This window comes from Petromyzon marinus, chromosome 13 (genome assembly GCF_048934315.1).
Source record: "Petromyzon marinus isolate PM22_M1 ecotype Great Lakes invasive population chromosome 13, UKy_Petmar_22M1.pri1.0, whole genome shotgun sequence".
Lineage (NCBI taxonomy): Eukaryota > Metazoa > Chordata > Hyperoartia > Petromyzontiformes > Petromyzontidae > Petromyzon > Petromyzon marinus.
Genome location: NC_133679.1, coordinates 11,288,112 through 11,432,290, shown reverse-complemented (window position 1 = coordinate 11,432,290; position 144,179 = coordinate 11,288,112). Strand labels below are relative to the sequence as shown.

Here is a 144,179-nt window from a genome sequence, read left to right as displayed (position 1 = left end):
TCCCATATACACAACAAAGACGTTGCAGTTTCAAAATGCTCATGTGTTTCCTCTTTTTGCGAGAGAATACATGACCCAGCACGCACCACCGCACCAATTCCATTTACGTCCAATTAAACTGCAGGCAGTCGATTAGCATTCAATTAAACTTTATTAGAATGGAGGTTGCAACCAACCACACGCACGATTGTTTACATTCCGCGGCAATTACAATCATACCCACTGGAGTAAAACACATTACGATGATCGTGAGACGTCGACGTTGTTAAATCTTTGTGTTCACCGACGATGATTTTCACGTGAGTGCCATGTGCCCCCTGGACTGAAGAGGTGGTGGCAGATGGACAATGTGCGGTCTATTTTTTTTATGATACGTCACACAGCAGTGCTGCCCATTTACAACTTTTGCGTAACCTGCATTACCTTTTTCTAGATTTTGCACTATCGGTTTATGTATTTTTGTTGTTGTTGTAACTTTCTGACCCGCCCCAACCGGACATCTATGAAAAAGAGCTTCATAGCTCATCGGATTCCTCCAGTCTCAATAAAGATTTTGAAACTTCATTAAACACATTACTGCTTTCTGGGAAGTTGAGCGGTGGCAGGGTGGTTGAGCACACTGCGCTAACCCGGTCATCCAGGCCATGGCTTACATCAGTGGGCAAGTGCCGTCAGATCAAGCGCTGCCCTACCCTCCAGACTTTCACCAACCCGCATTGACCAGTATGGCCTTTTTTAAATTCGTGGATTGACAAAATGATAAACATTTACTGCTACCTTGAGATAAGCAATTGACATTGGAGTCATGAAAGTGATATGCACGTGGCTCGTCGCTGTGTTCATTGGCCCATTTTTGCTGACAGCTTTGACTTTTTAACACTTTTCTAATGATGTTATATTGAACAACGTGATGCCGCTCTATCAAACAATGAATAAGGAACCTGATTGGGCGTATAGGCTGTTCTCAAGGCACAGCACTTTTCCTTCTCGGCTCAAGCATGATTGGATTCGCATGTATTCATCTCAGCCATTATACAAGGGGGTAGTTCAAACTCGCTTACCCTGACAATGAAGGGATGATCGTTTGACAGGGAAATTTGGCATAGACGTTCGGCCTTTGCGAAGTGGTTTCCAGCCAGTGTAACGCAAATTTCCCAGCACTGCAATGGTATTCCCAGTACCGTGTATTTTGCCCTTCTTTCGCATTGTGATAATCCGAGGTGCGGGGGAAAGACAACAAACTAAACACAGAAAGCAGTTGTAAAGACATGAGGTTTAAACCTAGATTTAAAAGTGCACAGCTCCAGTGGCTTCCTAACATCAGAAAGAAGAACGTTCCAGACGGCCCGCAGAAGCGCATCTGCAAGCGCGCGATGCGGTGGCCGTCTTTGTTCGATGGTTGACAATAAAGTAATGTTTTTTTTTTAAATTGTGAAATTACGATAAAGCCCACTCATGGGGTCCCCCCCCCCCTCCCTCTATACATCTGCAGCCCTTTTTTTTTTGTCACTCTCGTGCGGGATGGTGCAGGCTCATCGTGCAGCTGCATTCCCAGTTGCCCTCTGGTTCCTCACGGCCCAGAGTTGTTGTCTCTCAACGAGGGCAAGCGAATACTGTTAAGGCACATCACGAGTTAAAATGATTGTGATACTGGTGTTTTTTTTTTATCATGTGTGTATGTTGAACTCATTTCGCGCCGTACATAGGCAACCGTGCTCATTTGAGGTGCGGGGGAAGGATAACAAAACTAAACACAAAAAAGCAGTTCTAAAGAAACGACTGTATGGGGTTGTGAGGCTTATTTCACCATACTTCAATGCTGGTTGATAAAATACTTCTTACCTGTGTTGGCGACTCGCCGCACACATTCTGTGCATGTTATGCATTTAACTTATTTGTATTATTCAGCATAGGGGTACATCAATGCTGCACTGTCTCGTAATTGCCAACCTGTATCACCGCAGCCTTATCAACCATCTGTTTGTGCACTGTGGTCACCAATCCAACGACTATTCAGGCTCAACGACTATTCAGGCTTTGCTTTCGAGCTCTGTAGGGATTGAGTGGATTCTGAGTGGTTTGAGCATTAATGATCGTAGCTCGCTGTAAGGCATAGAAGCGACGCTCTTAATTTCCTATGCATACTTCCGAAATAGAATGACTTACAATTTCCAAGTTTTACCGGCATGTGACCATTCCTTCACGCTTCGGGGAAAAGTGACTTCGAGTGCCATTGGAAGTGATGATGATACATATAAACACTCTCAAAAACTGCACGAACTCTTTGAGGACCTTAAGTCTGTCGCATTGTCCATGTGACCCAATTTTCATGAATGAGGAAACTGTTCTTGCATCCTGGTCAAATGACTGTAATCAGAAAATCACAAAGACAAATGGTTCTTTACAACTAAAACCATATTCAGTTCAAGTGAAGATAACATAAACTTTATATATATATATATAAAAAAAAAATATATATATATAATATATATAATACCCCAATATATATGTAGAGAAATGGCGAGGTTTTTAACATCAAATCCCAAGGCTTCCAGAACATTCCACAAAAGCATACTATTATTGGCACTTCTCCAGATCTGCGTATTGTCCCATGAGATCAAAGCCTCCACTTTTGAGAGAACACGGACAACTACACAGCAGATTGGGCGACCGTCTGTGCACATCCACGGACGTCTCCCAGGTTCACCGTGTGAAGTGGCCACGCAAAACACAACTAGCTTTGCTTACTACGACTGAACATTTTGCTCGCCTGTACATGTGGAGAACGGTAGTGTAGCGGTTAGCGCGCTGCACTACGAACCTGGCGACCCGAGTTCGATACCGGTGACGCTCATCTGAACCGGTCCTGGGAATCCCCTAGGTCGACTCAGCCTAAAATCAGTACCCGGTGCGGTGTGTAGCAAACATCGTCATTAGGGAGACAAAGGCGGTTGGGCGTGGTGTTGGCCACCCACCCCCTCGTGTACCGTTCTGGCATTCATAGGTCCTCGCTAACAGAACTTGCCCCAACCGTCTGTTCAGGATATACGGGGGATCTTGGTCTTTGTGTGTGCATACAGCAGACGGACGAAAACGGTGTGGGGAGCGGTTCTGCAGTGTTTAGTGAACTGGACTATGAACCCAGCAATCTGAGGTCGAGTCTCCATCAGTGACTTCAGAACCAATCTCGGACCCTCCTCCAAGTCGAGTTTGGTGCCACCATTTTTAAATTATCGAGCACACACTTGCACCGAATTGGTATCGAATCTTCAACAGGTGAACATGCAGGTACTTTAAACATGTGCACTCTTTCGGTTGGGGTAAAACACAAGAAAGTAATTTTCATAAAGGTAGAAAAAAAAGCTGTTAGCACAGTTTTTAATAAAAAAAATCCATAATTTATATTTTGGAATGAAACATTGATGGCTGGTAGAAATGATCAAGAGGTGTGAAGAGGTGTGTAGCTTCACTACTCTTGACGTCCCTTTCTGCTCCTGGCGTCTTTCCAGCGGGGAACATTACAATGCATAAAGATTGAGGTGATTAAAGGCTTGCCACACCATGCTGGAATCTCTAATTGCGTGCAAAGGTATTTCTTCATGTCAACTTTTGTTAGTGTGCATGGACAAATTGTATAGTTTTTTGTTGTTGTTGAGCATGCATATTTATGCTACATTTTGCGAGCATATGCGAGTGGTAACATTTGCCAGGGCGCACACAAATGCAAATCTTTTCTAGCCCATGGGCACAAATGCAAATGTATATGCCCCCGCCCCCCTACAATTTGTGTCTGTTGAATAGGACCCCCATAGATATTATAATTTGACTATATATGCACCAAACCTTACGCAGGAATAGCAGTAGGCAGTTGCTCTAGCAAGCTAAAGAGAAGTATAGGATTTTCTCGATTGGGGAAGATCTTCATTTCTCAAGAGATTCACATCCCCCCCCCCCCCCCAACATTCTGACACCATAAATTACGAATCCCAGAGCAAACACAATTAGTGATGTAATAATAGCAAAATTATCTTACGATGCTTTACATATATTTACAGGAAGAATGCCACACATTCAACGGTCATTAAACATTAATCCTTCAGCATGATTATACGATCACAAATATAATTTGTGTGGGTGTTTTTTTTTTCAACAGTGTCCTTCCTTATTCGTTGTGTACAAGCCACGATGGTTGATACATTCATTTACATCAACCATCTGGCAAGCGTGTTTCCACTTTGAATTTGTTTCGATCCAACATGTTTGTGAATAAACTGTATGCTTACTGTTGAATAGGCAAGTCAAATATAAAAGATTTGAATAATTAAAAACGAACGTATAAACAAGAAAGGCCAGGGAACAATTGCGAATCACTTTATTCCCATATGGCTACATCGAAACAAAGGCCCTTTTTTTGGTCTCTTCAACAAAGTCAAACATTTAAGAAAAAAGCCACACTTGTATACTTATAAGGTAGACTGATCCGTGGAAAATTTCCCAAGGGACCACACGATCAGAGACAGAGATGAGGTGTTTTCTAACCATTACTCTTTTTTTGGTCATCTAATCTTCTGCAAATGCATTAGCGGTTTTGCTACCAGAATTGGCCTGTTAAAGCGCATTACCTGCTTCATACATTGTCCTCAATTCCCTGACGGTACACTGGCGCGTAGGACGGTAGGTCCATTAGCATGGTTTACATTTAAAATAATATTTATTTTATACTTATTTTAATTAAAATGTGTCATCTTTATGTTTTAGCTCAAGAATTCTCCAAAGGCAATGTTACATCGACCATCATATTTTATTCGTTTGCATTTAACGATAGCGCCACAGAGACAGATCCGCCTTTTGCGTATAATAACCGATCTCATTGCTTTACAACACTGCAAACGTAATTGAAATAAGTCAAGAGTGCAAGAAATTAACGTGGTAATTTTCTCTCTCTCTCAAAATAATTCGGAAAAAAGACAATCGCAACAAAGCCTCATTGCAATATAGAAACCAGCTTGTGTGAACATTGCTTAGGATTCGCGGTGGTACCGCATAGCTTGCCCATGTATTTTCGATGGATAACTTGCTTCCTCAAGAAACCAGCAGCACGTGGTGCGGAACGTCAGACATCCACACGGAACGACACGCGGAGAATCCTCAAAACGCATCGGAGAGTTTTTTTGTTTGTTTAACACGCAATCTTCCAATTTTGAACGTGTGACATATTTGTGTTAAACATACTTGAAGTGAAAAAGAGATTTGTTAATGAAAACAGCAGCATGCCGTGTGGCCAAGTAGGATGGGAAAAGAAAGAAAAACACATTCCTGGATGTTTGTCTGGTTGAAATATGCAGGACTGTATATATATACACACACACAGCTATGAATAGAGCATTGACAGCTATTGCAATGTCGCATTTCTGCATTTAACAGAGAAATGTAATGGAAATGTAAACGTTCAAAGTAAAACAATTCTCCCAACAGTCGATTAGATTAGGTTAACGTACGGAGGTAAGCAGAGATAATAATCTTCCGCAGGGATGTTGCTCAGTACAGTATTCTATTTATGATTTATTTATCTAAATTGGTATTTGGCAATATAATGAATTGAAGGTCAGGTGACTGGAGGTGATTTAAATTGAGCAGTTGTTCAAAATGTATGTCAGGATGATGATCAAAAACACACTGCGTACATACATGTGTGGATGCATTCACATGATGCTAAATTCCAAGACCCCAATGCCATTCTTGTTGGGAGCGAGAGATGCTCGATTATGCTGGTTCGCATAGGGCAGTAAATGTATGACACTAAGTGCGTGCAGAAGCATTACAAGGGTAATTTCTCCACGGGTTTTTTGTGAATTGTTTTGACCTGAAAATGTTGAACATTCACACCCACCCCCCTCCCCAGATGCATACTTGTCATCTCATGAAAGGGGCTCAAACTGTTTATGTACACAAGACTCCGTGAACAAAAAAAAACTTGCTCCGTCAACACAATGGCAATGACAGCCGGTGTCGTGCTGAATTCTAAACAGCTTTAAGACGAATACAAGCGTACCTCCTGAACTGTGACACGAAAACTGGAGCCTTGCTGTCAGCCATGACGTGGTATCCACAGCTTGCAGGCCTTGTCGTCTTTCCCGACACCTCTTCGCGTTCAGAAACCCATTGACGAAAAGCGACGCGCTGTATGTAAACATATAGTTGTGGGGCGATGAACGGTGGAGCAGTGGCGCCTTGGGTTAACGCGCGCGGCACAATGAACCCGGCGACCTTAGTTCAATTCCTGGACACAGCTAACGTGAGTGGTGATTTAATGTCAGAACTGATCCGAACCGAAATTCGCAGCGTGGCCAAATGTGGTCAACAACCACCATGATCACCGCTGTGTGGGAGGCCTTAATCCTGCAGTAGATTGACAAAGGGCTGTATATTAGAAAATACATTGTTATAAAACTAAGCAGCTAATATTGTATAGCAGGCAAAGTGATGATATTTCAATGATTCAATGCAAAACCAATACTGATATAGTCATTAAAGACATCTCACTATCTCCAGGTAATTTGCTTGTCAGTTTCGATGTAGTATCTTTGTTTTACCAAAGTTCCTGTTCCTAACACCATTGCAATCATTGAAGATTTGGTCCAACAAGGACTGTGATGTTGATGTACCGGTCCTGGTTAGACGCTGCCTCACCAAAACGTACTGCACCTGGAATGGAACATTCTAAAAACAAGTTGAAGGTACCCCAATGGGTTCTCCCTCATCTCCAGTTGTAGCCACTATTTTCATGCAAAATTTTGAGACAGATGCCATCCAGGCATCCACCCAACGTTCTTCCTTTTGGAAGAGGTACATAGATGACACGTTCGTCATCTAGCCACATGGCCTACCAGCTCTGGACCAATTATTCAACCACATCAATTCCATACACCCAGCCATCAAATTCACCATGGAGGTGGAAAAGGATGGCAAGTTACCATTCTTGGATGTTTTAATCGAAAAGAGACCAGATGGCTCAATGAGACACTGTCTACAGGGAAGCCACCCATACGGTGGCCTACCTAAAACCTGACTCCCACCACCATCCATCCCAGAAGAATTCCCTCATTAAAACTCTACACCATAGAGCTCGATGTATTTCTGACCATCACCACCTAGCCAGTGAACACGTACACCAAGCCCTCAAGGTGAATGGATATTCAGACTACACAATCCGTAAAGCTATCACCCCAAACGTTGAGAAAGAACCATCTAAGGAACCAATCAAAACCATCACCTTGCCATACATAGCAGGGGTCACCAAAACTATTTCCAAGATCATGAGCAAACACAAGATCCAGGTTCGATTCAACACAGTACATAAAAAAAATTACGACGTTTCGGAGGCAACACAAGCTTCTGTCTTCAGGTGGAACAGTCACAGCAAAATAGCTGTATCAAGTGAAGAGCTCTGAGACACCCGAGCTTATATACAGGTTAAGGGGGGGGGGAGGAGTCAGGAAGGGACGTGGGTGGGGAGGGGAGGGCTAAGTCGCCTTTTGTTAAGCTGCAGGGGGTTCGGGGGAAGCGATGGCGTGCTGCACAAGAGCAAGTACCATCCTGGTAGAAATGGAAATGGCTGTACAATTATAAGGCAGCTAAAGTTTGACTTGGTTGATGACATCTTTCCAATGGTTGCTCAATTTTAAACCATCCTCTCGGTTGAAGTTGTGTCTATGTTTGTATGTCTGGATGGCTTCATGGATAAATCTTTGGTAATAATCGGGAGGTTTGCATAGTACTTTGGTATCGGGGAAAACAATGTCATGAGAACCCGCTGTGTTGAAACAATGATCAGCCACGGACGAAGAATTTGTTCTGCTGTGTTTTAAATCTGTGCTCGGGAATTTGGTGAGAAATATGTCGTTTTGTCTCCCCGATATAGCAATCACCACAGGTACAACTCAATTTGTAAACACCGGGGTACTGTAAGTCAGGAATGACATCCTTTACGGATGGGATCAGATCACGGATTTTGTGTACTGTATTGAACCGGACCTGGATCTTGTGTTTGTTTAGACAAAATCCGTGATCTGATCCCATCCGTAAAGGATGTCATTCCTGACTTACAGTACCCTGGTGTTTACAAATTGAATTGTACCTGTGGTGACTGCTATATCAGGGAGACGAAATGACATTTCGGACCGAATTCGCGAGCACAAATCAGATTTGAAACACGGCAGAGCGAATTCTTCGGCCGTGGCTGATCATTGTTTCAACACAGCGGGTTCTCATGACATTGTTTTCCCCGATACCAAAGTACCATGCAAACCTCCCGGTTATTACCAAAGATTTGTCCATGAAGCCATCCAGATATACAAACATAGACACAACTTCAACCGAGAGGATGGTTTAAAATTGAGCAACCATTGGAAAGATGTCATCAACCAAGTCAAACTTTAGCTGCCTTATAATTGTACAGCCATTTCTATTTCTACCAGTGGGTTGTACCCGCTCTCATGCAGTGCGCCATCGCTTCCCCCGAACCCCCTGCAGCATAACAAAAGGCGGCTTAACTTAGCCCTCCCCTCCCCACCCACGCCCCTTCCTGGCTCCTCCCCCCCCCCCCTTAACCTGTATATAATCTCGGGTGTCTCAGAGCTCTTCACTTCATACAGCTATTTTGCTGTGACTGTTCCACCTGAAGACGGAAGCTTGTGTTGCCTCCGAAACATCGTGATTTAATTTGGTTGTTTTCATTTTTTTTTATTTTACCTACGTGTCTTTACTGAAAAAAACCAAAGAGTATGAATCCTTGCAATCACGAAAGCTTCAAATCTAGAACAGTACATAAAATTTGTGATCTGATCCCATCTGTGAAGGATGTGATCCCTGACATGCAATACTCCGGCGTCTACAAACTAAGCTGTGTCTGCGGGAATAGTTACATTCGGGAAACTAAGCGACATGTCTCGGACTGTGTTCGTGAACATAAGGCAGATCTGAAACAGGGTAGGACCAATACCTCAGCCGTAGCTGATCATTGTTTTAATGTTGTGGGCACACACGAAATAGATTTTTCCAAGAGTAATCATTGGAAGGACGTTATAAGTCATAACTGTCTGTGATGTTTAGTAGTTATTTTCGACTGTCTGGTGTTACATCAACAGGTTAAATGTCTTTACATTAACAGGTTAAATGTCTCACTAACAGCCACCGCTGCTCGTTTTCCTTGATGTGGCAGTGGCTCTACGATCTAATCTCTCACAATACAAGGGCCACTTCCGCAGCCTCGTCGTCGTGGAGGTAGCTCAGCTCTCTCCGATCTTACATTGACATGCAAATTTCATCACTAGCCCCGCCCACTTCGCTTATGACCCTTGGGCTACACCCATCTCAAACCTTGATAACATCCTGCCTCAGCAGCTCTCTCGCTCATTTTTTGCACCTGATGACAATTGCTTGCGTTGCGATCGAAACGTCGTGATATTTAATTATTTTTTTCTATCTACGTGGCTTTACCAAAAGACCCATAGAATATGAATTCCTGCAGTCACGGAAGCTTTAAGTCACGATTCAATACTCATATGTACATATTTATTTAAGCAAATGATGTTGAGCAATTGAATTACAATTCGAGCCATGCAGACCACTATTTTAAAATGTAATTGGCCAAAAATCCCCAATATTGGATCTTCCTGAAAAAAGTCTGACTCAGGGAGGCTATTCCTCGATAAATAATTCGTATTTCCGAACTAAAAAAATTATACAATCATATAAAAACCTCAATACCATCCAGGAAACATATGTCAATTGGAGGCTCATTTGGGAAAATATATGTTAAATGGCTAAGTAATTTCCCAGTATTGGTATTAACTGCCAAATGCTCAAGTAATTATCAAAATATTATCATGAGGTCCCACTTATAATCCAGAGCCAATCATATAGACTGACATTGCTGGGATTACTATATTGTCAATACAATTGATCTTTTGGGAGGCAGTGCAATAGCAAAACACTACTTACTGGTTGCAATGTGGATACATGAAATATTATTTTTTTACAATCTGGAAGTTCTACATTTGTAGGCTTAATTAAGGCAATAAAGTAGCATAACCCAGCAGTCAATGTTTGTCTTATGTAATTAATTGGTACTGTACCATGTTTCAATACCTTTTCCTTTAATAAATCCAAGCAAAAAAAATCACAAATATATTTAAAGTTTCATTTGAAAAAAATAATGGATATGTTTCAGGTGTCTTGTTTCTTTTGCAACACTTAAACCGTGAGTTTATAATCACCCATGCTCTTTCCACTGCTATATGAAGGCTTCCCCCTCACCGTAAACCACGCCTCAAAGACCACGCTACCACAATCCAACGTGCTCCCACATATGCGCTGATCTCTTCACTACATTTCCACACTGGTCATCCTCTCGGACACATTCTATCCTGCGGCTACCATTTCGTCACCAGTCTTATCCAACTGCCATCAGTCCCTTCTGACTGCCATCATTTTTCACGTAAAATTGTATTCTAATTTTCCTACGTGATGAAACGTAACATGGAGAGGCTGAACTTCACTGCCTTGCTAGACGCTGGGACCTTGGACCCACGCGAGGCTGTGACAAGAATGGCCTGCGTGTCGTTTAGCGACAGCAGCATCAGCAGCATCAGCAGCATCAGCAGCAGAGTGTGCAGTCAGGAGTGCAGCACTCTTGACTGCATCAGCAGCATCAGCAGCAGCATCAGCAGCATCAGCAGCAGCATCAGCAGCAGAGTGTGCAGTCAGGAGTGCAGCACTCTTGACTGCATCAGCAGCAGCATCAGCAGCATCAGCATCAGCAGCAGCAGAGTGTGCAGTCAGGAGTGCAGCACTCCCTCGTTATTCGCGAGGGATATGTTCTGGAAGTGCTCGTGAATAACAAATGTGGATAATGATCTTGGCGCACGGAAAACCTACCTTTGTTTTTTCACGAATGGCCTTAAATTAATACCTAAATAAGCTATTAAATACATGGGAATGATCATAACTGAAAAAAAATTGGGCATAATAAATATAAAGTAAATAAATTATGAATATCGAAGTATTCAATAATAGTTTATAAATGAACTTACCTTAAATTATCATCACTTTTTTTTCTCTCTCTCTCTCTATGCAGTCGTACAGAGTTCCAGATCAGAATGAGAAAATGCATTTCTACTGGAGGAATCCGATGAGCTATAAATCTCTTTTCACAGATGTCCAGTACGGGCGGGTCACCAAGTTACAACCACAAACAATAACACAACAACACTATCGTAGTACCAAGTTCAAGAAAGGTAAACAAATCACCCAACCACATCCAAATAAAACTAAACTATCCACATCCTACCAGGCAAAGCCAAATTAGGTATTAACGTATTTTTCAAAAGCGAACTGGCCACAAATGATAGCTCAACAAAGTGGTCCATCTCGTGGAAATTAATTGCAGCCATATACTCCTAACACATTTCTAAATGTGGAGGGAAACCCCAGAGTGACCGGAGAAAATATCCACGCGACCACGGGGAAAACATGCCAACTCCAAATGGACAGGCGTCAGGTTCGGGATAAAACCCCCGACCTCCTATTTACGAGGCAATGAAGATAACATCGTACCACCGTGACGCCCCTTAAATAAATACAAATGTAAACGTATACAAGTTCCGATTGCATGATCATTTCCAGGCAGTTAAACAACAGCAAAAACAATCCCAGACCACGCCACGACAACACACAATCCCTCAATAAAAATTGCACATTAAAATTGAACTCGTAACACATTGTTAAGGATTACATTTACAAATCACATTTTCAAATGTGGACTTATCCAGCGCTCATCTTCTGCTTCAGAATATTTTGAAGGAAGATCTATGATGATAAGATGCGATTAGCAGAGAGCCGAAATCGCGTACAGAAAGTTCGTGAAAAACGAGACTACTGTACAATACTTCTTTACGATGCATGCAGGACCACTATCATCTTATGTACAGTTGTATCATTTATGTGAAGCACTCTGCAATAAAGCGCTAAATAAATCTAGATGTGATAAGATCATCCCTGTCCTGCCCAAGACCACTTTTGTTAAGTCATGAAGATAACTCAGATTTGAATTCATTCTCTGAAACGTGCTTCTCTTTCACGTTTCTCTGTGTACTTTTCAGCTCTTGTTCGACATTCTTTGTGAGTCTATTTTCTCCCATCCATGCCACGGCAGATAATATGCACCGATTGGAAACGCCTTTGGTATACAGTACATACATATATTATATTGATTTGGTGATCCTGCGTTGGCAGTGGTGCATAAGCACAATTGACCAAACAATGCCAATAACTGCATGCATTTTTTTAATGTGTCCAATAATCCATGTTTATATATTTTCACAAAAAAACCCCGAAATATCTCCTATTTGTTTGATAAGGCAGCGATCTTGCTTTTCATCGTGAGATTATGTTTTCAAGCTGTCGTTCAACACTGTATCTCATAAATTCAAATAAAGATTCTAATTATAATTCTGAATTTGACCACAGTCCGCCTTCAATAACTGCCCATGATATATATACTCTTGTGTTTTCCAGTTGCATCCCTTCAGCAATAGTCTCATCTTTCGTATGTTCATCCATTTCATCTCTCATCTTTTATAACACGCTTTGTGTGGTTTCCCTCCCATTTTCAGCGCATTGTCAATGACAATCATAGTTACGTCATCGTTTGAAGTGGTTACACCCTCTTAATTAATTTTCTTCGAGGGTTTTGATCCTATTGCTTAAGAGCCAGCAGAAATGCTCATATCCCCTGGCGTACCCCTATCTACCAAACCAAGTTTGAAGATCCGGCGATGTTGGGATTTGAGCGAAAATCCACGTGTTAATTAATGTCTTAAGAGTCATGATCTGTACATTTGCATAATGATTACAAAACATGCTGTGAACAGCTGTTGATGCGACTGAGCTCAGAAAACCAAGCTGCTCCTTGTCAGAGGTTGCCACCGTCCTCGAGATAATGTACAAATATGAGATGTGTCATCCACTTTAAAATTCCAATGTTTCTAATTGCCTGTCACGTGAAAGTGGTTTGTGATGAATTTGAGGGGTTTTTTTTGGTTTGCGGAAACTGAAAACTTTAAATGAAATACATGACGCAAGAGCCTCTTGTGAGCGAAGGGGTGTCCTCATTTATATGACTTGAGCAATGTTTAAAACTAAACTGGACATTTTAATGGTTAAAACAAGTTTTGTATTCATGCGATGAATAAAACAAATAGCCGATCAGTAAAAATGAATGTTATTTTTTACTTGCACGGACATGGTGTCACAAATGATGATGAATGTAAACAAAAATCAACTTTTTTTTTAATCTATAAGGCCATGGGCACAATTTCACAAGTTTTTTTTTACATTTTCGAAGGTAACATTTGCACATGCCAGTTGAAAACAGCAATGATTATACTGTAACAACCTTTCAATTGTGTACAATTGTGGCATAGGATTTTCACCAATTTGTCATTCAATCCCAGTTTTAGCAAAGGGCAATTTTGCTAAATGTCATTGAGAAAGCTTTGGCTCCAACACACATCGCCGTCAACAGAAAATGATAGGACCAATGGCGAAGGCCTGCGATGTCTGGGGCATTCATTTGGCCATGAGCTCTTTAAAAAGAGCAAGAGGGCTCTTACATACCTGCCAATAGCATTGTCATCCTTTACAAAAGAAGCCCATTCTCATTAACCATGGCACAGCAAGTTGGAACCACTCAGAGAGTAAATACACATTAAGCACGCACCCACGAAGCTCAGGAAAACTTCGACAAGGGCGTGGCTTGACGTGTACATCGGAAGTCACCTGCTCTGTGATTTATTGACAACATGTATAACTATTTTAAAACGAAATTATTAGCCTATTACATCTGGGATCATGCGTAATGTAGAGTGAAACAGCTGCCATTAATATTGCAGGAATTAAAATTTGCAAAAGCCCATGGTGTTATAAATACAATTTAGCTATTAAATTGTTAATGGTCAATGTGAAGTGAAATGACAACTTGACGCTCACACGAACTCTATTGCGCTACGCAGAGCGAAATAACAAAATGCTTCGACAGCATATCATTGCCTCTGAGGATTTGTAAATGGCCATGGGTGGAGCTAACACATCAATTAAGTGGAGATTGCCACATAGGGCGTGTTTCCACGACAAGAATACATGATTTAAGTGGCTTTTTAGTGCCATGTTGAAATCGTCGAACATAGAACCGTAAATACAATCTCAATGCAAAATAGAGTGCAAAAAAATGTTTGCTTATTATTTGGCAGAGTGTAAAGTCATATTGCAGGACCACACGTTGCGTGATAAAGTTGTCTACAGGCTGCAACAGCAAGAACTGCTTGGTGTAATAACCACTTGAAAAAGATGACGTTTCTCGGTTGGTCATAATATGGCACTATATTATAATTTAAGTGCATACACGCTAGGAAGATCCGTATGGTCACAATAGTCAACAGAATAGGAAACAAACTCCAATCGCATTCCATACGCGTTAATATTCAAGCAAAAGCACTTCGCATAAGCAGTGGCATAGGTCTCTTCTGCCTTCTGCTCGAGGCGCGTGTGTGTGTGTGTGCGGGTGGCGTGCGTCGCAAACACTCTCAGTCGGAGACGAGGGTCGTCGCAGGAGGCACCGTCCTTCCCTTTATTTTGTTACGTTCACGCCACCAACTCCGCCCCCTCTCTCATGACCCGCCGCTGCACGACCCGGCCCAGACGCGACCCTGTCCCCGCGTTGCACCGACGGCGTCGACCGAGACAGTTCTAGTTTCTAGTTTATTTATTTTGGTATAGCCCTGTGAGCCGTTCGGCTCTTGAATCGGGTGCAGCCACAACAAACAAAAAACCACGAACAAGAAAAACATCTTAAAGTGGCTATGTGACTGTGCAAACAGAAAATCCAGAAAAAAACCAGCAAAATATTCCTGAAACAGCACCGTACACCAACGCTGTGTGCAAAAAAATCCCAGTGGGATGCAAGTCAAACAACAACAACCACAAGAAAACTTAGATTAAGGCCATCAGTCTAACTCCGTACTACAATAAACAAAAACATGTCCAAAGCAAAAAAACTTTTCGAAATCACCAAAAAATAAAGCCATAATAGCAACGTAATAGTAATCACAGGGACTGTGACCGAATGTTTACAATAAACTACATCAATAACATGTAACACCAAACCCTAGAGCCATAGCTGGCTGCATGAGTTACTCCACAACAACAGAAGCATCAGTTGGAGTATCACATTTTTCAATGCACCTTTAAGATCAGCACGCTAAATCAAAATACAGACAATACTTTGCAGCGTCATCCGGAGCGAAACATTTTATTTTACGCCAATGAATAGCAGTGGCAGCTAGGGGTGTACAACTCCTCGAGAGCAGTTTTGAAAGAAGATCTCATTGGTAGCGATTCAAGTTGCAGTTTATTGGCAATAGCATTCCAGACCCTGGGGGCATCAATAGCAAAGGCCCTTCCTCCAGTTTTTGTACGGCAATAGGGAATGTGAAGCTGGTAAATGAGCAAAGACCTGAGGTCAAATTTGTTCTTTGAAACAGAGAGGAGATCCAGCAGGTAGTCTGCGGATTTTTTTGTAAGTACATCTTGAATAAATAAGATCTGGTGCACAAGCCGTCGAACATTAAGAGATGTTAAGTTTGACCCAATGTAGAGATCACAGTGGTGAGTCCTATATGGGCAGTTCAATGTAAATCTTAAGGCCGAGTGATAGATTGAATCAAGCTTCTTAATTACAGTACTTGGGGCTGATTAATACACAATGTCACAGTAGTCAAGTAGAGGCAGTATGGTAGCTTTTATCAATTCCAAACGGAACATTGGGGGGAAGCAGTGCTTGTGTCGATACAGAAAACCAATTTTTATTTTTGTCTTTTTACCAATATAGTCAATGTGATCTTCAAAATTCAGTTTTGAATCCAGGATGACCCGAAGATACTTATAGATCTTGACTTGCTCTATTTGATAATTATTTAAGGAATGTAATTGGGGAAAAATAACTTCCTGCTTTAGTCCTGGTGAGAAGCATAGCACCTTGGTTTTGGAGGTATTCAGGACTAGTTTAAGAGCAACTAGCTGATGTTGCAGTTTGTTGAAATCACCCTGGAGCTTAGCAATCACGACAGCCAACTACTGTGCGGCGAAGGCAGCAGTGACGAAAGCGGCGAGGACAGTGACGACGAGACGAGTCCACTCCCAGAACCGGCGGCCCGGAGCTCCCCTTCCCCGCTGCCTACACTCCCCTCGGCGCGGCCTGGCACCGTCCCAGCCGCGACCACCCCCCCCCCTCCACCTCGAACCCACCAGAGGGCTCCAGGGGCCTCCCCACGAGGTCCACCGCGACCCCCGCCCCAGCTCCTCCGCCCTGCCGGTACACCAAGCGCACACGCTCCAACGGCGTGTGCGCCAAGTGTCCACCTGCAGCTGCAGCAGCCACACGACAGTCAGCGAGCGCTATGTCACTACACGTGTAAGAATTTCCAATTGGCCTTAGGGCTTTAATCAGCTATTTTATCATGATGGCATGATAATGGTGATGCTTAACATGCTAGTTTTGTAGTGTAATGGTGTGGTAAAATGCTCATTTGAAAAATGATGGGGTACCACCGTCGCAAAATTGGTTTGGAAATGAATGTGGTAGTATGACATTGCAAATTTAATGCGCGGCACGAAAATCACAATTCACACACATTACCAACACTGTTATGCTTACAGCAACAATTAAACACTGATGCGTCTAACAAGGTACAAAAATAATAATCATGATGTGCTTATATTAATTCTACGCCGGTACAATTGCCTTCTTCGATTGAAATTATTGAGACCCTGAAACACAATCATCAGTCTTCTTTGGTTCTTTCGGTAAAGTCACGTAGAATGAGTTCTTTTATTTTATTCTATCAATTTATTATTTTATTCTCATTCTACGTGACTTTACCGAAAGAACCAAAGAAGATGAATCCTTGCAGTCACGAAAGCTTTAAACCGAAAAATACAATCATCAGTATTCTCAACTCATGCACTTTTACTCCACTGCTAGACGAATATCTGTTCTAACGTACCACCTTTAATCATGTGCAACTCTCTGTACCTTACACCCCCACGTGCCCTAAATATATCCCTCCGCGTTCCTTTTGATCTCCGCTTGGTGCATAGTTTATCTCTCGCCAGTCATCCCACTCACTACTTGCATGTCACTTGTGAATCCTATTCATGTGTCTAGCCAAAATCCAGATCATTTTTTTTATTTTAATTAACGTCGGACAATTGAGAAAATTGTTTGTTTTCGAACCCATATATTTAATTGTCTTGTCTCAGAGGTTTGTCAAAAGCGTTCTTCTCAAAGTTTGTTTCATTTGTAAAATTTGATCAGTGTTATTCTGTTACAGCAATACTTAATTCGTTGCTGGTCTTAATCTATTCATTTATTTCACCTGGTTATTTTTTTCTTCCCCAAAAACGTAAATTTCATAGTTGGACCAATTAAAAAAAGACATGTATCGGTATCATTCTTTTATTTATTAATCTGAATTTCATTATTTCACCTGGTTATTGGATTGAGATGGGGACATTTCGTTTGAAGGAGGGGTGGGGGGGAGGGGGGCTCTCCAGGGTGTCGAATCCCACATGAATGCACGTGGAACAGAGCGGAGTATCTATGAGTATGGGATTGCAGCAAAAGGCCTACAGAAGTGTTTATATAAGAAAGGGGCGGCAAATGTGCGGTATAATCCCACCTGATACGGGCCCGATTCCAGGACACAAGACACACGATAAAAAAAAAAAGAAGAAATGGCTTGTTTGAAGTGAGTGCCGCACGGAGTGGAACAAATTACAAAAATAATTCACTTGAAGAGTTTAAGTGCGGCTCGGATTAAATTGAATATGTGATGGTATTGTGGACGCCCCCTTGGGATGGTTTGAGAGTCATAGAAGTGCAAAGCTTGGGAGTCTGTTTCTGGAATGCACAGCAGAGGCACTGGGAAAAATGTACAGGATATTTTCCAGTTTTCCTTTCTTTCACTGATACAACTTGCACACGTGGATAAGGACAAACTATTATAATATATCAGTGCAACGTGAAGTGGAAAAATCAATGTTGTGGTGTTATTTCATACACATAAATTCAAATGCTGAAAGATCAACACCGTCATAAAAACAAAACTAATAAACACCTCTGACGCCAATATTACCATTAAAATGTATTTCGTTTATATTCTGGTGCATTTAAGCTTTGCTCAGTTCGTACAGCTTAATTCCAAAAACATGGGACCCTTTGAAATAAGCATTATTTCTGGGTGGATAGTTCTGCAGTTTATATTGTCAAGGAAAACTGTTACACAGTGCAGTGCAGCATTGTGAAATCCTGTCCTCAAGCATGCATATGAACAAATGCCTCTAGATCCTTTCTCAGAATAATTTTAAATCAAGATTGAACTTCATTTCAAATCTGTGGAAGCATAAGTTGAACGGAACGTTGAATATTGTTATCCTTGGGGGCCCTATTTAAAACCCCCATCCCAAATGCTGAACCCCTAATAATAAAAGCTCGCAAAACACCAAATGAATGTCGTGCAAACATGCATTCCGAACACACACCATCACTGTTCCCACTGATATTGTAAAGTTTGTACGTGGAATGGTATTTGAGTTCATCAGCATATTTTTCACGTGGATATTAAAATCACATTCGGAACAAAACACACTGATTTCCAAATTATGATGATCAAATTACATTGTGTATATATTTTATTCCATATTTATTGTGAATGCATTGTTTGTGAATAATGTATGTACTTTCAACGGTGAAAGAAGTTAACAAAGACAATTCTACGATGGTGTGAACTGATTCTCTGTTTTGTATTGAACATTGTAAAGTGTAATTTACGAGTGGATTTTGTATTAGGCTTATTATTTTATATGACAATGGCAACATTGACCATAAACTGGAATTTAACTGTACATTGATAATTATTCCAGAATAAAATGTATTCTTACATGAAAAACTACGTGCACTAAATAACGAACAATAGTTTCATTCACAATAGAAATATATATCTGTATGCCCATCAGCCTATGCACCTTCTGAACACGTTTTTCCTCGCTCAAGGTGATTGTATTCGTGGTCTTGTCATTGCACAGGTGTCCCCCGGGGACCCGGAAGTCGATGTATGCCAAGAAAAAGGCGCACAAAGCGAAACCACAGGAGCAGATAGCTGCCTGCTAAGTAGCGCACACAGTACACACATAGTACACACAGAGTACACACATAGTACACACACAGTAAACATAGTACACACACAGTACACACATAGTACACACACAGTACACACAGTACACACATAGTACACACACAGTACGCACATAGCACACACACAGTACACACATAGTACACACACAGTACACACATAGTACACACATAGTACACACACAGTACACACATGGTACACACAGAGTACACACACAGTACACACACAATAAACACATAGTACACACACAGTACACACACAGTACACACACAGTAAACATAGTACACACACAGTACACACAGAGTACACACACAGTACACACATAGTACACACACAGTACACACATAGTACACACACAGTACACACACAGTACACACACAGTAAACATAGTACACACACAGTACACACAGAGTACACACACAGTACACACATAGCACACACACAGTACACACACAGTACACGCACAGTAAACATAGTACACACACAGTACACACAGAGTACACACACAGTACACACAGAGTACACACACAGTACACACACAGTACACACAGAGTACACACACAGTACACACAGAGTACACACACAGTACACACACAGTACACATATAGTACACACACAGTACACACACAGTACACACAAAGTACACACACAGTACACACACAGTACACATATAGTACACACACAGTACACACACAGTACAGACATAGTACACACACAGTACACACAGAGTACACACACAGTACACACATAGTACACACACAGTACACACACAGTACACACAGAGTACACACAGTACACACACAGTACACACATAGTACACACAGTACACACATAGTACACACACAGTACACACAGAGTACACACACAGTACACACACAGTACACACACATAGTACGCACACATTACACACACAGTACACACATAGTACACACACAGTACACACATAGTACACACACAGGACACACAGAGTACACACACAGTACACACAGAGTACACACACAGTACACACAGAGTACACACACAGTACACACAGAGTACACACACAGTACACACAGAGTACACACACAGTACACACAGAGTACACACACAGTACACACAGAGTACACACAGTACACACACAGTACACACACAGTACACACACAGTACACACAGAGTACACACACAGTACACACACAGTACACACAGAGTACACACACAGTACACACACAGTACATACACAGTACAGACAGAGTACACACACAGTACACACACAGTACATACACAGTACACACACAGTACACACATAGTACACATACAGTACACACACAGTACACACACAGTACACACAGAGTACACACACAGCACACACATAGTACACACAGTACACACACAGTACACACACAGTACACACACAGTACACACAGTACACACACACAGTACACACATAGTACACACACAGTACACACACAGTAAACATAGTACACACAGAGTACACACATAGTACACACACAGTACACACATAGTACACACAGTACACACATAGTGCACACATAGTACACACACAGTACACACATAGTACACACACAGTACACACATAGTACACATATAGTACACACACAGTACACACATAGTACACACAGAGTACACACACAGTACACACAGAGTACACACACAGTGCACACATAATACACACACAGTACACATAGTACACACACAGTACACACACAGTACACACATAGTACACACATAGTACACATACAGTAACACACAAAGTACACACACAGTGCACCGTGCACACACAGTACACCGTGCACACAGTACACACACAGTGCACACACAGTACACACACAGTACGCACACAATACGCAGGACACACACAGTACACACAGTACACACATAGTACACACACAGTACACACACAGTACGCAGGACACACACAGTACACACACAGTACACACATAGTACACACACAGTACACACAGTGCACCGTGCACACACAGTACACACACAGTACGCAGGACACACACAGTACACGCACAGTACACACACAGTACACACACAGTACGCAGGACACACACAGTACACACACAGTACACACAGTGCACCGTGCACACACAGTACACACACAGTACGCAGGACACACACAGTACACACACAGTGCACACACAGTACACACAAAGTACACACACAGTACACACACAGTACACACGCAATATTGTCCCACGTCTGACCGCATAGGTGCATATGAGTGAAGTCAAACCGCATATAGACGATGTTGGGTAGAAATAGGTGAGCGAAATTGCATGAAACCGAACCCACAAAAAGCGAGGGAAAGCTGTAGACCGATACCAGGACTCAGTGGTGGTGTTGCATTATTGGGTGCACTAAGCATATACACTGGATATATATTTTTTAGATGGCCCACCCTTCCGATGATATAAGCTCCGAGTGAGATGACAAGAGATATAGAGAGAGAGAGACGTCGTGAGATGAGCAATACAGATGAAACATAAATCGAGTGAAACAAAAACGTCGACAGAAGGTAGAGCTGTAGCGAGATGAAGAAGAGAAATGCAGAGGGATGAGAGGCAAATGTACCCGTTTATGTTTCTTAGATTTTATGTTTATTCAGATTAAAAAGTGATCTCAATTTTGGTTCATTCCTATTTGTATTAATCCATGCCCCCTTTTAAGTGTTCTTATACCACTGCCAATAACCAAAGCCCACCCCACTGCTCCCACAAAATGCACTTACTCAGATGATGGAGGGGTGGGCTGAGGACACAGCTTGATATTAATATGATGTATGATGGAATTAGTCGTGAAGAGAGCAAGAACAGTATTACCTACCTGTTTGCTCTGGTAGTTTTGGCGTCGGTCACCTCGGTGATTAATAGTCTACACTGCACTCTTAATGATCGTTATCAAATACGGGACGAGCTGAATATAGCACACTCCCTTGGTGAGCAAGGCCAGCCGTGGTTATATCAGAAGTGGTTGGATTTATTATTATTAAAAGCTGTCTCCTGTCCTTCCCCCTACTTCACGTTATTTGGCGATTCTGCATTAGCGGTGGCGCACGAGTACAAATAACAAAAATAACAACAACAACAAAAAGCAGTCGTCAATAACACTGCCTTAATGAGTATATAACGGGGCGACGTTTTGGGCAATGTGTAGATGATGTCCCACCCATCCTCACACACTCAGCACCACACAAACAACACGCCTACACACATCAATCACGCGCACAGGGGATGCACCAGGGAAGGGTCGGAGGTCAGGAGGTCACTCGCGTTAAGCGGTGAATAGAGATCGGGTTGTGACCACTGACGTCCCCGACGCGCAATCCGATGGGTGAGTGGTTGGCACTCTGATTGGATTGGTGCGGAGAGCCAATCGGGCAAGAGCGGGGGAATTGAAGAAAGGTGATTGGTGCAGAAGGGGTTTAAACGGGACTGGAAAACGTGGGAACGGGTTTGGGTTTGATGATGAGTGTTTGCCGTGGTGTACGAGCGTTGACAACGGAATAAAGCAGTTACAGTACACCAGCCCAAGTCTCATGTTCAAATGCATATTCTTCACAGCACATAGACAGGCCAGAGAAGTAAGCATCTACGAATTATATTATCACTCCACCTCTCTGGCCTATGCGCTGTGAAGATGGTCCATTGCCCGGAACGTCAACTAACATGCGTTTTTTTTAAAGGCATCATTACAGACGAATGCGTTGAGTTTTAATGTAAACTTGTGTTGCTTGCATGTGGACTGTGCTTACGTGGGATGTGATTACATCCATCTTCTGCCGTGGATCACATGCGGGAGATGACATAGTCATTCCTCTATGTAACAGTTTGGGTTTCCAATAGAGACCGGGTCTGAAGCATAGTAGCCTGAATATATGTTTTTGTAATAATAATAATCCCATTTATAGAGCGCTTTTCATCAAGGACCTCAGAGTGATGTACAGGACACAGCAGCAGCAGGCACTCAGTATATATTGAAAAAATATATAAATTACAAATACATTTTAAAAATCCATTTACGAAATGAACTAAAAGTTTAATACGCGGAAACGTATATATATAGGATTTAAGACGCAATAAAAAATAATATCCACAAATAAGCCACAAAGACGCATATCGACAATCCAATCTGAACAGCCGATAGTATAAGGGCGCTCCGGCCGGCAGCGATGTGCCTGCTCATGAACTCAAGGTTGCGGCCCCCCGAAAGTGCACAGTATACGGCACTTCTGAGAAGCATTTACAAGACACACGCTGTTTATCTATGGGACCTTTTTGCCAGTATCAATGAGGATTAAACATAAGAATAGGTTATAAGGGGCCGTCCGTAAATGACGTCACGCGCCTGGGGGGGGGGGGGTCAGACATTTGTGACGATGTGTGACGAACGGGGGGGGGAGGGGGGTTTAGAAATGTGACGTCACATCAAAATGCGCAACTTTAAATAAATATAGACAACACGTTCTACTTAATTAAATAGACTTTTTAATAAATGTTTTCTCCTACAACATCAGAGTACAGCGCCACATTAAATACGCACTACAATAACAATAGTTTAAAGCAGTGGTTCTTAACCTTATTGGAGGTACTGAACCCTGCAAGCTTCATCAGTGCATTCACTGAAACTTTCGTAATTGGAAAAATAAAATATGATTTCTTCAAAACATAGGTATATATTTTATTAGTGCACAAAATTAACCGTGCATCAGTTGCACACAAAATCACTGTGTTCAAAGAACAAAACCAACAAAACATGAATTTCACACAAAAACATAACTCAATGAATATTTACTGCAAATCAATGTGACTTTTGCTGTTGCCTTTCAGATACAAGTTCAGAAATGCGCGGCTTCACCTTGGCAAGTGCCACTCTCATATCATTTTCGCAACAAAGTCTGTTCCTTTTCTTTGTTTTGATGTCTACCATCCTCGAAAAAGATTGCTCGCAAAGATACTTTGTAACAAACGGTGTGAGTATCTCAAGGGCTTTCTTAGTAATAAGAGGGTATGGTACGATTTGGTGACACCAAAACGTTGAGAGCGTTGTTGTTCTGAAGAGTTGCTGTTTAAGCTGGCTCTGCTGAATTTCAATGATTTCCTCGAGGTATTCATCGTTGACATCTGCTGTCGCAACACTAAACGTGAACGGCTGTCTAACCCATGCTGGATATGACTCTCTGGTGGGGAAGTATCCGTCGAGAGACTTTGCGAGCTCATCTAAGTGCATGGCAATTGCTTGCTTCAGCTCCCCAGGTACAGAAATGTCTCCAATTCCAGACACGTCTTCGATCTTGCCTACACAGTCGTCCAGCAGGGGAAAGTTTGCGAAGTTATCATTCTCTGTTCGTCGTTTCCATAAAGGTAGCTTTTTTTTCAACGACTTCAGTTTTTCTTCTGCTTCGATGGTGTTGACTCCACCGCCCTGCATCTGTCGATTGAGATGATTGAGAGTATCGAAAATATCGGCCATGTACGCCAAAATGAGAATGAACTCAGAATTTTCGAAGCAATCTGCGTGACAATGTTGGTACTCTCGCACAATAGGGCTAATTCCACACGCATGGCAAAAACACGATTCAGAACCTTTCCCCGGGATAACCACCGAACGTTAGAATGGTACAGAAGTACTTCGAATTCAGAGCCCATTTCCTTACACAGCTCTTTGAAGATGCGGTGCTTCATAGCACTATTTCGCACGTAGTTCACACATTCAACTACAATTTTTAATACTTCTGCCAGTTTTGGAGGCAAGGTTTTTGTTGCCAACGCATGCCTGTGCAGAACACAGTGCGTAACAATGATGTGTGGGGCATCGGATTTCACCAGCTCTCCAAAACCAGAGTGTCGTCCCAGCATGGCTGGAGCTCCGTCCGAACAACTTGCAGAAACCATATTCCACGAAAGATCGTTGTCTCTGAAGAAGTCATCCACGAGTTTCTTCACATCGACTGCCTTGGTTGTTGTTGTAAGAGGCTTACAAAATAAAAATAAATCTTCCTTTATCACGTCGTCTTTCATATAGCGCATGAATACAACAAGCTGGCTTAGATTGGAAACGTCGGGGGTCTCGTCGAGTTGGAGGTTGAACTTTGCTGGGCTTGAAATCAGATCTGCAACTACTTGAGCCAAGATGTCATTGCTCATGTCGTCTATTCTGCTGCTGCTGATTGTGTAATTTGAAAGAGGAATTTGGGATAACTTATCTTCAGCAGCTTTTCCCAGCATGATATTCGCCATCTTCAACGCAGCTGGTTTTACGAGTGTTTCACCAATGGTGTGTGGTTTGCCCTGCTTTGCGATCATGTACGCAACTTCGTACGATGCTGTGAGGATCGGTTTGTCGATGGGTACAAAGCTGAGAACAGGCAGAGTAGCCTCTTCATCGAATCTGTCTCTCTTCACCTTGAATTCAGCGAGCGTTGTGTTCTTGTATTTCCCATCTCCATGCAGCTTTAGGAAGTGTTCCTTTAGTTTTGCCGGTGCTAGACTAGAATTGCTCAACTTGGCATTGCAAATCATGCATTGAGGACGCTGACTCCCATCACGTTCCTTTATACACGTGAATCCATATTGTACGTATTCGTCCAACCACTTTCTTTTTTTTGCTCGACATAGTTAGTATGAAGGGATTGAAAGATTAAAAGAAAATCACAAATGACGTACAATCACAACGGCTACAAGTCGACTACTGAGCGCACCAAGTTCCTGATCACGCAACGTGGCGTCATCAGCTGCAGCCAATGATGGCTAAGCGGAGCGTGACGTCACGAATAATACAAGTGGTCTGAATTTATTTTGAGTAACACATTTTTTACTAAGCAACTAAATATTTGTAATCTAACGCGGCGAAGAAAAATTGTGCGTTGCCAATGTTTTGACGTCCGACGAAAACGGGCCCGACATTGCTGGTGCGAACCGGGCTGCTACACTTTGTGTGTGTCTTGACCCCTTGCCGAACCCCGGAGAGTGACTCAACCAACCCCTGGCGTTCGATCGAACCCAGCTTAAGAACCACTGGTTTAAAGCGATTTGAAGCATGTTTTATGGGGGGGTTTTTTTTGGGGGGGGGGAGGGGGGGCAGAGCTTTCTGACGTCATATTTGAGGGGGGGAGGGGGGTCTGACTTTTTGTGACGCCGTGTGACGAGGTGGGAGGGGAGGGGGTCAAAAATCATCCAAAATCGCGTGACGTCATTTACGGACAGCCCCTAACTGCTCGACTCGAGCTGTAAATGCCCCTGATGCTTGCATTGTCTCTGCACTGGTCGCCTTTTGACGTTGCTCTCTGGTCTCACAGCGGTGAGACGAGGCCATAAAGCAGGCTGTCTCTGGTGGAGGCCAATCCGTTTCAAAAGACAATGCAAATATGAAGTTTTTCAGAGCATGTTTGTTTGCATGTTTTTGCCACAATTATGCGTGGTTAATGCAGACTCGATGTCTCGCAAAATGGTATCTACGGCATTTCGTGTTTGAACATCTTAACACCTGTTTAATTTCCAGAAAGGATTCAACCTCCAAGGTTGTTTAATTGGACAAGCCATTTGTACAGACGGTGGGTGAAAAAAGAAAACGCGCGTCCAAAAGAGCGTCAAATGTTGAGCGTAAACTACGTCTGCTTGTGTTGTGTTTGAAATTCAAATATGCCAAAGCTATCACAAGGCGATCTCCTCGCAGTCTAAATGGAAATAGACGTGCGATGCCACTGTGCGACCTTATTTCCCAGTGTTTAAAATAAACGATGAATGAATCGCATAATTAATGAGACCAATCAGCATGTACACGTGTTTGCTCTAAATACGATTGCCACATTAGCATACAGATACTATAGCTCAACATTTTTATGGCATTTTCTTACGTATTATTATTATATGCATCACATCATTGCCTTTATGTCAGCCGCTCCTTAAAACGACGAAAATAATTTGTCAAGACAAATAATGTTCGCTATCAACTTTATCATTGCAAGAGAAATACGGTCAAAGTAATGCGTTCTGCTTTGGATTTATTAATTTTAATCTCAAATGTTACCTAAATAATGATTATTAGAAAGACAAGGGAATTGGTACGGTGCAGTGTTTCCAAACGTGGGATATCTCGCGGTCGTGGCAAAGTTTTCCACCTCGCAGGTACAAAAAACATCTAGGACATGGGAATAAGAGTGCCTCACAACAGCAGAAGAGGGAAAGAACCACACGTAAATGCATTGTCTCAAGCGAATTATCATTATGCAACTGGCAAATACGGGGACTTTTAATGTCCCGGGAAGACAGAGTTGCCAGGGGTGGCTACCTGAAGAAGTGAACGATCTCGAGATAACAAGCACAGGTGGCAACCTCAGTGATGGCACCAGGCAAAATCCTTAAGCCTGGGACAACTAGATCTCGAGATAACAAGCACAGGTGGCAACCTCAGTGATGGCACCAGGCAAAATCCTTAAGCCTGGGACAACTAGATCTCGAGATAACAAGCACAGGTGGCAACCTCAGTGATGGCACCAGGCAAAATCCTTAAGCCTGGGACAACTAGATCTCGAGATAACAAGCACAGGTGGCAACCTCAGTGATGGCACCAGGCAAAATCCTTAAGCCTGGGACAACTAGATCTCGAGATAACAAGCACAGGTGGCAACCTCAGTGATGGCATCAGGCAAAATCCTTAAGCCTGGGACAACTAGATCTCGAGATAACAAGCACAGGTGGCAACCTCAGTGATGGCACCAGGCAAAATCCTTAAGCCTGGGACAACTAGATCTCGAGATAACAAGCACAGGTGGCAACCTCAGTGATGGCACCAGGCAAAATCCTTAAGCCTGGGACAACTAGATCTCGAGATAACAAGCACAGGTGGCAACCTCAGTGATGGCACCAGGCAAAATCCTTAAGCCTGGGACAACTAGAACCCACAGCAGCACAGGGCTTCTCGATACCCATTACAAAACCTGTGCCCACCCACAAGAGATGGGTATTTGCATGAGCTCCATCCATCACCACCGCGTTAGCCTGCGGGAGTACGGGTACCCATACCAGATTATTTTGAAACATTTTCACATTTTTTTTTAAAATCTCCTTGTGGGCATACGACTGAAAACAGTTCAGGTTTGAATGCTTAAACTTGCAAAACGTTGAACAAATGTATAAAAAAAATCATTGCACCCTAAGGCGAGATTTTTAACTCAAGGTTAACCTTTCTCTTGACAAGAGCAATTTCTCTCTCTTTTTTTTTCCTGGGAAACAACTTTCCCAACTTTTTCCAAACACCAGAGTGACGTGGAGGTTAAGGGTGGGTGAATGGCGCCAATGGTTCAGCCACAATAAGCACGAGACGTCCATCGTTTGTGACAAATTAGGCGGTGGTTGTGGCAGGCAGTATAGCAAATAGATTGCTCACATACAGGCTGCGTGAAGTATGTATTTTACCCACCTAGCATTCTTTGAGATTCCACCGTCTATAGGAAAACAGCGGTAAAAAATCATATTGGGTGGTCCAAATGTTGAGCAATGAAAAAAAAGTTCGCTATATTTGTACACATCTTGTATTCCACACACTCCTTTCATGCACCAATTATCATACTGTATATACAAAGTAGACATGCTGGTAGCATAGATAAAATATAATAATGTACATCCCTATGTCAATCCACTGTGTAATGGAATCTTCGCCACACTGTCAGTTATGGAGGTTGTTTGGTCAGACTTCCCCTAACTGATTAAGTATGCGAAGTATGCATTGGTGAAGAGAAAGATCAATATCGGTTCAGATATCTCTCAACACTGATGTTAGCCGTGGCCAGCAACTGAACTCAGTTTGCTGGGTTTACTGCATCAACCGTTGCACCATATTATTTTTCGTAATAAAACGTATTTTATAATCCTGTTTCAACGTCGAGTTTACTTTGCACCTTGTGCTCAAACACCTTACGTCATTTTAACACGTAGGCTTTCGCGACCAATATTATTCATAATAAAGGTTTTTGGGTTAGATCGCGTTTATTTATAAATGTGTCGTAACCCTCCACCACCCGACACGGCCAATCAGCAAAAAAAGTGTCACGTTGACAAAAGACAAATAATTCACTACTTTAGCCCACCAGTGTGTTGAAGAGTGAATCCACAACATTTACAGTTGATGATGCTGGATGTATTTACCAGCGAAACGTCGTACTCAAACTGTAAATGTTGTGGATTCACTCTTAAACACACCGGTGGGCTAAAGTAGTGAATTATTTGTCTTTTGTCAACGTGACACTTTTTTTTGCTGATTGGCCGTGTCGGGTGGTGGAGGGTTACGACACATTTATAAATAAACGCGATCTAACCCAAAAACCTTTATTATGGACCTTACGTCATTGTGTACGGTACTTGAAGTGTATATTTTATGTGCACATGCTGCAGCTACACATTACTGCATGGTAGTTATCCAATTAAACAAATTTGCTGAAATCAGAATCATATAATATGTTGATCATGTCAGCCCAATCGGTTTAATCTTGCTGAGTTTAATGAGACGTCTGACTATGTTCACTGATCTCAAAGTTTCTCAGTGCATTGCTAATAGGGCTTGTTTTATGTTTGCCAAAATGGCCAAGTATATGCCGCATTTGTCTCTGCTTTTTCTATTCGTCTCTGCCAAATTCATAATAGGAGTGCATTACATTGGCTCGTGCATTTATTATCTGGATACAAGTCACTTAAATGCTTCGGATGTCGACAAAACCCTGACCATTACTTACATTCAATATTACGTGAAGCATGACAACACAGCTTTATGCGCATTTGCGAGCACATTCGAAGCATGCATTATTTATGGCAATGAAAGTCCGCAGTTTTTATCTAAAGGGGGGTAGGGGTGGGCGGGGAGATTTTTTTATAAATAAAATAGACGTTAAGCCACCTGTCATACACCATTATGGGACATCTAAATATGCTCTGGCTCCATTTTCCTCCACGCTCGTAATTGACTGCCTATCCCCACCTGCATACTCAGCATATGCCAAGGGCCATGGTATCAGGGGGGGGGGGGCAAAATAAAAAAAGGAGTCTTGGCCTATTATCCAAAGCACAAAAACAATATAATCTTCCTGCTCGATCGAGCGCTTGACCCATCTCGGGTTAAGTACATCACGGGAATTGTGCACCTGTGTGCCGCTATGAAACAAACATATTGAAAATGTCACTTAAAGGTAGCAATCCTCCTTCCATATGCCAGATGACAACGACAAAAAACAACCCCCGTGTAACCTTAACAGACTGTTAGGGTAAGTGCTGTTAGCAAGCACCTGTGAAGCCCAGCACGGCGTACGAGGGGTGTGGGAGGCCAATTCCATGCCCGGCCAACTTTGTCTCCCCAGTGAACGATGTTTTCACACTGCACCAGGTACTCATTTGAGGCTGAGTCGACCGAGGGGAGGCCCAGGATTAGTTCAGATAATTGCCACTGGTGTTGGCCGTGAGCGAGAATCGCGCTAACCGCTACACCACCGGCTCCCCACAACTACCCCAGGTAAGAGCACACCAACACACGCACACAAAATGTGTCTCCGATGCAAGGGAGACATTGACACTTGAGCCACTGACTGCAGCAGTCGATCTGGCCCATGAAGCTGCAGAAGATATGTCACGAGATAAGCAGGCTTTGAGCATGTTTGGTACAGTCATTCCTCGGTTTACGTTGGACATGCGTTCCTGAAATGTGCGACGTATATCGAAATGACGTGAATCAAAGTAATTTACAGGGCGAGGTGGAGTCGAAAGCTGAGGTGACAGATACGAGAAAGGACAAATTATGCTTTCAGTGACGTACGTGTTGGTTGAGGCAACGCAAATCTGGTAGTGGCTATTAATAAGGTGGCAACTTATTTGCGAAACGACTTATAAGGGGGAGACGTAAATTGGGGTATTACTGTACGTAAGAATACCAGGTGGTGTAGGCTTGAACTGTAAGGTGGTCAGATAGAGCGGTGGATTATTATATCTATCTGTGTGGACCTTTGAATGATATGTTCTCATGTGTGGTGTTTTTTTTTTAAATGTGCATTGCTTTCCTACCACGAGATAGCCGTGGAATTGAACTGGCCAAACATCCAAATACAAGACCCCCCCTCAAAAAGAATCTTCGGATCAAGTGAGGATTTTTCTGGATGAACAAAATGTCATTACATCTCTTATTTTAATCATGTCTTATAGATGCTGCCGCGATGTGATGGTTATAAAACTAGACTTGGAATCTAGAGGTCGCCGGTTTGGTTCATTCTCCTAGCTTGGCATTTCAAACCAATGGGCAGTTTTCATTATTATTACACGCTTTTATTTAACTCACTGTCTTGTTGTTGTTGTATCCTCAAATCTTGTAACTCAATTTTAACCCACTTCCCAATGTGGTATCGACTACAAACTTGGTATACTTATGTCATACTGATGACAATACTATATTCTATCATAAAAAAATAAAAAAAACAAAATTTTAAACAATCGTTTTTTATATGTTATGTTTCGGCTTGGGTCTAATTGTCCACGCTCAACTCACATTGGCTGTAAATCACCACGGTCCCCTTACGTTATGGCAAGCTTCGGGGGGGGGCACTTCCTGGAATCGTGGAGTTCTGCCATTACTCGTTCGGTACATTTCATTAAAGCGTGTTTTAAAACAAGTTTTTCAAAATATATTTTATTTTAATGAATCTGCCTGTCAACCCAGTTGTATAATTGGGTACAACGCAATTAGTAAAACGGTAGGCTGTGTGTAGTGGGGTAACAGGGTGGGTACTCAAACCACTTCCAAGACGCTGGCAGACCAGCATGGAAGAGTAGGCCAAATACCCTTTAGATGGGCTATCGAGTGTTCTCCTCTTGCAGAGGTCCTTTCGCCAGCAGTGGAGCGAGCAAGTCATTGCAGGGCTACACTTTTACGATTACTATATTCTACATGTTGCTGTTGTGGAAGGGGTCGACAACAATGGTTATGAGGAATAAGGTGAAACACTATAGATTTGCTGGTGTTTAGCCAATGGTGGGAATTCTTCTTGTAAGGTAGGCCTCTTTTTCCTGTCTAACAATTGAGAGCTCAATGATACAACATGTCTATTTTTTTGCAAGCGAGATAATGACACAATGAGCATGCTGCTTCCACACATCAACCACACCTATTGGTGGGTAAGCATCTGCCGAAGACGCCACTGCAGAGATTAAGCGACACACACTCCACTGTTGTATGCCACATGTCACACCGCGTGTGGAAGGGGTCGACTTTGGAGCGATAACTTTAAATCGCGTCAATTAGGTATGCAAGGCCCGCGTACGAAGCTGGCGTGTGTGAATATCTCCTCGGGACCACGTTGCCTTCGCCTCTGCTCCCTCCCCCAGTGAAGGAGGTACCGTGAACCCAGTACCCGCTTGATAAAATGTCACACGCAATCACGCAGACGGTTCAGTCGATGGTACTCGACTTTAATTGTTCGAGGGCCCAAAACCACTCCCCCCCCACCACCACCACCCCCCCCCCCCAAAAAAAAAAACCCATACATTTTTCACAACACTACGGCAGCTTAGAAACAAACATAATGATTGGGGTGAAGAGGGCGGGTGGGGTGGTTGGGGTTACATCTGACGGCCTGCAAATTGTATGCGAGAGAAGAGAAAACGTCTTGAGATCTGAACTGCGTGGCGTTGTGCTCCACTCGGTTGGAGCTAATGGCTTCATTCACATTCCTGCGCAAGCCACCTTCTACTGGTCGAATGACAGCCGCGACCACTGTACACCAATTTCGAATGGCTAAGAAGAAAAAACAAAAAACGAAAGTTACGCAAGGCCAGATTTATTTGACGGAAGTTAAAGTTCACCTCCTGCACGTAACAATCGCTGAGTGTACTTTGCCAGCACGGCTGCATGCAAACCGCGGCGAGAAAATGTTAATATGTTTTCGCCGGCGTGAAGGGGTGTTTAAATTGAGAAGTGTACATGCATAGTGCTCGGTCCTGTCTCTGGCATGTGGACTGAACAGCAGGTCATGGGGAAGTCACGACACATAATCAATTCCCATCACAAAACTAAAAAAAAAAGTCTTTCATTTGTGCGTGTTTTTGCAGTTTCTAGAAATATTTCAGCGAGCAACGGCTCTCAGTATCATAATCCTAACGTCGATATATTTTTTTTAAAAAAGCCATTTTTTGAGAAGAAACCTTTTCACGCCCACCTCACAGCGAAGGTGGGTAAGTCTGACCATACTTCACTCCACTGGTCCATGTGGACTGAAGGGGGAAGCCAACCCAGGGAAAATTCAGTTGCTCACTCACCACTGATGATAACAATGGTAAGTATTGCAAGTGAAGACGTCGGGCTCACAGCACACATGTTATACAGTCATGTAAGGTACATCGTAATGGCTGTCATATGGGTCCTTTGAACATTCGTGCTGGGGGCAACCAAATCTGGGAAGCTTGTGCGTTCGTGTCTAAGGGAAACCAACAAAATGTCTGCAGCAGTCAAGAAGTGGTGCCATTCGATGATTCTTCCTGATTGCCATTGTCGTCCACCCCTTCCACACAGCAGCATGTAGAACATAGGAGTGGTAGAAGGGCAGCCCTGCAATCGCCTGCTCGTTCCACTGCTGGTATAGGACCTTTGCTAGGGGGGGGGGGACACTCGAGATCCCATCTCAAGCGTATTCGGTTTACTCTCAGCGGCCCATTGAGCTCTTGCGTATTTTTAATGTGCAAATACAAGTTGCATCACATCTCGTTGACATCAATACCAGGCAACACAAGCAATCATCATCGGGTGTGAAAACCACAACAATAAAATTTTTAAAAAGTGGCGGTTATTTATTAACGTTAGCACCACGGAGAGCGATTTGACAGTTTGTTCAGATGGACGAGTCCATCTACGTTCGGAAAAGAGGAGGGGGGAGACGAAAAATAATGGATACGGTCTGAAAGCCACCTTAAGCGTGATCAATCAATTAAGACCCGAAATGGTTTATCAAATCCTTCCAATGATTGCTAAGCCAGAATCCATCTTCTCGGTTGAAATTGTCTCTGTGTTTGTATATGTGGATAGCCTCATGAACGAATCTCTTATGATAGCCAGATGGCTTGCAAATAACCACTGTCTTGGAGAAGTCATTGGCACGTGAACCTACTCAACCGAGAAGATGGATTCTGGCTTAGCAATAATTGGAAGGATTTGATAAACCATTTCGGGTCTTAATTGATTGATCACGCTTAAGGTGGCTTTCAGACCGCATCCATTGCTTTTCGTCTCCCCCCTCCTCTTTTCCGAACATAGATGGACTCGTCCATCTGAACAAACTGTCAAATCGCTCTCCGTGGTGCTAACGTTAAAAAACCGCCACTTTTTTTCAAATTTTCTTGTTGTGGTTTTCACACCTGATGATGATGATTGCTTGTGTTGCAGTCGAAACGTCGTGCGAATTTTATTGTTTTATATTTTTATTATTTTATTGTTTCCCTTCTACGTGACTTTACTGAAAGAACCAAGAATATGAATCCCTGCAGTCACGAAAGCTTTAAATCAAAAATCAATACCAGGGTTTTGTAGAAAAGTTTGCTTGGTCTTAATGAACAAAAGGCAACCCATATACAGTATTGTCAATGAAAGTAGGCAATGCTTCCTGGTATGCGAAAATAGATAACGTACAACACGTATACCACCAACACAAGAATAATAATGCATCGATTTATCAGATTATTCAGTTCACAACACAGTGGTGTATAATCAATCGAGTGTGTAATTGATTGACTTTATTATTCCATAAACAGAAAGTTCCTGGTTTACGTGACCCCCTGCATCCACAAGTGGCTGCTACATGAACGACAGTAGAACAAAAAATTTTTCTAAATAAAATCGTGACACTACATTGCTGTCATTTCATTGAATCTCCGGGGATGGGTCGATCGTAACACCTCTGCCACTAACGTTCTATTTCTGTAACTAAACAATGTGCTCGATCGCACCTAAAGTGAACAGTTCCTCCATACAATGTTAATTCAGCAAAGATGAAAGAGCATGAATGAGGAAAGCGATGCGCTCAGTATAATCCATATGGTATTCTCATGCCCTGGCCAACCTAGTCCCTATGAAACATGTAGCATCACAAGACAGTCACATGCATAGCAAACGCCTTGGCATCAACTCAACACACACACACACACGCGGCCTTGTTGAAATATAGCTTTGCTCCATAATGCACTCATTTATATATTTCACACAAGAACTCTGTCAACGTCACTGAACTCTTCCCGCTGGTGGTGTGACGGCAAAGTGAATGACGCATACTCATAAAATTGCGCCACTTCTTGACTGCTTCGGATGTTTGGTTGGCTTCCATTTAACACGAACGCACAGCTTGCCCATATCCCCCCTCCCCAGTTTTAAGTTTAATAGTGCACGGATGTTGCAATGACCCATATGACAGCCATTCTATTTTATCTTACATCATAACATGTGATATTGCATATGTCGCCATTTAAAAACATATATATAATGCATCCAGGAGAACATTGCATCTGATTCGTCAGGAATGATCGGACTCACTATCGGGAGCGGCGGTGTAGCAACTGTGGCGCTTCCGAAAGCACCGTGCCGTTGTGAAGTCCGAAGCTCATTTATTGACTCGTCGTTAGTGAACGACAGTAAGGTTTACTGGGTCTGGGGGCCACGCTGCAGCTGTCTGGTAAGTGGCGGAGCACTCCCAAGCGCACATTGCTCAGCATCGTCGAAATCGTTCACAATTTTCTCCAGTCTACTGAGCACATGTTCTTCACGAAACGCACCAATGTATTCATGTTTTGGTTACCAATTTTTTGTTTGTTTTGCAAAAACAAGAAATGATGCTTAAATAATGTTCTCAAATTGGTATTTTTATGCAGTTGGCCAGCCTGATTGATTTACTGACCGCCGAGCTTGGCAGTTAGTAAAAAGTTTAGTTGTTCAAATCATCCTGCCATTGGGTAATGCTCCGAGGCAGAGCAGAGACTTACACAATGTCTTATATGCCCTACGGTACAGGTAAACGTTGTATACTGTACCATGCTGCATCTCAAATGTTGTTACTAAAAACTTTTAACTGTTATTATTGTGATTTAATGATGACCCAACAGTCATTCTTTTTGACGGATTCTTATCAAGGTTGAAATTCTTACGAAGATTCCGTTCTGTAGATGTGGCTGGGTAGTTCGGAGGTCTGAGCGCTTATCCAACACCGCTAAGATTCTGGGTTTGAATGGAAGCAGCCACCCACTATTAAACTGGGTTCTAAAGTGTTAATTGTATTAGTCCTGTCACCAATTACAGCATACAAACAAAGCGAACAAAAAACCCCATTACATTAAATTTAAATATTTACACTTAAATTGATCATTCATCATTATAAAAACTAATTGGTTTGACTTCCACGCAATAAAAAAAATAATGTTTAGCAAAGCATGCGGATTAAACGACCAAAATCCACACACGTTTGAAGGGATATCAGAAGAAATTCGATTAAATGTGCTTCTTCGGGCTATGCTCTCGCAGTCAAGACGTGCAGTCGTTTTCATCCTTCATCCCATGATGCGATGCCAAGAGCACAATCGGAAAGAAATAGGGAAAAAAGTCCAAAATAATATACAAATAATCTCTTCTGAAGAGCATAACTGTAGACATACTTCTTGACTTAATTGGGGCAAGAACATAACTGACAAAGAGTTTGAATGAATCACAACAAGGCCACTAATTTGTACTTAAATCTATCAGAAGGTTTTTTTTTTTGCCGTGTCAGTCAATGCGTTTAATAAAACATCTGCCGCAAGTTTGAAATTGACAGCATAATAGTAGCAAAACTGTCATCATGACACCGAGGTACGTTTGATGCCAAGTGAACAGGCACTGGCAGATGGTGCAATGTAATGGGGTGGGGTGCCATGCTGTCCCTTGGCCTCCCCCAGTGTCGGGCGGGACACAATGTGCGTCAAGGTCATGTGGCCCATATTGGAGCAAAAAGAACAAATTATGCAGTGAGATCACACCTGCGATAGACAGGCTCTGTGGTTACACAGCTGGCCAAATGACGCACGGTTTAGGGCCTCTATGATGAGGATTGATTAAGAGCTAGTTGCTGCATTTAGAAAAACTGTTCATTTTGAAAGCTGTGTAAATATACTGTACATACAGGATACCATATTCTCACGATAATAATATGCAACTTTCCCCATTTAGTTTAAAGCCAAAGTTGCTGGTTTGTCTTAAAACTATAGTCTGTAGAATACACCGTCTTCCGGAAGACGTATTTTATATATTTGTTCAGAATCGTTTTACACTCGACATCTCTGTCCATTTTAAAGCAGCACATACATAATCATGTTCTGGAAGAGGCTCCGCATAGTACTGTATTCTCCCGATAATAAACTATTTTTTTGTTCAAAAAGACCACAGTTCTGGGTGAGTCTTGTTTTCTGCCGGATCTTATCAACCATAAAAATATGGTAAACATCGGATATGCTGGCCTTTCAAAGTGCAACATAATATAATTAGCTATGTTCATTTGATTTTAGCTGCCATTGTTGTCCACCCCTTCCACACAGCAGCATTTAGAATATAGGAATCGTAGAAGGGCAGCCCTGCAACTGTACGGTAGAATATCCAATGCTACCGATGCAAATCCAGCGGTCATGAAAATAAAAACTGGAATCGCAAGGGATTAAGGACTGAGAAATAGCACATCATAACATTCATAAAAGCACCAACAATGGACACTCATAAGCTGAAAGTAAACACATTACAACAGACCCATGCAAAGTCCACGGTGTGCATTCGAAACGGCCACCTTTAGTGAACCTTTTCCATTTAGCCGAGGATGCCAGGCACTTGCAAAGAGAGTATCCGCAGATGGAATAAGCAAATCCTTATTACATGTGAAAAAAAGCATTCTAAAGGGCATCTGACAGCTTCAACATGCCACACGTCCAAAATGCAGTATGCCAAGAACTTTCCTCAGACAACTCTTTATTAAACATGAATAGTAAAATCTTTATTTGAAGCTTTCGTGACTGCAGGAATCCATACTCTTTGGTTCTTTCGATAAAGTCACGTAGGTAGAAAATAAAATAAGCAAGGGAAAGCATGGTCCCACCTTATGATGGACACTTGTGTTGTGCCCGAAACGTCGTGATTTTTTTTATACCTATGTGACTTTACCGAAAGAACCAAAGAGTATGAATAGTAAAGCAACACAAGTTGTATAAATGATATGCAGTGCGATTTATGTATGTTCATCTTGAAGAATCATACTGTGGCACAAATACTAAAACAAGCAGGCAAATATTCTTGGTTCTTTCGGTAAAGTCACGTAGAATGGAAACAATAAAACACCTGATGATGATTGCTTGTGTTGCAGTCGAAACGTCGTGAGAATTTTATTGTTTTATATTTTTATTATTTTATTGTTTCCCTTCTACGTGGTGACTTTACCGAAAGAACCAAAAATATGAATCCCTGCAGTCACGAAAACTTTAAATCAAAAAATCAATACCAGGGTTTTGTAGAAACGTTTGCTTGGTCTTAATGAACAAAAGGCAACCCATATACAGTATTGTCAATGAAAGTAGGCAATGCTTCCTGGTATCTCTTATGATAGCCAGATGGCTTGCAAATAACCACTGTCTTGGAGAAGTCATTGTCACGTGAACCTACTCAACCGAGAAGATGGATTCTGGCTTAGCAATCATTGGAAGGATTTGATAAACCATTTCGGGTCTTAATTGATTGATCACGCTTAAGGTGGCTTTCAGACCGCATCCATTGCTTTTCGTCTCCCCCCTCCTCTTTTCCGAACATAGATGGACTCTGATTTAAAGCTTTCATGACTGCAGTAATTCATATTCTTAGTTTTTTCGGTAAAGTCACGTTGAAGAAAAACAACAAAATAACAAAATATATAAAACAATAAAAAATTCTCACGACGTTTCGACCATAACTCAAACGGTCATCATCAGGTGTGTCGGTTTGCATAAATTTATTTTTAAAACGGTACATTTATTTATTTATATATAAAAAAAACGTTGGCGTCACGCGCAGCGATTGGCAGTTTGCCCAGGACTAGTCCATCTATTTTTTTGAAAAGAGGAGGGGGGAGACGAAATTTTTTATAATTTATGCTGTCTGAAAGCCACTGTAAGCGTGAACAATCAATCAAGAACTGAAATGATTTATCAAATCTTTCCAATGATTGCTAAGATAGAATCCATCTTCTCGGTTGAAATTGTCTCTGTGCTTGTATATGTGGATAGCCTCATGAACGAATTTCTCATGGAAGCCAGATGGCTTACAAAGAACCTCCGTCTTGGAAAAGTCAATGGCATGTGAGCCTACTGAATTAGAACAATGATCTGCTACGGCCGAGGTGTTGGTCCTACCGTGTTTAAGGTCTGCTTTATGTTCACGAATGCGGTCCGAGACATGGCGTTTGGTTTCTCCAATGTAACTACTACCACAGAGGCAACTTAGTTTGTAGACACCAGGGTATTGTATGTCCGGAATCACATCTTTTACAGACGGAACCAGATCACGGATTTTATGTAATGTGTTGAAACGGACCTGGATCTTAGCAGATCATTGTTCTAATTCAGTAGGCTCACATGCCATTGACTTTTCCAAGACGGAGGTTCTTTGTAAGCCATCTGGCTTCCATGAGAGATTCGTTCATGAGGCTATCCACATATACAAGCACAGAGACAATTTCAACCGAGAAGATGGATTCTATCTTAGCAATCATTGGAAAGATTTGATAAATCATTTCAGTTCTTGATTGATTGTTCACGCTTACAGTGGCTTTCAGACAGCATACATTATAAAAAAATTCGTCTCCCCCCTCCTCTTTTCAAAAAAATAGATGGACTAGTCCTGGGCAAACTGCCAATCGCTGCGCGTGACGCCAACGTTTTTTTTTTATATAAATAAATAAATGTACCGTTTTAAAAATACATTTATGCAAACCGACACACCTGATGATGACCGTTTGAGTTATGGTCGAAACGTCGTGAGAATTTTTTATTGTTTTATATATTTTGTTGTTTTGTTGTTTCTCTTCAACGTGACTTTACCGAAAAAACTAAGAATATAGATGGACTCGTCCATCTGAACAAACTGTCAAATCGCTATCCGTAGTGCTAACGTTAAAAAACCGCCACTTTTTTCAAAATTTCTTGTTGTGGTTTTCACACCTGATGATGATGATTGCTTGTGTTGCAGTCGAAACGTCGTGCGAATTTTATTGTTTTATATTTTTATTATTTTATTGTTTCCCTTCTACGTGACTTTACCGAAAGAACCAAGAATATGAATCCCTGCAGTCACGAAAGCTTTAAATAAAAAATCAATACCAGGGTTTTGTAGAAAAGTTTGCTTGGTCTTAATGAACAAAAGGCAACCCATATACAGTATTGTCAATGAAAGTAGGCAATGCTTCCTGGTATGCGAAAATAGATAACGTACAACACGTATACCACCAACACAAGAATAATAATGCATCGATTTATCAGATTATTCAGTTCACAACACAGTGGTGTATAATCAATCGAGTGTGTAATTGATTGACTTATTGTTTCCCTTCTATCGTGGTGACTTTACCGAAAGAACCAAGAATATGAATCCCTGCAGTCACGATAGCTTTAAATCAAAAGCAAGCGCATGCTCACGTCACTGCTGGCGGATGGGTCTCCACGAGAGGGAGCTCTAGAGAGTTCCTCGAGAACATAGCTTGGCCTACTCTTTCGTGCTGGTCTTATGTCTTGCTCTACGTAGAAGTATCCCACACTTTACCGCCACAACACGCGATCTGCTGAACGACTGGGGTGAGGCCATTTATACCGTTGGATGGACAAAGTTGGCGTGGCGGGATTGTTAAAGAAGCTTGCACCACTGCTCAATTGCCACGCCAAGAGATTGAAATGAACGGGCGACCTCTGGATTGCAAGTCCATCGTGCTAACCATGACTAAACTATATATTTTTTTTAAAAACAATTTTACCAGCTAAAGCCCACTGAGCTGTACAGCTATATTTCAGAAGCGACCTGGCCACAAATGATAGCACAATGAAGCGGCATTTCACGTGTAAGTTTATAGCAGCCAAATACTCTAAACGCGTGTTTCTAAATGTGGAGGGAACAACCAATGGGCCAGGTGAAAAATCCACGCGACAACGGGGGGAGAGAGAGAGAACACGCAAACTCCAAATATACAGCATACATGCACACAAAGCAACATTGTAAAAAAAAAATATGCCCCATTCAATTCTCATTTGCGCAGTAATTAAAGTTGTAAATTAACCTCCGTTATGCAGGTTTGACTGCATTGCAGGAATATACATGAGAAGACTGTTAATGGTAACTCTAATAGCAAGTTATGTAATTAATCCAACCAATATGATAAGAGTTTGTAAGTGAACATCTGTACGAGTAAAGGGTAAAAATGCGCGGCAGGATAAACCGCCTTTATATTTTCAGTGTTAGTGGTGTGTTTTAAAATATGCATGCGCTTACAGTGAAACAACATTACACGGAGTGCAGACATAACATTTGAGCACTGAGTACGAAGACTTAAATTAAATCCAATGGACATTCATAATTTATTACACTTGCTTCACTGCAATATAATACAAATCCCTTATCATTAATTTATCTGATATACGATTGTACTCTACTGTACCTTTGCAATACGACATTTTATTTAAAAAATTCAAGATCGGTAAAGCGTTACATTTAGCTGACAATCGCAGAAAGCTATGGAAGTTGGAAAAACAATTCTGGAATGTCAGTTAGACCGAGAGCCTCTGTCCAAAACACATGGAATGTGCCCAATCTTGTCAGATTTTGGAAGCTAAGCAGTATGAGCCTGGATTATAAGTGCTTGGATGCGTGACCGCCAACATGCCAGGTTGTCATGGGCAGCTGCAGGGATGTGCTACATTGCAATAGAGGATAGTGCACATTAAAATATATATCGTTTAACTGTGCTTCTTTGCTCCCACGTCTATGCTTGATGCATGGTCAGCTAACCCCCCCCACGAGTTGTGCGATGTGGTGAAGCCTTCATCCAGCAGTGGATTGACAAACAGGCAATGCACTGTCCTGTATATGCTCAAACACACATCACGTTCTGCGAAAATGTGATGTGGAGCAAAGACAAACATCGCGCGCGCATCTCGTGAAGCTCAAAAGCTGAGCGGGAAAGCAATTGAGGATGATTATTTAGTTTGTGCAAATTATACTGAAGTAATGCCCGATATATCCCAGTACCACCTACACACGTAATCTCCCATGCACGAAGAACAAACAGCAGCAAGCCATTTCTTAGCATCACCGTGTTAATTGTGATGTCACAACATTGTTGTTGTTGTTTTTACATCATAATCAGGGCTGTTTCTTATCCTCATTGTGAATGTGCACTGCAGGTACATACCAAGCATGCCACGGTTTCAAAAAATAAAGAATTTCTGTTCGTAAAAATTGCGGTGGGGAAGGTGTCAAGGCTGCTATAATGAGTGGACATGCACGTGACTGTTTTAATTTACCAGGTAAATAAGAAAATAAAAACTTAAACGAAAATCAATCAACACAATTCATGTGAAATTAATCAGTTACATTGTGCTCGTGTTCTAAATAATAAGATAACTCTTTAGCCAATGTCGTATCACCCACGTGACTCCTATAATCCAAAGGAACCGACCGGGTCTACGCAAAAACTCTTTGTCAGCTGCTCTATTCTTCCAATTATCCTCGATTACACTATGTAACACGATGTTTGTTCCCGGGTAGTAAGTGTTATTTTCTAATTGCTTATGCCTCAAGAGTATAGAAAATTGCTACCATTCCTCACAAACCTTGCTTTTGTAACCAGGACTTTATGTGAAGGAATGACATAAATGCACACCACGTTTTCTCATTGAAAATAGGTACATTTCAAAATATCAATGTCCTGGTCACAAAAGCAAAGTTTGTGGGGAATAATAGCCATTTTCTGTACTTGTGATGCATAAGCAATTCGGAAATAACACTTACTACCCAGGAACAAAAAATAAATAAATTTGTTACACAGTGGTATTAATGGAGTGGATTATTAACTTTGCTTTTATGTCCTGGTCTCAAAAGCAAAGTTTGTGGGGAATAATAGCCATTTTGTGCACTTTTGAGGCATAAGCATTTCGAAAATAACACTTACTACCTAAAACAAATATTTTTTGTTACACAGTAATTATCTGCATGACATTTTGTCAGTGGATAAGCAAACCCACAGGGTAAAAACAGTTATCCTCTAGTTAGTTGTGGGAAGAGTTTACATGAGCAAAGGCACGTTAATACAAGGGCATAAAGTTGGCGTGCGTGCAAAAATTCCCCAACTTACAAATGATTTAATGACGATGGTGGTGGAGCTTTTTCAGTCTTTGATTTGCAGCAGATTTCATGGCAACACAGACATTATTGGCCGTAACAGAGCCCGTGGATAGAATCTTTATGGCTGTACCATCTAAGAATCGTCAATTAACGTGGTGAAAACACACCAAACATTTGTTCCAAAGTTTTAAATTAGAATATAAACGAGCAACTCGCAGGTCTTTTGGATGTAACCGTCCGTCTGTAATGTACATCCAAAGACAAATATCTCCCATATAGCATTAACAGATTTTTTTTAACAGACAAGGGGCAAGTGCTGTGAGCGAGCACCTTTGAAGACGGATATGGCACACGAGGGGGTGGTTGGCCAGCACCACGCCCGACCGTCTTTGTCTACCTAGTAGCGATGTTTACACACTGCACCAGGAACTCATTTGAGGCTGAGTCAACCTAGGACAGACCCAGGGGCCGGTTCAGATAATCATCGCTCTGGTGTTGGTGTTCGTGAGTAGGGAATCGAACTCGCGGCGCGCTCACCTTTGCACTACCGCTCACAAGACGCCGAGTCACGCAGACGGGCGAGGCATGTTCATCAGATCTGACATTTATTATTTAGAAAGATTAGTAACTGTGAACAACATATAGGCACAGCACAAAGGAGGAGGGTAGGGGTAGCGCACCCCCCCCCGTTAGAAGTCCGTTAACTCGGACGTCTCTCACGTGACTGACGGAATAAACGGTGGGCAGAGAGTTCAGATCTAATCCCTCCACTCACATTCAATCGCCTATAGAAGGGAGACCATCGATCGGTTCTTTCAAAGACGGTCGGAGAAGCAAGCCAATGAGAAAGGGCCGAGAGGTTGAAAAGGAGAGGTGGGACGTTGTTGCGAGGCTCGAGGCATAGGAAAAATAATGTTTGTTTGTCGGCTGCACGTCCAACGCTGTCTGCATGGCACCTGCTCAGAATGTCGAAATGAACATTACGACATTACGTTCAACGGGATCTGCATCCAATGATTTTAGTACATCTTGTATGGGGGGCATTACACTTCCATCTCTCCCAGCAAAACGTTGTATCTTATAAAGAGTCCTGCCTTCTCCACATTTATCTTGCCTTCTTCTGTACACCATATCAAAATTAATCTCTATCTTTCGCTTCGCCTGCTTCTCTATTCCCATTTCCCCTCTTCTATCTCCCCCTTGATATTCCTCTCCTCCCTCCGCTGTACCCACACCCACTTCCCCTGCCCCCGATCTTTCCCTCTTTCTCTCACCCTCACTCTCCTTATTTCCACCTATCCCTTTCCCATCCCAATATCTCTCTTCTCTCCCTCCCACTGCTTGTCATGTCCCCTTGCTTTCCTCTTTCCGTTTTGCTCTTTCTTCCCATTTTACACCCTTTCACTCTCTCCCCACCCCTCACCTCTCTGCCTCATCCTCCCTCTATCTCCCCCCATCATCACACGGATATGCGCAGTGACGCCACTTACCGTGCACACGCACTTGGTCGCGCGCCGGGAATACAGCCAGCAAAACTTTCTATATAATAGAGGTCTTCCCTCGCTTCATGCGCATTCGGTTTGTTCGATTTGGGGTATATGGGGCTAACCTATTTCAACCCAAAGTTCCATATGTGTGGTTCGAATTCACTCGTGGCTATGCGGTCGGGCGTGGGACATTGCGTGTGTATTCTAGATTTAAAGCTTTCGTGACTGCAAGGATCCATACTCTTTGGTTCTATTCGGTAAAGTCACGTAGGTAAAAAATAAAAAAATAAAAATCACGACGTTTCGGCCACAACACAAGCGGCCTTCATCAGGTGAAGGGATCAGGCTGTCTCGAGGACAGCGCTGGAGTGAAACACAGCCACGCTCAGACAGCGACCTTTAAGCTGTGTGCGAGGAAACAAGGTGTCCTGACAAAGGAATTAGCATAAAAAATAGCATTTGATTAGCCGACTTAGCATAGAGGTGGTGTACATGCGGGTGAACATGCCGTTTGGCGCAGGTGGGGGAGGGGGAGTTTACCTATTGATGGTGTGAAAAGGGAATTTATAAGAACTGCGAAAGTTTGGGCTACCACTACTTGAAAAATATACTGTACCATTGAAAATTAGTTTAACGTTTGGTTCGATTTAGAACATCTTTCCAATGGTTGCTTAATTTGAAACCATCTTCTCGGTTGAAATTGTGTCTGTGTTTGTAGATCTGAATTGCCTCGTGAACAAATCTCTGATAAAAACCCGTGGGTTTAATAGGTTCTTTGCAAAACTAAATCGCAGCTCTTAAATTCCCTTTTCACACCATCAATAGGTAAACTCCCCCTCCCCCACCCGCGAACCACCGGTATGTGCACCCGCATGTACACCACCTCTATGCTAAGTCGGCCAATCAAATGCTAATTTTTATGCTAATTCCTTTGTCAAGGCACCTTGTTTCCTCGCACACAGCTTAAAGGTCGAGGTCTGAGCGTGGCTGTGTTTCTCTCCAGCGCTGTCCTCGAGACAGCCTGATCCCTTCACCTGATGAAGGCCGCTTGTGTTGTGGCCGAAACGTCGTGATTTTTGTTGTTTTATTTTTTACCTACGTGACTTTACCGAATAGAACCAAAGAGTATTGCGTGTGTAGTGTGTGCGCTACTCGGCAGACAGCTGTCTCCTCGTGCGCTTTCCCTTTGAGCGCCCCCTTTTTGCAACGAATATACCACATGAAGCGAGGGAAGCCTCTAGTATATTATGACATGTACAAGGCAGAGTGAAGCCAAAATTAGGTTCTGCAATGGCATGTCTGTTCTACAAAATAGCCTAATTACAAATTCCATGGTCAGCTGAAAAAAAGTTGTTAGCCTTGTAAATTCCTTTTGTCATTGCATTAGTAAAAAAACAGAGCTGCATCCAAATTACAATGGACATCTGCACAATTACCTTAAACTAGTTCAATCGTGTTTGGACACTCATTCTTTTCAACGTATCCTATCGCTTAACCTTGTATAATTCCTAGTTTTATGCAACACTCTGTGATAGCTTTCCCATGTAAACGCATCTCAACTTATAAAGGCACCCGTGGCAGTGTGGCGCACAACCAATGCATTACACGGTACAATAGCCTTCCAGTAAAATGATTTATCGAGTGCTAAATCGGTGTCAGTGCAATACTATGCTCAAACATACATCACGCAAGATGCATTATTGTTGGGGGAGTGTGGGCGGGGAAAGGCCTTGTGAAAAATGGAAGAAATGATGCCGTATTACATGCCCTTCCAGGAAACAGCACATTCAGCTATTCTCATGCTTACCCATCCCAAACACCGCACCAATCCTCAAGTGGGGGTTGGACTTTCAAACGTATTGATCATAGTAATTAATAGGTTTGGAGGAGTGGGTGCACAGTGGTTAACACGCTGTGCTGTGTGTGCTATAAACACCAGCCACCTGAGTTTGCTATCTGGCCATAGCTAACGTTATGGGAAAGTTATCTCATAAATAGACCTGCCCCCCCCCCCCCACATTCACAACCTGCACTTACCAGCGTGGTGAAGTATGGCAAAACACACCTATGAGAAAACATGTAATGGGGAGATCTTCCTCCATTGGTAGATTGCGAATGGCTTGAATAATTGTTTTGTATGAATAGGTTCAAATCATGCTATTTTATAGAGTACCAATAACTCATATTCCTGGTTGTTTCGGTGAAGTCACGTAGAAGGGAAACAATAAAATAATAAAAATATAAAACAATAACATTCTCACGACGTTTCGACTGCAACACGAGCAATCATCATCAGGTGTGAAAACCACATCATCACATGATGATGATGATTGCTTGTGTTGCAGTCGAAACGTCGTGAGAATTTTATTGTTTTATATTTTTATTATTTTATTGTTTCCCTTCTACGTGACTTCACCGAAATAACCAAGAATATGAATCCCTGCAGTCACGAAAGCTTTAAATCAAAATTCCAATAACTCGTTAATTGTGTTTGTCAGTAAATTATTGTACAATGGTCAGAAGCTGAAGACAATAACAAGCCAAGCTGTATAATGGTTGTAGCCTTCCCCCACCACACACAGATGCATGAACCATCGCTGTATTAAACGTATTTATAGAATAACACAAATCCTTATTAAAGTTATCTATATACTGTATACGCATACACATCTAAACGTTAGGATTAAGTGCTTAAATGTGTGCACAAAAGTTACGGCATTATATTGACTTGTCTAAATGCATTCTTATGTAATGGTTGTGAATGCATTAGGACAAGCAACTTATTTGTTCCAAATGATTAACTTCTTAGATGTTACATAACCAGAATATGTGTCGCTAATAAATTGTTAATTAAAGTAATTAAGCAAGGGAGATTTTACCAGCTCAAACACAATGCTGTGTAATTAATCCATAGTGCAATTAGACCAATAAGACTAAAGGATATTTATTTTCAGGTGGAAAATAGCAGTCTGCTTATTTATGTTATTACCCATCTATAATCACAAAACATAATAGGGTTTATACGATAATGTACCAGTATAGCATTTTGCGTTGAAAAGTAAGCTGCCGTCTAGATGAGCCTTATTGCCAATACTCTATGATAATGTAGCAATATTTAACAAGATGAACTACTAATGAGACAAAAAATATTGAAACTGGTCTTGTTTTGTTGTTCTATACAAATGCAGCCTGGTAATATTGGTCTCAAAAGGTATTCAAATTTTATGTGAAGAGATAAAGGTCTTTACTTAAATTTTAAATTAAGACTTTTAGATCGATGAGCTGTGTCAATGTGGTTGCACAGCCCTGTAGAGGGTTTCTTCGTTTTTGTTTTAACCAATTAACAGAGCTAACAAACCCCTGATACCAAAACAAATCATTGTTTATCAAAAACTCACCCCCCAAAAACACTGTAAATGTTTACTCGATTTACTGTTTCGTCTGAAATTCTAAAATGATTATAAAAACATGTATATTAAATAAAGAGAAAATGCTTAAAATTTTTACTTGAAAACCAACTTACTACTATGCATAAAGGATACAGTACAGTATTTCTTATTTCTCCATAATACCTCCTATGTCTATCAGAAACCTAGATGCTGATGAAGAAATTGCAAGATCTGTAATATGTACAAAGAAGTTTGGAGAGGGTGTTAGGATTACACAAAGATACAGAACGATGAATACATGATCGGAGCACAAATACATGCGTAGTGAGTCCAACTGAGTCGCAGACATTATTCTTCAGAGGCAACACATTTATTACACAACACGTATATACAGAGGAGTAACTGCCCCTTTATTTTCTGTTTGCACAGTCACATAATCACTCTAAGATGTTTTCTTGTTCATGTTTTTGTTTTTTTGGTTGTTGCAGTTGCACCCGATTCAAGAGCCGAATGGCTCACAGGGCTATACCTAATAAATGGAACTATAAATGGAACTGTGAACTATGTCACCAGATACAGCCTCGGGTTCTGACCAGCCAGCCAACTACACATAGGAGTTACGGCTACGATGGATCGGACCCTCACTCGGGTCCCCGGCCATGTGTTGGTGCCTCTTCAGACATAGGACGTAGAGCTTCCAGCTTGTAGAACGAAGCGACCCCGGTCCCTCTCAGGGACCCACCTTATATCCTCCCCTCGGCCCCGCCCACCTTCGCGAGAGTTCTAGCTCCCTCTCGATCCCTCTCGAGAGCTCTCCGCGGACACGTGATCACCCCCTAGCCTCCCCCCCCCATCTGGGGGCCTCTCTGTGGACACTCCGGATCACATGTCTACGGGGGCAACCAGAGTGCCATGGCCCGGGGCAACCCTGCCCCTGGGCTGACACTCTCCCACTCCCCCTGGTGGGAGCCCGCACTACACGCTATGCGTGGTGCCTGCGCTATCCCAGCGCTCACCAAGCCCCGCTAGGGCTGGTACTACACCCACCCAAGGGGTGTACGCGATGATGGTGCATTGGACGCCGTGCTGTGCTAGAGCCGGCCTCACTCAGCAACACACACGGTGCTGTCCGCGATGTAGGGACATCGCACGCCACGGCCCTCCCGGGCCGGCACCACACAGTGAAATCCCCGATGTCACTACACATGTTTGAGAAATCAGCTTGACTTTTAATAAATGTGAGCTTGGACATGACACATTGACAGGTGTGATAACTATTCTCGTGACAGAATACCAGCCAAAGCAGAGATGCCCAAGAGGTTGCTACAGCAGAGATAGAGCAATAAGATAAGCGTATGTGCACGAGCTAGATGGATTGTTGTATTGTAGAACCGTGAGGAGGGATAGCATTGACCTTGGGAGTCCTTTATCCAGAAGTGGACATCTCAGATGATGATTGAAAAGAATGCAATCTCTTATATAAGCATACAACGCTTAAAAAGTGCAAATCATCACAATGCACAAAAAGCAAAGGTATATAAATAAAGCTCCGGAAGAAGTACAAATAACTTTAAAACTGCTACAAAAAAAATTCCACTGCAAATTTACATTCATAAAGACACGAAAACATATACAATATGCATGCTGTACACTGTAAAAATTAGGTTCACTCGTGTCTCGTTGAGAAGCCAGTTTATGTTCCAGCAAGTCCACTTTCCGCCGCACGGGTTTATATTGTTCTGCAACTCCGCTATCCCCAGCACGTGCTTCTATTGTTCTGCAACTCCGCTATCCCCAGCACGTGCTTCTATTGTTCTGCAACTCCGCTATCCCCAGCACGTGCTTCTATTGTCCTGCAACTCCCAATTCTCATCCACACACTCTTGTCCACCCCTAACCATCTCCTTCACATCTTCCCTGTCTCGCTCCTTCTCTTTTGAATCCCCAGGCCTCTTACTCATCCCCGCACTTCCCGGAGTGGCTGTCCGAAACAAGAATATCGCATACGATATTGTATTTGCTGGTTTGAACTCTATTATTATTATTATTTTATAAAGTTTTGCTGGCTGGCCACGCACTGCCCAACGCACGTTCTGGCTGGCTGGGGGCCACATGCCACGCAGAGGGGAAGGGGTGCGCGTGTGGGAAATGCGGGTGGGGGGTGCGTTGGGCCTGTCGGAGGGTGAGGGGGGCACGGGGAGTTGCGCAAGAGGAGGGGGACGGGGTTGATGGGGCAAACGGGGGAGTTGTGGGTGGACGGGGTGCCTGGCGGTTCTCATGTGTGAGAGAGAGGGTACGTAGGGGTGGGGAAATGAGGACGTTGGGGGTGGGGGGAGGACTGTTGTTCAACGACGGGAACTTAATACGCGTATATTAAAAAAAAAAGTTTGGCTGGCTGGACAGACGGTCACTTCAAACGGGTGTGCATACTGCTCGTAAAGCACAAAAAGCACAAATAACATTCCGTGTACATAATGTTATTCTTCACGAGGTACGGAACGTTGGCCATCCTGTCGAACACAGTACCACCCTAAAACACATCCGCGTTATCTTGAGGATTGTTACAAATCCCAAATACAGCAACTGTTAAATAGGATTCTAGTTTGATGCAAACTGGTCTCTACATAACAAAGTAATCATTAGCTTTATTGTGGAGAATACGAGTACCACAACACATAAGGAAACTATGGAAAGCTAAATTGTCTGCTTATTTATGTTGTTACTTTTAGCCTCCACAACAACGTTAATACAGAGTCTGTGCAAGTACGTTTTAAATGTTGGTCTTACGGTCCTACAATGCCACCATGTGGATTAAAACGGACATCATGGCCTCATCAGAAAAGTATGTCCACTTGTTTAAAGACACAGCATATGCATTTCCAATAAATATTTAAATACAGTACGCGTATATTTTCTCTTTGCAAAACCACGCATCCATTGACCAACATGTCACGCCGCATTTCATTTAAATTGTAAAGTGAAGTAAATAAAATTGTAATATTTTCGAATTCTATGAAGTGGAAGAAGGAAAAATAGCAGCATTTAAATCAACTAATGTCAATATATCGGACACTTCCCAAATGCCAGTCAAGCTATATCAAATGGCAATTAAAGACATTTGTGACGATGTGTGACGAGGGGGGGGGGGTTGAGAAATGTGACGTCACATCAAAATGCGCAACTTTAAATAAATAGACAACACGTTCTATTTAATTAAATATACTTTTTTAATAAATGTTTTCTCCTACAACATCAGAGTGCAGCGCCACGTTAAATACGCACTACAATGACAATAGTTTAAAGTAATTTGAAGCAGGTTTTTTTTGGGGGGGAGGGGGGGAAGAGCTTTGTGACGTCATAATTGAGGGGCGTCTAACTTTTTGTGACGCCGTGTGACGAAGGGGGGGGTTAAAAATCGTCCAAAATCGCGTGACGTCATTTATGGACGGCCCCAAAACACAACATCCGCCGTTCACCACTAAGTGGCGATTACGTCACCACGGCGTCTGCGCCAGGCTAGGTGCACTTTGAGGCCAGGTAGAAGGTCACACGGGACAGACCCAGGTGCCATGGGTTTAACTGAGACGTCTGGAACATGCACCAGATGTGCCCCCTACTGTGACAGCTCGCTCAGATTTACCCGCCCGGCGCTCCGCTCGTTGATGTGAGCCTCGCTCCTCTGTCCTCCGTTGTTGTTGTTGTTGCTGGAGGGCGACTGCCTCCAATTCCACAGCAGCGTCCTTCACGAGCCTTCTCCACAGAGGCACATCTTGACGCCGCTGGTGCCGGTCATGGGCAAGTCCACTCAGCTCCACATCCTTGTGTACCACATCAGTCCGTCTCGTCTTCTCGCACAATGTCACAAGTTCCCCCGTGTAGCCTCAACAGACTGTTGGGGCAAGTGCTGTTAGCGAGCAGCACCTTTGAAGGTCGGCACGGCGCACGAGGGGGTGGGTGGCCAGCACCACGCCCGACCGCCTTTGTCTCCCCAGTGGCGATGTTTACTACACACCGCACCAGGGACTCATTTGGGGCTGAGTCGACCTAGGGGAGGCCCAGGACCGGGTCAGATATTCGTCACTGGCGTTGGCCGTGAGCAGGAATCGAACTCGGGTAGCCGAGTTCGTCTCTCAGCGCGCTAACCGCTGCACTACCGCTCCCTAAGGTCAGCCACAACACCACCCCCCACCACCACCCCACCATCCCCCCCACCACCCCCTCCCTCGCCCCCCCACCCCATGACGCGTCGCGTGCGTGACGTCGCGCCAGGTCGTCATGAACGCGTCGCCATGGCGACCCCCGACGCCGCAGCAGCTTGCGGCCAAAGCTAGGCCCTCATCGAGTCCGCGTGGCGCGTTCACTCCTCGCTAACACTACTAACCTCCTCCACCACCTCCTCCACCACCTCCACCACGTGACGCCTCGCTAACACTAGTAACCTCCTCCACCACCACCTCCTCCACCACCTCCACCACCACCACCTCGTGACGCCTCGCTAACACTACTAACCTCCTCCACCTCCTCCTCCACCACCTCCTCCACCACCACGACAACGTGACGCCTCGCTAACACTACTAACCTCCTCCACCACCTCCACCACCACGACAACGTGACGCCTCGCTAACACTAGTAACCTCCTCCACCACCACCACCACGTGACGCCTCGCTAACACTAGTAACCTCCTACTCCACCACCTCCACCACCACCTCCACCACCACCACGACGTGACGCCTCGCTAACACTAGTAACCTCCTCCACCACCACCACCACGTGACGCCTCGCTAACACTAGTAACCTCCTACTCCACCACCTCCACCACCACCTCCACCACCACCACGACGTGACGCCTCGCTAACACTTGTAACCTCCTCCACCTCCACCACCACCACCTCCACCACCACCTCCACCACCACCACGACGTGACGCCTCGCTAACACTTGTAACCTCCTCCACCACCTCCACCACCTCCTCCACCACCACGACAACGTGACGCCTCGCTAACACTAGTAACCTCCTCCTCCACCTCCACCACCTCCACCACCACCACCACCTCCACCACCACGACGTGACGCCTCGCTAACACTTGTAACCTCCTCCACCACCACCTCCTCCACCACCTCCACCACCACCACGACGTGACGCCTCGCTAACACTAGTAACCTCCACCACCACCTCCACCACCTCCACCACCACCACCACCTCCACCACCACGACGTGACGCCTCGCTAACACTTGTAACCTCCTCCACCACCACCTCCTCCACCACCTCCACCACCACCACGACGTGACGCCTCGCTAACACTTGTAACCTCCACCACCACCTCCACCACCACCACCACCACGACGTGACGCCTCGCTAACACTAGTAACCTCCACCACCTCTTCCACCTCCACCACGACGACGTGACGCCTCGCCACTCTCCACCGCCTTCACGTCTCCACTCCTTTACTGCACGCATTGTGAGCGCAACATGTGCCGGGAGAAGGGATGCGGCTGCCGGAGCTGGAGGAGGAGGAGGCTGTCTGTGGCGATGCCGGTAGGCCCATTTGGTTGTCTTCACTAAGAGACACGCTTTATTTATTGAGTAAGCAGCCACTGTAGGGCGAGAGAGAGAGAGAGAGTCTGGTGGGGTCCACTCGGCAGCACTCATGAGTGACCGCAAGACCAAAGGTAAGATGGGGTTCGCACAAGTACAGTGTCTATCCACTGCTGGATGAGGAATGGGCCTTCATAGCCCCCCCCCCCCCCCCTTGGCACCTGCTGGGTCTGTACCGTGACCTTCCTACCAGCGGGCCTTCGACACTCCACGTGGCCTCAGAGTGCACCTAGCCTGGCACGAGCGCCGTGGTGACATCACCGCCACTTGGCGGTTGTTGTTGTTGTTGTTGATATTTAACCATACTTCACCTGCGATGGGTCGATGCCGGTTGGTTGTCAACGGGGCCGTAGTACAGCATAACAGCGGTTGTGTTTTCTGCATTGGATCTGCTGCCCACCAAGGTAGCCCTCGCAGCCCCCACCCACACCGGTTAAACAATTACATTAAAATAAAATGATGTACATTAAAAAAAACACATGTACTAGATCATCAAAGGTGAGAATTTCGTCTCGTAACTGTTAAACTTTCAGAACTGCTTGAGGCAAATGGCTCACGCATTATTTAGCAAATTCCACTAACCTTGCCATCGGGAAAGAAGAAGACTCGGTAACTACACCTTTTAAAACATGTATTTGAAAGCGTTAAATGTCAGTGATTTAAATGTGTTTTATCGTAGTATGTAGGTCTGTGGGAGTTATGGAAGGCAGGACGCGGTATTGGAATGGATTTATTGCGCTGCGCCCTGAATTAACAGCTGCTGAAAGTCACCTGAGCAGCTGTTAAAATTACATTTTCACGTAAGGATTAGGCTTTCAAATGTTGTTATGTTACTAATGCCACTTTAGAGATTCACATGAATCGCCACGTCTGTGGGAAGCTGTGAATAGCCATTGACTAGTCCACATTATTCACCGTCTTTTGGTTCAAATGAAAACAAGAGAAGGCAATGTGTTGAAGGAACTGCTATATTTAAGTTGCCATTCAATACTCAATGTCGGCATGACACTAATAGCAAATATACCGTCATTATTGTCCATTGTAAAATGTGTGTGAGACTGTCAAATGTATTAAAACCATTAGAAAGGGTAAATAAAGCTGACACTTTTAAAACTGGAAAATTTAAATTCACTATATATTGCTTTGTTGGCATGGAGCTGGTCACCAGCGTATTTGACATGTTTGTAATAGGTTACCTGCAGATATAAACATGACAATAAACATGTCGCTGTGTGTGTTTTGTCGCCAGTGAAGATTAAACATGCCACAAGTTCTTTCCTGCCACAGGCTAAGATACTGTTGATAATACAAGCCCTTTAAAAAGGAAACGTGCCCTAAAACAAGTAGGGACTTGATTCAATCGGGTACTGAGCCTCAGTGGAACTCTATACCCCATCCAGCTGGAGATGAATGTGCCTTGATTATACTTTAATGATCTCATTGTTTGCTACATGCACAGTACCTTCGGGTTTAAGTTTCAGAAATGATCTGGCCCTTTTAAAGATGTTCAGTCAAGCTAAGAATGCATACAGTTTAGTAATTCTATTATTGTGTATAGTTAGGAGATCCGCAAATAGAAATACAATTAAGGAATATTTTTTGTATTCATATGAAGTATGATTGTAGAAGTCTTGGTTGTCTGCTGTTATGCACATTAGTGTATTCAGGATCTGTTTAAGCAAGTTAATTCAATCGCACTATAAGAACATTTTATATTGTGTATTTTTTTAAATAATAACATTGTGAGAGAACAACATTACAGTCAGTAAAAACGTTAAGATAATGCTTGCTTCTGATGGTATAATAACAAAAAAAGATCACAATGCAGTAACTATTCACTGATTTTATTTGTTCACGCAGGTAAGAAACATTCGTCCTTAAGTTATATTACAAAAATTAGAGAATCTTGGTAAAAAAAAGTAAGTAACAGCAAATAATTATTGAAATCATGAAAAATGATAAAGCTCTTCAGAGACTACCCCAAATTCTAGATTTGAAGCTTTCGTGACAGCTTAAAGGACGCGACCTGGGCTTGGCTGTCTTCACTCCAATGCTGTCCTCTGGACAGTCTGGTCCCTTCACCTGATGAAGGCCACTTGTGTTATGGCCGAAACGTCGTGATTTTTGTTATTTTATTTTTACCTACATGTCTTTACCGAATAGAACCAAAGAATATACTACCCCAAATGCAGTGATCCATACCTATAATAAAACCTATCTTCTTGCCCTCCCTGGTCGAAGTTGTTCAGCAGAAAGCAGCCAATCGAAGCCCACGAGCCGATTTCATTCCTTGCAAACACTGTGGGAAACCTTTTCTGGGAGCACGTTTGCCTACCCATCAACGCAGCTGCGGTGCCTTAAAAACAATTGCAACCACCAAGGCAGATCCAAGTGTCGCCACTTCTGAGAAAGTGCAAAACACTTCAGCCACAGAGGCATTTGGCAAATCACGAAGAGGCCACGATTCGCCAGACATCCTTGCGTCTGGGCCAAGTCATGCTCCTCCAGTGCTACAACAGGAACCAGGCAAAGCAATAAACCACGGAAAGCGACTTTCCAGGCCGAAGACAACCACCCTTCCCCTGCGACCCAACGGGGTGTTTTCACACCCAGGTTTGGAGAAGCCATATTCTCTGCCCACCATACCTCCGAGACGGTCAGCTATGAGAGTGTGCTACATCTGCGGTCGGGAGTTTGGCTCAAAGTCCATCTCTCTGCATGAGCCAAAGTGTCTGGAGAAGTGGCAGATTGAGAATGAGAAGCTGCCAAAGCACCTACGGAGGCCAGAGCCCCACAAGCCAAATACGGACACAAAGGCAGGGAAGCGTTTTTTTATAATTAAATTCGTAATAAGAGACAGCACACCCAGAAAAAAATTTGTATTATAAAGTCTATAATTTCGTAAAACAAAAAGTATTTCATATATAGTCTATACGTTTTGTATCATGTAATATCTAAATGTATCTAAAGTGATCTATACATCAATCATCAAAAAAACTCTTGAGTAAAATATTTTCCAAAAGACAATTGTTTCCTTGTAACGGCCACTAATGATTGTGTTCTTTAATATATGCATATTTTACATTAACCTCTTGATTATAACTGTGATTGTATGGATCTAAACATATTGCTTATTTAAACCTAACATCTATTCACTGCATTGGAAATACATTTGTTTGACAAAATATAAAACACATTTTATGTTACATTAAATATTAGATTTATATGAAAACTATTCAATATTTTTGAAGTAATCCTAACTATAATTAAAATTCCATATGAAAAAAAATGAAATTGCATTTTAAAAAGGAATAAGCAAACAGTAACAGATGTGCTTCTTTAGTGTTTAGCTATCCTTGACAATAATGGCATATTTCTCTTTTTGAAAGTTCATTAATGAAAAGTAAATAATGAAATTGTATTAATTGATCAATTTTCAGTCTGGTGTTGGTGCAGCTAATGACTTGGCTTGGCAGAGTGCTCAGGCGCAGCTTGTTGCATGCGATAACTGTGGCCGCACTTTCTTGCCTGATCGTCTTGCCATCCATCAACGGAGCTGCTTTAAGTCCAAGGAGATTGCTGCCAAGGATGGTGGCCGTAGAGGGCCCTCCCTGTCCCGTGGAGCCACTTTCAGGAAACCCTCAAGCACCGTGAGTTCGTCCTTGCCCGTTGTTTCAGCTCCCAAAGTTCCTGGTGTCGAAAGGCTTGGAGTAGACAATGGTAAGGAAAGGGTTAATACATTAATTCATAATGTGCATTGGGTGTTTCGATATTTGTTTTATATCACAATATGGAAGTAAAGTAAAAAAGTAAAGTGGTTCAATAATAACATACATTAAGCGGGTAATTATAACATACATTTTTGGCACTTGCCATTCGGATTTTTTTAACTGTCAACATATTTACAAAACATCACATTATGTACTGTACATGTACCTACTTGTGCAACCTTGGCTGTGCTTAGGAGGCGGCACGAACAAAAAGAACGGGAGTGTGACGGCATCGCGGCAAGCCACAAAGGCTCCCATGCCACGCACTCTCATCTGCTACATCTGCGGCCGAGAGTTCGGGACAAAGTCACTGAGCATCCACGAGCCACAGTGCCTGGAGAAGTGGAAAAACGAGAATGACCGACTGCCCAGAGAGTTACGCCGGCCGGTCCCAAAGAAGCCACTGGTGGCACAGGCTGGTGGGGGCACCGGGGCAATTGCAGTGAGCAATGAGGCAGCCTGGGAAAGCTTCAAGGGGCAGCTGGTACCATGTTCTAACTGTGGCCGGAAGTTTGCGCCAGACCGTCTGCAGGTGCACCAGCGCAGCTGCAAGGTTAAAGGCCCTGGCGCTTCACCTGCTTCCACTGGACCAGGAGCAAGTGCGGCCGTACAGGTCAAACTCCCATTATATGCTGTGGCCACGGCGATAATTAACTCATTAAAAAAATGGTCTAATACTGCTTTACCTATTCACGGTGATGATTAGCTGTAACATATTCGGTGAAGTATATACAGTGAAATATCGTGTTGTCTTAATTTATACTGAACATAGTTTACTCTGAATGTACAATTCTCTGAAGTAGGGTAATGATATATATATTTCTGTTTATATAGTAAAGCCTTATTTGTCATGTAACCGCATTACTTTAAAATGTATTGTTATGCTCATGATACATGCATAGAATTGTGCATGTGAGAATTTATATTTTAGGGTTTATACGTTTTGTATATAATTGGTTCGTGATAGATTTTATATGCAGCACAATGTCGAAATGAATTATTGAATCGAATTGTAACTCCATATTGTGACAGTTAATCAAATATGTCGAGAGGGAGCAGTGAATTTCTATTTTCCCATTCATTATAAATGAGGCACATTTACGTAATTTTTACATATTTTATTGAAACCCAGCCCAAGGTAATCCGAAAGCCGCAAACGGTTATCTGCTACATCTGTGGACGAGAGTTTGGAACCAAATCTATCTCCATACATGAGCCACAATGCTTCACGAAGTGGCATATTGAGAATGACAAGCTTCCCAAGAATATGCGTCGGCCTGAGCCCAAAAAACCTGAGGTGGCCTTAATTAAATGTAAGTAATGTTTGCAGCAATAAATATTAAATACACTCACCACTCAGCCAATTAACCATTAACTTTCCTAAATCACTTGTCTCTTCTTTTACCAGTCACTACACCACTGTTTTCCTAATGTAATTTGATCATGAAAAGCAACATGCCCATGTGCTTAATCAAGAACATTTTCGCATTGTCTGTTATAATGCATGGAACAGAAATATGGATGGTGACACAAAATGGTGCAAATAACACGAGTTGTATGTCATGAATTAAAAAGACATTGTTCACAGAAACAACCCAAAATTGGCTCGGAAAGAGCACTTCATCGCTAGATGGGATGATGCGCGATTGACGAGACCGGTTGCAATATGGCAGCCAGGAGAGGGATCGCATGCAAACTGACAGTCAGTTTGAGAAGTGGGCGTTGCGTTCTGTTCATATGCAGAAGTGTGATGAATTGTGACATCACGGGACCATGGGGAATGGCTTGGGGAGGTTTTCATCCAACTGTGGATAGATCATGAGCTGATAATGATGATGCACCATGGTAGTGAGGGTCTCCATCTGGCTAACGCTTGTGTTGTGCCTGTGTGCAGCGAGTGGGACATATGACCTGGAGGCAGCCAATGCAGCGGCGTGGCAAAGCTCGCAGGGCCAGCTGGTGCCATGCCCTGTCTGCGGCCGCACATTCCTGCCTGACCGCCTGGCTGTGCACCAGCGTGCCTGCAAACCAAAGCCTGCCAAGGCTTGAGCTGGAACAGCTGGCTCTGGAATAGCTGAAGATGGGGAGGCCTTCAAAAATTGCTTTCTGGGAGCTCTGAATGTTCTTCCAGTTGGTTTCCAATTGTTTAAAAAAAAATAACAGTGGAACAGAGTGGCAAAAAATATACCGGGAAGTTTACATTTACAGCTTTGATGCTCATTAATACATTCACCAACGTGTCGAGGCTAGAAACGTGTCATACTCACTTTGTTGATGCAAACGGGTTATTATACGGATATAAAATAAACAGGTTTGCCTTTAATTGTCTCTTACATGTGCCTACCTTCACAACTGCACCATCACAGCCTTCCCCGTTGATATGCTGTAATGGGTCATTGCTATATTAATGAAGGCCGAATTTGGACCAAACCTTATCCAGCATTGCCCAATGTCAGCATGTTTACCAGACAAGAGCTAAATCAATGAACCTCAAATGAACATAATTGTCTCCTTACTCTACTCCCATGCCCGTGCTCCCCCCTTCAGCAATCAAAGCTTTCAACTGAAACCCTAGTCAGCCTTCACTCAGTTTTCCCTTGCTGCCCTCATAGTCTGGAGCTTCATTTTCCCAGACATCCATATCGTCTGCTTCCTGCCCTATACAATTTCAGAGTCAAGACCTTGTTTCCTCTGTCAATGACTGTCTTGATCTTTTTAAAATAAATATTGTCCACTGTACAGTGTCTTGAGATATGGTTGCATTTAGATACTTTACGAGTTATTAAAGGCGGGCTGGGAGCGAAATGATGAATCAACCAGTAGGCAAGAGCAGTTTGTAGCGGTTTTAGGAAACTTAAAAGAATATACAAATGTGCCTAAAGAAAAAAAAGTTTAAAATCAGTGTACATTACATGTGGGTCCAAAACTTGGATGTTGTGGAAGAAAATGCAAGAAGTAATGTATTTTAACACGTAGGCTTTCATGTATTTTAGGAATTTAAGTAAGAGACATGATGATGGGGCACATGGAGAACATATTTTAGTTAAAGCAATTTAAGTGGGCTCGGGCAGGACACAATACGAGAAGGGATATTGGCCAATGGTCAAGACTAACAAAGTATCAGCCAAACGAAGGGGCTTATGCGAGAGTACGTCTGCTACAGAGATGGAGGGATGCAATCCGCTTGTATGCAGGTGCCAGATGGATTGTTGAATCACAAGACTATAAGAGGTGGTGGCAGTTGAAGAGACCTTAATGATGAACATTTGTATTATATGCACTATTTTGGGGGAATTTTTTTTCACAAATGTATGTAATGATTTTTAATACACATGTGGCAGGGCAAAGTACCAAGATTGTCCAATTGTTTTGCACTTCTGATATGGTATCATACTTTACTCAATGAATGTGACAGTTCATGTACCATTAAATCATAACATGTGTATGTTGAATTATATATAAAATCTCTGATAATATAATAAAGATGTGTACTACAGCCTGTGTGCATGTGCATTGAAATAATAGTTTACAATGGTCAGAGCCATAATGTATCTTTAAAAGTCAAAGCAAATTTCTGCTCTAATGAGCATCTCATTATAAGCCTGAAGTAGTGGTTTAATTATTAATGAATTATGTTATATTCTTGGTGACGGCCGTGTGTATTGGGTAAGAGGAATAGGTCAGTGTTGCTTAGGTTTCAGGGCTCGAATCCTGGCATCCACTGATTAAATAAAATGGTTTCTCAAGTTTAGAAATGCGATGGTCTTAGCCTGGTCACCAATGACTACGCAAACGCCCCTCGACACTTTCAATTTGGTCTCTGACTTAACGCGCTCTATGATTTTAACACATTTAACGCCACAGTCTGCATTTTCTTTTGCCCTTATTGTCACAGACACGTTCACATTCAGCGCAACACGTAAGGACGTGGACATGTGCACGTCTCATGATTTGCCTCTATCTCTCACAAAGCACACACAAGAAGCTAAGGGGGATTTACTGCTTATAAAAACCCATTTATTTCCCCCACCTTCCAGCATAAGAAAACTAAGCAAAAGCTTAGTGCCCCAAACAGCTTAAGGTCCCAGATTAAATAAAAAAGGGATGCACCAAATAGCTCTATTTTAGACCCTAACAGACATAAAAGGTCAATTGACATAAAATATATGAAATTAATCAAATATTTCAGCTGTCTTCTCATCTCACTACATCTTTGTCTCTTGACTACATTTCTCCCATCTGCAGCTCTCTTTTCTAATCTCATTGCACCTCTATCTTTTGTACACATCTCTCATCTAGCTACATCGCTATCTCTTCTCTAAAACGCAATAAAAAATGGGGGTGGGGGGGGGGGTTAAAATAAGACGAGAACAGAAATTGTAAATAAAATACACGTGTTTCACCTTTCATATGTTTTGCTTAGAATAGCAATCACATGTAACGTGCATGCAGGTAATTACTTGCTCACACCGCTGTTGGTGGAAGGGCCTCTGGTGGAGGGGGCTCTGAAGAGCCCATCTAGAGCAATGTTTCGCAGCATTTTTTCATGGCAACTGTACCCCCTTGTTGAATTTAGTTCCAACCGAGTACCAGCCCCTTTCCTGACCCAACATGCTTCCGAGAAATAAACGTATGAAGATTTTAACAAATTTTCCATTTTGGGAGGTATCCTAACGAGCCAGTAACTGCGAGCGAATGAAAAACAAAATCAATTGGACGCTCTGCACGCAACGATGTTATTTGTTCGCGCTCGCTGGTTACTCGTGGAAACCACATTTTTTTTACGATCATTGAGTTTATAGAAAGTCTTTTATATCGTTCTAGGCTACCGTAGGACTTAAAAATGCATCGTAGTTATTTAATATTGACAGATTCGTGCATGATTGTTCACCAATTACTCGTGTATGATATGATCTCACGCATTTATAAAGCACCTCACGTTACCCCCTGAGACATTGCCGTGTGCCCTCGGCTGAGAACCACTGCTCTAGGGGGTGTTTAGGCCTACTCTTCTACGCTGACCATGCATCATTGAAAGTTGTGGGAGTTAGCCGCACTTTATCCTACCACACACACACACCCTGCCTGGTGGACCCATATATACTCTTGTTTGGGCAGTGATCGATTGGATTTAAATAAACGTTCCCATTCTTTAAATTGCCACGTTGGAAGATCGAAATTAATCGGTGGCCTCTGCATTTCAATACAAATGTGTGTTTTTTTTTTCTTTTTAATCATCAGATGCTTCAGCAAAAACGATTCATTGCGTTATCACCACACACTCTATGTTTCTCAGTGGCCTGTGTTTTGAGAAAGGCAGATATTTCACCACGACAACCACGGCTAAAGGGTGAAGGAGTGGTGACTCTTGGTGCAGTGACTGCTTGGAAATTTCACGAGTGGCATGTGTAAGCACCACGGGCACAGCCCTCTCCAGGCAGATAAAGGGGGTCTCTTAGTCTTGTTTCCTCAGTCAGACTGTGCCCCCACAAGGCGTGTGCTCCTCACAAGGACACGCGTTTCACTTTGGTGCGCGAAGCCATCGCCGTTTCTCTGCGATATTGAACACTGAGCTGGGACAACTGTTCAATATATATTTTTTAAAAACGTTACTTTTGGCCTCTAATAGCAAATACATTAAGTGAGAGAAGTCATAAATAACTTGGTCACTGTATATGTCATTGGGATGTATTTGCTCATGCCAACAGGTATGTTTTAGAGATAGTGGTTTAGCTATCTAGTTCGTCGATCGGCAGGACTGCAGCGTTACCTATGCCCGGGGAAGTTATCTGGAAGGTTGAAAATGTTCAGCCCTGGGTCACGCACAGCTCAGAGCAGCGGGCATCACAATGCCCCCCGGTTGGGTCCCTCCGTCTTGGGCCAGCACGGCCGGTCCTCTGGCCTCGCGTGCATGTCCACGGTGGCGGCAGGGGACTTCGCCTCTCGACACGCGGCGCCTCCAGAGGAGGGCGAGGAGGTGCAGGCGGTGATGGAGAGAATGGCCCTGGTCAAACTCGCTCGCCATGCGGATCAAACGCAGCAGGAGCTGGAGAAGATGAGGACTCGAGTGGATCGCGTACGTACGTTCTCAATGCTGCGATGGCTTTGGGTGTGCGTTAGCTGGCAGTGGTCGGTGTTGACGACGTTGAAGTCAAATTGTAGAGTGATCGCGTAAATGTATTTGGGAAATGCACTTTGCGAACAAAAATTTAAACACGTGAATAAAAAAAAAACTCGGCACAAAGATCATTTCGATGACCTATGAAGAAAGGCTATTGGCAAAAACATCACATGCTTTGTTTCGTTTATCCATTTAGGGCAGCATTATTGACAAATGTGTTAAGATTGCGTTATTTGTGCTTATGCACCACTGCTAGCGCAGTGTCAATAAAACATGTCTTCTTTGAAAACAGTGGCTTCGCTTGCTCGGTAGCTATTTTTTATGGCAAATAATTGTTTATATAACATTCGCTGTTTTTTTTTTCTATGATGGCTTTCTCTGGACCAGCTAAATATCCGTGTTTGCTCTCTTTCGACAGACGATGGAGGCCTTTGAATTGGGGAACCGTGCTGTCATGGATTCTTTGAAAAGGGCAAATATGGAGTGTTTTGAGAATTTGGTGAGCGCACAGCACACACAGCAGCTGCCGTGGGAGAAAGGAGATATACACCCGGAGTATACTTCACCTGACATTTGTGTTGGTTTTCTGCTATCGTAATTTTCACACAACGCTAAACAAAAATAATCAGTTACCGGTCGTTAATCATCGCACTTATTTTCAGGAACAATTAGAATCATTTCTGTCGAGTTCCGCGCAGAGGCAACAGCACCAGCAGGATACGATGGTGTTCATCGTTGGCTATCAGGAGAAGTGTGCCTGTCGCCAACAGCTGCTGTCCCAGCTCAGCGAGGTACAAACTCTGGCCACATTTTGGGCAGCTTTGTTCAGAGGTGGTATGCGGTGGGGTAAAGCGTGGCGACTTGCACCTCTTCCAAGATGCCTGGCGGATATGGAGAAGTAGAACAAAATGCCATCTAGAGCGGTGATTCCCAACCTTTGTTGGCCCATGTACCCCTTGTTGAATGTTGTTTCAACCAAGTACACCCCTTGCCTGACCCAATATGGGTTCTGAGAAATAAATGTACGTAAATATAGTGATTGCATGTGGGAAAGACAAACAAGATGGAGTGCAGTAATCTGGTATAATCACCAGTAATGGATTTTCAGTTTACATTCATGTGCCTAACTTAAACCGAATTATTTTATTTGTGACAAAGGTAAAAACATACTTTCCACCAGTACCAACATCCGTGCGATTCTGTGGGAATAGCATCTTAGAAACAAAACGATGTAATTTGTGATTTGGAGCTTTCGTGACTGCAGAAATCCATACTCTTTGGTTCTTTCGGTAAAGTCGCCTAGGTAGAAAATAAAATATAAAATATAATCCAGCTGTATTATATTTTTTTCCGCCTGCGGACAACCGCTTGTGTTGCGATCGAAACGTCGTGATTTATTTTATTTTATACCTACGTGACTTTACCGAAAGAACCAACGAGTATTTTAATCAATTGTACATTTTGTGAGGTATTCCAACTAGCTAGTCACTGCAAGGGAATACAAAACATGTCAACGGACGCTCTGCATGCGTGAGGAAATGTGTTCGCGCTCGCTGGTTACTCTAGGAGACCACATTGTTTACCATTGATGAGTTTAGAAATGTATTTTATATCACTCCACGTTACCATGTGCATTTAAATGTTACCGTAATTATTTTATATTGGCGGATTCATACTCTCTAGAAGGGGACTCTCTCTAGAGGGGGTTCTCTAGAGGGGGTTCTCTAGAAGGGGTTCTCTAGAGGGGGTTCTCTAGAGGGCGACTCTCTAAAGGGGGTTCTCTAGAGGGACTCTCTAGAGGGGTTCTCTAGAGGGGACTCTCTAGAGAGTCCCCTCTAGAGAACCTCTCTAGAGAGTCCCCTCTAGAGGGGGTTCTCTAGAGGGTGACTCTCTAAAGGGGGTTCTCTAGAGGGACTCTTTCTAGAGGGGGACTCTCTAGAGAGTCCGTCTTTAGAGGGGACTCTATAGAGGGGGTTCTCTAGAGGGAGCTCTCTAGAGGGACTCTCTACAGGGGTTCTCTAGAGGGGACTCTCTAGAGGGACTCTCTAGAGAGTCCCTTCTAGAGGGGGTTCTCTAGAGGGCGACTCTCTAAAGGGGGTTCTCTAGAGGGACTCTCTAGAGGGACTCTCTACAGGGGTTCTCTAGAGGGGACTCTCTAGAGGGACTCTCTAGAGAGTCCCTTCTAGAGGGGGTTCTCTAGAGGGCGACTCTCTAAAGGGGGTTCTCTAGAGGGACTCTCTAGAGAGTCCCTCTAGAAAGTCCGTCTTTAGAGGGGACTCTATAGAGGGGGTTCTCTAGAGGGGGCTCTCTAGAGGGACTCTCTAGAGGGGGTTCTCTAGAGGACGACTTTCTAAAGGGGGTTCTCTAGAGGGACTCTCTAGAGGGACTCTCTAGAGAGTCCCCTCTAGAGAGTCCCTCTCTAGAGGGGACTCTATAGAGGGGGTTCTCTAGAGGGGTTCTCTAGAGGGGAATCTCTAGAGAGTCCCTCTAGAGGGACTCTCTAGAGGGACTCTCTAGAGGGGCTCTCTAGAGGGACTCTCTAGAGGGACTCTCTAGAGCTCTCTCTATCGGAGGGCCTTCCACTAGTAGTGGCATGAGAGGGTATCCTTATCCTTGAATTCCCAACCACGGCATGAATTATTCATGCAAGCTGCTTACACAGGGTTATTGTTCAAATGAGTTAAGTGTATGAAAGCGTAAATAAAACTAATGTAAACCCTTTCTTGCAGTTTTTTGATCACAGTTCAATACTTACTGATGGAGAATCGTCGAAGGATCTGGACGTGGATATAAGTCACAGCACACAAAAGGTAACTTTAATTCTTAAGCATTTAATCATATTGCCCTGGGGTATCATTGATGCGTCAGCTCACATACTGCACTATGAACCCGACAAAGTGAATTTGATTCCTGGCCACGGCTAACATCAGTGGCGAGCGATATCTGGAACTGGTCCTTGGCCGGCCACCCCTTCAACCCACGCTGTCCAGCGTAGTGAAGTATGGTCAAACAACCATCATGACCGACACAGTGTGAGGAGGCCCTCATCCAGCAGTGGATCGACAAAACGGCTGTACATTTGACACGGCACCGATAAGTATAAATGGTTGGGGGAAAAAGACGATGAAACTGTAATAATAATAATGATAACAGAAGCTTGTTATTGTGCATTTGTTATCAAAGGTTCAAGAGGCTCTGGAGTCAACCAGGCAGGCAATGGTGCACTTGGGGACGCTGCACAGTGCCCTCATATCGCTCACCAGCCACACGGGCAGTGCCAAGGAGAAAAAGAGGTACGGTGCATTGCACAGCCACACAGGACGTTGACGGTGCCCTACGAAGTGAATGGTACTCGGCGGTTATTGGCCAGATTACAGATGGGGGATCCGTGACTCAGAACTGAACCAGCTGTCGGTGTGATACTGTGTATAATAGAGGTTCCATCGTCAGCACAATCAGCGTGACGTTATAGGTGTCTCTTTGCAGTGGCCGAGGAGGTGTTATCTCCCTCGTCTGGCATGAGATTGATTCTGACCCTGACGATGCCTGTTGTATATTTGGGGTTTGCATGTTCTCTCTTTCCCCCGTGGTCGTGTGACTCTTTCTCCGCATTTATAAACATGCGTTTAGATTAGATTCTTTGCCAACTATAAATTCCCACGTATGGTAAGCCACTTCGATTAGCTATCATGTGCGGCCAGGTCGCCTCTAAAAACAGCTAATAGCTCAGTAGGCTTACCCGATAAAACAGATTAGTATATATAAATATTTTGGGGTTGTCCCGACACCCACGACACCCACAATGGCTCCACCTGGTATAGTTCAGGGAATAGGGGAATGCAACACAATCCTCAAGATACCCTACCCTTCTCGGCAAGAGCTGTGATCAATAGCAGCAAATGAGAAGTGGAATCAGCCTGGCATGAGATTTTTTTTTTACAGCATGGCTAGCACATTCATGTGCCTCCCATCACTCCCCGCTCTCTCCTACTCACTCCCTTGGCTGACGGTGGGGTGCATGGCTGCGTAGGGAAATGCACTCTCCTCGGCGCACAACAAGATCGAGCCAGGTGCAGACAGACGTGGGCTGAGCTGCTCGAGGGCGCTGAGCTGTATCACGGAGAGGGGCGGAATGCAACGCATGCATAATTCATGGAGACACAAACAACGCCGATCGATGCAGGCTCACACAACAGTAGCACAACTCCCACACCGCTAACACCTTACAAGGGTATGGGGCTGCCACTATCGGCGGAATGACCTCAACGGGAGGGAGCTCTAAAGAGCCTCTCTAAAAATGTATTTTGGCCTAATGTTTTTTCGGCACTTTCACGAAGATATGTTGCACTTTACTTCAGAATCATGATATTTATTCATACTGGAGAAATCTGATTAGCTATAAAGCTTTTTTTCATAGATGTCCAGTTGGGGCGGATCAGAACGCTACAACAGGCAAAGCCCACTGAGATATTAGCTTCTTCTTCAGAAGCGAGCAGGCCACAAATCATGGCTTAACGAAGTGGCTTATCGCGTGGAAATTTTAGCCACCAAATCATCTTAATAATCTTCTTCACCTTACACAACCTGCCGATCGACTATGGTGCACCCATTTACACTGCTGGGTGGGCAAAGGCGGGGGGAGATTTTAAAGACACTTGGGCCATCGTTTCGACTTCCGCGCCGGGAGATCGAATCAAATCGAATTGCCGACCTCTGGCTTGCAAGTCCAGCGTGCGAACCATCACGCCGCTGCTGCACGCCACTAACGCTGTCATGCCCATTCATTTATATCCGTGTATTGAACCTCTGGGTTGCGGTGCGTGTGGGATCAGTGTTTCCTTTTCAACCGTGAATATTGACTCAGATGGCTCAGTGGTGGGTTGAAGTGCAGCCACTTGAGCATGTCCCAGCTTGGGAGGAGTTGCCAACACGCAGCGGCAGGCCACCGTGAGATGAATATATTTATGTTGAACTTCTTTCACACCGTACATAGCCAACCGTGCTAATCGGAGGTGGGTGGGAAGGCCAATAAACTAAACACAGAAAGCAGTTCTGAAACAATTCGTTTAAAATGTTAATTTAAAAGTCTAGTGGCTTCCTAATATCGCAAGAAAGAGTGTTCCAGACGGCCACAGAAGCGCATCTGAAAGTGTGCGATGCGGTGACTGTCTTCGTTCGATGGATAGCCCAAAAAAAATGCACATTACTTTGTCTCTAAGTACACGCGTCGGTGTGAGTGCCACCAATGAGTGAGTGTGGGAAGAGGTAGTGGTTAGCGCACTGCACTACGAACCCAGTAACCCGAGTTCGATTCCCGCTCACGACAGATAACAGTGGCAAATATCTGAATCGGCCCTGGGCGTCCCCTTAGTCGACTCAGCTTTACATGAATACCTGGTGCTGTGTGTAAACCTCAGCACTGGTGGCCGGTCGTGGAGTTGGTCATTCGCCCTCTTGTATGTGGTGCTGGCCTTAATAGGTGCTAGTTAACAGCACCTTCCATAACAGTCTGTTCTGGCTATACGGGGGGATATTTGTATTTGTGAGCAACTTCCACCATGCCAGGTGGCACAGTGGGGAGCGCAGATGGTGCATCTGCCAGGAATCTCAGTCAGTTAGCCCGAAATTATTGGGTCTATCTCATGACATTCCATCAATGAGCTTTCGACACTTCACGTGGCCTCAAAGCGTACCTAGCTTGGCATCACCGATTGGCAGCTGATGTTTTTGCTGGTGTGTGCAAATGATACATTGGTTTCTATTAAAACAGGAGTATAACAGTGAAACTGTGTGTGTGTGTGTCTTTTATTTTACTCAGGGGCAGAACTAAACTTGAAAAATCACTGAAGGAAGCAAAGGCAAAAATTGAGCTTCTGGCAGATAACCTGCAGCAAACACAAACAGGTGAATTAACAATGATTCAGTGAGATTGACATTGCTAGCAACGAACTAACCACTGGTGGCCACCCTAAGCTGTCAGTGTCCCTCATAGTCTTGCAATGTAAAAATCCATGTAGTGTCTGCGCACGTAGATGTCCCCCATACTCCGTTGTTAGTCTTCACTATGATCCATCAGCCATTCTAGCGACGTTCCCTACCCAAGCCCATTTACTTTTCTTAACGGTCAATGAAATGTCTTCAAGCTGCCTATGTTCTCTGGTCCATGCAACCCTCTTCCCGTCTCTCAATGTAATTCCAAGCTTGTACCACTCCGGCTTTCTTAGTGCACTTTTTAGATGTTGTCCCATTGTCTTGATCAGTGCCCATGAATTTGATGCATATTTCAGAACAGGGAACATACACTGATTAAAATATTTCTTGGTTAAGCACATTGGCAACCTGATTTTCATTATTAAGTTCACTTAACAATTATTTTCTTTATCAATGATGATTAATACATCATTAATAAATAACATAAAAAATGCATTAGTAAATCTTGACTTAAAGCTTTCGTGACTGCAGGAATTCATATTCTTTGGGTCTTTCGGTAAAGTCACGTAGATAAGTTCAAAGAATAGAACAAAAAACGACGACGTTTCGATCGCAACACAAGCGGTCGTCATCGGTCGTCATCAGACGATCGCTTGTGATGCGATCGAAACGTCGTCGTTTTTGTTGTTGTTATTTTATTATTTTCTTTGAACCTATCTACGTGACTTTACCGAAAGGCCCAAAGAATATTTCATTAAGTTCACTTTTTTTCGAAAGTACTCCAACCTGCTTGTGCCCGCCTCTTAATTTCACTATTTTGATTAAAGACCGCTTTCAATAAATCTGCCCTGGGTATATGTGTATATATGCTTAAAAAAAAGTGCGTGGCACGCATTGGATGTATTGCATTGCTTATTGGTAAAACCTGGGAACAGATCTCAAGCTAAAAGAGGAAAACATCAAGGAACTCCAAAAGCAAAATAACCTCAAGAATTCAGAGTGTCGGCAACTGAAGGATGAGCGGACATTGACAAAGGTGAGGCATTCATTTTCCAAAATGTTCAATCATTTCACCTTAACTGGGGTCTCACAGATCTGCAAGAGTGTATGTGAATTGTCCTTAAGCATCGGTGATCGTGTCCACAACTTTGGTTGCATGCAAACTAAATCCCTTATATGTGGATGCCGGTGCAACTAATCGCAGGCAGTTGTTCAGCAGTTGCGCACGATCGGTTGCTCAGAACAGACAGACCCGCTCATCGAATTTGGCTGCGCACCTAATCGCTCAGGTGCAAATCCTGCCCTTACAAACGTCATGCTTATTCGCGTTACTCTCATCAACAGAAGCAAGCTGAGAAGAAAAGCCATGAATTGGAAATCCAGAAGGCCCTGTTGGAGCGGAAGACTCGCGAGAGTGAGGAGAATGTTTCAAGGCTGGAGGCTCTTCTGAACGAGACCATCGATGAGTTGAACGAAACACGCGCTCAGTTACAGGTGTGAAGAGCGACCTGCCATGCTTAGAATCAGGGGCTTCATTTCTCAGGCTCAGCCCCGGTCAACTCCGGCCGAAATTAATCCATAGCCTATAATGATAACTGGACATACTTTTAGCCAGCGTGCATTGATTCACATCATAATTGGCGCACTAGATTGGCGAACTGCACACATTCAACCCAACGAGCAAGCAGTCGACCATGTATCCTGAACTCATGCAAAGGGCTAATACCCTGAGATTGACGTTTGCATTGCCAATCGCCTTCAGCCGTGTCATTGACCACCCGCTAGATTTTGATTGAGTACACTGGTATTAACCTCATCACCCAGAATGCGTCGAATCTTCGTCAGGTCGGGGAAGCTAAGCAGAGTTGAGCCTGGATAGTGCTCGGATGGGAAACCACCATGCGTGCTAGACTGTCCTCAGTTGCTCTGGGGCTGTGTCGGTCAGCAGAGGACATTAGTTGTACTGCACTTCTGTGCTGCCACCTCATCAATCGTGGCGACCGACGTGGTGAAATATGGTCAAATAAACCCCCACGATCTACACGGAGTGCGGGTGTCCTCGTGCAGCCGTAGCCTGACAAAATTGCTGTACTGTACATGTACCTTTTCAACTTAGTATACACGTGCAGCTGTATCAATGGAGCTATGCCTTAGCCACATATGTCCAGTTGATGGCAGTGTCGCCTAGCCATGCGGGAGTAATGTTCAAGATCTGAAAAAGCGATGTGTGTATATATAGCGAGTGCTTTTAAACTTACCAGGAGCAGTCTCCGACTTTGTTTACAGTGCGGTGGAAATCCTACCGAAAGTGCGGCAGAGATTCCTTACAATGCATTCTGGTATGAAGAAGGGCCATTGCCTGAAACGTCGCCTATTATATATTGTTTCCTTTTAGGGTAGGGTTATAGACGAATGTGTTGATGTTGCGTTAATAGCACGATGCTATTGTGCAATATGATGCAATTGCTGGTGTGTGAATGACATTGCTTTTTAATTCACAACACAAATACTTATTTTTAAATCAGCTGAATGATGCCGATCGAGCCTAAATTATAACGAATAGTTTCTTCACTCGATTTGCATGTGTACTTCATATGTGTAAAACGTAAAGGCACAGCCCTGAAATGTCTTCCTAACGCCATTGTCAGTGGAAGGGCCTAAGCCGGAGGGAGTTCAAAATCCCTAAAAAAACGAACGCATGAGTTTCAGCCTTGTAACTACAATCATCGTTCTGATAAGAAGCACTCTGTGCTATTTAAAATACACGACACTACTGTGTTGCCATACATCATTGCATTTGCAGTTGATTTTTTGTTTTTAAAGAGCAAAGTTATACCACTGAATGATTATTTTATTTTGTTAATAGGTTCAACAGACGTTTGAGATATATGGGCAGGGTAGTGACCCCGGGCAGTTTACCATGAACAGTAAAACGTGGACAATGCGCAGTTGCCATTTTTCATTCCTGGGACTGCACTGCCAGGCATCCGGAGTGTGCCTCGAGATAGAGTGTGACACTAGGGAGAGTGTGACTCCGGGTAATGTGTGACTCCAGGTAAAGTGTTACTCTAGGTAGAGTGTGACTCTAGGTAGAGTGTGAGTCTAGGTAGAGTGAGACTCTAGGTAGAGTGAGACTCTAGGTAGAGTGAGACTCTAGGTACGGTGTGACAATAGATAGAGTGTGAGTCTAGGTAGAGTGAGACTCTAGGTAGAGTCTGAGTCTAGGTAGAGTGAGACTCTAGATAGAGTGAGGCTCTAGGTAGAGTGTGAGTCTAGGTAGAGTGAGACTCTAGGTAGAGTGTGAGTGTAGGTAGAGTGAGACTATAGGTAGAGTGTGACTCTAGTTAGATTGTGAGTGTAGGTAGAGTGAGACTCCAGGTAAAGTGTTACTCTAGGTAGGGTGTGACTCTAGGTAGAGTGTGAGTCTAGGTAGAGTAAGACTCTAGGTAGAGTGTGAGTCTAGGTAGAGTGAGACTCTAGGTAGAGTGAGTCTCTAGGTAGAGTGAGACTCTAGGTAGAGTGTGAGTCTAGGTAGAGTGAGACTCTAGGTAGAGTGTGACTCTAGGTAGAGTGTCAATCTAGGTAGAGTGTGAGTCTAGGTAGAGTGAGACTCTAGGTAGAGTGTGAGTCTAGGTAGAGTGAGACTATAGGTAGAGTGTGAGTCTAGGTAGAGTGAGACTCTAGGTAGAGTCTGAGTCTAGGTAGAGTGAGACTTTAGGTAGAGTGAGGCTCTGGTAGAGTGTGAGTCTAGGTAGAGTGAGACTCTAGGTAGAGTGTGACTCTAGGTAGAGTGTCAATCTAGGTAGAGTGTGAGTCTAGGTAGAGTGAGACTCTAGGTAGAGTGTGAGTCTAGGTACGGTGTGACTCTAGATAGAGTGTGAGTCTAGGTAGAGTGAGACTCTAGGTAGAGTCTGAGTCTAGGTAGAGTGAGACTCTAGATAGAGTGAGGCTCTAGGTAGAGTGTGAGTCTAGGTAGAGTGAGACTCTAGGTAGAGTGTGAGTGTAGGTAGAGTGAGACTATAGGTAGAGTGTGACTCTAGTTAGATTGTGAGTGTAGGTAGAGTGAGACTCCAGGTAAAGTGTTACTCTAGGTAGGGTGTGACTCTAGGTAGAGTGTGAGTCTAGGTAGAGTAAGACTCTAGGTAGAGTGTGAGTCTAGGTAGAGTGAGACTCTAGGTAGAGTGAGTCTCTAGGTAGAGTGAGACTCTAGGTAGAGTGTGAGTCTAGGTAGAGTGAGACTCTAGGTAGAGTGTGACTCTAGGTAGAGTGTCAATCTAGGTAGAGTGTGAGTCTAGGTAGAGTGAGACTCTAGGTAGAGTGTGAGTCTAGGTAGAGTGAGACTATAGGTAGAGTGTGAGTCTAGGTAGAGTGAGACTCTAGGTAGAGTCTGAGTCTAGGTAGAGTGAGACTTTAGGTAGAGTGAGGCTCTGGTAGAGTGTGAGTCTAGGTAGAGTGAGACTCTAGGTAGAGTGTGACTCTAGGTAGAGTGTCAATCTAGGTAGAGTGTGAGTCTAGGTAGAGTGAGACTCTAGGTAGAGTGTGAGTCTAGGTACGGTGTGACTCTAGATAGAGTGTGAGTCTAGGTAGAGTGAGACTCTAGGTAGAGTCTGAGTCTAGGTAGAGTGAGCCTCTAGATAGAGTGAGGCTCTAGGTAGAGTGTGAGTCTAGGTAGAGTGAGCCTCTAGGTAGAGTGTGAGTGTAGGTAGAGTGAGACTATAGGTAGAGTGTGACTCTAGTTAGATTGTGAGTGTAGGTAGAGTGAGACTCCAGGTAAAGTGTTACTCTAGGTAGGGTGTGACTCTAGGTAGAGTGTGAGTCTAGGTAGAGTAAGACTCTAGGTAGAGTGTGAGTCTAGGTAGAGTGAGACTCTAGGTAGAGTGAGTCTCTAGGTAGAGTGAGACTCTAGGTAGAGTGTGAGTCTAGGTAGAGTGAGACTCTAGGTAGAGTGTGACTCTAGGTAGAGTGTCAATCTAGGTAGAGTGTGAGTCTAGGTAGAGTGAGACTCTAGGTAGAGTGTGAGTCTAGGAAGAGTGAGACTATAGGTAGAGTGTGAGTCTAGGTAGAGTGAGACTCTAGGTAGAGTCTGAGTCTAGGTAGAGTGAGACTTTAGGTAGAGTGAGGCTCTGGTAGAGTGTGAGTCTAGGTAGAGTGAGACTCTAGGTAGAGTGTGACTCTAGGTAGAGTGTCAATCTAGGTAGAGTGTGAGTCTAGGTAGAGTGAGACTCTAGGTAGAGTGTGAGTCTAGGTAGAGTGAGACTATAGGTAGAGTGTGAGTCTAGGTAGAGTGAGACTCTAGGTAGAGTGAGACTCTAGGCAGAGCGTGAGTCTAGGTAGAGTGAGACTCTAGGTAGAGTGTGAGTCTAGGTAGAGTGTGAGTCTAGGTAGAGTGTGAGTCTAGGTAGAGTGAGACTCTAGGTAGAGTGTGAGTCTAGGTAGAGTGTGAGTTTAGATAGAGTGTGAGTCTAGGTAGAGTAAGACTCTAGGTAGAGTGAGACTCTAGGTAGAGTGTGAGTCTAGGTAGAGTGTGAGTCTAGGTAGAGTGAAACTCTAGGTAGAGTGTGACTCTAGGAAGATTGAGACTCTAGGTAGAGTGTGAGTCTAGGTAGAGTGTGAGTCTAGGTAGAGTGTGAGTCTAGGTAGAGTGAGACTCTAGGTAGAGTGTGAGTCTAGGTAGAGTGTGAGTCTAGGTAGAGTGTGAGTCTAGGTAGAGTGAGGCTCTAGGTAGAGTGAGACTCTAGGTAGAGTGTCAATCTAGGTAGAGTGTGACTCTAGGTAGAGTGAGACTCTAGGTAGAGTGTGAGTCTAGGTAGAGTGTGAGTCTAGGTAGAGTAAGACTCTAGGTAGAGTGTGACTCTAGGTAGAGTGTGAGTCTAGGTAGAGTGTGACTCTAGGTAGAGTGTGAGTCTAGGTAGAGTGTGACTCTAGGTAGAGTGAGACTCTAGGTAGAGTGAGACTCTAGGTAGAGTGTGAGTCTAGGTAGAGTGAGACTCTAGGTAGAGTGTGAGTCTAAGTAGAGTGTGACTCTAGGTAGAGTGTGAGTCTAGGTAGAGTGTGACTCTAGGTAGAGTGAGACTCTAGGTAGAGTGAGACTCTAGTTAGAGTGTGAGTCTAGGTAGAGTGTGAGTCTAGGTAGAGTGTGAGTCTAGGTAGAGTGTGAGTCAAGGTAGAGTGTGAGTCTAGGTAGAGTGTGAGTCTAGGTAGAGTGAGACTCTACTTAGAGTGTGAGTCTAGGTAGAGTGAGACTCTAGGTAGAGTGTGCGTCTAGGTAGAGTGAGACTCTACGTAGAGTGATACTCTAGGCAGAGTGTGACTCTAGGGAGAGTGTGACTCCGGGTAATGTGTGACTCCAGGTAAAGTGTTAATCTAGGTAGAGTGTGACTCTAGGTAGAGTGTGAGTCTAGGTAGAGTGAGACTCTAGGTAGAGTGTGAGTGTAGGTAGAGTGAGACTCTAGGTAGAGTGTGACTCTAGGTAGAGTGAGACTCGAGGTAGAGTGTGAGTCTAGGTAGAGTGTGAGTCTAGGTAGAGTGAGACTCTAGGTAGATTGAGACTCTAGGTAGAGTGTGAGTCTAGGTAGAGTGTGAGTCTAGGTAGAGTGAGTCTCCAGGTAGAGTGTGACTCTAGGTAGAGTGAGACTGTAGGTAGAGTGTGAGTCTAGGTAGAGTGTGACTCTAGGTACAGTGTGACTCTAGGTAGAGTGTGAGTCTAGGTAGAGTGTGAGTCTAGGTAGAGTGAGGCTCTAGGTAGAGTGAGACTCGAGGTAGAGTGTGAGTCTAGGTAGAGTGTGACTCTAGGTAGAGTGTGACTCTAGGTAGAGTATGAGTCTAGGTAGAGTGTGAGTCTAGGTAGAGTGTGAGTGTAGGTAGAGTGAGGCTCTAGGTAGAGTGAGACTCGAGGTAGAGTGTGAGTCTAGGTAGAGTGTGATTCTAGGTAGAGTGTGACTCTAGGTAGAGTTTGAGTCTAGGTAGAGTGTGAGTCTAGGTAGAGTGTGAGACTAGGTAGAGTGTGACTCTAGGTAGAGTGTGAGTCTAGGTAGAGTGTGAGTCTAGGTAGAGTGAGGCTCTAGGTAGAGTGAGACTCGAGGTAGAGTGTGAGTCTAGGTAGAGTGTGACTCTAGGTAGAGTGAGACTTTAGGTAGAGTGAAACTCTAGGTAGAGTGTGAGTCTAGGTATAGCGAGACGCTAAGGTAGAGTGTGAGTCTAGGTAGAGTGAGACTCTAGGTAGAGTGTGACTCTAGGTAGAGTGAGACTGTAGGTAGAGTGTGAGTCTGGGTAGAGTGTGACTCTAGGTACAGTGTGACTCTAGGTAGAGTGTGAGTCTAGGAAGAGTGTGAGTCTAGGTAGAGTGAGGCTCTAGGTAGAGTGAGACTCGAGGTAGAGTGTGAGTCTAGGTAGAGTGTGACTCTAGGTAGAGTGTGACTCTAGGTAGAGTATGAGTCTAGGTAGAGTGTGAGTCTAGGTAGAGTGTGAGACTAGGTAGAGGGAGACTCTAGGTAGAGTGAGGCTCTAGGTAAAGTGTGAGTCTAGGCAGAGTGTGAGTCTAGGTAGAGTGAGACTCTAGGTAGAGTGAGACTCGAGGTAGAGTGAGGCTCTAGGTAGAGTGTGACTCTAGGTAGAGTGTGAGTCTAGCTAGAGTGAGACTCTAGGTAGAGTGAGACTCTAGGTAGAGTGTGACTCTAGGTAGAGTGTCAATCTAGGTAGAGTGTGAGTCTAGGTAGAGTGAGACTCTAGGTAGAGTGTGAGTCTAGGTAGAGTGAGACTATAGGTAGAGTGTGAGTCTAGGTAGAGTGAGACTCTAGGTAGAGTCTGAGTCTAGGTAGAGTGACACTCTAGGTAGAGTGAGGCTCTAGGTAGAGTGAGTCTAGGTAGAGTGAGACTCTAGGTAGAGTGTGACTCTAGGTAATGTGTGACTCCAGGTAAAGTGTTACTCTAGGTAGGGTGTGACTCTAGGTAGAGTGTGAGTCTAGGTAGAGTAAGACTCTAGGTAGAGTGTGAGTCTAGGTAGAGTGAGACTCTAGGTAGAGTGAGACTCTTGGTAGAGTGAGACTCTAGGTAGAGTGTGAGTCTAGGTAGAGTGAGACTCTAGGTAGAGTGTGACTCTAGGTAGAGTGTCAATCTAGGTAGAGTGTGAGTCTAGGTAGAGTGAGACTCTAGGTAGAGTGTGAGTCTAGGTAGAGTGAGACTATAGGTAGAGTGTGAGTCTAGGTAGAGTGAGGCTCTAGGTAGAGTCTGAGTCTAGGTAGAGTGAGACTTAAGTATAGTGAGGCTCTAGGTAGAGTGTGAGTCTAGGTAGAGTGAGACTCTAGGTAGAGTGTGACTCTAGGTAGAGTGTCAATCTAGGTAGAGTGTGAGTCTAGGTAGAGTGAGACTCTAGGTAGAGTGTGAGTCTAGGTAGAGTGAGACTATAGGTAGAGTGTGAGTCTAGGTAGAGTGAGACTCTAGGTAGAGTGAGACTCTAGGCAGAGTGTGAGTCTAGGTAGAGTGAGCCTCTAGGTAGAGTGTGAGTCTAGGTAGAGTGTGAGTTTAGATAGAGTGTGAGTCTAGGTAGAGTAAGACTCTAGGTAGAGTGAGACTCTAGGTAGAGTGTGAGTCTAGGTAGAGTGTGAGTCTAGGTAGAGTGAAACTCTAGGTAGAGTGTGACTCTAGGAAGATTGAGACTCTAGGTAGAGTGTGAGTCTAGGTAGAGTGTGAGTCTAGGTAGAATGAGACTCTAGGTAGAGTGTGAGTCTAGGTAGAGTGTGAGTCTAGGTAGAGTGAGACTCTAGGTAGAGTGTGAGTCTAGGTAGAGTGTGAGTCTAGGTAGAGTGTGAGTCTAGGTAGAGTGAGACTCTAGGTAGAGTGTGTCTCTAGGTAGAGTGTCAATCTAGGTAGAGTGTGACTCTAGGTAGAGTGAGACTCTAGGTAGAGTGTGAGTCTAGGTAGAGTGTGAGTCTAGGTAGAGTAAGACTCTAGGTAGAGTGTGACTCTAGGTAGAGTGTGAGTCTAGGTAGAGTGTGACTCTAGGTAGAGTGTGAGTCTAGGTAGAGTGTGACTCTAGGTAGAGTGAGACTCTAGGTAGAGTGAGACTCTAGGTAGAGTGTGAGTCTAGGTAGAGTGAGACTCTAGGTAGAGTGTGAGTCTAAGTAGAGTGTGACTCTAGGTAGAGTGTGAGTCTAGGTAGAGTGTGACTCTAGGTAGAGTGAGACTCTAGGTAGAGTGAGACTCTAGTTAGAGTGAGACTCTAGGTAGAGTGTGCGTCTAGGTAGAGTGAGACTCTACGTAGAGTGATACTCTAGGCAGAGTGTGACTCTAGGGAGAGTGTGACTCCGGGTAATGTGTGACTCCAGGTAAAGTGTTAATCTAGGTAGAGTGCGACTCTAGGTAGAGTGTGAGTCTAGGTAGAGTGAGACTCTAGGTAGAGTGTGAGTGTAGGTAGAGTGAGACTCTAGGTAGAGTGTGACTCTAGGTAGAGTGAGACTCTAGGTAGAGTGTGAGTCTAGGTAGAGTGTGAGTCTAGGTAGAGTGAGACTCTAGGTAGAGTGAGACTCTAGGTAGAGTGTGAGTCTAGGTAGAGTGTGAGTCTAGGTAGAGTGAGACTCTAGGTAGAGTGTGACTCTAGGTAGAGTGAGACTGTAGGTAGAGTGTGAGTCTAGGTAGAGTGTGACTCTAGGTACAGTGTGACTCTAGGTAGAGTGTGAGTCTAGGTAGAGTGTGAGTCTAGGTAGAGTGAGGCTCTAGGTAGAGTGAGACTCGAGGTAGAGTGTGAGTCTAGGTAGAGTGTGACTCTAGGTAGAGTGTGACTCTAGTTAGAGTGTGACTCTAGGTAGAGTGTGAGTCTAGGAAGAGTGTGAGTCTAGGTAGAGTGAGGCTCTAGGTAGAGTGAGACTCGAGGTAGAGTGTGAGTCTAGGTAGAGTGTGACTCTAGGTAGAGTGAGACTCTAGGTAGAGTGAAACTCTAGGTAGAGTGTGAGTCTAGGTATAGCGAGACGCTAGGTAGAGTGTGAGTCTAGGTAGAGTGAGACTCTAGGTAGAGGGTGACTCTAGGTAGAGTGAGACTGTAGGTAGAGTGTGAGTCTAGGTAGAGTGTGACTCTAGGTACAGTGTGACTCTAGGTAGAGTGTGAGTCTAGGTAGAGTGTGAGTCTAGGTAGAGTGAGGCTCTAGGTAGAGTGAGACTCGAGGTAGAGTGTGAGACTAGGTAGAGTGTGACTCTAGGTAGAGTGTGACTCTAGGTAGAGTATGAGTCTAGGTAGAGTGTGAGTCTAGGTAGAGTGTGAGACTAGGTAGAGGGAGACTCTAGGTAGAGTGAGGCTCTAGGTAAAGTGTGAGTCTAGGCAGAGTGTGAGTCTAGGTAGAGTGAGACTCTAGGTAGAGTGAGACTCGAGGTAGAGTGAGGCTCTAGGTAGAGTGTGAGTCTAGGTAGAGTGTGAATCTAGGTAGAGTGAGACTCTAGGTAAAGTGAGACTCTAGGTAGAGTAAGACTCTAGGTAGAGTGAGACTCTAGGTAGAGTGTGAATCTAGATAGAGTGTGAGTCTAGGTAGAGTGTGACTCTAGGTAGAGTGAGACTCTAGGTAGAGTGAAACTCTAGGTAGAGTGTGAGTCTAGGTAGAGCGAGACGCTAGGTAGAGTGTGAGTCTAGGTAGAGTGAGACTCTAGGTAGAGTGAGACTATAGGTAGAGTGTGAGTCTAGGTAGAGTGAGACTCTAGGTAGAGTGTGAGTCTAAGTAGAGTGTGAGTCTAGGTAGAGTGTGAGTCTAGGTAGAGTGTGATTCTAGGTAGAGTGTGAGTCTATGTAGAGGGTGTGTCTAGGTAGAGTGAAACTCCAGGTAGAGTGTGACTCTTGGGAGAGTGAGAGTCTAGGTAGAGTGTGAGTCTAGGTAGAGTGTGAGTCTAGGTAGAGTGTGAGTCTAGGTAGAGTGAGACTCTAGGTAGAGTGTGCGTCTAGGTAGAGTGAGACTCTACGTAGAGTGATACTCTAGGCAGAGTGTGACTCTAGGGAGAGTGTGACTCCGGGTAATGTGTGACTCCAGGTAAAGTGTTAATCTAGGTAGAGTGTGACTCTAGGTAGAGTGTGAGTCTAGTTAGAGTGAGGCTCTCTAGGTAGAGTGTGAGTGTAGGTAGAGTGAGACTCTAGGTAGAGTGTGACTCTAGGTAGAGTGAGACTCTAGGTAGAGTGTGAGTCTAGGTAGAGTGTGAGTCTAGGTAGAGTGAGACTCTAGGTAGAGTGAGACTCTAGGTAGAGTGTGAGTCTAGGTAGAGTGTGAGTCTAGGTAGAGTGAGACTCTAGGCAGAGTGTGACTCTAGGTAGAGTGAGACTGTAGGTAGAGTGTGAGTCTAGGTAGAGTGTGACTCTAGGTACAGTGTGACTCTAGGTAGAGTGTGAGTCTAGGTAGAGTGTGAGTCTAGGTAGAGTGAGGCTCTAGGTAGAGTGAGACTCGAGGTAGAGTGTGAGTCTAGGTAGAGTGTGACTCTAGGTAGAGTGTGACTCTAGGTAGAGTATGAGTCTAGGTAGAGTGTGAGTCTAGGTAGAGTGTGAGTCTAGGTAGAGTGAGGCTCTAGGTAGAGTGAGACTCGAGGTAGAGTGTGAGTCTAGGTAGAGTGTGACTCTAGGTAGAGTGTGACTCTAGGTAGAGTATGAGTCTAGGTAGAGTGTGAGTCTAGGTAGAGTGTGAGACTAGGTAGAGTGTGACTCTAGGTAGAGTGTGAGTCTAGGTAGAGTGTGAGTCTAGGTAGAGTGAGGCTCTAGGTAGAGTGAGACTCGAGGTAGAGTGTGAGTCTAGGTAGAGTGTGACTCTACGTAGAGTGAGACTCTAGGTAGAGTGAAACTCTAGGTAGAGTGTGAGTCTAGGTATAGCGAGACGCTAGGTAGAGTGTGAGTCTAGGTAGAGTGAGACTCTAGGTAGAGTGTGATTCTAGGTAGAGTGAGACTGTAGGTAGAGTGTGAGTCTAGGTAGAGTGTGACTCTAGGTAGAGTGAGACTTTAGGTAGAGTGAAACTCTAGGTAGAGTGTGAGTCTAGGTAGAGTGAGACTCTAGGTAGAGTGTGACTCTAGGTAGAGTGAGACTGTAGGTAGAGTGTGAGTCTAGGTACAGTGTGACTCTAGGTACAGTGTGACTCTAGGTAGAGTGTGAGTCTAGGAAGAGTGTGAGTCTAGGTAGAGTGAGGCTCTAGGTAGAGTGAGACTCGAGGTAGAGTGTGAGTCTAGGTAGAGTGTGACTCTAGGTAGAGTGTGACTCTAGGTAGAGTATGAGTCTAGGTAGAGTGTGAGTCTAGGTAGAGTGTGAGACTAGGTAGAGGGAGACTCTAGGTAGAGTGAGGCTCTAGCTAAAGTGTGAGTCTAGGCAGAGTGTGAGTCTAGGTAGAGTGAGACTCTAGGTAGAGTGAGACTCGAGGTAGAGTGAGGCTCTAGGTAGAGTGTGACTCTAGGTAGAGTGTGAGTCTAGGTATAGTGAGACTCTAGGTAGAGTGAGACTCTAGGTAGAGTAAGACTCTAGGTAGAGTGAGACTCTAGGTAGAGTGTGCCTCGAGATAGAGTGTGACACTAGGGAGAGTGTGACTCCGGGTAATGTGTGACTCTAGGTAGAGTGTGAGTCTAGGTAGAGTAAGACTCTAGGTAGAGTGTGAGTCTAGGTAGAGTGAGACTCTAGGTAGAGTGAGACTCTAGGTAGAGTGAGACTCTAGGTAGAGTGTGAGTCTAGGTAGAGTGAGACTCTAGGTAGAGTGTGACTCTAGGTAGAGTGTCAATCTAGGTAGAGTGTGAGTCTAGGTAGAGTGAGACTCTAGGTAGAGTGTGAGTCTAGGTAGAGTGAGACTATAGGTAGAGTGTGAGTCTAGGTAGAGTGAGACTCTAGATAGAGTCTGAGTCTAGGTAGAGTGACACTCTAGGTAGAGTGAGGCTCTAGGTAGAGTGAGTCTAGGTAGAGTGAGACTCTAGGTAGAGTGTGACTCTAGGTAATGTGTGACTCCAGGTAAAGTGTTACTCTAGGTAGGGTGTGACTCTAGGTAGAGTGTGAGTCTAGGTAGAGTAAGACTCTAGGTAGAGTGTGAGTCTAGGTAGAGTGAGACTCTAGGTAGAGTGAGACTCTTGGTAGAGTGAGACTCTAGGTAGAGTGTGAGTCTAGGTAGAGTGAGACTCTAGGTAGAGTGTGACTCTAGGTAGAGTGTCAATCTAGGTAGAGTGTGAGTCTAGGTAGAGTGAGACTCTAGGTAGAGTGTGAGTCTAGGTAGAGTGAGACTATAGGTAGAGTGTGAGTCTAGGTAGAGTGAGACTCTAGGTAGAGTCTGAGTCTAGGTAGAGTGTGCCTTTAGGTATAGTGAGGCTCTAGGTAGAGTGTGAGTCTAGGTAGAGTGAGACTCTAGGTAGAGTGTGACTCTAGGTAGAGTGTCAATCTAGGTAGAGTGTGAGTCTAGGTAGAGTGAGACTCTAGGTAGAGTGTGAGTCTAGGTAGAGTGAGACTATAGGTAGAGTGTGAGTCTAGGTAGAGTGAGACTCTAGGTAGAGTGAGACTCTAGGCAGAGTGTGAGTCTAGGTAGAGTGAGACTCTAGGTAGAGTGTGAGTCTAGGTAGAGTGTGAGTTTAGATAGAGTGTGAGTCTAGGTAGAGTAAGACTCTAGGTAGAGTGAGACTCTAGGTAGAGTGTGAGTCTAGGTAGAGTGTGAGTCTAGGTAGAGTGAAACTCTAGGTAGAGTGTGACTCTAGGAAGATTGAGACTCTAGGTAGAGTGTGAGTCTAGGTAGAGTGTGAGTCTAGGTAGAATGATACTCTAGGTAGAGTGTGAGTCTAGGTAGAGTGTGAGTCTAGGTAGAGTGAGACTCTAGGTAGAGTGTGAGTCTAGGTAGAGTGTGAGTCTAGGTAGAGTGTGAGTCTAGGTAGAGTGAGACTCTACGTAGAGTGAGACTCTAGGTAGAGTGTCAATCTAGGTAGAGTGTGACTCTAGGTAGAGTGAGACTCTAGGTAGAGTGTGAGTCTAGGTAGAGTGTGAGTCTAGGTAGAGTAAGACTCTAGGTAGAGTGTGACTCTAGGTAGAGTGTGAGTCTAGGTAGAGTGTGACTCTAGGTAGAGTGTGAGTCTAGGTAGAGTGTGACTCTAGGTAGAGTGAGACTCTAGGTAGAGTGAGACTCTAGGTAGAGTGTGAGTCTAGGTAGAGTGAGACTCTAGGTAGAGTGTGAGTCTAAGTAGAGTGTGACTCTAGGTAGAGTGTGAGTCTAGGTAGAGTGTGACTCTAGGTAGAGTGAGACTCTAGGTAGAGTGAGACTCTAGTTAGAGTGTGAGTCTAGGTAGAGTGTGAGTCTAGGTAGAGTGTGAGTCTAGGTAGAGTGTGAGTCAAGGTAGAGTGTGAGTCTAGGTAGAGTGTGAGTCTAGGTAGAGTGAGACTCTACTTAGAGTGTGAGTCTAGGTAGAGTGAGACTCTAGGTAGAGTGTGCGTCTAGGTAGAGTGAGACTCTACGTAGAGTGATACTCTAGGCAGAGTGTGACTCTAGGGAGAGTGTGACTCCAGGTAATGTGTGAGTCCAGGTAAAGTGTTAATCTAGGTAGAGTGTGACTCTAGGTAGAGTGTGAGTCTAGGTAGAGTGAGACTCTAGGTAGAGTGTGAGTGTAGGTAGAGTGAGACTCTAGGTAGAGTGTGACTCTAGGTAGAGTGAGACTCTAGGTAGAGTGTGAGTCTAGGTAGAGTGTGAGTCTAGGTAGAGTGAGACTCTAGGTAGAGTGAGACTCTAGGTAGAGTGTGAGTCTAGGTAGAGTGAGGCTCTAGGTAGAGTGTGACTCTAGGTAGAGTGAGACTGTAGGTAGAGTGTGAGTCTAGGTAGAGTGTGACTCTAGGTACAGTGTGACTCTAGGTAGAGTGTGAGTCTAGGTAGAGTGTGAGGCTAGGTAGAGTGAGGCTCTAGGTAGAGTGAGACTCGAGGTAGAGTGTGAGTCTAGGTAGAGTGTGACTCTAGGTAGAGTGTGACTCTAGGTAGAGTATGAGTCTAGGTAGAGTGTGAGTCTAGGTAGAGTGTGAGTCTAGGTAGAGTGAGGCACTAGGTAGAGTGAGACTCGAGGTAGAGTGTGAGTCTAGGTAGAGTGTGACTCTAGGTAGAGTGTAACTCTAGGTAGAGTATGAGTCTAGGTAGAGTGTGAGTCTAGGTAGAGTGTGAGACTAGGTAGAGTGTGACTCTAGGTAGAGTGTGAGTCTAGGTAGAGTGTGAGTCTAGGTAGAGTGAGGCTCTAGGTAGAGTGAGACTCGAGGTAGAGTGTGAGTCTAGGTAGAGTGTGACTCTAGGTAGAGTGAGACTCTAGGTAGAGTGAAACTCTAGGTAGAGTGTGAGTCTAGGTATAGCGAGACGCTAGGTAGAGTGTGAGTCTAGGTAGAGTGAGACTCTAGGTAGAGTGTGACTCTAACTAGAGTGAGACTGTAGGTAGAGTGTGAGTCAAGGTAGAGTGTGACTCTAGGTACAGTGTGACTCTAGGTAGGGTGTGAGTCTAGGTAGAGTGTGAGTCTAGGTAGAGTGAGGCTCTAGGTAGAGTGAGACTCGAGGTAGAGTGTGAGTCTAGGTAGAGTGTGACTCTAGGTAGAGTGTGACTCTAGGTAGAGTATGAGTCTAGGTAGAGTGTGAGTCTAGGTAGAGTGTGAGACTAGGTAGAGGGAGACTCTAGGTAGAGTGAGGCTCTAGGTAAAGTGTGAGTCTAGGCAGAGTGTGAGTCTAGGTAGAGTGAGACTCTAGGTAGAGTGAGACTCGAGGTAGAGTGAGGCTCTAGGTAGAGTGTGAGTCTAGGTAGAGTGTGAGTCTAGGTAGAGTGAGACTCTAGGTAAAGTGAGACTCTAGGTAGAGTAAGACTCTAGGTAGAGTGAGACTCTAGGTAGAGTGTGAATCTAGATAGAGTGTGAGTCTAGGTAGAGTGTGACTCTAGGTAGAGTGAGACTCTAGGTAGAGTGAAACTCTAGGTAGAGTGTGAGTCTAGGTAGAGCGAGACGCTAGGTAGAGTGTGAGTCTAGGTAGAGTGAGACTCTAGGTAGAGTGAGACTATAGGTAGAGTGTGAGTCTAGGTAGAGTGAGACTCTAGGTAGAGTGTGAGTCTAAGTAGAGTGTGAGTCTAGGTAGAGTGTGAGTCTAGGTAGAGTGTGATTCTAGGTAGAGTGTGAGTCTAGGTAGAGGGTGTGTCTAGGTAGAGTGAAACTCCAGGTAGAGTGTGACTCTTGGGAGAGTGAGAGTCTAGGTAGAGTGTGAGTCTAGGTAGAGTGTGAGTCTAGGTAGAGTGTGAGTCTAGGTAGAGTGAGACTCTAGGTAGAGTGTGCGTCTAGGTAGAGTGAGACTCTACGTAGAGTGATACTCTAGGCAGAGTGTGACTCTAGGGAGAGTGTGACTCCGGGTAATGTGTGACTCCAGGTAAAGTGTTAATCTAGGTAGAGTGTGACTCTAGGTAGAGTGTGAGTCTAGTTAGAGTGAGACTCTCTAGGTAGAGTGTGAGTGTAGGTAGAGTGAGACTCTAGGTAGAGTGTGACTCTAGGTAGAGTGAGACTCTAGGTAGAGTGTGAGTCTAGGTAGAGTGTGAGTCTAGGTAGAGTGAGACTCTAGGAAGAGTGAGACTCTAGGTAGAGTGTGAGTCTAGGTAGAGTGTGAGTCTAGGTAGAGTGAGACTCTAGGTAGAGTGTGACTCTAGGTAGAGTGAGACTGTAGGTAGAGTGTGAGTCTAGGTAGAGTGTGACTCTAGGTACAGTGTGACTCTAGGTAGAGTGTGAGTCTAGGTAGAGTGTGAGTCTAGGTAGAGTGAGGCTCTAGGTAGAGTGAGACTCGAGGTAGAGTATGAGTCTAGGTAGAGTGTGACTCTAGGTAGAGTGTGACTCTAGGTAGAGTATGAGTCTAGGTAGAGTGTGAGTCTAGGTAGAGTGTGAGTCTAGGTAGAGTGAGGCTCTAGGTAGAGTGAGACTCGAGGTAGAGTGTGAGTCTAGGTAGAGTGTGACTCTAGGTAGAGTGTGACTCTAGGTAGAGTATGAGTCTAGGTAGAGTGTGAGTCTAGGTAGAGTGTGAGACTAGGTAGAGTGTGACTCTAGGTAGAGTGTGAGTCTAGGTAGAGTGTGAGTCTAGGTAGAGTGAGGCTCTAGGTAGAGTGAGACTCGAGGTAGAGTGTGAGTCTAGGTAGAGTGTGACTCTACGTAGAGTGAGACTCTAGGTAGAGTGAAACTCTAGGTAGAGTGTGAGTCTAGGTATAGCGAGACGCTAGGTAGAGTGTGAGTCTAGGTAGAGTGAGACTCTAGGTAGAGTGTGATTCTAGGTAGAGTGAGACTGTAGGTAGAGTGTGAGTCTAGGTAGAGTGTGACTCTAGGTACAGTGTGACTCTAGGTAGAGTGTGAGTCTAGGTAGAGTGTCAGTCTAGGTAGAGTGAGGCTCTAGGTAGAGTGTGACTCTAGGTAGAGTATGAGTCTAGGTAGAGTGTGAGTCTAGGTAGAGTGTGAGACTAGGTAGAGGGAGACTCTAGGTAGAGTGAGGCTCTAGGTAAAGTGTGAGTCTAGGCAGAGTGTGAGTCTAGGTAGAGTGAGACTCTAGGTAGAGTGAGACTCGAGGTAGAGTGAGGCTCTAGGTAGAGTGTGAGTCTAGGTAGAGTGTGAGTCTAGGTAGAGTGAGACTCTAGGTAAAGTGAGACTCTAGGTAGAGTAAGACTCTAGGTAGAGTGAGACTCTAGGTAGAGTGTGAATCTAGATAGAGTGTGAGTCTAGGTAGAGTGTGACTCTAGGTAGAGTGAGACTCTAGGTAGAGTGAAACTCTAGGTAGAGTGTGAGTCTAGGTAGAGCGAGACGCTAGGTAGAGTGTGAGTCTAGGTAGAGTGAGACTCTAGGTAGAGTGAGACTATAGGTAGAGTGTGAGTCTAGGTAGAGTGAGACTCTAGGTAGAGTGTGAGTCTAAGTAGAGTGTGAGTCTAGGTAGAGTGTGAGTCTAGGTAGAGTGTGATTCTAGGTAGAGTGTGAGTCTAGGTAGAGGGTGTGTCTAGGTAGAGTGAAACTCCAGGTAGAGTGTGACTCTTGGGAGAGTGAGAGTCTAGGTAGAGTGTGAGTCTAGGTAGAGTGTGAGTCTAGGTAGAGTGTGAGTCTAGGTAGAGTGAGACTCTAGGTAGAGTGTGCGTCTAGGTAGAGTGAGACTCTACGTAGAGTGATACTCTAGGCAGAGTGTGACTCTAGGGAGAGTGTGACTCCGGGTAATGTGTGACTCCAGGTAAAGTGTTAATCTAGGTAGAGTGTGACTCTAGGTAGAGTGTGAGTCTAGTTAGAGTGAGACTCTCTAGGTAGAGTGTAAGTGTAGGTAGAGTGAGACTCTAGGTAGAGTGTGACTCTAGGTAGAGTGAGACTCTAGGTAGAGTGTGAGTCTAGGTAGAGTGTGAGTCTAGGTAGAGTGAGACTCTAGGTAGATTGAGACTCTAGGTAGAGTGTGAGTCTAGGTAGAGTGTGAGTCTAGGTAGAGTGAGACTCTAGGTAGAGTGTGACTCTAGGTAGAGTGAGACTGTAGGTAGAGTGTGAGTCTAGGTAGAGTGTGACTCTAGGTACAGTGTGACTCTAGGTAGAGTGTGAGTCTAGGTAGAGTGTGAGTCTAGGTAGAGTGAGGCTCTAGGTAGAGTGAGACTCGAGGTAGAGTGTGAGTCTAGGTAGAGTGTGACTCTAGGTAGAGTGTGACTCTAGGTAGAGTATGAGTCTAGGTAGAGTGTGAGTCTAGGTAGAGTGTGAGTCTAGGTAGAGTGAGGCTCTAGGTAGAGTGAGACTCGAGGTAGAGTGTGAGTCTAGGTAGAGTGTGACTCTAGGTAGAGTGTGACTCTAGGTAGAGTATGAGTCTAGGTAGAGTGTGAGTCTAGGTAGAGTGTGAGACTAGGTAGAGTGTGACTCTAGGTAGAGTGTGAGTCTAGGTAGAGTGTGAGTCTAGGTAGAATGAGGCTCTAGGTAGAGTGAGACTCGAGGTAGAGTGTGAGTCTAGGTAGAGTGTGACTCTAGGTAGAGTGTGACTCTAGGTAGAGTATGAGTCTAGGTAGAGTGTGAGTCTAGGTAGAGTGTGAGTCTAGGTAGAGTGTGACTCTAGGTAGAGTGTGAGTCTAGGTAGAGTGTGAGTCTAGGTAGAGTGAGGCTCTAGGTAGAGTGAGACTCGAGGTAGAGTGTGAGTCTAGGTAGAGTGTGACTCTACGTAGAGTGAGACTCTAGGTAGAGTGAAACTCTAGGTAGAGTGTGAGTCTAGGTATAGCGAGACGCTAGGTAGAGTGTGAGTCTAGGTAGAGTGAGACTCTAGGTAGAGTGTGATTCTAGGTAGAGTGAGACTGTAGGTAGAGTGTGAGTCTAGGTAGAGTGTGACTCTAGGTACAGTGTGACTCTAGGTAGAGTGTGAGTCTAGGTAGAGTGTGAGTCTAGGTAGAGTGAGGCTCTAGGTAGAGTGAGACTCGAGGTAGAGTGTGAGTCTAGGTAGAGTGTGACTCTAGGTAGAGTGTGACTCTAGGTAGAGTATGAGTCTAGGTAGAGTGTGAGTCTAGGTAGAGTGTGAGACTAGGTAGAGGGAGACTCTAGGTAGAGTGAGGCTCTAGGTAAAGTGTGAGTCTAGGCAGAGTGTGAGTCTAGATAGAGTGAGACTCTAGGTAGAGTGAGACTCGAGGTAGAGTGAGGCTCTAGGTAGAGTGTGAGTCTAGGTAGAGTGTGAGTCTAGGTAGAGTGAGACTCTAGGTAGAGTGAGACTGTAGGTAGAGTGTGAGTCTAGGTAGAGTGTGACTCTAGGTACAGTGTGACTCTAGGTAGAGTGTGAGTCTAGGTAGAGTGTGAGTCTAGGTAGAGTGAGGCTCTAGGTAGAGTGAGACTCGAGGTAGAGTGTGAGTCTAGGTAGAGTGTGACTCTAGGTAGAGTGTGACTCTAGGTAGAGTATGAGTCTAGGTAGAGTGTGAGTCTAGGTAGAGTGTGAGTCTAGGTAGAGTGAGGCTCTAGGTAGAGTGAGACTCGAGGTAGAGTGTGAGTCTAGGTAGAGTGTGACTCTAGGTAGAGTGTGACTCTAGGTAGAGTATGAGTCTAGGTAGAGTGTGAGTCTAGGTAGAGTGTGAGACTAGGTAGAGTGTGACTCTAGGTAGAGTGTGAGTCTAGGTAGAGTGTGAGTCTAGGTAGAGTCAGGCTCTAGGTAGAGTGAGACTCGAGGTAGAGTGTGAGTCTAGGTAGAGTGTGACTCTAGGTAGAGTGTGACTCTAGGTAGAGTATGAGTCTAGGTAGAGTGTGAGTCTAGGTAGAGTGTGAGTCTAGGTAGAGTGAGACTCTAGGTAGAGTGTGACTCTAGGTAGAGTGAGACTGTAGGTAGAGTGTGAGTCTAGGTAGAGTGTGACTCTAGGTACAGTGTGACTCTAGGTAGAGTGTGAGTCTAGGTAGAGTGTGAGTCTAGGTAGAGTGAGGCTCTAGGTAGAGTGAGACTCGAGGTAGAGTGTGAGTCTAGGTAGAGTGTGACTCTAGGTAGAGTGTGACTCTAGGTAGAGTATGAGTCTAGGTAGAGTGTGAGTCTAGGTAGAGTGTGAGTCTAGGTAGAGTGAGGCTCTAGGTAGAGTGAGACTCGAGGTAGAGTGTGAGTCTAGGTAGAGTGTGACTCTAGGTAGAGTGTGACTCTAGGTAGAGTATGAGTCTAGGTAGAGTGTGAGTCTAGGTAGAGTGTGAGACTAGGTAGAGTGTGACTCTAGGTAGAGTGTGAGTCTAGGTAGAGTGTGAGTCTAGGTAGAGTGAGGCTCTAGGTAGAGTGAGACTCGAGGTAGAGTGTGAGTCTAGGTAGAGTGTGACTCTAGGTAGAGTGTGACTCTAGGTAGAGTATGAGTCTAGGTAGAGTGTGAGTCTAGGTAGAGTGTGAGACTAGGTAGAGTGTGACTCTAGGTAGAGTGTGAGTCTAGGTAGAGTGTGAGTCTAGGTAGAGTGAGGCTCTAGGTAGAGTGAGACTCGAGGTAGAGTGTGAGTCTAGGTAGAGTGTGACTCTACGTAGAGTGAGACTCTAGGTAGAGTGAAACTCTAGGTAGAGTGTGAGTCTAGGTATAGCGAGACGCTAGGTAGAGTGTGAGTCTAGGTAGAGTGAGACTCTAGGTAGAGTGTGATTCTAGGTAGAGTGAGACTGTAGGTAGAGTGTGAGTCTAGGTAGAGTGTGACTCTAGGTACAGTGTGACTCTAGGTAGAGTGTGAGTCTAGGTAGAGTGTGAGTCTAGGTAGAGTGAGGCTCTAGGTAGAGTGAGACTCGAGGTAGAGTGTGAGTCTAGGTAGAGTGTGACTCTAGGTAGAGTGTGACTCTAGGTAGAGTATGAGTCTAGGTAGAGTGTGAGTCTAGGTAGAGTGTGTGACTAGGTAGAGGGAGACTCTAGGTAGAGTGAGGCTCTAGGTAAAGTGTGAGTCTAGGCAGAGTGTGAGTCTAGATAGAGTGAGACTCTAGGTAGAGTGAGACTCGAGGTAGAGTGAGGCTCTAGGTAGAGTGTGAGTCTAGGTAGAGTGTGAGTCTAGGTAGAGTGAGACTCTAGGTAGAGTGAGACTCTAGGTAGAGTAAGACTCTAGGTAGAGTGAGACTCTAGGTAGAGTGTGACTCTAGGTAGAGTGTGAGTCTAGGTAGAGTGTGACTCTAGGTAGAGTGAGACTCTAGGTAGAGTGAAACTCTAGGTAGAGTGTGAGTCTAGGTAGAGCGAGACGCTAGGTAGAGTGTGAGTCTAGGTAGAGTGAGACTCTAGGTAGAGTGAGACTCGAGGTAGAGTGTGAGTCTAGGTAGAGTGTGACTCTAGGTAGAGTGTGACTCTAGGTAGAGTATGAGTCTAGGTAGAGTGTGAGTCTAGGTAGAGTGTGAGTCTAGGTAGAGTGAGGCTCTAGGTAGAGTGAGACTCGAGGTAGAGTGTGAGTCTAGGTAGAGTGTGACTCTAGGTAGAGTGTGACTCTAGGTAGAGTATGAGTCTAGGTAGAGTGTGAGTCTAGGTAGAGTGTGAGACTAAGTAGAGTGTGACTCTAGGTAGAGTGTGAGTCTAGGTAGAGTGTGAGTCTAGGTAGAGTGAGGCTCTAGGTAGAGTGAGACTCGAGGTAGAGTGTGAGTCTAGGTAGAGTGTGACTCTAGGTAGAGTGTGACTCTAGGTAGAGTATGAGTCTAGGTAGAGTGTGAGTCTAGGTAGAGTGTGAGACTAGGTAGAGTGTGACTCTAGGTAGAGTGTGAGTCTAGGTAGAGTGTGAGTCTAGGTAGAGTGAGACTCTAGGTAGAGTGTGACTCTAGGTAATGTGTGACTCCAGGTAAAGTGTTACTCTAGGTAGGGTGTGACTCTAGGTAGAGTGTGAGTCTAGGTAGAGTAAGACTCTAGGTAGAGTGTGAGTCTAGGTAGAGTGAGACTCTAGGTAGAGTGAGACTCTTGGTAGAGTGAGACTCTAGGTAGAGTGTGAGTCTAGGTAGAGTGAGACTCTAGGTAGAGTGTGACTCTAGGTAGAGTGTCAATCTAGGTAGAGTGTGAGTCTAGGTAGAGTGAGCCTCTAGGTAGAGTGTGAGTCTAGGTAGAGTGAGACTATAGGTAGAGTGTGAGTCTAGGTAGAGTGAGACTCTAGGTAGAGTCTGAGTCTAGGTAGAGTGTGCCTTTAGGTATAGTGAGGCTCTAGGTAGAGTGTGAGTCTAGGTAGAGTGAGACTCTAGGTAGAGTGTGACTCTAGGTAGAGTGTCAATCTAGGTAGAGTGTGAGTCTAGGTAGAGTGAGACTCTAGGTAGAGTGTGAGTCTAGGTAGAGTGAGACTATAGGTAGAGTGTGAGTCTAGGTAGAGTGAGACTCTAGGTAGAGTGAGACTCTAGGCAGAGTGTGAGTCTAGGTAGAGTGAGACTCTAGGTAGAGTGTGAGTCTAGGTAGAGTGTGAGTTTAGATAGAGTGTGAGTCTAGGTAGAGTAAGACTCTAGGTAGAGTGAGACTCTAGGTAGAGTGTGAGTCTAGGTAGAGTGTGAGTCTAGGTAGAGTGAAACTCTAGGTAGAGTGTGACTCTAGGAAGATTGAGACTCTAGGTAGAGTGTGAGTCTAGGTAGAGTGTGAGTCTAGGTAGAATGATACTCTAGGTAGAGTGTGAGTCTAGTTAGAGTGTGAGTCTAGGTAGAGTGAGACTCTAGGTAGAGTGTGAGTCTAGGTAGAGTGTGAGTCTAGGTAGAGTGTGAGTCTAGGTAGAGTGAGACTCTAGGTAGAGTGAGACTCTAGGTAGAGTGTCAATCTAGGTAGAGTGTGACTCTAGGTAGAGTGAGACTCTAGGTAGAGTGAGACTCTAGGTAGAGTAAGACTCTAGGTAGAGTGAGACTCTAGGTAGAGTGTGACTCTAGGTAGAGTGTGAGTCTAGGTAGAGTGTGACTCTAGGTAGAGTGACACTCTAGGTAGAGTGAAACTCTAGGTAGAGTGTGAGTCTAGGTAGAGCGAGACGCTAGGTAGAGTGTGAGTCTAGGTAGAGTGAGACTCTAGGTAGAGTGAGACTATAGGTAGAGTGTGAGTCTAGGTAGAGTGAGACTCTAGGTAGAGTGTGAGTCTAGGTAGAGTGTGATTCTAGGTAGAGTGTGAGTCTAGGTAGAGGGTGTGTCTAGGTAGAGTGAAACTCCAGGTAGAGTGTGACTCTTGGGAGAGTGAGAGTCTAGGTAGAGTGTGAGTCTAGGTAGAGTGTGAGTCTAGGTAGAGTATGAGTCTAGGTAGAGTGTGAGTCTAGGTAGAGTGTGAGTCTAGGTAGAGTGTGAGTCTAGGTAGAGTGAGGCTCTAGGTAGAGTGAGACTCGAGGTAGAGTGTGAGTCTAGGTAGAGTGTGACTCTAGGTAGAGTGTGACTCTAGGTAGAGTATGAGTCTAGGTAGAGTGTGAGTCTAGGTAGAGTGTGAGACTAGGTAGAGTATGAGTCTAGGTAGAGTGTGAGTCTAGGTAGAGTGTGAGTCTAGGTAGAGTGAGGCTCTAGGTAGAGTGAGACTCGAGGTAGAGTGTGAGTCTAGGTAGAGTGTGACTCTAGGTAGAGTGTGACTCTAGGTAGAGTATGAGTCTAGGTAGAGTGTGAGTCTAGGTAGAGTGTGAGCCTAGGTAGAGTGTGACTCTAGGTAGAGTGTGAGTCTAGGTAGAGTGTGAGTCTAGGTAGAGTGAGGCTCTAGGTAGAGTGAGACTCGAGGTAGAGTGTGAGTCTAGGTAGAGTGTGACTCTATGTAGAGTGAGACTCTAGGTAGAGTGAAACTCTAGGTAGAGTGTGAGTCTAGGTATAGCGAGACGCTAGGTAGAGTGTGAGTCTAGGTAGAGTGAGACTCTAGGTAGAGTGTGATTCTAGGTAGAGTGAGACTGTAGGTAGAGTGTGAGTCTAGGTAGAGTGTGACTCTAGGTACAGTGTGACTCTAGGTAGAGTGTGAGTCTAGGTAGAGTGTGAGTCTAGGTAGAGTGAGGCTCTAGGTAGAGTGAGACTCGAGGTAGAGTGTGAGTCTAGGTAGAGTGTGACTCTAGGTAGAGTGTGACTCTAGGTAGAGTATGAGTCTAGGTAGAGTGTGAGTCTAGGTAGAGTGTGAGACTAGGTAGAGGGAGACTCTAGGTAGAGTGAGGCTCTAGGTAAAGTGTGAGTCTAGGCAGAGTGTGAGTCTAGATAGAGTGAGACTCTAGGTAGAGTGAGACTTGAGGTAGAGTGAGGCTCTAGGTAGAGTGTGAGTCTAGGTAGAGTGTGAGTCTAGGTAGAGTGAGACTCTAGGTAGAGTGAGACTCTAGGTAGAGTAAGACTCTAGGTAGAGTGAGACTCTAGGTAGAGTGTGACTCTAGGTAGAGTGTGAGTCTAGGTAGAGTGTGACTCTAGGTAGAGTGAGACTCTAGGTAGAGTGAAACTCTAGGTAGAGTGTGAGTCTAGGTAGAGCGAGACGCTAGGTAGAGTGTGAGTCTAGGTAGAGTGAGACTCTAGGTAGAGTGAGACTATAGGTAGAGTGTGAGTCTAGGTAGAGTGAAACTCTAGGTAGAGTGTGAGTCTAGGTAGAGTGTGATTCTAGGTAGAGTGTGAGTCTAGGTAGAGGGTGTGTCTAGGTAGAGTGAAACTCCAGGTAGAGTGTGACTCTTGGGAGAGTGAGAGTCTAGGTAGAGTGTGAGTCTAGGTAGAGTGTGAGTCTAGGTAGAGTGAGACTCTAGGTAGAGTGTGACTCCAGGTAAAGTGTTACTCTAGGTAGAGTGTGACTCTAGGTAGAGTGTAAGTCAAGGAAGAGTGTGAGTCTAGGTAGAGTGAGACTCTAGGTAGAGTGTGAGTCTAAGTAGAGTGTGAGTCTAGGTAGAGTGAGACTCTAGGTAGAGTGAGACTCTAGGTAGAGTGAGACTCTAGGTAGAGTGTGAGTCTAGGTAGAGTGTGAGTCTAGGCAGAGTGAAACTCTAGGTGTAGTGTGACTCTAGGGAGAGTGAGCCTCTAGATAGAGTGTGAGTCTAGGTAGAGTGTGACTCTTGGTAGAGTGAGACTCTAGGTAGTGTGAGACTCTAGGTAGAGTGAGACTCTAGGTAGAGTGAGACTCTAGCTAGAGTGAGACTCTAGATAGAGTGAGAATCTAGGTAGAGTGTGAGTCTAGGTAGTGTGTGACTCTAGGTAGAGTGTGAGTCTAGGTAGAGTGTGAGTCTCGGTAGAGTGTGAGTCTAGGTAGAGTGTGAGTCTAGGTAGAGTGAGACTCTAGGTAGAGTGTGACTCCAAGTAAAGTGTTACTCGAGGTAGAGTGTGACTCTAGGTAGAGTGTAAGTCAAGGTAGAGTGTGAGTCTAGGTAGAGTGAGACTCTAGGTAGAGTGTGAGTCTAAGTAGAGTGTGAGTCTAGGCAGAGTGATACTTCGCATTAAGCGGATGAAATTGATATCTTCACTGGCGTTCCTCAAAAGGTGCAGAGATTCAAAGGTAATACCAAACGCAGTTAAAATAACACATCACATAAAGTCTTCTAAAGCTAACCAAATACTACACAAAGCTAGCGAATTATTATTAATAGAGAGAATACAGCACAATAGGAGTGAATTATCTTACATTTCGGAATCGCTAAAGCAGTTACACTTAGATATAAGCAATAGTGTATCTATGCATTATTGGAATATAATCGATAACATAACACAACAATCGGCTGATAATGTGTTTAAACTAACAAAAACTAACCAAATTATTAAAATTTTCTAGACTACATAATAAACAAATCCCTACTGAAAACCAAAAATTTAAAAACAAAACTGTACTGAACTTGACCAACACTGTATTAACCGGTGACATGGTCTCTATCCTTTCTAAAGGCCTTAACTTTGCCATTACCCCACGCACAATTCCAGTGGATGAGATAATTGCTGAGGTAGAATCAGCAGTTAGACTCCTTCCACATAATGAGGCAGAGATGACTAGACATGAGGTTGCTAAAATAATTGAGAATAGCAAAGTTCCAAAAGTAAATATTAGCTCTAACGAGGCAAAAGCCTTAAGAGAGCTGCGTGTAAATAAGGATATCCAAATCCTAGCAGCTGATAAAGGCCACACTACTGTAGTGATGTCACGAGCCGATTATGATAATAAAATTAGAAATTTACTAGAGGAAAGTACCTACATTAAAATTAAACGAGATCCAACTAATACTTTAGAACGTAAGACCACTGCAATAATTGCAAATTCATTAATCCCTAAAAATGAGCAATACCTAATTAAGCCAAGGGCCTCAAAACCACCTAGACTCTATGGGCTACCAAAGATTAATAAAATCGGCATCCCATTACGACCCATAGTCAGTACAATTGGCTCTGCCACATATCAATTAGCAAAATATATAACCAAACAAATACAGCCCTACATCGGTAAGACATTTTCATTCAGAGTGAGACTCTAGGTAGATTGTGAGTCTAGTCTAGGTAGAGTGTGAGTCTAGGTAGAGTGTGAGTCGAGGTAGAGTGTGAGTCTAGATAGAGTGTGACTCTAGGTAGAGTGAGACTCTAGGTAGAGTGAGACTCTAGGTAGAGTGTGAGTCTAGGTAGAGTGTGAGTCTAGGTAGAGTGTGAGTCTAGGTAGAGTGTGACTTTAGGGAGAGTGTGAGTCTAGGTAGAGTATGACTCTAGGGAGAGTGTGAGTCTAGGTATAGTGAGACTCTAGATAGAGTGTGACTCTAGGTAGAGTGTAAGTCAAGGTAGAGTGTGAGTCTAGGTAGAGTGTGAGTCTAGGTAGAGTGAGACTATAGGTAGAGTGTGAGTCTAGGTAGAGTGTGAGTCTAGGTAGAGTGTGAGTCTAGGTAGAGTGTGAGTCTAGGTAGAGTGAGACTCTAGGTAGAGTGAGACTCTAGGTAGAGTGTGAGTCTAGGTAGAGTGAGCCTCTAGGTAGAGTGTGACTCCAGGTAAAGTGTTACTCTAGGTAGAGTGAGACTCTAGGTAGAGTGAGCCTCTAGGTAGAGTGTGAGTCTAGGTAGAGTGTGACTCTAGGTAGAGTTAGTCTAGGTAGAGGGTGTGTCTAGGTAGAGTGAAACTCCAGGTAGAGTGTGACTCTAGGGAGAGTGAGAGTCTAGGTAGAGTGTGAGTCTAGGTAGAGTGAGACTCTAGGTAGAGTGTGAGTCTAGGTTGAGTGTGAGTCTAGGTTGAGTGTGAGTCTAGGTTGAGTGTGAGTCTAGGTAGAATGTGAGTCTAGGTAGAGTGTGAGTCTAGGTAGAGTGAGACTCTAGGTAGAGTGAGCCTCTAGGTAGAGTGAGTCTCTAGGTAGAGTGTGAGTCTAGGTAGAATGTGAGTCTAGGTAGAATGTGAGTCTAGATAGAGTGTGAGTCTAGGTAGAGTGTGAGTATAGGTAGAGTGTGAGTCTAGGTAGAGTGTGAGTCTAGATAGAGTGAGGCTCTAGGTAGAGTGTGAGTCTAGGTAGAGTGAGACTCTAGGTAGAGTGTGACTCTATTTAGAGTGTGAGTCTCGGTAGAGTGTGAGTCTAGGTAGAGTGTGAGTCTAGATAGTGAGGCTCTAGGTAGAGTGTGAGTCCTGGTAGAGTGAGACTCTAGGTAGAGTGTGACTCTAGTTAGAGTGTGAGTCTCGGTAGAGTGTGAGTCTAGGTAGAGTGAGACTCTAGGTAGAGTGTGAGTCTAGTTAGAGTGTGAGTCTCGGTAGAGTGTGACTCTAGGTAGAGTGTGAGTCAAGGTAGAGTGTGAGTCTAGGTAGAGTGTGACTCTAGGTAGAGTGTGAGTCAAGGTAGAGTTTGAGTCTAGGTAGAGAGTGTGTCTGTAGGTAGAGTGTGAGTCTAGGTAGAGTGTGAGTCTAGTTAGAGTGTGACTCTAGGTAGAGTGAGACTCTAGGTAGAGTGAGACTCTAGGTAGATTGTGAGTCTAGTCTAGGTAGAGTGTGAGTCTAGGTAGAGTGTGAGTCGAGGTAGAGTGTGAGTCTAGATAGAGTGTGACTCTAGGTAGAGTGAGACTCTAGGTAGAGTGAGACTCTAGGTAGAGTGTGAGTCTAGGTAGAGTGTGAGTCTAGGTAGAGTGTGACTTTAGGGAGAGTGTGAGTCTAGGTAGAGTATGACTCTAGGGAGAGTGTGAGTCTAGGTATAGTGAGACTCTAGATAGAGTGTGACTCTAGGTAGAGTGTAAGTCAAGGTAGAGTGTGAGTCTAGGTAGAGTGTGAGTCTAGGTAGAGTGAGACTATAGGTAGAGTGTGAGTCTAGGTAGAGTGTGAGTCTAGGTAGAGTGTGAGTCTAGGTAGAGTGTGAGTCTAGGTAGAGTGAGACTCTAGGTAGAGTGAGACTCTAGGTAGAGTGTGAGTCTAGGTAGAGTGAGCCTCTAGGTAGAGTGTGACTCCAGGTAAAGTGTTACTCTAGGTAGAGTGAGACTCTAGGTAGAGTGAGCCTCTAGGTAGAGTGTGAGTCTAGGTAGAGTGTGAATCTAGGTAGAGTGTTAGTCTAGGTAGAGGGTGTGTCTAGGTAGAGTGAAACTCCAGGTAGAGTGTGACTCTAGGGAGAGTGAGAGTCTAGGTAGAGTGTGAGTCTAGGTAGAGTGAGACTCTAGGTAGAGTGTGAGTCTAGGTTGAGTGTGAGTCTAGGTTGAGTGTGAGTCTAGGTTGAGTGTGAGTCTAGGTAGAATGTGAGTCTAGGTAGAATGTGAGTCTAGGTAGAGTGTGAGTCTAGGTAGAGTGAGACTCTAGGTAGAGTGAGCCTCTAGGTAGAGTGAGACTCTAGGTAGAGTGTGAGTCTAGGTAGAATGTGAGTCTAGGTAGAATGTGAGTCTAGATAGAGTGTGAGTCTAGGTAGAGTGTGAGTATAGGTAGAGTGTGAGTCTAGATAGAGTGAGGCTCTAGGTAGAGTGTGAGTCTAGGTAGAGTGAGACTCTAGGTAGAGTGTGACTCTATTTAGAGTGTGAGTCTCGGTAGAGTGTGAGTCTAGGTAGAGTGTGAGTCTAGATAGTGAGGCTCTAGGTAGAGTGTGAGTCCTGGTAGAGTGAGACTCTAGGTAGAGTGTGACTCTAGTTAGAGTGTGAGTCTCGGTAGAGTGTGAGTCTAGGTAGAGTGAGACTCTAGGTAGAGTGTGAGTCTAGTTAGAGTGTGAGTCTCGGTAGAGTGTGACTCTAGGTAGAGTGTGAGTCAAGGTAGAGTGTGAGTCTGGGTAGAGTGTGACTCTAGGTAGAGTGAGGCTCTAGGTAGAGTGTGAGTCTAGGTAGAGTGAGACTCTAGGTAGAGTGTGACTCTAGTTAGAGTGTGAGACTCGGTAGAGTGTGAGTCTAGGTAGAGTGTGAGTCTAGATAGAGTGAGGCTCTAGGTAGAGTGTGAGTCTAGGTAGAGTGAGACTCTAGGTAGAGTGTGAGTCTAGGTAGAGTGAGACTCTAGGTAGAGTGTGAGTCTAGTTAGAGTGTGAGTCTCGGTAGAGTGTGACTCTAGGTAGAGTGTGAGTCTAGGTAGAGTGTGAGTCTAGGTAGAGTGTGAGTCTAAGTAGAGTGTGAGTCAAGGTAGAGTTTGAGTCTAGGTAGAGAGTGTGACTCTAGGTAGAGTGATACTCTAGGAAGAGTGTGAGTCAAGGTAGAGTTTGAGTCTAGGTAGAGAGTGTGACTCTACTTAGAGTGAGACTCTAGGTAGAGTGAGACTCTAGGTAGAGTGTGAGTCTAGGTAGAGTGTGAGTCTAGGTAGAGTGTGAGTCTAGGTAGAGTGTGAGTCTAGATAGAGTGAGGCTCTAGGTAGAGTGTGAGTCTAGGTAGAGTGAGGCTCTAGGTAGAGTGTGACTCTAGTTAGAGTGTGAGTCTCGGTAGAGTGTGAGTCTAGGTAGAGTGTTAGTCTAGATAGAGTGAGGCTCTAGGTAGAGTGTGAGTCTAGGTAGAGTGAGACTCTAGGTAGAGTGTGACTCTAGTTAGAGTGTGAGTCTCGGTAGAGTGTGAGTCTAGGTAGAGTGAGACTCTAGGTAGAGTGTGAGTCTAGTTAGAGTGTGAGTCTCGGTAGAGTGTGACTCTAGGTAGAGTGTGAGTCTAGGTAGAGTGTGAGTCTAGGTAGAGTGTGAGTCTAGGTAGAGTGTGAGTCTAGGTAGAGTGTGAGTCTAGGTAGAGTGTGAGTCTAGGTAGAGTGAGACTCTAGGTAGAGTGAGACTCTAGGTAGAGTGAGACTCTAGGTAGAGTGAGACTCTAGGTAGAGTGTGAGTCTAGGTAGAGTGTGACTCTAGGTAGAGTGAGCATTTGGTCGAGTGAGTTTCTAGGTAGAGTGTGAGTCTAGGTACAGTGTGAGTCTAGGTAGAGTGTGAGTCTAGGTAGAGTGAGACTCTAGGTAGAATGTGAGTCCAGGTAGAGTGTGAGTCTAGGTAGAGTGTGAGTCTAGGTAGAGTGTGACTCTAGGTAGAGTGATACTCTAGGTAGAGTGTGAGTCTAGGTAGAGTGTGAGTCTAGGTAGAGTGGACTCTAGGTAGAGTGAGACTCTAGGTAGAGTGTGAGTCTTGGTAGATTGTGAGTCTAGGTAGAGTGAGCCTCTAGGTAGAGTGTGAGTCTAGTTAGAGTGTGAGTCTCGGTAGAGTGTGACTCTAGGTAGAGTGTGAGTCTAGGTAGAGTGTGAGTCTAGGTAGAGTGTGAGTCTAGGTAGAGTGTGAGTCAAGGTAGAGTTTGAGTCTAGGTAGAGAGTGAGACTCTAGGTAGAGTGTGAGTCAATGTAGAGTTTGAGTCTAGGTAGAGGGTGTGACTCTAGGTAGAGTGAGACTCTAGGTAGAGTGAGACTCTAGGTAGAGTGTGAGTCTAGGTAGAATGTGAGTCTAGGTAGAGTGTGAGTCTAGGTAGAGTGTGAGTCTAGGTAGAGTGTGAGTCTAGATAGAGTGTGAGTCTAGATAGAGTGAGGCTCTAGGTAGAGTGTGAATCTAGGTAGAGTGAGAATCTAGGTAGAGTGTGACTCTAGTTAGAGTGTGAGTCTCGGTAGAGTGTGAGTCTAGGTAGAGTGTGAGTCTAGATAGAGTGAGACTCTAGGTAGAGTGTGAGTCTAGGTAGAGTGAGACTCTAGGTAGAGTGTGACTCTAGTTAGAGTGTGAGTCTCGGTAGAGTGTGAGTCTAGGTAGAGTGAGACTCTAGGTAGAGTGTGAGTCAAGGTAGAGTTTGAGTCTAGGTAGAGAGTGTGACTCTAGGTAGAGTGAGCCTCTAGGTAGAGTGTGAGTCAATGTAGAGTTTGAGTCTAGGTATAGGGTGTGACTCTAGGTAGAGTGAAACTCTAGGTAGAGTGAGACTCTAGGTAGAGTGTGAGTCAAGGTAGAGTGTGAGTCTAGGTAGAGTGTGAGTCTAGGTAGAGTGTGAGTCTAGGTAGAGTGTGAGTCTAGATAGAGTGAGGCTCTAGGTAGAGTGTGAGTCTAGGTAGAGTGAGACTCTAGGTATAGTCTGACTCTAGTTAGAGTTTGAGTCTCGGTAGAGTGTGAGTCTAGGTAGAGTGTGAGTCTAGATAGAGTGAGACTCTAGGTAGAGTGTGAGTCTATGTAGAGTGAGACTCTACATAGAGTGAGACTCTAGGTAGAGTGTGAGTCTAGGTAGAGTGTGAGTCTTGGTAGAGTGTGAGTCTAGGTAGAGTGTGAGTCTAGGTAGAGTGTGAGTCTAGGTAGAGTGAGACTCTAGGTAGAGTGTGAGTCTAGGTAGAGTGTGAGTCTAGGTAGAGTGAGACTCTAGGTAGAGTGTGAGTCTAGGTAGAGTGTGAGTCTAGGTAGAGTGTGAGTCTAGGTAGAGTGTGAGTCTAGGTAGAGTGAGACTCTAGGTAGAGTGTGTGTCTAACTAGAGCGAAATGCTAGGTAGAGTGTGAGTCTAGGTAGAGTGAGACTCAAGGTAGAGTGAGGCTCTAGGTAGAGTGTGAGTCTAGGTAGAGTGTGAGTCTAGGTAGAGTGAGACTCTAGTTAGAGTGTGAGTCTAGGTAGAGTGAGACTCTACGTAGAGTGAGACTCTAGGTAGAGTGTGAGTCTAGGTAGAGTGTGAGTCTAGGTAGAGTGAGACTCTAGTTAGAGTGTGAGTCTAGGTAGAGTGAGACTCTACGTAGAGTGAGTCTCTAGGTAGAGTGTGAGTCTAGGTAGAGTGAGACTCTAGTTAGAGTGTGAGTCTAGGTAGAGTGAGACTCTACGTAGAGTGAGACTCTAGGTAGAGTGAGACTCTAGTTAGAGTGTGAGTCTAGGTAGAGTGAGACTCTACGTAGAGTGAGACTCTAGGTAGAGTGTGAGTCTAGGTAGAGTGTGAGTCTTGGTAGAGTGTGAGTCTACATAGAATGAGACTCTAGGTAGAGTGAGACTCTAGGTAGAGTGTGAGTCTAGGTAGAGTGAGACTCTAGGTAGATTGAGACTCTAGGTAGAGTGTGAGTCTAGGTAGAGTGTGAGTCTAGGTAGAATGAGACTCTAGGTAGAGTGTGACTCTAGGTAGAGTGTGAGTCTAGGTAGAGTGAAACTCTAGGTAGAGTGTGAGTCTAGGTAGAGTGTGAGTCTAGGTAGAGTGGACTCTAGGTAGAGTGATACTCTAGGTAGAGTGTGAGTCTTGGTAGAGTGTGAGTCTAGGTAGAGTGTGACTCTAGGTTTAGTGTGAGTCTAGGTAGAGTGAGACTCTAGGTAGAGTGTGAGTCTAGGTAGAGTGTGACTCTAGGGAGAGTGTGAGTCTAGGTAGAGTGAGACTCTAGGTAGAGTGAGACTCTAGGTAGTGTGTGAGTCTAGGCAGAGTGTGAGTCTAGGTAGAGTGAGACTCTAGGTAGAGTGAGACTAGGTAGAGTGTGAGTCTAGGTAGAGTGAGCCTCTAGGTAGAGTGTGAGTCTAGGTAGAGTGAGACTCTAGGTAGAGTGAGACTCTAGGCAGAGTGAGACTCTAGGCAGAGTGTGAGTCTAGGTAGAGTGAGACTCTAGGTAGAGTGAGACTCTAGGTGGAGTGAGACTCGAGGTAGCGTGTTATTCTACCTCCATGGCCTCTCTATGTGATGTAAAGGAGGGACGTTGCTAAACAAAACAGTTGGCCGTATCCTAGTTTTTTGAAGCGGGTTAAAACCCATTGATTGCTTTTTACGTGAGCTGCTGGGGTCCAAAGCCAAATGCAGGAATAAGACAATGACAAAATCTGGAGGAAATTTAAGTTAGTTGACATGTTGAGCAAAAATCGTAGAGAACAATAGAAAATAATAAATACTACAAATCAAAGCAAAATCTCAGTTCATAAATACTAATGGTCAATAGCATTGTCATGAAACAAATGACGAAATGCCAAAATAGACGTATGCATTAGAACACATACACTTTAAACTACAGCACAATCACATGTGAAATACAATTCAGGAGAATCGCAATTGCAGCTACACAGCAAATTGACAAAAGCTGCACTTGCATTAAAGCCAGAAGCTCCCAGGGGTCAAAAAAAAAAACTAAATTTATCAACATCAGTATTCTCTGCGGCAAAGAGCATCATGGGAGTAAGCATGACCCCGTGACCCCATGGGTCACCTCGCCGGTCAGCCCCACTCTGCGATCTGCTTGCCGTTGCCTGAATGGAACCAGGGGAGGAGGCGAAGGTGAAGTTTTCGCTTCTTGGCTGCCGTCTTTGGGACAGCAGTGCGATGCGAGTATGGATTTTGTTGTCAGATTGTGCATCTAGTTGTGTAACTCGGTCCCAGTTTCATGCAATCAGTCGACTTTAATTAACTCTAGTGGGAAAACGCTGCACTTTTGGCGACAGGGCCGCAAAACATAGACGGGCATTTTACATTGTGTAAACATTTTTTTCTCTCTTGTTTAACGAGTGGTGTAAGGGTTTAAAGAAAAAAACATTTCAATAACGATCTTGCTAAAGGACTAAAGTTCGCAGTGAAATATGCACAAGCCCAAAATGCTCGTTTTAAAGTAGGATAAACTGAAACGGAATATCTCCATATATGTCGACCTTAGCAATGTACACTCCTGTGTTGATTGAAATAAATGCAAATCTAATGCTGATGCCCATTTGACCAAAGATGCATCGTACCACTATGGTGAATGACACCGCATTACTGGAGCTTTATTCAACTGGGTCTCATTTGTGCACAAATGCCTTTTGAGTTTTCTTAAAATTGAGATTAGAAACTGATCAGTGCCTTGGCGAAGTAACGCAACACATTTCTCATACACGGGTCCAACCGGAATTGACACGCAGTCCGTTTGACACATTCCACTTTTCCCAATCAAAACATGAGTGCAATGTATAATGGCCCTCCAATGCAGTCGATAAGAGAATGCTGGGGAATTGGCAAGCAGTCAATGTGGGAAGGTCTGAGGATTAGAGTGTGGGAAGGCTTTCTGTAGCAGCAGCGCCACGATGAGGAGATGTTAACTACCTCACCCGGTAGGCAGGAGGTCGTGGGTTCGATCCTGACGCTGACGCCTGCTGTACATTTGGAGTTTGCGTGTTCTCCCTGTAGTCGCGTGGATGTGTCTCTGGGTTCTCCCGTTTTTGGTCCATATTTAGAAACATGCTTTTAGAGTATTTGGCTGCTATACATTTGCACGTGATAAGCCACTTCGTTGAGCTATCACTTGTGGCCAGGTCGCTTCTGAAAAAAGAGCTGGATAGCCCAGTGGGCCTTACCTGGTAAAATAAAAAAAAAATAGCATGTATTTCTGTGCATTTGTAAACTATTATAATTATTGGTTTCATTACTGCGTAGGCTTTCACTGTTGTGCTGTACAGCTCTCTGTTGTGTTTTTTTAGGGGGGGTGGGTTGTCCAGCACGATATCTGACGCTTTTCCCCACGTGTCGGGAGCTTCTTCAGCTTCAGGGACTGAATTCAAAGTTCATGGAGCAAAACGTTGGATATCGTGCCGAACGCCACGTGGTACAACCCGACACCACATTGGAGGGCTATACAGTCCTTGCGGGTTTGTATTACCCGCTAAACATGAATTCGCTCATGTTAATTAAACGCTACTCATTGCCATAAAACTTAGCAGGTTGGCTAAAGTTTTGACCACCCACATAAATGTGGGGGGAGGAGGGGGGGGGGGGTCTTTATTTCCAATCCAGCAAGCAAGGTCTTAAGACATTTTTTTTTTACCAATTTCATTGCACGCAACATGTTTGGAGAGATTTTCTGCATTAAAATGTCCCACATGTGAAAAAAACGCATTATTATTCCATGCGCATGTCTCAAAGATATTTAGGAGGAAAAAAAATCTGGCTTTATTGTACAGAATTTATGAAAATCTCATAACTATAAAACTGAGCAGGCTGGCTACTTAAACCAAAGCAACTGGTATGCCGCATTAATAATCACATTAACACATTAACACAAGTAAAATGGTTTACTTGTGTTAATAAGACAAGTACCCTTTTCTCTTTGACTGTCCCCGAGTCAGCAAAAGAGCTGATATACTCAACTAAGCATTAACCAGACATGTATTCGCTAATTGGCTAATGGTATATCAGTTGGTGATATTTTTTGCCTCTAGAGAACAATTTGTAAGTTAATTTGAGTAAATATACTCAATCTAAAGAGGCTGTGGATGTTTATTCTCATAGCTGAGAGCGTGGCAAAGCAGTGCGTGGGTTATGGCAGTCCATCGAAAGCCTCTGGTTTAAATCCTACTCAGACCTGGCAACTCTGCTACTCTGCTGGTCTTCTTCTGCTCTTTGTCAAATACGTTCAGTTAGATTTTGTTGTTACTCTTGAAGTCTACTCCCTCTTCAGTGATGTAAACCCTGGCCAAGAGAGATAACCGTGAAACGTCTGTAAAAGTTTTGATTTTTGTGGATGGGCTTAAACACAAAAACATACATAGTTCCAATATTCCATTTAAAATATATGCATGCAACATGAATAAGGTATCAAACATTACTTATATTGGATTCAGAAAGAGTGCTTTGAATGTAAGGATTGGTTTACACTTTTATATGTATGTAACAAAAAATTGCTTGCTATTTTTGGTCACCAATTACATTGAAGGACCCTCCTGACAGAGTTTTGAGACTCAGTGAGGCCCTACAGGAAACTTTATCGTAGATTATTAAAAGTTAAAATATTGTACAGTTTATATGATGAATGACATTCCGTTCAACACACCCACTGCAAGATGGGCAGTGCAAACTGTGGAGTGTAATATCAAGAGAGTAATATCAGCCAAAAACCATTATTTTGCTGTGCTTTCCTTCACAGCCTTGCTCATTCGAAGAAACGTGTTAACTCCCATCTGTTACACCTTCAATTGTGCTGGTTCGTTTTGGTCAGTGGACGATTTGGGCCTTTGAGGCCCCCCTATATAACTTATCATTGAAAACGGTACATGAACTCAAATGTCGCCCGTGGATATCCGGAAGGACCATCACTAGGCTGTCTTCATCCTAAAGCTCCTCTTTAATAAATCTGCCAATTGCTGAAAGGATTGCTGAGTTCCTCGAACTCCCTCCAGTAGTCTCATCAGCGCCTCCTTATTCCTACTGAAAAAGAATCCAGTCGCTAAAACTTTGTTTGGTGAAAAAAAAGTATTTCCTCTGTGCCGCTCCACGTTTTTTGGAATGCCCTCGCCGCCCATCTACAGCTCGGCTCCCTCCATTCACTCCTCCTCACAAATAAATACCACGTACCCGAATGCCCTTTTAAACAAACAGATTTCCCTGCATTTAGAAATGCATGCCTCTAAGATGCTAAGGGTTGCTGTCACCACGTAATGGTTCACACACTGGAGTTCGCCGGTTTGATCGCCTTGCATGGAAGTTTTTAAAAAATGGGCACATTTAAAAAAATAATACCCTGCTAGAAAAATAAATAAAAACCCTGTCTCCACGCAGCAGTGCAAATTAATCCACGGTTGGTGGTAAATAAACAGTTTGCATGTGGTGGGGTAAAGTGTGGGTGCTACCATTTCTTCCAAAACGGCCGACCAGCGTGGCCAAATATTCTCTACGTGGACTCTGCACAGCTATTTATAGTGGAGCCCCTACCACCAGCAATTCTAGGGCTGCACCTTTAACTTCTTACATTTTAGAAGCTCCTTAGTAGCGGGTTGCTCAGAAGATGTTGCTCCAGTTTTCTCATAAAGTAAACTTGCACGGAGCCATAAAGACCCCTGCTACTTTGTGTGCTAAGAATTCAGGCAGCTGGCAGATTTACCCCTTCAAAGAATGTAGCTCCAATGCCCCCCTATGGGTTTCACTGGTGATGTGTCTTCCGCTATAGGGTGAGGATAGCAAGAGCCCAGAAAGAGAGACAGTCAACCCTCGGAGTGGCCACCACGGCTTCGTTATGGACCCCTCGCCAGCACGCTCTCCCCACGGCCCTGTCTGCCCTGCGCTGGAGGTACGGCAAGTATCTGTGCATACCTTACTTCATTACAGTCTTCATAGCGAAGCTGTTTCCGATGAGATACAAACAAAAAAGAAGAGACCGGACAAAAGTTTTGTCTTTCAACACAATTTTCACTGGATAACATAAATTCCGATTGCCAATCGGCTGCTAGGCAACATTATATATCAGTAACCTTGATCAATCCACTTGCTGGATGAAGGCCTACCTCGCCAAGCCACCACCATCCCCCCATGATCACGAAATGCACAAGAATTCACCCAGCACCTGAGCATCCTTCCCCTGCAGGTGTCCATCTCCTCGGCGGATGTCTTCTCAGACGCATTCTGTTCTTTGGCTACGACTCCGTCATTACCCTTGGCCATTGACCTTCAACTTCCCTATGTGGGTAGAGGTCCAAGAGCAGCCGATTCTAGCTCTGACTCCGCACCTCCGAGTTCTCGATCGAACGTTGCCTCCGTTTTGCGATATATTATTATTATGGTTCTTTTAAGGCGCTGTTGGAATTTTTAACCACGAATTCTCGTGTGGAATAGCTTAGTTGTAAAAAAAAAAATGTTTTATCGTAATTTTCATTTTATGAGAATATACACAACTACATGTACAGTAAGTGGCTAAGTTAAAACATGACCGGTAGTAACAACCTGGTAATTGACATTTTGTAATTGTCACGGTTATCAAATATAATAAATGGTTTAGACATATTCTTTGGGAAAAGGCCAAAAAAGACTGATGGCGTTACCTATAGAAGAAGTCAATATTGGCGATGAAGAATTATTCGCTGTGTTAATAAGCAAGCTACATGCACAAAGTCAATACATAGATTGTTCAAGGGTTGAAGGTTCTATTTAATCATTTTATCCATCAGCCCGTACATTTTTCATTCGTACAAACAAAAATATTCTAAGAACTATAGGTGACCACAAAACACGTCGTTCTTCATGAACGCGATCCACACGGAGTGGAGGGACACGTGCTCTTAGTGGAACGCCAAGACTATTTACCTAACCCCCGATGTCATTGAGACAAAGCTCGAACGTTGGAGAGTGACATCGTTTAAACGGTTAGGAAATGTATTCAAGTTAAAAGTGCCCCCGTTGACTTAAGGGGCCGTCCCTAAATGACGTCACGCACCTGGGGGGGGGGGGGGGTCAGACATTTGTGACGATGTGTGAGAAATATGACGTCACGTCAAAATGCGCAACTTTAAATAAATATTGACAATACGTTCTACTTAATTAAATAGACTATTTAATAAATGTTTTTTCCTACAACATCAGAGTGCAGCGCCACATTAAATACGCACTACAATGACAATAGTTTAAAGCGATTTGAAGCATTTTTTTATCTTCAAAATGGAAATATGGTTGGGGGGGGGAGCTTTGTGACGTCATATTTGAGGGGGGGGTCTGACTTTTTGTGACGCCGTGTGACGAGCGGGGGGGGGGTCAAAAATCGTAAAAAACCGCGTGACGTCATTTATGGACGGCCCTAATTCTGTTTCGAGCAACATATTCTGCCTGTAGACATGTTCAAATAATAAAAATAAGTATGCAACCCTTTATCAATCCACCGCTGGATGATATCCTATCTACAATGTGTTGGTTTACAGGGTTTGTTTTGCCATATTTCACCACGCTGGTCACCATTCTGGTTCGGGAATAGGGCCCCCTAGACACTGGTTCACTTGTCACTCGCCACTCATGTTAGCCGTGGCCTGGAATCAAACTCAGGTAGGCAGGTTCATAGCGCAATCCGTTTACCACTGTGTGACAATGGAGCTTGCCCCAAACATACACGTATAGAATTTACAGGGTACATACATCATTGTAGAATTATAATTTTACCGCAATTTCAGCCAGTTCAATAAAACCATACACACACACACACTCGCACACACCTTCGGTGAGCAGTTGGCTACTTAAGGTGCGAAATAAGTTCAACATACATACACACACACACACGTACGCACACTCTTAAGAGAGTAATTTTATTTTTTTACGACACGAGACCCATCCCCCTCCAAACCCTCCACGTGGCTTTGGCGACACGGGTTGTCGTATCGAACTTCAGGTTGTTTGCCAGCATCTCGAGTTTGATCGTCTCTCGTACCTCTGTCGTGTGCTATTGAAGATCACCCACGTTTTGCAGTTGAAATCAAACAAACACAAACCTATAAAATGAATATGTCGGCAACATTTCAACCGTGCCACTCATGCGCCTGTCAAAATGATGATTTAACAATGGATAAGGATCCACGAGCTACACGTTGTATTTTTTTTTATACATCGGGGTAAAAGTATTTTTAAAAATACCTGTACGTATGTATGTTGAACTTATTTCACACCGTACGTAGCCACTCGCGCTAATCGGATGTGGGCAAAGTATTGCTCATGCCACTGCTGGTGGAAGGGCCTTCAGCGGAGGGGCGCTCCAGAGAACTCTTCTAGAGGAGGGTATTTTGCCTACTCCTCCATGCTGGGCAGACGTCTTGGAAGAGCTGTTAGCACCCACACTTTACCCCACCACACGTGACTTGGTGATCGATTGGCTGCAGCGTGTGCCCATGAATACGGCTGCGGTTGCAGGCAACGTGCGAGGAATGGTGCACGTTCTTTCTCAACCGCTGCGTCAGTGCGTACCTACTCAAACATATAACCCACCCCCCCCCCGGCATTATTTCCCCACCCTTGTCCTACTTTAAATACGAGCTGCGCGTGTTTCGCTCACGCCTCCCCTTCAACTTGTACGACTTTCGCAATGGTTTTTTTTTTTTTCCCGTGACCCCGAGAATTGACGTCGGTCACGCCGCAGGAGTGATCTTCGGACACCAACCAGCGAGCTGAGAAGGGTCGACGCTCGCCCCTGCCGTGGCGATCTTCCTTCCAGTTCACTCGGCGCGATCAGCGAGTTGCCACGTGTGCCCTCTCGACACCGCAGCGCGCGGTACTCACCGATGCATTCATAGATATAGATATATAGATATATATTTTTTTGTGTTCGCAGCAAAACTCGGAGGACATTTCTCCCGGGACCGGCGTGGAGAAGGGAATCATTACGGGAGGCCACGCGCTTCACAACAATATAACGGCATCGACGCCCGAGCGTAATGTGTCTCCTCCAGTTCATTATCAAATAGATTCTGCTCTCGTTCCGCACCGCTGTTCAATGCGCGGGGGCTTGGCCGTAATGTAAAACCCCGCACGCGCCGTTTTGTCAATTGCCCTCCAATGATGTATTACTTACACTTTGAAAATACAATTAAAATTAAATGGCCTGCCGAGGCAGTTGTGCTCTTTTCCGGTCGGACATGACATTACATCGCTGCCCCACGAGCTTACACGTGCCTGCACACTTACGCGCTCCAACGTGCGTGCTGCCTTTTTTGACAGCTTGCCCGGCGAACACAGAAGACCCTGCGGTGGCTGCGAGCGTGAACCTGACGGATTGCGACGGTGTCCCGGTGAGTATTTCTTTTAACCCCCCCCCACACACACAACACACACACACGCGCTCCACCGGCCCACCGCTACGGAATGCGCAGCATCGCTTCAAGAAGTGGCGAAGGCGGAGGGGCTGTAAATTTAAATGCATTGCTTAAGATCGAGAGCGATAAAAAATAATTACGTCGAGGGACAAGCATTAGCAGCCCCCCATCAATTTGTCCTCACGCCTTGAGGCTAGGCCGCGGGAGGAAGAGCTTCCATCACGCCACTCTATGCCGCGGGGAGATAGCGCCTCGCTCGTTAAGACGATTGATGGCGCGAATTGAGCAATCGGACCCGGCCTTCCAATAACGCGTGCCGGAAAAACTTTGCGCGTCCCGCTATTAACGACGGTGGCACGTGCGCGCGTGCAAATGTCATGCACTCCGCTGTATGCGCTAATGGCAGAGGGATCGCCGCTTTATAACCGGAGCGGTGCCCAGGGGCGCGTCTGGCATGGAGGCGAGATGTTGACTACCTTTGCCTGGTATGCAGGAGGTCGTGGGCGCAATCCCGACCTCGGCTCCTGTACATTTGGAGTTTGCGGTGTCTCTCTCTCTCCCCGTGGTCGCGTGGATTTTTCTCCGTGTCCTCCGGTTTTTCCCTCCACATTTAGACACATGCGTTGAGAGTGTTTGGCTGCGATAAATGTCCACACGATGAGCCACTTTCGTTGAGCTGTCATTTTTGATAGCCAGGTTAGCTTCTGGAAAAAGAGCCGTATAGCTCAGCGGGCCTTACGTGGTCAAATAACAAAAAAACATTTAGAATGGTAAAATGGTAACTGGCGCGGGGCTCGGTACTGCGTGGGTGCACCTCAGCCGGTGTGCACGAATCCCGTGGGTCCGTTCTTTTACCCATCGCCTGCTCATGCTGCAGACCGTTGATTAAAAGGCGCTGGCCACTTCATGTTGGACGTCAGCAGGCGTCATGAAATCACTCGCGCGATGGCCATCGGTCCGTCAGTTCGCAGTGGAAATGTAGGAATTGTTAAATTGATCCTAACCTTTAACTAAGCCATGAAAACAATGCGGCCATATTTTTGTTATTTGTATTGTTGGCCTTTAAAAATGTCTGCTCTTTTTGCAGTATGCTTTTAGGTATAAAGAGATTATTATTATAAGCTTTTGTCTAAAGCTTAGCCATCATTAAGTGGCGGCACGGTGGTTAGGGCACTGCACTCTGAGCCTGAATGCCTGAAATGAGGGGCAATTGATATCTGAACCAGTAATGTGTTTCCAGTAAACATGGAACGTTGGGCCAACGTTGGCATATTTACTGGGTTGGCCCCCTTCACGAACTCGCACAAACCATCGTGGTAACGTATGGTTCAACAACCCACAAGATCGACGTAGCTTGGAGAGGCCTTCATGGAGGAGTGGATTAACAAAGGAATGTAAATTATTATGAAAATGTGTCGAAAAATGACGCTATCCTTTCAACAAGAAAAGATCGTGTTTACTTCCCCTCATTAGAACCTTTTACAAAGAGCACACTTTTTCAAATGTAGGACTCAAACTCGTGATATGTATTAATCGTCTCGCCCCGAGCGTAGGTTTGTGAAAACAACGCCTTCGACTTGCCCCCAACAGTTCTCAATGTCTGTTAAGGTCATTTAAGTTAAGAAAATTGTAACAAAGCGAGACAGTTCATTTCCTGACATGTTTGTACACAAAGGGAGAAAAAAAGTTGTCTCGGCAAAAAGAGTATTGGGAAAAGTCTGTGTAACAGATGTTTTAGGTTACACAATATTTATCTTAAGTGCGCCTGCGTGTCTGCACATTTTTTTTTAAAGTTGCTCAGACGGTTCAAGAATATTTTAAAATAATTATTTTTTTCTGGAAGCTCAATCTTTTGTTTTCCTCTTCAGTTTAAAGTAGCGGACGTCCACTTTTTTTTAAAAAAAAATGTTTAAATCAAGGGCGAGCCGTCTGGTCGAGATGCTCGTCTTGATGCTGTTAAATAGCCGCGGTCAAGTGTTCGCCGTCCGTGTAGCGTGCTGCTTCGGTTGGCAGTTTTAACTTATGGGACATAAAACATCAACAGCCATAACTGTGTTGTTTTAAAAATGTTTAAATAATGTAGAAAATAAATCGCGAACCTCCCAAACGAAATCTACGTCCCTGACAAGTGTTCTTTTTAAGGTAATCGTACGTAACAGTTATGTTTAAAGTTTGGCTTGAGGTAAACCATAGGGTAGGTGTTAGTGTAATTTGATTTCGTTTGTTGCGTCTATAAACACAGTTGCATTTGCATTTGCATTCATGTTCTGCCTTTGAGGTAACACTTTTGCGGCACTCATACACGAAGTCGAATTTGGATTTTTGTACGGCGATTAAATACAAACCGCGTCTCAACACTGAACACAAACAGTGGGACGTGCATCACAAAGGAAGGAGGTGAATGTCTTAATAATGTGGAAGAGAAAGCCATCAGCACAGGAGAATAGGAAGTGCATATCACAATAAAACATACCATGAGAAAAAAAATTGACTGAATATAAACACGTTTTGAATAGAAAAATCATAGTTCATGAAGATAGGGAAGACAGCGAATGAGGTTACATAAGCAACTCAATAATTGTATGCAACTGGGAGTAATGCAAAGTTCTTGAGCAAATATCATGCACAGAGATACATGTAACGAAGGCCGTGATGATCGCCGACGTCTTTGAAAAATTCCGTGCCACTCCTCTATTTATATTAAAATCAAAGTAATCTTACCATTTCGATGTAAAGCTTTCGTGACTGCAGGGATTCATAGTCTTGGTTCTTTCGGTAAAGTCACCACGTAGAAGGGAAATAATAAAATAATAAAACAATACAATTCTCACGACGTTTCGATTGCAACACAAGCAATCATCAGAAAAAACGCCACTTTTTTTAAAAAAAATATTGTTGTGGTTTTCACACCTGATGATGATTGCTTGTGTTGCAATCGAAACGTCGTGAGAATTTTATTTTTTATTATTTTATTATTTATGCCCTTCTACGTGACTTTACCGAAAGAACCAAGAATATAATCTTACCATGTTATAGGATTCTATAGAGAACAGCATCAACGTGATTGTGTGTGAGCGCGTGCGTGCATGCATGCGATAGTGTTGCGGTTAGCGCACTGTGCTACGAACCCGGATTCGATTACCGCTCACGGCCAACACCAGTGACGTTTATCTAAACCAGCCCCGGGCATCCCCTAAGTCGACTCAGCCTCAAATGAGTCCCCAATGTGGTGTGTAAATATCGCCACGAGGGAGACAAAGGCGGCCGGGCGTAGTTGTTGGTCACCCACCCCCTCGTGTGCCGTGCTGGTCTTCATAGGTGCTCATTAACAGCACTTGCCCCAACAGTCAACCTATATGGCTGTGTTGTAGACTTTGGCTGCGAGGTGGCCATGGGATTGTAGTGTTGAGTGTCACCCTCCCATACGTGTGGGGTTCACCCAGGAACTCCGGTTTCCTCCCACATGAAGCCAAATACTCATCGATGGCATTGGTAGAATATCCTAACACAGAAACTCTCCTGAAGAAAGAGCCTCTAGACTAAGTGAGGCTTTTCTGGATAAATAATTTGAATTATTTAAATTTCGATTTAAAGCTTTCGTGACTGCAGGGATTCATCTTCTTGGTAAAGTCACGTAGACTGGAAATTATTTTATTTCCATTCTACGTGACTTTACCGAAAGAACCAAGAAGATGGAATTATTTACTGTAAAAAACCCAAAGTATTTATGTCTCCATAATTCCCCAGTGCAATGGCTGTCGGATGTACATTCAACACAACAAAGGTAACAAGTCCACTGACACATGTGGCTTAAGAAAACCTTCCACAACTACAGTAATCTTTTATAATTATTATTGGTGTTATTATTTATTTGCCTGGGGCTGCTGCCGAAAAGGGAGACATGGCGAAAGAGACATGTACGTATAACATGATTTATAGCTCTTTGAAAATCCACTGCTCGATGAAGGCTTACCCTCACTGCATTGGTCATGTGGGGCTGTTTGACCATACTTCACCATAATGGTGAGTGTGGGTTGGTAAAAGGGGGCACCTAGAACTGTTTCAGATATCACTCACCACTGATGTTAGCAATGGCCAGGAATCAAATTCAAGTTGCTGGGTTCATAGTCCAATAGTCTCAGAGTCTCCGTTGCCCACAGACACTCTCGCCGTTTGATGCGCATAACACAGCTCACGATTTAACATTCTACACTGAAATTGCATTCACCATTTCCCCTGATGCATACAGTTCCGTTTTTGACCATCGTCGTAGGCGGTGCACACGCTGGAGTGAAGCACACAACTTCCTCGCCTGGTGTTGAATGGGTTCGTGGGTTCAATCCCGACCCTGACGCCTGCTGCATATTTGGAGTTTGCACCACGTTCTCCCCGTGATCGCATTGATTTGTCTATGGCTTCTCCGGTTTTTCCCTCCATATTTTGAAACATGTGTTTTATCGTATTTGCCTGCTATAAATTCCCACGTGATAAGCCAATTCGATGAGCTATCATTTGCGGCCAGGTCGTTTCTGAAAAAGAGTTATAGAGCTCAGTGGGCCTTATCTGGTAAGATTTAAAAAAGTAGTTCAGTTGTTTTGATTTAAAGCTTTCGTGACTGCAGGGATTCATATTCTTGGTTCTTTCGGTAAAGTCACCACGTAGAAGGGAAACAATAAAATAATTGTTTTATATTTTTACTATTTTATTGTTTCCCTTCTACGTGACTTTACCGAAAGAACCAAGAATATAGTTTAGTTGTATTTGTACATTTTTAAAAAGCGATTTGTTTACCTTTCCTATACTTTGCACTCCTATCGTGTTTCGATTTAAAGCTTTCGTGACTGCAAGGATTCATCTTCTTTGGTTCTTTTCGTAAAGTCACGTAGAATGGGAATAAAATAATCCTACCAGACAGTCTCGTCCCTTCACCTGATGAAGGCCGCTTGCGTTGTGGCCGAAACGTCGTGAGAATATTATTGTGTTATTTTATTTTATCAATTTATTATTTTATTCTCATTCTACGTGACTTTACCGAAAGAACCAAAGAAGATCCTATCGTGTTTTTGTATTGTTTGTTGTTGTAACGTTCTGACCCACCCCTTCTGGACATCTGTGAAAAAGAGCTTCATAGCTCATCCAATCCATCCATTCATTCATCACGCATAGTCAACGCAGGGTCGTTGCGTCAAACGTGTGCAGCATAAACTGCTCTTGCTGCCATACCCCGAGTGTAAAATAAATATTCCGAATCTGAGAGGAACTAAAGAGGCTCCCTGCACGGTGTCGCAAACCGCCGGACACCGAGCGAACAAAACGCGGCTCACCCCACCAATACATCGGGGAGCCGCGCAGCTGCACCACCCTGAGGGCCTAGGCAACGGTAGGACTCTGCGATGCCGAAACTCATCATTTACATTTCGCTCGCCTGCAGCAGGAGAGTGGAGAGCAATGGCACGGGATTGAAAGTGAGCGGGAATGGCTTCCCGCTCCTGAATGCAACTCGAGCGAGACGCGACAGCCAGTGGATCCGGGTGACGGCGACCAACAGGTAAAGGGTGCAGCCCTGCAATTGCTTGCAGGGCTGCACCTGGCCCCCTCTTCCACGCCGGCCAGACGTCTTGAAAGAGGTGGGAGTTCCCACATTCTATCGCCACCACACGCGACCTGACGATCGGCAAACCGCGGTGCACTCATTTATACCGACGAGCGGACAGAGTTCGGTGGGGGAGGATTCAAGAAAACTTGCGCCATTATCTCACGCAGCGAGATCGAACCTCTGCATTGCCAGTCCAGGCGACCTCTGCATCGCCAGTCTAGGGCGCTCACCATTTAAACCACGGGCACAAAGTCGGGGCTCCCCCGCTCTGCAGCTTGTCGTGGGTCCTTCTGCACCACAGAGCCGCGTATGCGCGCTCGTGCCGGTGAATGAGAATTGTTCAAATGAAGGATTATTACTCACGGCAATCAAAACAGCCCACATGCGGAGGCAGGCACCTAAAGATGACAAGACCCTGCAGATAGCTGAGGGGGAATTTATGGTCGTCGGCATCCACCCCCCTCTAACTTCCCCCCCCCTCCCCCCAGTTATCATATCGGGCTGACACTCACACCAGTGTGTGCTATGTAAAGTGCTTGGCATACATCGTCCATCGCCGCTATCGCTTTATGTTTAATGTTGAACGTGGATTCAAACTGTGAGATTACCTACTACACGTGCTTTGCCTTTATTTCCTGGCACGGGATGCCTCAGCATGCGTCAATTATGTATAATAAATGTTACGAGTGTTCTGGCACCTTTATTTATGTGTTTAAGCTTTGGAAAGTAAGATTATATTATTTGGATATGTCCCAATGCAAACACGGACAATGACAATAGGCGAAAACGAAATTTTTTTAAGGTTAACAAAAAAAACCTGACTTTCTATACATATATTGCGTGTATTTTTAAGAACATTTCGATCATGTTCATGGTAGTGGGGTGTGGAACGCTGGTGCTAAAAATACCTGGCAACTTGAGGTCGATTTCTGGCCACGGCTAACGTCAGTGGCGAGTGACGTCCGAACCAATCCTGACCCAATCCCATTCACCGCGCTGCACTGACCAGTGCAGTGAACTATGGTCACACAACCCCCCATGGATCAACGGGGTCAACCAGCAGTGGATTGATAGGGGTTGTAAATCAATCCGTGGGTCATGAGGAGGCCTTCATCCAGCAGTGGGTTGACAAAGTTAATTATATTTCAATGGTAAAATAAAAAAAGACAATCCGCTCTTTTGAATGATGCACCCGAGTTGGTGGCGACGTTGCTTTCACGGCAGACGGCACGCTGCCGGCGAAGCCCTGCAGCCGCGTTGCGTCCCGCGAGGACGGCGAGCGTCAAAGGGGACCCCGCCGTCATTTCCGTGCTTGCACGCGTCCGTTTTTCAGCTCAATTTAAATTATGCCAAACGCTCAACGCAATGGTGAATACGTTGAAATGTGACAGATTTGTCAGGGAGGAGGCTGGTCGCGAGCCCCTACGTGTTCATTACATGCGAGTGAACGATGGTCGGCACAGCTGGAGGCAGATACAAACGGACACACTGCAGCTCGAGTGAGGCTCCTGCCATCGCCTAATGAAAAGTGGAGTTCCGCACAGTCCGTCCGCCCCGATCCTGCAGCTGGACGACCAAACGGTGGGCACCTTGCGAGATACGAGGCACGGGCAGCTAGCCGAGTGCGATAATTAGGGCCACGATCTAATGGCTAAATGCTTGAGGGCGATGCTTTTATAGAAAATGTTAACGTTTTCCGAACCGCATTGAGGACTGAAATCAGCTCGTGGGTGTGCAGGCGTTAGATGGATTGTTGCATCGCAGGACCGTGAGAGATGGGGACAGCTTCGGGGCGGGGAAGCATTCAGCCAGCGGCAGATTGGAAATTTTAAACGTTTGCGTTTGTTCAGAAGCTGGTGTTCCGATGTGTAATGTCGAAAGAAAGTATGTGTGTTGAACTTATTTTGCACCGTACAAAGCCACCTGCTAATCAGAGGTGTGGGGAAAGGACAACAAAATGTTAACAGTGTTTGGTAAAATTGTAATTGTACGTCGTTAAATGTACATGGTGTTTCAAAAGTCTGTAAAAGATTACATTTTTATCATCACAATAATTAATGTGATACTAAATTTGTGCAATGTCAGTAGCGCAATAGTATTTATCGTAGTGTAAACTGTGGCTACGTAAGGCTACTATATGGCTACTGCAATACATGGTACACTGCGGTAAAAAAAATGTGCTGAATCATTCCCAGTTTTTATGTGTAAACTGTGGAAAAAAATGTTTTCTCGAGATTAAAATATAGAATAGAGAGAATTTACCCATTTGTCCAAGCTAAAAAGTACATTTGCTTCCACAGTGCATCACATTAATAAATGTGCATTGTGAAACATCAGATAATTTTTTTTTAAAGTAAGATTTATCACCATTTAAAGTTGCAGCTAAAACAGCCGCAACATTAATCACAGGGCATTAACTCTTTGTGCAAACGCGTTCATTTCTGCCTTGGGCTCAACGTTAAAAGTTTTGTACCTGCAGTCACCATCTCCTGCGTCTGTCACCCGCGCGTCATGGCCAACAAGTCTACGGTTAAACTCATCATCGTTGCTCTGTTGACATCGCGAGCCTTTCGTATATACCGTGTGCATTATAATGACGGTAGCGTATTAATTGCTGGAAGAAAAAAAAAGAACATGCTGGCTTTAAAGACGCCGAGTTAATCTTCATCCATGCAGCCTGTCAAAACTCTTTCTCAATACAAGGACGGCGGTGTTACTCCCAGCGTAGTGGTGTCAAGTTCCACGCTTGTAAAATCCAGACAGTGACAATATACACGCTTTAAAGTGACAGTTCTGGACATTGGGGGACACATAAACTCGGCTCCGTATTTGGTCGCACTTTACCTCAAAGGGTGTGCGCAGAAAAGTCTAACGCCTCTGTCCGGCCGTTGATTAAGCTGTTTTGTTGGCTGTGCAGGGCACAGGCAACGGGAGTCTGCCCTGGGTGTTCCAGCTTCCTTATCGCCTGAGCCAGCTGCCTGACCTAAAGGCCATGATTTATTCTCTCGGCTCTGCCCCGGGCGAAAATGAATTTCTCTTGTCTTGTCCTAGACTTCGCCCGCGCTGGTGCCCGCGCCCGGCTCTCGTCGCCGGCGTCGCGGCCACAGCGTGAACGGGTGTACGCAGGCCTTGTGAGGTTCCACGAGTCTCTGAGCCACGTGCTGCGAGAGTCAGGTGAAATGCGTCGCGTTTAGCGTGGTGTTTCCTACCTCTGTATTATTATTATTATTTGAGGGCCTCTCAAAAAATGACAACAGTGGTTGCCCTGCGGAGCGACTCATCCCCAGCATGGGAAAGTGGAATTTCTACCACTGGCTCAAGGCTATCAATAGGAAATGAGCATCGCCCAAGTGCTCATTTGAGCCGGGAATTACGTTGACTTATGGAATGCAGAATTATTTTCTAATATTCACCGGAAGTCTTTCTAGTATTCAACTTATCAGGAAATTATTCGACACTCTGAGCATGACTGAACGTAATCAATAAAAACAAACATATCGATGTTCCAAACTTAATAAAGGTGCTAATCAGTGTATATAAATTTTGTTTCCCTTCTACGTGACTTTACCGAAAGAACCAAGAATACAGTGTATATAACCTAAGAAAACATTTAGTTTGGAAAAAAAGATGAAACAACATTGAACAAGTATGAACAGAAGCATGGAAAGGTGCATGCTTGGAATTACACTGAGATGCAGAGAGAGAAGCACATGGATTGGAGAATATTAGCGAGAGAAACCACATAGACTTGGAAGAAAAGTAAGTGGGCTTGGACAGGACGCATGGCCGATGTAGGTCAAGAACAATGACAAAGTGGCAACCAGAGTGGGGAACACCCCGGAGAGGACATCCGCAGCAGAGATGGAACATTTTGTATGCGTACGCTCGATGGATTGTGGCATCGCAGGACCGTGGTGAGACGTGACAACAACTTGGGGAGTCCTTCATCCACGAGTGGATTGATGATGGCTGCTGATGATCATCATCATTGTCCTTGTCAATATACTGTCGTTCGAGTTCTCTCGAATCGGCATGAATACTATTTCACGGCGGTATTGTCAACAGGTGTCTCGTGCCCTTTGCTGGTCCCTTGTGTAGGGACTGCTGCAGAGGAACTGCTGCCTCCTGTCCCGGCCATGGAGTTCATTTCTGGGGAGTTACCGGCACTGCCCTGTAGGCTTGAGCTCTACAGCCAACAGCTTCTGACGAGCGCTCTCACAGGCATGGTTGTCACCTCATCTAAACTATGAACTGTTTTTATTTTACCAGGTAAGCCCCAACTGAGCTATATAGCTCTTTTTTTCAGAAGCGAACTGGCCACAAATGATGGCTCAACGAAGTGGCTTATCATGGGGGCATTTATAGCAGCCAAATAACTCTAAACGCGTGTTTCGAAATGCGGAGGGAAAAACCGGAGGTACCCGGAGAAAAATCCACACGACCACGGGGAGAACATGCAAAATCCAAATATACAGGCGTCAGGGTCTGGATCGAACTCACAGCCCTCCTGCATACCATTCGAGGGAGTTAACATCTCGCCATTCACGGTGCCCGCTGGTTTTTTCCAGTTTTTTCGAGGATTGTCTGCTTTTGAGCCTGCTTGCCCTGGGAAATATGTAAGTCATTCCTGGACATGGGCGGTGACTTGGTCGATTGGTTGCATTTTTTCCAATTTAATGCGAAGTTTTACGGTTACAGCGCCACAGCCACCATGGTGCATTCTGCGGGCGTGTTAGTCGTAACATTTGCGCCGTCTTCTTCACGGTAAATGTTAAGGGATCCTGTGATGTTATTCCAAAATTAGCAGGTTATGTGTGCTGGCGTCAAGGTCCAAATTTGCAGAAATGTTGAAAAAAATACCTGAATATTACTCAATTGGGGAAAATCTTAATAAAAAAAAATGTCACCCTCTGCTGCAAAACATGGCAGGAACCTCCTTAAGATGTCTTGATACTCAGTGGGGCTTTTTTGTACAAATTAATAAATAACAATATCATTAAAAGTCACAGTATTTGTCTGTTGTCTAATAATTCACCATTCCAGACAATGCATTTACATGTAGTTCTCCTTTACTTCAGATATTGAGAGATGTTTCCATGATATGCCCCGGTGTTTTTTTTTTTGCATTTAAGTGGCTACTCTACTCACAGGTACGATCACTGGAAGGGTTAACTGTGAAAGAGTCGCTGTGAAGAGGCCTGATCGCTGAGCAATGAAAAGGTCTTTTAAACAGACAATGGGAAGAGTGGTCATTTTGATGAAAAACTGGCTTATCCAGCGATGGACCGGCCCAGAGATGTGTTTGCAAGGCTAAGCGATAGACACGCATTACGATGTTTCTTGGAATGATTTTTTAGTACATCAATCATATCGTTCTTTCTCTCCCAGCGATTCAACAGCTGTGCAGTTCCGAATCTGCCTTCTCTTGCCACGAAAACACCATTGAGAATACCTTGAGAGCGGAACCGCAAACAAGGCTGCACGGATTGTGAGTCTCTATTGACAGTTGGCTCGTCCGCCAATTCTCGTGTCACGTGCCACTGTTTATCATGAAAATAGAATATAAATTTGAGAGAACGTGTTTGGACATTTTTTGTGAAATGTGCTTTCCCCGTCTCATAACACAGGTAACGTTTTAAGTGCCAATAAATTGCCTGGCGCGCGTGACCCAGTTTATAACGTCAGTGGACCCGCAATTTACGAACCGTAGTTATAACTCTTCTGCCCTTCCTTCTTGGCGTAGGGAGCACCGTGAAGGGGGCATGAGACATCAGCACAGCGTGGACTCGCACGAGAAGGCAGAGCTGTCCCAGGCGAAGGAGGCCGCTCACCCATTACAGAGAGAACCGAACCACGATTGTGTTAGTACCGCCACCACATACTAAACACACGTGCAGCCATTTTTTTGTGTGATGCCATTGCCAAATAAAAGCCTCTCCATGGCGTGAGAGTGGTGGAGGGGTTATTTGACCATACTTCACCACGCCGGTCAGTGATGGTTGTTGAAAGTTGGGGAACATAGACGTGGGAGCATACTACGGTACACACATATATTTTTCTGCCCTGCCCTATGCTGCCGACTATATAATCTCCCCAACAGCAACCGATTATCGAAACACTATCTATGGTCGTTCTTGCTTAGCTTCCGAAATGATCATGGGCATGACAATTTACACTGCTGCGGCACATGTCTATTTACAGACGCCTATGTGGTGGAAAAGCGTTTGTGCCATAAATATCTGTGGCGCAGCATGTGTTTCTGTGATGGTGGGGTTTCAAATGTCTTGCCTTATAGGTTGATCAAAGATCAGCAGAGAACTTATATCAAGTAGTGTATTTCAAACACCCCACTGTACTTTCATGTCAGCGCGCACAGTATTTGTTTTTTGCCGAACTAAAGTAATGTGCAGCTGTGTTGCAAATGCCACACGCACTGTGTATTTAGTATCCTGGATACGGCGTGTACACGTTTGTCTGTGGGTACGAAAAGGTCCTATTTGAACTTTTTTTTTTTGTGAACGTTTCCAGACTTGTCTTCACAACGCAGAGTACTGTACACCTGCAGTGACTTTCGGTGTTTCGAGTACGCTCTCATTAAAGTGCTCTTCCAAGGCCTCTGGCCAGCATGGAAGAGTAGGCCAAAAGTCGCTTTAGAAGAGTGGCTCTCCAGAGTACCGCTCTCTCGTGGAGGTCCCTCCGTCAGCAATGGCAACGAGCAGGCGCCTTTGCCTTAATACTGCACACGTTGCATATGTCAAGGTTGGCAATCATTAACAGTGGTGCAGTGATTTAAAGCTTTCGTGACTGCAGGGATTCATATGCTTGGTTCTTTCGGTAAAGTCACGTAGAAGGGAAACGATAAAATAATAAAAAAATATAAAACAATAAAATTCTCACGACGTTTCATCATCAGGTGTGAAAACCACAGCAAGAAAATGTTCTTGCTGTGGTTTTCACAAAAAATGATGATTGCTTGTGTTGCAGTCGAAACGTCGTGAGAATTTAATTGTTTTATATTCGTATTATTTTATTGTTTCCCTTCTACAGTACGTGACTTTACCGAAAGAACCAAGAATATAGTGGTGCAGTGGTTCGTGACCTGAGTATGATACCCGTTCACGGCTAACATCAGTGGCCTGGGCTCCAACCATTCAGAATCTCGCACTGACCGGCGCGGGTGAAATATGATCAAACAACCTCCCACGTTTGAGACAGCATGGGGAGGACTCCATCCAGCAGTGGATTAACAAAGGGATGTGAAATTTTGATTTAGAGCTTTCGTGACTGCAGGGATTCATATTCTTGGTCCTCTCGGTAAAGTCACGTAGAAGGGAAACGATAAAATAATAAAAAGGGAAACAATAAAATAATACAAATATATTGTTTTATAATCTTATTATTTTATTGTTTCCCTTCCACGTGACTTTACCGAAAGAACCAAGAATATAAAGGGATGTGAGTTTCAGTCAAACGAAACAGACGCAAATGTCCACGGCACGAGAGTGCTCGTGCCAGCTCACAAACGCAAATTAAAATGGAATCCTTTCAAGCCCTTTGCATCTCACAGGGACAAGCAACACGTCCCGAAGACCTGGGGAAGTGTCGCGTCACTGCTGATGACGTGCTGCAGGTGGAAGCTGGCCAACACAGCTGCATCCACTTCACGTGGATGGACTTGCAGCACAACGCGATGGTCCTCAAACGCGGCCTGCGGGACGGGCGACTACATCCTCGCGTGTGCGAGGTGAGCAGGGAGGGAGACACTCGCCTCGATAGAGTCGAGAAAAGTCAAAGTGCTTCCCTGATCAAATGAGTATTTGAAGAAGCACTCACCCGCCGTTTACAGCCCCGAGCCGGCGATGGAATTTCCACATTCCTCTGGCAAGAGCAAGGCTTTCCACAGGACAACAAGTTTTGCCTTCCCCGCCAAAGTGGTACTTCGTTTTATCGACCCAGTGCGATGATAGGTTAAACCAAAATGTGCTCTTTAATTCCCAGGCCACGCCAAACAGGAAGATGCTTGCGCTGTCAATGGGCTCCTAAGTGGAAGAAAAAGAAAACTGATTACATTAAATGTAACCCGCTAATATAAACAAACGAATCTCTTCTTCTTGGTTCTTTCGGTAAAGTCACGTAGAATTGAAATAAAATAATAAAAATAAAACATAATAAAACGTATTATTTTATTTCCATCCTACGTGACTTTACCGAAAGAACCAAGAAGATGAATCCATGCAGTCACGAAAGCTTTAAATCGAAAAGCAAAACTCTATTCCGTGTCCAAATACATCTATGCTTTAAACAATCACCCTCTTCAGTCCGATGTTATCAAGTAGTATTTGTCTACAAAAGGAAACTCTGCACTGGTTTCGACCTTCTAGGTCTTGCCATTCGAAGTCAGGCTTGCTAAGCAAATGCTGTTGGATTCCAGATGTCATTGTCAAGGGTGCTCCACATAAACCATGAATCCTCAGTGAATGCCAAAAGCGATGCAGTACATAAACTCGTGCATTGCTGAATTATTATTTTTTAAATGTCTCTATATGTGGAGACGGAACAGTTTCCTTGCATCATTGCTTTTACCTACAATGTTCTACTCTGAATGATAAACCGTCTGCAGCAGCAACTTTTAAAAGGCATCTCAAGGTGACTTGCAAATGACAATGCAAAGTGCCCATGTAGTGACAAAGCACACTGTTTTTTTTATTTTTATGAACGGCATGCGGGGTTACATATTGATGTAATTACTAGCCAAGCATAAACATATAGGGGCAAGGCCATAATTATAATATATATTGGGGGGGTGACACATCCCCCCCCCAATATATTGCTATAAAAATATTTAAGAAATATAAAAATGTTGATGCTATGTAAATGAAAACAACAATTTTGCTAAACCTTGGCCACAATATCTGGACTTGTCTTCATATAACAATGCATAGATTTATGTTTATGTTATTGTGGTTATGGTTGTACTTTATTAATCCCTAATCTCTGCCATTAAATAGAATGAAACAAGAAAAGGTAAAAAAAATAAAAAAACAGAGCAATGTAATACAATACACCATTAGACATTATTGTTAAAAAATAAATAAAAAGTCCATCCCATGTGTTAGTGAATTTTTTTTATATTTTAGGCAGGAAATGGCAGGAAATTAGTTTTCAAATTTAGATTTTTTTCTGGGGGGGGGGGGGGGGCCCAGACCCCCTGGAAGATTTGGTCCTCCCCCAATGTTGACCCCATGGCTACGGCCTTGTATAGGGGCAGTGGTGGTGCAGTGAGTTTGATATCCGGCCACAACTATCATCAGCGGCGGGTGCTATCACAACCAGTCCTGGGATCCAAGCTGCGCTGACTAGCGTGGTGAAGTATGGTAAAACGGGCCCCAAGACCAACACGGAATGATGAAGACATTATCCAGCAGGAGATAAACACAATTCTCCAAGGTATATATTTTTTTTTTACGAAAAAAAAATGTTAATTTTTACATTGGAATAGCGTACTCTGATCGTGGTGGATTTTCTCTAACTTAAGTTTAGTTTATTGCACCTAACCAGGACGAGGCGACGACAAGGGCTGGCGCGTTTCATTAATTCCACGCAGATTGTGGAAAATAAACAACGGTGGTGAGTGCATGGGATTGTGTGCGTCCGATAAGCAGCTGAAGGTGGTTCTAACATATCCCTAATGAACCCTTGGATGACATTACAAGCGCTGATAGTGGTACCAACAACAGTTGGTCAAATATAACCACGGAATTCTAGCAAATCATTGAAATAACACTTATGGATATATATAGGCACCGAATGGGATGGCGTTGGCGGAAAAATACTTTTTTGAAACAATAAAATCTGCTTCATTAATTGCAGGTACCAATTAACGGCACTTTAGCAAGCCTCCGATAATGTGCTTCGTGTTTTTTGTCGCACTGCCAGTGGTCGCCTTGTGCACCGATAGAGTAGCCTATTACAAAGAGGCAATTACGCCCTTTGTGATAAGAGTAACCTCCTGCTGAGCAAATTTTCAACTTGCGTTTTCCAGCTCCGGTTAAAGGGGACCTGCGAATGCAAGGGGCGCGGCTTTAGGCAGCTGACCCCTTTTCCTCTTTGCAACTCTAACGTCAAGCTGCGCGACCAGTTGCTGCACGCTACGAAATGAGGATTGTTTGGGTTCACGTAAGATGTGCGTACTCCCACCTCTTCCAGTATGTCTGGCCGGTGTGAAAGAGTGGAAAAAATACCTTCCTCTAGAGCTCCCTTGGCGGAGGCCCTTCTGCCAGCAGTGGCGTGAACGAGCAATTTCAGGGCTGCACCTTTTCCTTTTAAGTAGAGAAGCACTCACGCATCTTGTTGTGAAACAGAAAAAAAACATAATCCTGTTAGGTATTTATTTTTATAGGGGTTGTTGTTGTTAATTCTAGATTTGAAGCTTTCGTGACTGCAAGGATTCATACTCTTTGGTTTTATTCGGTAAAGTCACGTAGGTAAAACAAATTAAAATAAAATAAACAATTAAAACACGACGTTTTGGAGGCAACACAAGCTTCCGTCTTCAGGTGGAAACAGCGATTTTTTGCTGTGACTGTTTCCACCTGAAGACGGAAGCTTGTGTTGCCTCCGAAACGTCGTGTTTTAATTGTTTATTTTATTTTAATTTGTTTTACCTACATGACTTTACCGAATTAAACCAAAGAGTAACGTTGTTGATGTTGTTGTGCAATGATTGCGAAGGTGATTGTGAATGCAATGGAGCAGTACACCATGCTACAGAGAGAGAGGCTGGCCTGCCTGGTTTACAAGTACCGTGTCCAAGTCCAAAACAAGCGTATGGAACAGAATCTGATATCATCGGGAGAGACAAGTTTAATTGTCTCGAGGGTCCGAAACAACTTGTATAACCACCGCATGGAGGTGAGCTTGAAGTTGAATACAGTTTCACGTTTCATAAAAAGGCCCATTAGATATTTTTGGGTTAAAAGGAATCTCAGAAATAGTTCTGTGATAACTGATTCCGTGGGCCATTCTCTAACACTTTGGGTTGTTTGCATTGTTTATGGAGCAGACAGCTAAGATTGAATACAATTCGCCATTTGCCAGAGTGTAGTCCTCGAAAAGAGTATACAAGTTTGAACATGTGTAGTGTGATCACATTTCGCAAATGCCAATTGTGCACAACATCATTCAATCTTCACGCGGTACGTACAAATACATATATATATTTAAATATTCACTTTTAATTTTTAACAATTCATGATGCTTTTTAAAAACAAAATTGTAACGTATTTTGCTACATTTTATTTATTGGCTTCATGTCACGCAAATCCAGTTGGAACTCTCACAGTGTGCTAGAGAATGGCTTCATGGAAGTGAATATCAAGGAGCTAATTCTGAGATTACTTCAAGTGACTTTTTTTTATCCACCCACTAGGGGTGGAGGGGGTGGGGGGCGCACTTTCCCACACACTCTGCTACAGAGAAATGTTCTTTGCAAGGCCGGTCAACCAGACAATCTTTTCATTCTCCCAGCTGGAATTTAACCATATTATGTGCAAACCATTATTCTATGTAATGGATACTTGCTGTGCAATCATTGGTGACTGGACTGAGACCAACAATACACTACACTTGAGAAACCGATTGATTCATGGGTGGCTGCCCGTACTAAAATCCAGAATCTGAGCAATGCAGCTCAGTGCTCTGATCACTGAGCTACCTGGCTATACTGATATAATTCAATGCATTAAGGTGGCGTTTGTGAATGGTGATGCTGATGATTTGGCTGGACATTCTATTCACTTGCAGCAGTGTTTAACAAATAGTATAGCAAAAACGGTGGAGTGGTGGCACGGTGATTAGTCAACCGTACTGTCTTCCCAGCAACCTGGATGTCTAGGACCCCCCCCCCCCCAACCCGAGCCTCTGGTTACCCTCTATGACTGTGACCGTGTCTCTCAAACGCTGTTGTTGCAGTGGACCTCGACTTGGAGCCGGAGGCTGAGGGTTCTTGGGGCGGAGCGGCGGCGAAACGCCAGCTTCCTAACGGGGTGCTTGAGTGTTGTCGAGACGCATTCCGGCCTCTTCTTGCGGAAGCCTCTCCTTTCCCGGCCAGACAGGTGTCCCCGTGCAGCGGCTGTGCGCACCTCACGAGTTCTTCGCTGCAGTTTTACAAAACATCAGAGTGCTTATTACAAAAGGGGAAGGAAAAAATATCCTGACATTTTCTTCCCCCCACCACCAATTTCATATTTTTTCTCCTTGTAGGTCACTACGTTTCAAACCAGGAAAAGAATACCAAACACATCTGGTTTCGAGTACTCGTGCGCCTCTGATGTGCCAGCATAATAATAAACCTGCAACAGATGGATACGCAAGCAAGGTAATATTGCCTTTCGAAAACGTAATTGCAATAACGGTGACATTAAGAGTCCACATTTGCTTTCGCAATACGGTATTTGTTAACAGTGCAAGGATGGCCGTCACGCTGACATGTGTTTGCCTCACGCGGCACGCCACAATGGTAGCGTTGACAATCGTTGCGAAGTTACAGCTGTTTTTGTTTTTTTCCTCATTCTCTTTTTTCACAAGTCTAATACTAAAGACGCGCAAAGGTCAAAATCCATCAACGTAACGGGCAGCTCTGCGTGCCAAGCCACGGACTCCACAAACTGGTGGCCATCACGTGCTCCGGTGCCTCCTGTTTTTGCCGATGACAAGGAACGTTCGGCCCCAACCACGTGCGGAAATTTGCCAAGAATCCAACAGATGGACCGGTGCCGCGTTGCCATTGGTCACCAAAATGTCAGGTAAACATTGTTTGGTGTCACGTTACTTGACAATAAATGAATACACAAAGTTACACGTGTTTTTATTTTGTTCAGAGCAGTAGATGTGTTCATTGTCAGTAGCTATACTCAAAGCCACTGCTATGTGAAAACATCCCCAGTTATCGCCATCTCTGATGTTGTCATGTAATGATCCACCAAGCGCGTGCTGATTTTCATCGTTCCACACACTCTATGAGCAAAAAGACACATACTGTATTGCAGTTCCAGGTTGCCTGACATCAACAAGCCTACGGAGAGAAGACCAAGAGTATTGTCACACACCGTTTACCTAAGATCTTACTTTCCTGTGATGAGTTCTACTGCAGCCAGCAATAATACTCAGCATTCAGGTTCGTTCGTGCGTTTCTCAATCCGCTTGTCCTGGTGAGAGTCGCGGCGGCTGCGTGTTGAGTAGTGGTGGCCCAGACCTCCCTTTCCCTGGCGACGGACTCCAGCTCTTCCTGGGGAATTCCCAGGCGTTGTTCCCACGCCAGCCGAGCGACGTAGTCCCGCCATCGTGTCCTGGGCCGGCCCCGGGGTCTTCGCATTCAAGTACTTTGCATGGAAATTGAGCGAGCAAAATTGTTTAAAGTTACACCAAAGTGTAATAACGCGTAGGTTTTCGTGTGTTCGTGCTGTGTCGCTCGCCGTCGTGTTTTCGGGTTGCACTGAGTGATGTGAACTGCTTAATGCAGTTCCTGAAAGAGCTGTCAGCACGTGGAGTGAAACGTCGGACATTGAGGCGAACAACACGTGGTACAAGCCGAAAACACATCGGAGCGCTTTGCACCAAGGTGTGTTACATACGTTAATACAACTATTTGTTTTAAAACCTCTGCCTTGGGAAGCGGTAATGCTCAGAATTCAGGTATTTAGCCACAAATTGAACAACGTAATTGAAAGTCACACTCAAGCGCACATTTACGCATTTTTTTGTACAAACTTTTCAGAATATAAATAAACACAATTCCGTGTGCACGTGCTCTATTTAAATTCGCCTTTTTTGCCAGCACGGAATTTTTTTAGCCTGTGTGCAATTCAGTGTTAGAGGCACAATTTGTGTTTTGCAAGAAAACAGCAGTGTCCCGTGTCTCTTCAAGAAATTATCTGGTGAGATCAATTAGCCTTGCACTTGATGGCGAGTTGCAGCGGCACAGCAGCGAGGCTATCCCTTTGTAGACTCAATAGTCAACAACTGGTGGATATTGACCAAAGCCTAATTATGTCGAGAGGTCTTCCTAACTCTCCAGGCCACGCAATAAATGACCCCACTTGTTTCATTAACTGAGTAATGGGGGAGGCGGAAAAACCGGCGGGGAAACTGGACGCGGGGCCCCCCTCCCCGGCACACAAGGCGGTGCAAGACGCGTCGTTTATCATGCGCCCGGCGAGATGGACAGGGTGCTGAGCGCGAGGCGCGGCCTCGATGCCGTACAAATCTGTTTGGGAAGCTCTCTGGGCCCACTTATCCCCAGGCAATCTCCAGCCGGCCTCATAATCCTGAAACAAATTACTGGAGGGCTCACGGGGGAGTGTCCACGGGGCGGCCCCCAAGTGCCGGCCAGCCCTCCGCCGTAATCGCTTTGCGCTGTGTCCATTAATCACCGGGTAATGGTGACAGGTCCCCATTCCTCACTTTATTAATAGGAATCCCACGCGGTAACGTAACAGAGATCCCGAAACCCACTTCCCGCGCCTGTAAACTTATTGACCACAGTTTAAGCCGTCTCAACCTGTCGCCGCCGCCTCCTCCTCCTCTAAAAAGAGACTTTGTTAACGAGGAGAAAGTGATGTGTCTTCAAGTGGAACTACTTTGGGTACGGATAAGCTCCGTCGTGCTAGATAGGTAAGTGTTTTCCGTTGAGAATTCTTTACCGTCGATGATTCGCAGTTTGGCGAGCCACGTATTTGATTTTCGACAATGTTTTTTTTTTCTCTGAAATATTACATGACGTAAGTGAGATCGTTGAGAAGTAGACTGTCGGGGAGGAAAAGATTAGAACATTTGGCAGTTTGTATTCAAAGACCAGAAGTGAAATAGCCACTTTGTACATGATTGGAGAATTGCTCATGCCATTACGCTTGTTTTATGTAGATGCACCCAGCAACAAAGATCTCCCTTCCATTCAAATTCCTTCACCTGCTGTCATGAAAACATCTGAATGAGGTACACTGTTGGCTCACAGTAATTTGTATGAAACAGTATCTGTAAGTGCTCCGCAATCGGCTGCTGGATGAAGGTTTCTCCAAAATCCGCCTCCACACATCACCTGCACCTTGAGCTGATTTCCGCCGATTCGCACGATTGGCAGCGAAAGACGTTCAACATGCATACATTTTATCGCTCCGTCTCCTCAGTAGATATGCATAATATTGTTGCATAATAACATTCAGACATTTTTGAAAGAAATATTTTTTTCAAGGATCCATTGTTTAACTATTTTTTTCCTTTACAGGATCGTGGTGCAGAAAATGTGAAAAAACCTCTTGCCTTCAATTGCATTTGTCTTTGAGCGATTGTACTTTTCTATAATGAATAAATACATTTAGTCTGGCCCTTTTGCCAGTTCACGACTGGATCAAGGCCTTTCTGCACCGTGTTGGTTACGGGGATTGTTTGACCATATTTCACATCGGTGATCAGTGCGGATTGGCCAAGGGGAAGCCCAAGCCTGATTCCAGCGCGATGTACCATTTGCAATACCACCCGTTTCACAATTCTAATATGAATTACGCATCAAATAAATAATGCACCCCTTTATGAATTCACTTGTTTGCCCAAACGTGACCAAAGCAAATTTTAACGAAACACCGCAAGGCAAAACCTTATTGACCCTGTTCCTAAATCCCACATCATCACTGACTAACCCATTTTGGAGTCATCATTATGAGCGCCACAGCACTGAACGGACAATAACCCAGGTTCTCCAGTAACAAAACATTCACACTCCCATCGGCTCCTGGAAAGACCATTGGGAACATGCAGGGTGCGATCGCAGTCGCCTTCCAGGAAAATCGAAGCCGTCACCAGTGCTCCGTGTTATGATTTGTTGGAGTACAAATTGAAGGCTGACATTCATCAGAAACACAGCGTGTAAGATTGAGAAAGGGGAGCACGCGACACGCTCTGCGCATACGACGACGATGGGATTGATGGTAAAGCTCGGATGGGATGTTCTGGGACATCTCGCAAACAGCCCAGACCTAACCCCCTTTGGTATTCCATCTGGACGGGCCTCTGAAAGAAGCCTCTACATCGATGATGGTTCACCTGCGATGAGGCTGCGTAAGCAGTGCTGCAATAATGGCTTAGGGGCCAACCAGAAATCTTCCGTGATGCTTGGTTTAGGAAGCTTATGGATGGCCGGGACAACTGTGTTTTAGTAGCGGGTGACTATTTAGAGAAATATTTTGTCGTTTAATGTGGACAAATGTTTTCTCAAATGACTCTTAACATGTTTCTTTACTTCATGGAATACCCTTGTATATATTTATTTAACACGGTTGCTTAGCACAGGGGCCAAAGACTGAAAGTGCCAAGCAGCCAGTAGCAGAAGGGTTAAATGTATAACAGATTCATTTCTTAAATTATGCAAACGAGCAAGCTTATGATAACTTTTCGTCAGATGTGCTTCGTGTGAACACGCATTTCTAACTGTTTAATGCAAACAAGATGAGCATGTTAAAACTGCAGCGCTGGATATCAGCTGTCACAACTGCAGTCTTTTGTATTGAGGCCAAATTAATTTGCTACATTTAAGAGCAAACGAGACAACTGCTAGAATGTATAGTAGACGGACATACAGTGAGGGAAAAAAGTATATGATCCCCTGCTGATTTTGTATGTTTGCCCACTGATAAAGAAATGATCAGTCTATAATTTTAATGGTAGGTTTATTTGAACAGTGTGAGACAGAATAACAACAACAAAAATCCAGAAAAACGCATGTCAAAAATTTTATGAATTGATTTGCATTTTAATGAGGGAAATAAGTATTTGACCCCTCTGCAAAACATGACTTAGTACTTGGTGGCAAAATCCTTGTTGGCAATCACAGAGGTCAGACGTTTCTTGTTGTTGGCCACTAGGTTTGCACACATCTCAGGTGGGATTTTGTCCCACTCCTCTTTGCAGATCTTCTCCGAGTCATTAAGGTTTCGAGGCTGACGTTTGGCAACTCGAACCTTCAGCTCCCTCCACAGATTTTCTGTGGGATTAAGGTCTGGAGACTGGCTGGGCCACTCCAGGACCTTAATGTGCTTCTTCTTGAACCACTCCTTTGTTGCCTTGGCCGTGCGTTTTGGGTCATTGTCATGCTGAAATACCCATCCACGACCCATTTTCAATGCCCTGGCTGAGGGAAGGAGGTTCTCACCCAAGATTTGACGGTACATGGCCCCGTCCATCGTCACTTTGATGCGGTGAAGTTGTCCTGTCCCCTTAGCAGAAAAACACCCCCAAAGCATAATGTTTCCACCTCCATGTTTGACGGTGGGGATGGTGTTCTTGGGGTCATAGGCAGCATTCCTCTTCCTCCAAACACGGCGAGTTGAGTTGATGCCAAAGAGCTCCAATTTGGTCTCATATGACCACAACACTTTCACCCAGTTGTCCTCTGATTCATTCAGATGTTCATTGGCAAACTTCAGACGGGCATGTATATGTGCTTTCTTGAGCAGGGGGACCTTGCGGGCGCTGCAGGATTTCAGTCCACGGCGTAGTGTGTTACCAATTGTTTTCTTGGTGACTATGGTCCCAGCTGCCTTGAGATCATTGACAAGATCCTCCCGTGTAGATCTGGGCTGATTCCTCACCGTTCTCATGATCATTGCAACTCCACGAGGTGAGATCTTGCATGGAGCCCCAGGCCGAGGGAAAATTACAGTTCTTTTGTGTTTCTTCCATTTGCGAATAATCATAGCAACTATTGTCACCTTCTCACCAAGCTGCTTGGCAATGGTCTTGCAGCCCATTCCAGCCTTGTGTAGGTCTACAATCTTGTCCCTGACATCCTTGGAGAGCTCTTTGGTCTTGGCCATGGTGGAGAGTTTGGAATCTGATTGATTGATTGCTTCTGTGGACAGGTGTCTTTTATACAGGTAACAAGCTGAGATTAGGAGCACTCCCTTTAAGAGTGTGCTCATAATCTCAGCTCGTTACCTGTATAAAAGACACCTGGGAGCCAGAAATCTTTCTGATTGAGAGGGGGTCAAATACTTATTTCCCTCATTAAAATGCAAATCAATTTATAACATATTTGACATGCTTTTTCTGGATTTTGTTATTCTGTCTCTCACTGTTCCAATAAACCTACCATTAAAATTATAGACTGATCATTTCTTTGTCAGTGGGCAAACGTACAAAATCAGCAGGGGATCAAATACTTTCTTCCCTCACTGTAAGCAACGTGTGCTTGTAACAAAAGTTTCCCTTTGCCTTATCCCCATATCCATACACATGTTGCTTATATCCAGACTCCACTGTACTGCGATAGTCTAACACTACAGCAGGCAATGGAACATTTTGGATGAAGTGGCCCATTAATCAGCTGTGGTAAAAAAAAAAAAAGGTTAATTCCATTACAAGGGCAGACCTGGTCCGTGACCAGTGCTGACCAGGTCAATCCACACGCGCTGGAGCACATGCATGGACAGCTAGAGGCTCATCAAGACAATTCTCTCCCCGTGTCTACACAAACCAAGGGTCCACACCAGCTGTCACAATCCTATAATCTCATCCAGGTCTGGGAGAAAAAAAAAAACCCCGCGGGCGAACACAGTAGAACAACGCGAATGTGCAGGATAAACACCTCATTCGAGGCCGGAACATCGCGGTGGCGAGATGTTAACCACCTCGAATGGTATACAAGAGGTTGTGGGTTTGATGCCGACCCCGACGCCTGTATATTTGGAGTTTGCATGTTCTCCCCATGGTCCCGTGGATTTTTCTCCGTGTCCTCCGGGTTTTTCCTCTACATTTAGAAACGTGCGTTTTAAAATATTTGGCTGCTATACATTTCCACATGATAAGTCACTTTGTTGAGCTATCATTTGCGGTCAGGTCGCTTCTCAAAAATAGCTATATAGCTCAGTGGCCGTTACCTGGTAAACTAAACATAGTTTCTAGCTCATACCGCACCTCCTGGCTTTGTCATTCCTCGAAGACACTTCGGGAACCATCAACCGCATCAGATCATTGACAGGCCGATGGGCACATCTCCTTTGTTAATGGTACATTCAAGAAACAAGCCACAGCAGTGCAACTCTGGCCTTGCAAACCAAACTGTGAACGGACCATATCGTAAACCACTGTAGCCGGTGCTCCATCGACAGAGGAGTAATATCAAAAGTACAAGAACTCCCTCTAGAAGCCCTCATGACTAACGGACATCAACATTTGCATTGCCATTGAAGAGCTAAGACCGAGGTAATTTCACAAGGCTCCATTGTACAGTAAAACCTTGGATTGCGATCATAATTCGTTCCCGAAACGTGTTTGTAATCCAAAGAACTCGTATATCAAAGCACTCGTATGTCAGTTGTGATCACGTGACGCTCGGCAGACAAAGCGTATACGTACACTACTCGTATTGCAAGACCTCGCTCGTTTATCAAATTAATATTTATTTTAAAAAATTGCTCGTCTTGCAAAACACTCGCAGACCAAGTTACTCGCAATCCAAGGTTTTACTGTAAATAAGAGGCAAGAAAGTACATATCGTCACCATCGCCGTGGCTTGAAATTGCACCTCACACAGGTGTAATGACAGGAGAGTCAGCCTGCAGTGCGAATGGACTGGTAGCTACGGGAATGATCGAGAATAGGATCGTGGCCAGGTGACAGCTGGTAGAGCGAGCGGTCTAGAACCAGCGAGAAGGTTCGGGAATGGGGGCGTTGCCTCGGACCGTATATAAGGGAGATGCGTGGGAGACTCGGGCGCTGTTGCAGTGGGGGTCTCTACCCGTCCAAGTGTGAGCACGTGGCTCCTTAATAAAGAAAACCTTCCCAGGACAAGTGCGTCGAAGTCGTCTTTGCACAGGTGTAAAATAAGCCATGATGCACTAATGGAATTTAGAAGCAGAACTGGACCGTGCACTGCACATCGGTAGCAGCAGCGAACATGAACATAAATATCTCGATACATCGAGTACAATCTATTCTCAGGATACATGCATCAAATTGTGTGGATAAGAATTGAGCCGTTTCAATCCATTTGCATGTAGCGTTTCCGAACTGTACAGCTTATGTCCAGTTATGTGGCTGCACATTTTTTTTTCAGATAGTTGTATGCGAATGAACCCGGGTGTAGGTATGCACTAGTGGCTGAACGATTTGGGGAATATCTATGTAATTGCGAATTTTCTGACAGATATTGCGATTTGATTTGCGATTACAATTTTTTAAGTCAAGCTTTAGTTCAATATTCACTGTGTAATGGATTTGAAACTTGTGATGGAGCATTACCACGTGATACCATCAAAATATGAACTGCTCTATATATTCTAATGCAAGGGTGAGAACTTAAAACATATGCATTGCTTCCAACATGTATTTATTAAAATGTTTTGATTGACATAGAACAATCAAACATAGAACAATTGATATTTTTAGCTCTTTCGGTAAAGTCACGTTGAAGGGAAACCAGCGGCATGATGACCGTTTGCGTTATGGTCGAAACGTCGTGAGAATTTCTATTGTTTTATATATTTTTCTTATTTTATTGTTTCCCTTCAACGTGACTTTACCGAAAGAGCTAAGAATATGAATTACTGCAGTCACGAAAGCTTTAAATTAAAATAGAACAATTGTTAAGTTAAATAAATAAAGTTATCATAGTAAAAAATAAAAATCCCAATAAGAAAGTCATAGGAATTTTCAAATCGTAGAAAATCGCAGCCTTTGCGATTTGCTAATCGCATTGTTTCAAATTGCGATTTCGATTTTAAATCGATTAGTCGTTCAGCCCTAGTATGCACACAACGATGGACGTGGGAGTCTTATCCCAGGTAGGTTCCGCTGTACCCTTAAACTCCAACTCGAAACCTGTGGGCAAGAAGTGTGGTGCTTATGCAATATAAAGATACAGCAATGCTCTTAACATTAAACAGAATTATGAACTCCTTTTACATATGAACTCTTCTAAATATAACCAACATCATGACCATTCTCGCGAATTAGATACACTCTTTAACATTAAGTATTCATGTATCAATCAGCTAACAATTTGAATCAAATACAGTACACATACTAAAGTAACACGTATTATACCTGTACTGTTATTGACCCATTCATCATTATTCAAGTTATTACAAGTCACTTTTAACACAATAAACATTTCTAACATACATCACTTTCATATATCTGGTGTAAGTTCTTCATATGTGTACTTTATACTGTCACTGTATAGTTGTGAAACCATTATAATGCTTAATAATAGTTCCCAGTCTTAACGGAGCATTATAATCGCATTGATAATTAGCAACCACGTACACTATGACATAAGTAACATATGCAACAATCCAAAACTTCAAAACTAGTTCGCGGGTATGGGCTTATCTCTTCATAATAACAGTTTTTTATACTCTGTAAATGTGAAACCACTGTAATCCACTTCAATGATTTACAGAAATAACGGCGCATTATTTATTTAACACACATTAACGATGATTGTACAGCATTTTTAACTTGCATGTGTTTTTATCATAACGTGCCTTGTGAATAATCCAAGCTCCCTATCTATGTTACCCTGATTACTGACCTATACACATGCAATTAAGTCATAATGCGATGAACAAATGTATGACATCACAGCCATGCAATTGGCCTCGTGGCCTTCTCAGACATACGATACATTGTTAGCCACCTAAGCAACCCCGTAACAGACTACACTATAACCTTATCCCACTGATCCCTACAATCATAGCTCTAGCTTAAACACACACTGCCAGTGGCTTAATTGCCAATATACCTATGGCGCTCCATCAGCCGCTTTAGAACAAACAACTGGTCGCTGCGCACACCTCCCTCCACAAGTCGATAATTGAAGACGACCCACAGTATACTCTTTGGTTCTTTCGGTGAAGTCACGTAGGTATAAAAAATTAAACTAACAAAAAATAATCACGACGTTTCGATCGCAACACAAGCGGTCGTCCTCAGGCGGACAAAAAAAATAAATCCGGCGGTGGAACTGCTGAGGACGACCGCTTGTGTTGCGATCGAAACGTCGTGGATATATTATTTTTTATTTTGTTCTATTTTTTATAACCCACGTGACTCTTACGAAGTGAGCAGTATTAGTCGTGGATGCTCCCGAAGCTATCGGCATGGCTCACGGACGTAAAATCGGACGTGTGATTTGCACACACTCGCCGTACTTTTGACGGTCTCACAATCATTACGGGTTCAAGTCAGATCAGAGGTGAAGATTGTAGGACACTCATGAGTCCTGACCACCCATTTTGGCGAGAGATACAATTAATTATACCCTAATCCCAATCTATAATTGAGGGCGGGGGGGGGGAGGATTCTCTCAGACCCCTACCTGACACTCTGCGCCACAAATGAACCTTATGGCGGCACCCCGGGGTTCCATAGTACCCCGGCTCTCGCACAATGTCCGTGATGCAGTCACTTTTAGTCTGTTGATGGTCGACGATGCGGCAATCGACTCATCTCGACGAGCTGTACTCACGATGCACCACCACTGCGGTGCGTACGCGAGCGTTCAGGGTTTCAGCGCAATCGTCCTCGTTGAGTTTCGACATCGTGGAGTGGCACTGATTTCGCATTGTTACCCCAGTCGTGGAGTTAAGTAACACCCCTGGAAAAAATAAGTGTCCTCCAAATAAAATATTTAATTTGCCTCGGCCACTTTTTTATTATTTGGTACCCCGGGGTACCGCCATGAGCCTCAAATGTCCTGTCATTTATAGTCTTAGCTCTTTCGGTAAAGTCACGTTGAAGGAAAACAATAAAATAATAAAATATATATACAAGCACAGAGACAATTTCAACCGAGAAGATGGATTCTGGCTTAGCAATCATTGGAAAGATTTGATAAACCATTTCAGGTCTTAATTGATTGTTCACGCTTACAGTGGCTTTCAGACAGCATACACTAATTTTTAGTCTCCCCCCTCCTCTTTTCAGAACATAGATGGACTCGTCCTTCTAAACAAACTGTCAAATCGCTGTGCGTGGCGCTGACGCTTTCAAATAAATAAATAAATAGATAAATACATACACCGTTTACATATAAATAAATTAATGCAAACCGGCACACCTGATGACGACCGTTTGTGTTATGGTCGAAACGTCGTGAGAATTTGTATTGTTTTATATATATTTTATTATTTTATTGTTTCCCTTCAACGTGACTTTACCGAAAGAGCTAAGAATATGAATTACTGCAGTCACGAAAGCTTTAAATCAAAATTTAGTTCAGTCATTTGTTTTATGTAAATATCGCAGGCCACAAATGTCTCTCCTACGTTCACCAACGAATAGTCAAATAGCGACCTTGACAAATGGTGACGAACGATTGCATCGCAAAGGGAGAAAAAATTGGTACACGACTACAAATGACGCTTGACCATCCATGGAGGAAAAATCGATCCAAAATCGCCCCCCGTCGCTCGGCGTAGCTGAGTGCAATTGTGGTCGGCAAGAACCGCCAATTTGTATGGCGCAGTTTGATTCCTGATGCAGCTGCCTGGCCACTTTACGTCAGAAGTGTTGAACAAATGCATTATCTGAGCTGTGTTAAAGCACCACTGAGAAATCTGCGTTTGTATCCCAGTTTAAGCTGACCAAGATTTAGTGAATTGATGTTCTCTGTCTGGTTTCAAATGATTTAACATTCAGGAATACCTTGCACTTTTTTTTCTGGTTAGCGGCCATCCATTTAGTACGTACGCTTGGAGGGGGGACGTGGGGTTTAACCCAAATGCGTTCGCTTGCGTATGGGGGAGTCTACTGACAATGTACGTACGCATAGGAAACGGGGGGGAGGGGGGGGGGGGTGAAGCCTCGATAATAATTTGTCTACATTGGCCTTCAAATGAGCCACAGTTCAGTTTCTTCAGCTGTTCAGACAACAAGTTACTGCCGGGAGAAATGGGACTGTGGGAGAGGTGTCACTTGCGTGCCACCTTGCCCCCCTGACTGCGAGCAATCACGCAGCTCAGCAAAATAAGTGGCCAGGGTACGCGACTTGATTCTTTAATGCAGTCTGTCTGCTTAAACACGTGAATATTATTAATCCTTGATCGTTTCTGCGTGGATTCAATATCGGCCGTTCTGAAGGATTCGGGGGCGGGGGGGGGGTGTAAAAAGTCCGCGTGCGTACAGGGAAGGGGGGAGGAGGGGTCAAGTTTTGACAGATTTTTGCGTACCTACTCAATGGGATGGCCCCTTAGGGACCAGAGCATGGACGAATGTCAAAAATGAACGAATGTCAAAGCAGAGCCTTTATTTAGCTTGCAAAATTTATTTTGGCCGGCGACAAACGTGCATGCAAATAACTACACCAACTATGTGACACGTGCGTGCGAAAACCTAAATAAATGTAAATGAAAGAAAAAATAAACATAAGAATCAACAAACAAAACTAAACAAGTAAACTCAACTAAATAAACAAAATGATACCTTTAAATATTTGTATTCTTGCGTAAGCAAACTCTGCAGTATTATACTGCTATCACAAAAAAATAACTATGAACTGTTTACTGTATAATCACAGAAATGGGTACACTAGTAATAATGTATGAATAAACACAAATATAAGAGATGCTCACTGAACAAGTTCCATTCAAAGACCGAACGACAAAGACGGCGCGTGGCGTGATAGTCGTGGAAGGTTTGGGAATGAAATCGGACGAAAAGAGGAAATCCGTGTGGACAACATTTGAAATGTGGTTATAATTGAAAACAGCCGAAGGAGCGAAGCGACGAAAGTCAAGTGGACGAAATTCGAGGTATCGCTGCATGTATTTTGTGAACCCACAGCGTTAAAACAGAGTTTTCACTTCATCTGATCCTGACGATAAAATATCTGTATCGGTTTGACTGCAGCATGACAAAAAATGCCTCTGTTTAACACGTAGGCTTTCGCGACCAATATTATTCATAATAAAGGGTTTTGGGTTAGATGAAACTGTAAATGTTGTTCACTCTTCAACACACCGGTGGGCTAAAGTAGTGAATTATTTGTCCTTTGTCAACGTGACACTTTTTTGCTGATTGGCTGTGTCGGGTGGTGGAGGGTTGCGACACATTTATAAATAACGCGATCTAACCCAAAAACCTTTATTATGAAAAAATGCCTCTGTTGGGAAAGGCAGCTTTTCCCTTCTTCGTGCACGGGGCAGCACTTTGCCCACCCATTCGGCTACTGGGAGTAATGTCCGTGGCATGCCAGTCAAAGTAATGTTAGCAATTATCAGGGTGCGAATTGAGCAAAATTACGCGCGGAAATAATGTTGATGGGATGGGCATTTGTGTGTGCGTTTTGTGCAGTAATTGGCTCCCGGGCCAAGACCATGAACTCTCCCCACTTGTGAAGCCAGGATTTGAAACTGAGGATCTCAGAAGTGCCAGCTGAGTGCTCTGACCTCTGCACAATTCGGATACCTCACAAGTTGGGTATTAAGAGTGAGATGCAACCGAAACCACAAAAAAAACAATCTTTTTTTTAAATACGCCTTGCCTGGTCATCGGTCATGTCAGACGAAAGTTTGAAGCTTGAAGCCGCTCCACTTATAAGCAATTATGTCACTGTAATGTCACTGCCATATATCACATTACGGTGCATTAATGCTGCGACGTCATGATAGTGCTATTTTTCAGCGCCTGATGGCAGTGTTTGATTGCAATTTAATTGCAAAGCGTGCCCCTGCTTGTTGTAGTGTTCGTGTTGTGGTATTCTCTTAATAGAGGTAACATTCCACCTGCAGTTAGTCACATGTCCGTGCGAGTGTTATCTTGGAGCGATGATGAAGTCAGCTCGTGGGCAGGTGGCTCGTTGGATTGTCGCATCGCAGGAACAGCGAGAGGGTGGCGGTGATAGATTGGTTGAGGGTGGGGGGGTCAGCTGCTCATTCATCCAGCAGTGGATTGACCATGGCTGATGATGACAACGACCAATCAACGGCATTGCAGGGAAACAAAAAAAAGAGGACAAACGCAGCAATTTGACATTTTCCCGCGAGCCTTGGACGAAGCACGGTTGAAATGTTTTGAAAAAGTTTTGCGAGCGAGCAGCTTTTTTTCTTTCTTTTGTAAGTGCTGCCTTGCAGTGTTTAATCGAACTGCCTCTGACTGCAGATTTGTCATTTGATTGCAGTTGCGGCACCGGGGCCCTTCAACGCGCCGGCCCTGAGCGCGGCCGAGCCACCAAACAACAACAACAGTCCACGTGGCGTCCAGGGCTACCGACACCGTCAACAAGATGACGATCAAGATGAATGAGCCGCACTCGGCCGGGTAGCCGCCTGATGGCAGTGTTTAATGGGCCTTATTAATGGTTCCCTAATCAGGACAAACAACACTGTCGGCTTCACTTTACCCCCCTACGGGTATGTAACCTACTCCTGGTGCACTGCCTACTTAAGGTAACCTACCCTTGGTGGCCTTTGTTTAAAGGGCTGTAATGTATCTGCGCGTCCGTTTCGCGTTTAAGGTGGGTTTTTGCGGCGGAGTCAGATTAGTTTGATGGACTACCTTTGTCCGAATTGAATACGGTTCTGGTCACTGTGGCAAAGGTCGTCAAGTACATTTATAGATAAGTGCGATGTCTAAATAAAAGTCTGTTTGCCCGTTCTCATTTACACACCCGTTCTCTGAAAATGTACTGTTGGTAGAGGACTGATAAGGAAAACAATTTAAACGTCTTGAGTGAAAAAAAAAACGAAATCACATGTTGCATTGTTGTGTTGCATCCCTGTTTAATGGAAAGTCTCTCTTTCCCACAGTGCTTTGAAGGAGCACAGACACGAGCCAACTTCAGTTTAACACGCGGTCGGCTTACGCGACCAATATTATCCATTAATAGAGGGAGGTTTTTTTTTGGGTTAGATCGCGTAAGTATGAATGTGTCGTTAAACTCGCCATCATCCAAATCTGGCTGCCGTCTGATGATGCTAGTTGTAATTACTGGCGAAACGTCGTACTCGAATTGTAAATGTTGTCGGTTTACTCTCCGACACACCGGTGTGCTGAACGAGTAACGAATTTTAATGTTTTGTTTACGTGACAAAACTTACTAATTGGCTGTGTCGGTAGGTGGCGGGTTTAACGACACATTTTATATTTACGCAATTTAACCCCCCCAAAAAACTCTATTGTGGATAAGCCAACTTCAATTACATCTAAAACATTGTGTCAAGATAGTCATCCCTTGACAGGTTTTGTCTTTACCCCCCTCCCACTTCATGAAAACGAGTGGCTGCATTGTTTGTAACACTTTCTAAGGATTAAAGCATTCATGCATCAGCTCTGTCCATCTCTCTGTCCGTAGAGGAGAGTCATGACACATTCATGAAGATGATCTCAAATGAATTACATTTTAGTACCGTGTTTCTATTAAGGACTTAACCGATGTAATCGCGTGCCTATCGCTCAAAGAGCCATTACTGTGGATAATTAAATACTTCCCAGGACAAACGGAATACG

At 44.2% G+C, this 144,179-nt stretch overlaps 2 protein-coding genes across 6 annotated transcripts; both read left to right on the top strand.

Annotated features, from left to right (window-relative positions):
- The first annotated feature begins 52,840 nt into the window (after positions 1-52,840).
- Positions 52,841-61,431, top strand: LOC116942011 (zinc finger protein 474-like). Of its 3 annotated transcripts, none has more exons than XM_032953515.2 (6): positions 52,841-54,105; positions 56,407-56,981; positions 57,606-57,885; positions 58,130-58,548; positions 59,068-59,248; positions 59,830-61,431. In XM_032953515.2, the coding sequence occupies exons 1-6, from the start codon at positions 54,057-54,059 to the stop codon at positions 59,982-59,984; spliced, it is 1,659 nt and encodes a 552-aa protein (XP_032809406.1). In that variant the 5' UTR covers positions 52,841-54,056; the 3' UTR covers positions 59,985-61,431. The 3 variants fall into 3 exon arrangements, with proteins under 3 accessions (XP_032809406.1, XP_032809407.1, XP_075922978.1); XM_032953516.2 differs by having other exon boundaries at positions 52,842-54,239; XM_076066863.1 differs by lacking the exon at positions 52,841-54,105 and adding an exon at positions 54,264-54,569.
- A 114-nt stretch (positions 61,432-61,545) lies between these two features.
- LOC116942009 (uncharacterized) lies at positions 61,546-134,611 on the top strand. Of its 3 annotated transcripts, none has more exons than XM_076066861.1 (24): positions 61,546-64,011; positions 64,475-64,555; positions 64,719-64,847; positions 66,786-66,866; positions 67,240-67,349; positions 69,875-69,960; positions 70,923-71,023; positions 71,332-71,481; positions 107,473-107,592; positions 110,605-110,704; positions 110,991-111,061; positions 116,517-116,633; positions 118,145-118,262; positions 119,733-119,855; positions 120,780-122,169; positions 122,425-122,542; positions 124,249-124,425; positions 127,413-127,592; positions 128,652-128,794; positions 128,943-129,057; positions 129,267-129,484; positions 129,728-129,855; positions 131,601-131,672; positions 131,962-134,611. In XM_076066861.1, exons 1-15 carry the CDS (start codon positions 63,739-63,741, stop codon positions 120,929-120,931), a joined length of 1,812 nt encoding a protein of 603 aa, XP_075922976.1. In that variant the 5' UTR covers positions 61,546-63,738; the 3' UTR covers positions 120,932-122,169; positions 122,425-122,542; positions 124,249-124,425; positions 127,413-127,592; positions 128,652-128,794; positions 128,943-129,057; positions 129,267-129,484; positions 129,728-129,855; positions 131,601-131,672; positions 131,962-134,611. The 3 variants fall into 3 exon arrangements, with proteins under 3 accessions (XP_075922976.1, XP_075922977.1, XP_075922975.1); XM_076066862.1 differs by having other exon boundaries at positions 129,728-130,299; XM_076066860.1 differs by having other exon boundaries at positions 129,728-131,672.
- The last annotated feature ends 9,568 nt before the right edge of the window (positions 134,612-144,179 follow it).

Coding starts and splice junctions, on each gene's coding strand:
- LOC116942011 (XM_076066863.1), top strand. CDS start 54,482: ATGGGTCGATGCCGGTTGGTTGTCAACGGGGCCGTAGTACAGCATAAC. Junction 56,982..57,605: donor AGCCAAATACGGACACAAAG/GCAGGGAAGCGT, acceptor ATCAATTTTCAG/TCTGGTGTTGGTGCAGCTAA. Junction 59,249..59,829: donor TGAGGTGGCCTTAATTAAAT/GTAAGTAATGTT, acceptor GCCTGTGTGCAG/CGAGTGGGACATATGACCTG.
- LOC116942009 (XM_076066861.1), top strand. CDS start 63,739: ATGTTCAGCCCTGGGTCACGCACAGCTCAGAGCAGCGGGCATCACAAT. Junction 71,482..107,472: donor AAACACGCGCTCAGTTACAG/GTGTGAAGAGCG, acceptor CTTCCGCTATAG/GGTGAGGATAGCAAGAGCCC. Junction 111,062..116,516: donor CGGATTGCGACGGTGTCCCG/GTGAGTATTTCT, acceptor GCTCGCCTGCAG/CAGGAGAGTGGAGAGCAATG.